This window comes from Mangifera indica, chromosome 12, assembly GCF_011075055.1.
Source record: "Mangifera indica cultivar Alphonso chromosome 12, CATAS_Mindica_2.1, whole genome shotgun sequence".
Taxonomy (NCBI): domain Eukaryota; kingdom Viridiplantae; phylum Streptophyta; class Magnoliopsida; order Sapindales; family Anacardiaceae; genus Mangifera; species Mangifera indica.
Genome location: NC_058148.1, coordinates 8,326,141 through 8,470,164, shown reverse-complemented (window position 1 = coordinate 8,470,164; position 144,024 = coordinate 8,326,141). Strand labels below are relative to the sequence as shown.

General features: G+C 31.8%; 13 protein-coding genes across 17 annotated transcripts; 7 read left to right on the top strand and 6 right to left on the bottom strand.

Moving 5' to 3' along the window:
- The first annotated feature begins 1,440 nt into the window (after positions 1-1,440).
- On the top strand, positions 1,441-4,764 carry LOC123193560 (BTB/POZ domain-containing protein At5g03250-like). The gene is made up of 4 exons (XM_044606594.1): positions 1,441-1,505; positions 2,432-2,501; positions 2,737-3,954; positions 4,062-4,764. Exons 1-4 carry the CDS (start codon positions 1,447-1,449, stop codon positions 4,608-4,610), a joined length of 1,896 nt encoding a protein of 631 aa, XP_044462529.1. The 5' UTR covers positions 1,441-1,446; the 3' UTR covers positions 4,611-4,764.
- Positions 4,765-8,143: 3,379 nt separating this feature from the next.
- Positions 8,144-9,650, top strand: LOC123192458. Its single transcript, XM_044605022.1, has 3 exons — positions 8,144-8,473; positions 9,106-9,232; positions 9,342-9,650. The coding sequence occupies exons 1-3, from the start codon at positions 8,283-8,285 to the stop codon at positions 9,417-9,419; spliced, it is 396 nt and encodes a 131-aa protein (XP_044460957.1). The 5' UTR covers positions 8,144-8,282; the 3' UTR covers positions 9,420-9,650.
- A 1,916-nt stretch (positions 9,651-11,566) lies between these two features.
- On the bottom strand, positions 11,567-16,552 carry LOC123230367 (E3 ubiquitin-protein ligase WAV3-like). The gene is made up of 2 exons (XM_044656556.1): positions 15,822-16,552; positions 11,567-13,870 (listed from the first exon to the last, which is right to left on the bottom strand). Exons 1-2 carry the CDS (start codon positions 16,059-16,061, stop codon positions 11,930-11,932), a joined length of 2,181 nt encoding a protein of 726 aa, XP_044512491.1. The 5' UTR covers positions 16,062-16,552; the 3' UTR covers positions 11,567-11,929.
- Positions 16,553-23,824: 7,272 nt separating this feature from the next.
- LOC123192766 (synaptotagmin-3-like) lies at positions 23,825-29,639 on the bottom strand. 3 transcript variants are annotated; one of them, XM_044605414.1, is made up of 12 exons: positions 29,284-29,639; positions 27,436-27,534; positions 27,233-27,283; positions 27,037-27,160; positions 26,395-26,513; positions 26,187-26,288; positions 26,006-26,080; positions 25,796-25,872; positions 25,002-25,251; positions 24,461-24,841; positions 24,163-24,291; positions 23,825-24,079 (listed from the first exon to the last, which is right to left on the bottom strand). In XM_044605414.1, exons 1-12 carry the CDS (start codon positions 29,392-29,394, stop codon positions 23,951-23,953), a joined length of 1,647 nt encoding a protein of 548 aa, XP_044461349.1. In that variant the 5' UTR covers positions 29,395-29,639; the 3' UTR covers positions 23,825-23,950. The 3 variants fall into 3 exon arrangements, with proteins under 3 accessions (XP_044461349.1, XP_044461348.1, XP_044461350.1); XM_044605413.1 differs by lacking the exon at positions 29,284-29,639 and having other exon boundaries at positions 27,436-28,649; XM_044605415.1 differs by lacking the exon at positions 29,284-29,639 and having other exon boundaries at positions 24,195-24,291; positions 27,436-28,649.
- A 9,450-nt stretch (positions 29,640-39,089) lies between these two features.
- Positions 39,090-42,939, top strand: LOC123192215 (phenylalanine ammonia-lyase-like). Its single transcript, XM_044604688.1, has 2 exons — positions 39,090-39,616; positions 40,955-42,939. Exons 1-2 carry the CDS (start codon positions 39,243-39,245, stop codon positions 42,702-42,704), a joined length of 2,124 nt encoding a protein of 707 aa, XP_044460623.1. The 5' UTR covers positions 39,090-39,242; the 3' UTR covers positions 42,705-42,939.
- Positions 42,940-63,285: 20,346 nt separating this feature from the next.
- Positions 63,286-67,113, top strand: LOC123193566 (phenylalanine ammonia-lyase). The gene is made up of 2 exons (XM_044606600.1): positions 63,286-63,843; positions 65,141-67,113. Exons 1-2 carry the CDS (start codon positions 63,470-63,472, stop codon positions 66,888-66,890), a joined length of 2,124 nt encoding a protein of 707 aa, XP_044462535.1. The 5' UTR covers positions 63,286-63,469; the 3' UTR covers positions 66,891-67,113.
- Positions 67,114-70,584: 3,471 nt separating this feature from the next.
- LOC123192402 (adenosine kinase 2-like) lies at positions 70,585-73,852 on the top strand. Its single transcript, XM_044604939.1, has 12 exons — positions 70,585-70,815; positions 71,007-71,060; positions 71,349-71,395; positions 71,517-71,548; positions 71,632-71,733; positions 71,815-71,882; positions 72,452-72,528; positions 72,624-72,721; positions 72,842-72,912; positions 72,990-73,056; positions 73,140-73,323; positions 73,534-73,852. Exons 1-12 carry the CDS (start codon positions 70,733-70,735, stop codon positions 73,674-73,676), a joined length of 1,026 nt encoding a protein of 341 aa, XP_044460874.1. The 5' UTR covers positions 70,585-70,732; the 3' UTR covers positions 73,677-73,852.
- A 4,594-nt stretch (positions 73,853-78,446) lies between these two features.
- Positions 78,447-79,262, top strand: LOC123192029 (polyadenylation and cleavage factor homolog 4-like). Its single transcript, XM_044604506.1, has one exon. The coding sequence runs from the start codon at positions 78,447-78,449 to the stop codon at positions 79,260-79,262; it is 816 nt and encodes a 271-aa protein (XP_044460441.1).
- A 4,249-nt stretch (positions 79,263-83,511) lies between these two features.
- On the top strand, positions 83,512-96,332 carry LOC123193083 (probable lysine-specific demethylase ELF6). Its single transcript, XM_044605869.1, has 7 exons — positions 83,512-85,065; positions 85,468-85,546; positions 85,750-85,817; positions 86,978-87,128; positions 91,896-92,464; positions 92,977-93,174; positions 93,375-96,332. The coding sequence occupies exons 1-7, from the start codon at positions 83,889-83,891 to the stop codon at positions 95,987-95,989; spliced, it is 4,857 nt and encodes a 1,618-aa protein (XP_044461804.1). The 5' UTR covers positions 83,512-83,888; the 3' UTR covers positions 95,990-96,332.
- A 151-nt stretch (positions 96,333-96,483) lies between these two features.
- Positions 96,484-99,760, bottom strand: LOC123192367. 3 transcript variants are annotated; one of them, XM_044604897.1, is made up of 7 exons: positions 99,600-99,760; positions 99,206-99,247; positions 99,008-99,068; positions 98,431-98,471; positions 98,052-98,111; positions 97,859-97,957; positions 96,484-96,694 (listed from the first exon to the last, which is right to left on the bottom strand). In XM_044604897.1, exons 1-6 carry the CDS (start codon positions 99,663-99,665, stop codon positions 97,892-97,894), a joined length of 336 nt encoding a protein of 111 aa, XP_044460832.1. In that variant the 5' UTR covers positions 99,666-99,760; the 3' UTR covers positions 96,484-96,694; positions 97,859-97,891. The 3 variants fall into 3 exon arrangements, with proteins under 3 accessions (XP_044460832.1, XP_044460833.1, XP_044460831.1); XM_044604898.1 differs by lacking the exon at positions 96,484-96,694 and adding an exon at positions 97,504-97,755; XM_044604896.1 differs by lacking the exon at positions 96,484-96,694 and having other exon boundaries at positions 97,504-97,957.
- Positions 99,761-100,596: 836 nt separating this feature from the next.
- On the bottom strand, positions 100,597-124,670 carry LOC123192877 (proteasome adapter and scaffold protein ECM29-like). The gene is made up of 35 exons (XM_044605569.1): positions 124,360-124,670; positions 124,062-124,229; positions 123,904-123,993; positions 123,438-123,574; positions 123,261-123,351; positions 123,096-123,178; positions 122,871-122,977; positions 121,982-122,134; positions 120,190-120,254; positions 119,315-119,402; positions 119,151-119,229; positions 118,956-119,064; positions 118,185-118,244; positions 117,912-118,030; positions 115,369-115,750; positions 115,102-115,286; positions 114,932-115,004; positions 114,518-114,668; positions 113,487-113,656; positions 113,028-113,378; positions 110,580-110,747; positions 110,172-110,465; positions 109,754-109,930; positions 108,853-109,116; positions 108,453-108,551; positions 108,181-108,365; positions 106,486-106,821; positions 105,748-105,901; positions 105,499-105,609; positions 105,087-105,254; positions 102,158-102,284; positions 101,573-101,728; positions 101,378-101,490; positions 101,239-101,298; positions 100,597-100,984 (listed from the first exon to the last, which is right to left on the bottom strand). Exons 1-35 carry the CDS (start codon positions 124,525-124,527, stop codon positions 100,775-100,777), a joined length of 5,451 nt encoding a protein of 1,816 aa, XP_044461504.1. The 5' UTR covers positions 124,528-124,670; the 3' UTR covers positions 100,597-100,774.
- A 4,277-nt stretch (positions 124,671-128,947) lies between these two features.
- On the bottom strand, positions 128,948-130,811 carry LOC123192670 (blue copper protein 1b-like). Its single transcript, XM_044605305.1, has 2 exons — positions 130,476-130,811; positions 128,948-129,573 (listed from the first exon to the last, which is right to left on the bottom strand). Exons 1-2 carry the CDS (start codon positions 130,672-130,674, stop codon positions 129,080-129,082), a joined length of 693 nt encoding a protein of 230 aa, XP_044461240.1. The 5' UTR covers positions 130,675-130,811; the 3' UTR covers positions 128,948-129,079.
- A 4,029-nt stretch (positions 130,812-134,840) lies between these two features.
- Positions 134,841-137,737, bottom strand: LOC123193715 (protein FAR1-RELATED SEQUENCE 5-like). The gene is made up of 2 exons (XM_044606796.1): positions 137,577-137,737; positions 134,841-137,258 (listed from the first exon to the last, which is right to left on the bottom strand). The coding sequence occupies exon 2, from the start codon at positions 137,248-137,250 to the stop codon at positions 135,031-135,033; it is 2,220 nt and encodes a 739-aa protein (XP_044462731.1). The 5' UTR covers positions 137,251-137,258; positions 137,577-137,737; the 3' UTR covers positions 134,841-135,030.
- Positions 137,738-144,024: the final 6,287 nt, after the last annotated feature.

Here is a 144,024-nt window from a genome sequence, read left to right as displayed (position 1 = left end):
GATGGCCTCTGGACAATGCTCATTGTCTAAAAATGCACCGCGCCGGTGGTTGATGGCCGAAAAGAAGTGTGAAGAAAAAACTTAGGGATTTGGGGGGTGGAAAGTCACTTTTCAAAGTTTAGATATGAAGATTAAATGTTAATTTTTAAAACTTAAGAGGAAAAAAAAATTATATATTTTTTAATATTATTATTAAATGATAGTTTTACCTTTATATTTAATGAAAAATTTAACTGTAGTTTAGGGATAGATAAATGTGTGAGTTTTTCATTTACTACGGGTGTATTATTGAGATTGAGCTAAAACTTGGGTAGGAAATAGTCTTTTGTTCTTTTTGAAAACAATAAAACTATATATACACTTTTGACTAAACATATAATGTATCGTCATATAATTAAATAATTTTAAGTTAATTATAAAATAACATTCAATCACATGATAACATATTATTTATAGAGCAATGCTATGTGTACCCATTTTTGGTACACAATTCATATATACAATGATGTGCCATTATATAATTAGGTAATTTTAAAACATGAATCATCATATGATAAAGAAATATCTAATCACATGATAACACTTTATCTATGTACATAAATTATGTACCAAAAATGAGTATATATAGTTTTATTGTAATTATTAACATTTTGTTGCTAAACAAAAGTTAAATCTCTAGCAATACTATCTATACACACATTTTTAAATATATAATTGAGTATATAAATGATATATTATCATATGATTGAATATACAATTGAGTATATAAATAAGAGTAATGTTATGTGTACCTATTTTTGGTACACAATGATGTGTCATCATGTAATTAGGTGATTTTAAAACATGTGTCATCATATGATAAAGAAACATCCACCTTATCTATGTATACAAATTGTGTATCAAAAATAGGTATACATAGTTTTATTGTTATAATAAAGCACACTAGACCCACCGTTGGAATATATTTTTGTTTTGCTTTTTAAAGCAATTTTAGAAAACTACTTTCAAACATACTCTTTTTGAGTTATCTGATGATAGAACAAGTGTATCAGGATTGACTCAGAAAACGTATAATCATGATTCATGAATTAGAAATTCAATTACAAATATTTATTGATAAGTATAATAATTAATATTGTTAACCGCTTAATTAGCCGGTACAAAACACTGCCTTTTTCTCGTAACAGCAGCAACTGATTCTGCTCATGGATTTCCCCTTTAGACTCGGGACCATCAAACAAGAAATTAAAATAAATAAAATAAAACCAATAGTTTTTTAATTTTTTTGGTTGTGTTTTTCATCATTATCATCATTTACTATTGCTTTTTCTTTCCTTGATTTAAGTTTTCACGTGTTCATGACTTTGACACCCCTGAAACAACTCTTTTTAATGATAACAAAGTGTGATTGTTGGAGTTGTTGTTAGAAGTGGATAATAATATTACATGGCGTGCATGAAGCTGGGATCTAAATCTGAAGTGTTTCACCTTGATGGCCAAACCTGGTCTGTCTGTCTCATTTATTGCTATTCCTTTTATTTTTCTTTTTTTAATGATTGTGATAGTGAAGGATGTTTAATGTGTTTATATGGCATATTTAGAATGTGGGTTTTTTACATCAGTGGAATTTGATTAATGGGTTGTTTTGGTTATCGGTTTTGCTCCTGACAATTTTTCTTTTTGATTGAGAAAGTTAACGGGGTGGGTGGTTTTGTTTTTCCTGTTTAGGTACATTTTATGGCCTTTTTTTTTCTATCTTGTGACTTGTGAATGGGTGAGTTTGGATTGTTTCTGAATTTTTTACCAGCAATTAGGACCCAGTGATATTAGTGTTGCAGTTGTCATTTCTAGCTTCATGTTTGAGCTTAGTATGTGTAAACTGCATGGAAATTTTATTGGCAATGGAGAGAAAAGATGTTTTGAATATGCAGAGTGGATGGAGATTTTATGAATCAATGAATCAATGCAATAGGCTTGAGTTGATCTGAACTGTAAATTTGTGAGATGGGACCCAATTTATATGTAGTGATTTATACTTTCAGTTTGACAGAAGGGTCTTAGAGTTGGAAAATTTTGCATCAGAAACTGAGACTGCAGAATTAAGTTTTATGTGATCGTCAGGCCTTTGAAATTACTGTTGGTTGACATGACACAAAGGTATTTAGATATTCAATTGGGTCTTTCCAGTGAAACAAGTGAAATTGGAAGTTGATTATATTGCCACAACTAATAGGAAAGTTGTTCCTTCTTTCATTTCTTTTTCTTTGGTTGCTTTTATGAATTGACTGGCTACTGAATCCAGGGTTGAGGCTATCAATTAATGGACAATATCTCTTCTCAGTACTTGAGTTTCAGTTTCTACACTTACATAAGTTATATAAACTCTACTTTGTAATATCCAATTAGTCAAGCTTATTATGCTTCTCTGCAGGATATGCTCATCTGGGCTTCCAAGCGATGTCATTGTTGAAGTTTGTGAGTGGTCCTTCCATCTCCACAAGGTGTGTGTTACTTGTCCAATCCTCAACGTCATTTCACTATTCAAACTATCATACTTCCTAGCGATGTCATCTTGGCTTCCGGGTTTTTGAATGCTTCACCTGGGAAGTAAGCAAAGAAATCTGTCTCTTATTGCAGAATTAGAATTGATTGTGTTCTGTTTTTGTACCTGTTCATATTTTTATTATTTGCTTTGTGGACTGTGATTGGTTTTTCTCCTTTTGAATTGCACCCCAGTTTCCACTGCTATCTCGAAGTGGAGTATTGAACAATCTGATTGCAGAATTTTCTGCTGAGGCTGAAAAAAACTGTATTTTACAACTTCATGACATGCCTGGCGGAGCCAAAGCCTTTTTGCTTGTAGCCAAATTCTGTTATGGTGTAAAAATAGACCTCACTGCATCAAATGTAGTCAGTGTAAAATGTGCTGCTGAATATCTTCAAATGACTGAGGATTGTGGAGAAGGCAATTTGATTATGCAAACAGAAAATTTTCTCAATGAAGTCTTTGGTAACTGGACAGACTCACTTACAGCCCTTGAAAAGTGTGAAGAGGTTCTACCTCAGGCTGAAGAGCTTCATATTGTTTCAAGATGCATCAACTCCTTGGCAATGAAGGCTTGTGCTGATCCGAGTTTGTTTAATTGGCCTCTATCAGGGCAGGCTGATGAGCAGAGCCCAGGCGGCACGAAGCTATGGAATGGGATTAGAATACCAGCCAAGCAGCAAACTGGAACTGAGGATTGGTGGTATGAAGATGTTTCCTTCCTTAGACTACCACTATATAAAAGGCTGATTATGGCTGTTGCAATGAACGGCATAAGGCCAGAGAGTATTGCTGGGTCTCTTATCCACTATGCAAACCGGCATCTTCCATTGCTGGGTAAACAATCAAGTTTCCGAAATGGGAACCATGTTGCCCCTGGATCAACTATTTCTAGCCCATCTGAAACTGATCAAAGGAGTCTCTTGGAAGAAATAGTGCAGTTACTTCCTGATCAAAAGAATGTCACACCAACCAAGTTTCTGCTTAGGCTTCTACGCACGTCAATAATCTTACATGCTAGCCCAAAATGTCGAGGGAATTTAGAGAAACGCATCGGAGCCCAGATGGATCAAGCATCTCTTGATGATCTTCTGATACCCAGTATGGTCTACTCAGTGGAGACCCTCTATGATATCGATTGTGTTCAGCGGATTCTTGACAACTTCATGCTGCTCAATCAGGATACAATCGATTCAAACTGTATAGTTGATGAAGGGCAATTGATTAGAGGTGCCCATTCACTGACTCCCATGGCAATGGTGGCTAATCTGATTGATGGATACCTTGCTGAGGTAGCCCCTGATGTAAACTTGAAATTACCGAAATTTCAGTCACTTGCAGCTGTTATTCCTGATTATGCCAGGCCATTAGACGATGGAATCTACCGTGCAATCGATATATATCTCAAGGTAAGGATGGATCTTCTATTTGGTTTCTTGTTTTCGATAAGCCAAATTTCATTATTGGTGAGGAACATCTAATTTGTGGAAAGTACTGATGTGTTTTTCAACTTCAGGCGCATCCCTGGCTTACAGATTCTGAGAGGGAACAAATTTGCCGGCTCATGAACTGCCAGAAACTTTCCCTGGAAGCAAGCACACATGCAGCGCAAAACGAGAGGCTACCTCTTCGAGTTATCGTCCAAGTTCTGTTTTTCGAACAACTTCGTCTCCGTACCTCTATAGCTGGTTGGTTCTTCGTATCTGATAACATCGAAAACTCGCAAAATGCAACTGGGAATCTTGCACTCGCCAGAAATGATGCTCATCTCCAAGCAAGAAATGATCAAGGTCAAATTGTTGCAATGGATGACATGACAGATCGCGTTTCCGAGCTGGAGAAAGAGTGCTTAAACATGAAACAAGAGATCAACAAGCTGGTGAAGACAAAAGGGAGCTGGAACATTTTCCGGAAAAGGTTCCATTTCAGATTAAAATCAAAATCCGATGAACCAAAACCAGCAAAACCCTGCAAGTCCAAGGATTCCCCCACAACAACAGCTCGACTCACGAATGGAGAAAATGACAATAATGATAATCGGGGAGATGAAAATCTGAAGCCTTAGACAAATAAAATTCCATTTTTATTCTGTCATCTTTACGTGTTGAAAGCTAGGTTGTTATCTGTTTGTTTGTGGTTTTGCTAATGGTGTAACTCCATATACATTAGATTGTAGAACTGTTTGTTCTTCTTCCTCCACGGGGATATTGAATCGAATTTTTCAGCCGTTGCATTCGTTAATGTCCCTTGATACAATCTGAATATGGAATTCAGAAATTTTAAATCAAACCAATAGATATTACATATCATCTTGAAGAGCGAGAAGTGTTGCATCATTTCTCCCATTTCTTCAAATTTTTTTGAAATATTAAATAAAAGATTATCATAAGGATGAATTGGTTAATAATAATAAAAGAATATAGAAATATTATTTTACAAAAATGTTCTTTTAAAATAAATTAATCTAAAAAATCAAAGAAATTTAATAAATGAAAAAATGAGGGTTGAATAAAAACTCTAACACGTGTGTGAGGGTGGCTATAACGACATTAATTGCTTTTCCTCACTCAATTCTACTCAGCTTTTTCTCGGATGCTTTGATGGCTTTATTCCCCCATAAAAACTCAAGTAATTTCACTCTATAAATCACCACTCTCACTTCTCTTCCTAAATGGGTCTCGTTTCAATTCTTTTTCTCGCAGATTTTCTCTCAAAACTTGTTCATTTCGTGCAACACAGCAAGAAAAGCCAACGCTTCATAATTAGAATTCAGAATGGCATGAAAGCCATTTGAATTTTCTGAACAGGATTGTGTTAGGACTAATGTTTATGTCTCTCTTAGGAAAAGAAAAAAATAAAGAGAGGAGGGCAGTTGGCAGCAAACAGGAAGAGAGGAGGGTCTCAACTATACTAACAAATCAGCAACAGGAGAAAGAGATACGTGGCATGTCATTAGAGGAAGAGAAGAAGAGATTAGTTGAGGAAAGGAAGAAAAAGGGAGCAAGTGGAAATGCAGAGACAGAAGGAAAAATTTCAGGAATGTGGGTGGGAGAGAGCCAGCGTCTCGGAAGCTGAGCAAGAAAGAAGCTGATGCACTGTATTTTGTGTTCTGTGGATTTTGGGGAATCAAGTCTATTTGTTTTAAGCTGGTGTTATTGAGTGTAATCTGTTCTGGTGTTGCATTTTGATAACTATCTATGTATTAGCTGGGAAATAGTCTTTGTATGGATGAGAGAATATTGTAATTAAATTAAAAAATCAATCAATGCAATTAGTATTTTTTGCATCCATTTACAAATACATGTTCTGTTTCAAGCTGTAAGTGCTTGCTTCTGCATTACTTCCATATTGGTGATTGAGTTGTGAGGTGTGGTTCTGCCTGGAATTACTCTGGTTCTGAAGCATTGCTTAGGTACGTATCAGATTGGTTCAAGTCTATCCTGGAAAGTCTTTGTTCTCTGGAAACAACGAAAAAATCACCCATATCTTTAAAACTGTCTTCCATGGCTACAAGTCCAGGAACTCAAAGGACGCCCGGAAATTCTTTCTCCAGGACAGAAAGTGTTATATTCAAACTACTCAGTCACCAGGATTTCTCGGACTCGTTACACCCACCAAAACAAGAATTAATGATCTACTCCGAAAATCAAATTACGGCTCCGATTTTATAATTGGAGTGCTTGATATTGGAATCTGGCCTGAAGGAAAAATTTTCAGGACAATGGACATGATCAGATTCCTTCTCACTGGAAAGGAGAATGCGTTGGAGGAGAAGACTTCCCAACACTCTATTCAACAAAATATTAATCGGTGATTGATACTTCCATTCCCAAAAATTAGGCATAACATCAGCAACAGACCATGATGGACATGGCACTCCCACTTCATCAATCATTGCAGGACGCATTGTTAATAATGCTTCTTTTCTTAGTTTTGCAAACGGTGACGCTTCTGGGATGGCAGAAGAAGCAAGACTTGCTGTATACAAAGCTTGTTCGGGTCGAAATTGCATGGAATCTGTCATTTAGGTCGTCTAAGGTCAGAACTCAGAACCATATATTATGGATCCAATCGCAATTAGATCGTTTGGTGCAATGGAAGAAGGAGCTTTTGTTTCAGCTGATGCTTGAAATTCAGGTTTCCAAGCTGAAACTGTGAGTAATGTAGCTCCATGGATGATAACTGTTGGTGCCAGTACGATCGATAGAAAGTTCCCTGCCGATGTGGTTCTTGAAGATGGAACAACTATCACAGGGTCTTCTCTTTATAATGGAAAACAATTGCCAAACAGGAAGTACTTTCCATTAATCTATTCTGGCAGTACTTGAATGTGTGGTTCATTAGATCGGAAATTGATTCATGGTGAGATTGTGTTGTGTGATCGTGGTGACATCGGATGTGTTGAGTCTGTTGACAAGGGAATTACTGTGAAAAAAGCTGGTGGGATGGCGTGATTCTGCACTATCTCATTGTCTTGAAGATTCAAGACAAACTGAATTCAACATAATCTCCGGCACATTGATGGCATGCTAGCATGTTTCAGGCCTAGCAGCTCTTTTAAAAGCCGCCCATCCAGATTGGTCTCCTAGCCGTGGTAAAATCAGCTTTGTTGACTACATCTTCTACTGAGGATGAAGATGGTAATCCTCTCCTAGATGAGAAAGATCTTAACGAGACAAATATTCGGGCAATGCGGGTTGGACATGTGGACCCTCAGAAAGCTTTAGACTCTGGTTTGGTTTTATATTTAACAAATGAAAATTGCATAGACTCTCTCTGTGCATCAAATTACAGCCTGGATCATATACCAGGAGGTCAGTGAATTGTAGTTTAAGCAAGACAAAGAACCCATGGGACCTGAATTACCCAATTATTTCAGTTGCTTTTGGTGCTTCGGAGTCATCAAATTCAGATGGCTTTGTGATAAGAACAGTGACCTATGTAAGCGGAGCTGCTTCAAGCAACAAAGTGAGCATTATCAATCATGAAGGTGTCACTGTGCCAGTTGATCCTGAAGAGTTAAAATTCAAAGAGAAAGGGGATATACAAAGTTACAAGATTAACAAAATTGATAAAGTTTTATAACTTTTAGTTTGAAAAGTTGAGTTCGACCAAAAAGTTAAAAGAAATAGTTGATTTATGAAAAAATGAGTAATCAGATTGGTAACTTAATTTGGACAAATGGGAACATAATGTTACTTCACCAATTATTGTGACATGGACTAAATTAACCTTTAAAGTTTGCATGGTTTTATTATAGTTTTCAGAAACAATAAAACTATGCGGAGACGTTTCTGAAACATATTTAAAATACATAAATAATGTATTATTGTGTGATTGATATTTTGAATTAAAGATAAAGTAACATTCAAACATATAATGACATATTATCTGTATACTTAAATTATATATAAAAAAATACCTACATATCATTACTGATACTCTTTATTGTGTTCTATAAAATCTTGAACTTTCTTTTGATTTATACCTTAATAATCTAATATTTATTAAATTATAAAAATTAATAACTACACATTTGAGTTAAAAGGCATCATTCTTAATTAAAAATGACAAGATATCACTAAGACTTATTGGACCTCAGTCAGCCCAACGCAATTCCCGCACAAACTGTACCCTCTCAGAATCTCAGTCCCATCTCCAAGCAGAAAATCTGGTACAAAACATAGCAGAAACATCCTTAACAAAGTCCTAACAAAACCTCGGTGGATCGTCTGAAATGACAACCGTCGACACACAGACAGCGATGGCCGATTCATCCAAGCCCAAAAACGACGTCCCGGCAACTGCAAAGGTTCAATCATCGTTCAAAAGATGGGGTAGAAGGCATCCCTTTGTAAGATACGGACTGCCCATGATTTCTTTGACGGTGTTTGGGGCAGTTGGACTTGGTCATCTCTTGCAAGGCAGGTTCGTGCAATACCCATTTGGATTTTACACTTACCGCTTTTACTATCACTATTGATGGTTTGATTGGTTGATTAGGGTTCATGATTTCGAAAGTTATTTGGGTTCTCATTGAGACTTTCTTAACATCTTTGAGTTGATGGGTTTGTGAGAATTGAAACTTACAGTACCGGATGTCTCTGGTTCTGTTTGATTTGGGTTACATAATTTCGCGACCAAAATTTTGACTTCGCAGATGTAAAGTTTGCCTTTTTTTGTGGGTTTAATGTGAATTTGGCTTTTTGAGTTCTAGCCTAACTCAATCCATCAATCATTAGAGGTAGTGGGAAATTCATGATAGTTAGATGCATCCTTCTAGGAATAAGAATTATGATGCCTGGTTTTACTAGCAGCGTGTTGAATGAATAAATGTGTGTTGACATAAAAGTCGGATTCAGCTTTATAATTTATGAACAGTCTCACTTCCTGCTTCAGTAGTTTGTTCAGCAGGCAGACAGAGTTGGTGTTGCTTCAGTAGTTTCTTATTGCTTTCCCATCATTTTGGCATTCCAATGTCATATTGTCATCGCTATCATTAATCCTTGATCATTTTCTTTGCCTTCTTCATCTAAACTGTGCTGGGCTTTGTAGTTCAGCAAGGATATTTCAAAGGTGAAAGATGATCATGAGTGGGAGATTATTGAGACTAGAAAAGCACTGTCAAGAACAGGACCCGTTAATGCATACAAGCCAAAAAATATCTCACTGGAAGAGGAATTAAAGGTATAGTCACTCATCGCGAATCCAAAATTAATGTTACCAAAGGCATATATATGTTATAGCCTCTTTTCTTTTGTTCTTTCTTTCATTTAACCGTTTCTCTGTTTTATAGGCTTTGCAAGAGAAGGTGGACATAAATAACTATGAGTATAAAAGAATTCCTAAGCCAAATGAAGGAAAGTCAGGCTAGCCTGAGGCGCCTTCAATTCAGTGATTTTTTATAATGATATGACTCTTTAGCATTTCATAGAAATGTGAGGGCCTCAATCTCATGCAATTTTGTTTGAAAATATCGGTATCTTTTTCTTTTCCCTCTCTTTTCAAGTCAACTTTTGAAATGCACCTCTGACCAGCATCAGCTGATGTATTAGATGCATATGATTTTTGTTGGAATATCTTGATGGCTGTAGTGATTGATTCATGTTGAGTAGTTTTGCTATAAAATTCATTGCATTCCAATGTTCATAACATACACTAAACTGGAATGCGGCATAAGGAGACAAATTTTATTCATCACTGTTATTTTCTGTACATTTGATAAGAAAATTGAATGCCCTACAAGAAAGCAAGCTATATGCTAGGAGACTTCACAGTGGAGGTGGAGGTGCCGGAGGGAAAAGACCTGGACAGCAGCCTGTAAATAGACCACAGAAGCAGAAAAACCACAAGCTGGGAATTAAGGAGAAACCATATTAGGAAACCCCGAAAAAAGATAATAATCCATCATGTCCTTTTCAGCTCTGAAGACTTGTGGAGAAAAGAAAGAAATCATACCATGATGGCAATGGTCCATCATACCCAAAGCCTGGTGGACCTGGAGGTGATGGTGAAGCTGCTGGGGGACGTGGTGGATCCATCAGTGATGGAATGAAGTAGAGGAAGCTGATACAAATTTGGTGAAGTTCTCACATGTGAGGGGAGCTTTAATCTTTTTTATGGATAAAGACTGTTTAAAGGAAATTACAGACTGTCTCTTCTTTTCCCGATACACCATTCACCATTCAACATTAGAAAAAGGCTTAAAGATTTATTCCCATCCAAGGTTTATCACATCTCTCAACTCGTACTTGTAAAGTTTCAAAAATTTAAATACTGATTTATCATATGTTAAATTTAACAAAACTTGATAGTTTAAAGAATATAATTGTTATTTATAATTTAATATTTTATTTTATTTTTTTCTTAAATTTTAAAAACTAACAATTTTTTTAAGGTTTGGGTTTTGAAATTTTTATTATTTTCTCTATTAGGATTTGCATTTTTCCTCTTTCCTTTTCAATGACTAATTAACCTCCCATCTTTGCCAATGTTCTTTCTCTTGGATGATTGACTAACAATCTAAGCGGCGCACAAATTTTGTTCGAAGATTTGTGCGATGAAGATTTTGTTTGATCGAAGATTTGTGTGACAAAGATTTTGACCAATTGAAGATTTGTGCGATGAAAATTTTGTTTGATTGTCTTCATTGATGACGAAGATGCCAGAGAAAGGGGAGAAGGTTGTCAAAGGGAGAGAGTACCGTAGAAATGGAAATCTAGCAAAGGAAAAATGTAATTTGTCAAAATTTAATTTTACAAGAAAATTATTAGTTTTATAAATCAAAAAGATAAGTGGATGAAGTTTTAGTATTTTTAATATATTATTAGTTAAATAACAAATTTATTTTTAAAACTAACTGATTTTATTAATTTTAATTATTAACATACGGGAGTTTGAATTTTTAATAATTATTGGATACCAACTTAGGGATTCAACAAAGCTCGGGTGGGCATAAGCTTTTTGGCCTTGGAAAAAAATATCAGATTAACTCATCTTTGGATACTCTCTTTTGTTTGCTTTAGACTTTGTTTAAGTCCTGAGGTTAAACTGAAAATAAAGGAAACAGGTAATGTCCATTCCGAGAAAGGTGAGACTTTCATTGGAATTGAGCTTTTTTTCGTACCATAAACCTAAAGGATTAAAAGAATAAAAAAGAGCAATACCATGTGTCATACTGATCACTGACTGATGCTTTGTGCTGTATACTCGGCCTAGGAAATTGTTGCAGAGGTGTTGACTCGCCAGAGTTTGATTACACATAAGCCCTGTAGAATAAAGTTGAGAAGCTTCATCTTTTTCAGGCCTGCCCATCTGTAGATTTGTGACTTTTTTGGTTGTTAGATCACTATAACGCGGTTACAGTACAAACTTTTGAACACTATACATCAGTGTGATATGTGATATAATGTTCAGTCCATAGATAATTTGAGTAACAAGCATGTGAAATCCCTGTGTGAAAAGGTTTGGATTTAAGACTCATCGATCAAACCTCTAGAATTCCAAAAACAAGACTTTATATAAAGAATTGAGAACAAGTAATTATATATTAGGTGAAGGATTCACCCAAAACATTTCCACAATTACAAACTTATGCCCAGTTCTTCTAAGAGAAGTCATTTCTCTAATGTACACAACCCCAGCAACACAAAACAAACAAAAATATGTTGTAAAGCCTACCTAGTGTTCCTCTCTTTTCTCCCAAATATATTCGCTTGCCCTTTCCCCAGTTCTTATTCATTTACACATACAAAGATGAGCAAAAACCATAGCCCAAAAAACCCCTCTTATATCTCCAATATATCTATCTCCCTGCCCAAACAAAACTGTGAAAAATATAGTTTAAAAGGTGATGGAAAATATTTGAAATGTATACTTCAAATATCACCTTGGTTTTGGTTGAGATCCGAATGACCATAACGGTTGAATTAGCCTTTGAGTTGATGGACTACCCAGCAACATAGCTTGTGATCGATTGAGCATCTCAGCCATTGATGGGGTTTGATAAGACTGAACAAGACTTGACCCGTCGGTGGAGTCACCTCTTGCCGTCGCTCTCTGCCATGAATGTGAGCTCAGTCCTGAAAGAATATATGCTCTGCCAGATGACTCATACACATGCCTGCTCGCCATCCTCTCTTGCATTTCTTTGAGCTCAGCATCCAATGAGAGACAGAGTCGATCGTTCGATTTAGCTGACATGGTCTCTGACAGTAGCCGTCGACAATTTTCAAGGATGGAAGCTGCACCAACAAGATCTCCCTGCTCAGCTGTACTCCTAGCCAATGCCATTGCCTCTGCTGCGTGGAGCCGGTTACGTTGCCTGTCCACTTCAATTGATACTTCTTCTTGTCCTACAATTTCAGGTCTTTCAATCCTGACATCATTACTTTCTCGCGTTACCATTTTTTTCGTCAAAGGATCCTTATAAATACATCTCACTTTTAGCAATGAAGTCTCATTACTGGATGACTCTGCTGGAACATTAACTGATACCAGAAAATCCCTCTCTTCTTCAGCATATAAATCTCCAATGTCAATAAATCCAGTGTGTCTATCAACAGTCACACGGCTTGGGTAACTTCCTGCTTTTAATGAGCCAAGACAGAGACTTGGGTGAATGCATTCTACTCCCACTTGCAGCTCTTGCACCACAACACTCAAAAGCCCTCCGATGCATTGTGCAAATGCATCCTGGATCACGGCTTCAGTCTCAATGAAAGAAAAGGTCCCTCCAGAGGTTTCTGAAATTGAATGCATTGATGAAGCATCGTGATCTGTACCAAAGCCAAAAGCATGCACTGGAATCTGGAATCCACTGTTATCACCTCCATTTATTGACCATGGAAGGAGCAACTGATAATTGGGTTGAGGTTGGTTGCCACCAGAAGAGTTAACTGTGTAAGTATCCTGCCCATCTGACAACAATATTATACTTGCCACAGGATTCTTATACTTACGGTCTTCCATAACTTTAGCACCTTTTTTAAGACCTTCAGCAATGTTGGTTCCACCATTTGCAATCAAGGCATTAACAGCCTGAAGTGCTTGCTGCCGTCCTGTGTCAGACATACGACGTAGGGGAAAGAGGCGGCGGGCTGTGGAAGAGAAGGCGATAACTGAGAGCCTATCATTGGAGCAAAGGTTTTGTATGACAAAACCCATTGCTCGTTTTAGCAGTGCAAGCTTGGTACCAGCCATGCTTCCACTGATGTCAAGTACAGTAACTAGGTCAACTGGAGCACGTGGTGCTTGAGAAAGTTGAGGCAAACTTGTCTGATTTATGCTGAGATTTTGTGTAGTAATATTAGCAGTGGCTTTGAGATTGATCAAAACAGTGAAATTATCATAAGAATTGGACCGTGCTGCAGCAGAAACTTCTGGGTATGTTTTAATTTCTACAGCTCTAACAGAACTGGTATCTGCAACAGTGTTACTGCTGGAGCTTTGGTCAGGCAACACTGGTTGATGGCCCAAGGATTCATCGTCATCAAATACTCTTGGCTCAGGAGCCTGAAATAAAGGAACAATGTGCCGTCGACTCAAGTCTCGACGAGGGGGAGGTATACGGCGAACCACGGTCATCAAAGCATCATTTTGATGCCAGCCTATTGGATTGATTGCTGCCCTCCCAGGGAGAGGATCTAAGCCAGGACCCTGCATGGGGATCTCTTTCCATTTTGCCCTGCATACTGGACAAATTTGGTTACCATGTTTTACATTTGAAGCAATGCAGTGGAAATGGAAGGAATGTGAGCACTCTGCAGTGAAAATAGCTTGGCCTCCTCCTTGCTTCATCTTTGTCAAACATATTGAGCAGGTTTGCTGAAAATGCGTAACAGGAGAACAAAACATATGAGATTATTCATAAAAGAATCAAAGAAAATCTGACTAAGTTTGTTACCAGCATTAATCTGACAAACACACACATGCTACTCATTAATAAATCAAATGATAAAATATGAAAAACCGTACACCTGGTGCTAAAACTTGTTAAGCACTATGATCAATTTAGAAACTGACGTATTTGTCCCTGCATTCATTCTGGCCATCCAGTCTAGATAAAATGCAGAAAGGCACAAAGAAATCAATTTAACTGTAAGGTAAGAGTTGGAAACCCTATTCCATCCTCAAATATGAACCAAATTCCCCTAACTCCAATGTGAATTTCAGTGATGGGAAGGCTCTTAAAGAACTGCTTTAACTTGATTGGGCAATAAAACTAACTCCAGTTTTACCATCAGAGCAAAATAACATGTAACATTTTGACTCTGTGCATTCTACTTAGTCTTCTAAGATTGGAATTGTATACAGTGATATATCACAGGGCTAAACTTATTTCTCTGGTGGATTCCTTATGGTCATTTTTTCTTCAATGTAGCAATTATGGCCATATGTCAAGGATCTGATATATTACACAAATTAGGAAGTCGTGTTTATGTTACCCTGTTTGCCTCCCTTTTTATTATAAGTTGACAACCTCTTCTAGTTGGCAGAATGTTAAAAGGATGTCTTATTATAAAAAGGAAACAATAACTACCAGAAAAAAATTGGGTATGTCTGGCCTTGCCCTATAGGCCAAGCAATAAATGTGTAACAATCAAGGAGGGAGACAGATATCTAGAAAATTTAATAAATGAATAAGAAAAGAAGAGAGCGAATAATTGATTAGATACAGCCAGTATGCTCAAAAAGTAGTCAATGTTAGGCCTCCAACAAATAAAGAACATAGTAGAAAATAAAGTTTGATAAATCAAGAGTCAATTTCAAAAGGCTATCAAGTAACTACTGTGATACAGATGATAATAAGGACCTCTCAAAACAACTTGGAAGAAAAATGAAGAAACCAATCTATCAAAGAAAGGAAAATCATAGCTTTGTTGGGATAATATCTTTTTTCTTTTCTTTTCTTTTCTTTAACTTCTTTGATGAAGTTCACACCCAGAAAGCTTGCCTTTTAACAGTCAACAGATTAGGCCACCATACCATACTTGCTTTTCTTTCCCCCAAGAGGAGTAAAAAGCAATAACCCCACAAGCCTAAAGAGGTGAAAACAACATGACACAAAATAACTTGCTCAATAATTTCATATCTTTGCGAAATCAGAAAGAACTTGGTTAATCGATTCGACTTATGCATTATTGAATAAGACATTCCTTTTTATTTATTCTGTTTTTGTGTGTGTGGAGTCATGCAGGCCACAAAAGGGGAAAGAAAAAGGAGGCCACAGGATGGATGCAACCATTTTTACTTTAAATTAACAATTGCATCAAACAAAAAACAGGACAAAGAGAAAATTACACAAGGTACTGAGACAAATTTTCGTATCACAGACAAGAAGCTGAAAAATTGCACAGCTATTTAATTTGTCTTGGTCTGCAGGAAAGGCATTAAAACAAACAGTTGAAATAGAAAAAAAATATTATATTTTTAAATAACTGATTTTTCATTCTTGTAATTAAGAACTGGAGATTCTCCATTCAGTTAAAACTGACATGATAAGCTGAGTAATTAGGCTCAATATTCTAAGCTTCAAATGTTCTTTCCGTCAATTCAGTTGCAAAACTATGAAAAGAAAGTTAAAATCAGTAGAAAATGATTCGTTTAATACTATTTAACATAGTCTTATAAGCAAGCAAACAAAATCACAAATCGAAGACATGCATGAAGACCGGCCGATTTTCCCAGCAACCAAACAAAACGCGACTCCAAAAACATTTCAAACTTGACAAGCAATAGCTTGAAAATAAAAAATAAGCGAAAAAAAAAAAAAAACCTTGGAGGATTTGCTTCCACTCCTGGACAACCTTAAACCATGAGAAGATGGCGTCGGTGTCATGGGGAGACGACTGCAGGCGTCCCAATTAGAAGGAGATAACAAAGCAGCATTAGATAGTCTCTCACTTAAGTCATCAACTGAAGAAGAAGGTGGGGGTGATTCATCCAAAGTCCTCGGTACAAACACACAAAGCTTCAACCCCAAAGCTAGCTTAGCTTTTCTCCATTTACTTCCCATTTCAGATTTATGTTTCACTTCCAAACAAGAATGAGCTGCAAACGAAGTGAAAATGAAAAAAAAAAAAAAAAGGATCTTGAGGAGGTCTTGCTGCTGGGATATTTGGTTATCTGTTTAGTGTTTTGTTTGTCCAAGATGGGTTCTTGGAATGAGAGAGGTAACGTTGAAATGGCCTAATGGCCTAATGGGGTCTTTAACAAAAGTTAAAATGGAGCACGAAAACCAAGAGAATAGAGTGAGAGAGAGGAGGCTAACGAGGTCTCTTTTGTAGAGTTTATTTATTAGTATTGCAATGAGATGCGTGTACTGGGGAGAGATCGAGAAGAGAAGGTTTCAAAATGTCAAAGAGAGGGACTGAGTCGCCATAGGAGAGATTCGAGAAGACTAGAGCAAGGAGGAAGTGTTGTTGGCCGCCATTGCAAGAGAAGTTGGGAGCTTTGACCTTTGTTTGTTGAGATTTGAGTTGAGTTTGAGTAGTAAGAGAGAGACGAAGACATAATAACATGAATTAAATTAATAAATTAATAAAGCACGTTCTGGTTGAATGAGAAAAAGCCATTTTTGCTTTTTTACAATCATGCTGCTTTTTCCTCTCTTTCTTGTTTTTACCCTTTCTTTTCCTTCTATTTTCATGTTTGGAATTCTTTTTTTTTTTCTAATTTTGTAAATTAAAGAAAATCAAAAAAAGAAATTTATATATATTTTGCTATTCCAATATTTAAAAAATATTGACTCTTTTTTTTTAACATTTATCAAACTCCATTACTCATTCATGTGATGTTACATTTGTTTTTAATATAATTTTATGTATGACCGAACTGACATACCAAATCATACATAGTATATATATTTTATGAGTCGTTTGATTTGTGTTATAAAAAGATTATCTTAATAATTTATTTTTTATTATTTATATTTATTTGTTGGATTTTTTAATAATAAAATATTACGATATTCTTATATTATTAATAGTGATATGACAACTAATATATTTTATCTCTTATACCCTTATATTAGATATTAAAAAATTATTAAGATAATTTTGATTTTATTATAATTTTACTTTTATTTATTAATTTTTTAAAAATAAAATATTCTCACTTTTAATTAATATAAAAAGTAATATAAAATATATTTTAAAATAATTATACTTAAAGATATTTAAATAAAATAATATTTTAGTATTTTTTTTATTATTTCTAATCAAACGTAATCATTATTTATATATATATATATAAATTTTTACTAAATTTTATCAGATATAGTAATTATTTATATACAATATTTTTTTAAATAATTTTTTATTTTTTATAATAAAATATTATTCAAACCAAATACCCAATTAAAGTATTTTCATTATTTTACAATTTTAATTAACCAACTTTTTATTGTGATATAAGAAACCCATATATAATGATAAAATTTTGTTGAATTATTCACTTGGCATAAAATTTATTAATTTGAAATTTGAAAAAAATATATTTATGAGAGTTGATCCCTCTTTATTAAAATGGATGGCATTATTAAGCAATATTTAGTGGAGGTGGGTTGTTGTCAAATCTCTCAAAAAACACTTTTTCTAACATTAAAATAAATTAAATTTGCTTAGTGGGATATCTTTTTCTTACTGAGAGATTGATTATACATTTGTTGATATATGATGATGAGATGAATGAGGATGGGATGGGGATGGGGATGGGGATGGACCCCATGATGATGAAGATGAATGATTTGTAGAGGAGCATGCATGAGTCAAAATGGTGGGATTTTTTTTATTGTCATAATTATCCGAAATTTGGTTCCACATGAGATGATAATGGTTAAGAATTCCACACGTGCACATGATCATCACATGTCAACTCTTTTGACAATTTTACATAACTTTTTTATTTGAATGAAGAATAAAAATGATTCTTGGAAAAACTAGTTTATTTTAAATAAGATATTGAGATATGATGTTCTTTAGAGGAATAAGAATATTGTGGGGCGGATCCTAAAATTTTAGCTTCACTACAAGCATTGATACTTTAATAAAATATTCTCAATCGAAACTAAAATTAAATTAGATTATTGTTGTTCATTATGAATATTTTGTAAAACCCTATTTGAAAAACCATTTTAAAACATTTTGTGAACAAAATATTGATCCAATTTTTTTATACCTTTTAAGTTTGAAATATTGAAATATTACTGGTAGAGATTAACTATTATTATATAGAGAATATTGTTTTTTATCCTATTTTTATCTGAATGACACTTTCTTATCATTAAACTCTACAAGAGATATTTTCTTGTCTTCTATCTAATTTTTTTATCAAGAAAATTATATGTATATATTTTTTATATATAATTTATGTACAAAGATTATAAATAATTGTCTCCATTACAAATTCATCACCGTTTGTTGATGTTTAACCTATAGTCATTATCATCTTGGTATTGATACAACGTTGTTATTTATTTTTGACATACAACATCCATAAAATCATGATTTATCTCTAGAATCCACAATTTCATAATTCGTGCAAAGATTCTTCCTATAAGACAATCCAATTGCGAGAATTCATTTTAGTCTATGTCTCTCAAATAGATTTGAATTGAGGAAGGGGCTATGGTTGAAAGATTGAGTTGAATGGAATGGAGGCAAGTTGAAGATCGATGGGGTGACTATCAAGGCTATAGGCCACATGACTAGGCTATGATCTAGCGGAATTTGTCTTTAGAATTTCAATTTGATGGTTAAAAATTGATTAGGGGATTGAATGAAAAGGGAAGAAATTAATAGAGTTTTGTGATTTTGAGAATTGATTTAGGGATTTAATAGAAGTCTAACGCCCACAAGTGTGTATTTAAGTTATTTTAGCAATTTTGTGTATTGCATTGATTTGACTGAGTATGGTATGTGCGATATTAAATCATTGTTTTAATCTAGTTTGATCGATACAATTAGCATAGTTTCAATAAATGTTTTATGAAAAAGCTTTCTTAATTTCTAAAATATTTTATATCATACATTGTATTTTATGATTTCGGAGATTGGGTTAATAGGTGTACCTTAGGTGACAAATTCATCAGATAGGAAATGTAAGGTGGTAAATAAGGATTTCTTAGTTTGTTACAATTAAACCCCAATGGGTAGCTTCAGTAGCAATAGAAAGAATTTCAATTATAAGAGAGTAAGAGTTTAAATCTCTTATAAAAACTTTTAAAATTAAACTCTTAACTTACTTGATTCAATAGTTTTGTAGTTGATTACTGGACATAAAGTTTCATTTATTTAATATAGTCAAACGATTCACTTTAGAACAGTTCAACTTAAATAAAGTTTTTTATTATAAAAAAAAAAAACTGTCACTTTGGGATGGTTTGACTTAAGTAAAATTTTCTTATTATAAATAATAATAATAATAATAATAATAATAAGAGTAAAAGGAATGTAGGGCATAATGGTCTCTTACTTATTAATTGTTTCATTCATCTTTTCCTTTCATGTCTTTTAGGTAGCAAGTGATTGACAACTCCTAAGATACGAACGTTCATGAATGTATATAATTGTTAATGTTTTATATCTTTATTATATGCATACTATACACACTTTATGGTTATTATTATATGGAACATCTTTTGCTCCCTTGGTTGTAAAGATTGGTTATAATTATGATTTATGTTGAATTTTATTATGATTAAAGAGTTTATATAAAGTTGTTTTATTATGAAAGTAGAGTTTTATTTATGCCTAACAGTTAAAGTAACTTCTCACCTAGAAGGGTAGACCTTTGGAGAGGGGTATTACAGGAAGAGGGAAAAAATAATAAGGTAAGTAGAATATTGGTGGGTGGAATAGAGGGGCATGAGTTGTGGTGGGTTGGGTAAAAGGGCTATTTATGTCATTTTAATATTAATATAAGGGTATATAAGTAATTTTATTTTATATTAATACTAGAACTTCAAAAACCAGCTTTTAAGTTAATTTTGTCTTTTTAGTTTTGTTATACTAAAATTGAGTAAAATTTATTAACAGAATTTTACTAAATATAGAAAAATATCGTTTTTAAAGTTCTCAAAGTAAAAAAGCATCGTTCAAGCAAATGGGTGGTGATTAGTGCCTCTCTCTTTTTTTAAAGTATGACAATTGTTATATGATTAAAATTTATTCTCAATTAAATTCACAAATCTAACTATTAAAAATAATTAACAATTAGTAGATAAATATCGCTTTACCTTACAACCTATAGAAAAAACTTTGAAGAAGATATAGTTTCTTCTAGAAACAAAAGACATAGATCAAACTTGACGTGATTTTTGTAATCTATCAAATATTAAATAATTATTTTATATAGTTAGGGGACCACTTCTTTTCATTTCAACAATTATAATTAAAGTGTAATTATTCTTCAACTATATCGAGATTACAACAATACCAAATATATCATCAAATTTTATACTACCCGAATGATTGTACATGCAATATAATTCTAACCTTTACTAGTATAAATTTCTAACCTGTGGAAAGAGGAGATAAATATGCCTAAGTAAGCACATAAAGAGTCCCTCACATGATTTCAACATTAAGACCTTGTAATTTCTCTTTACTCAAATAATAATACTATGGCGGATATATTCTCTTAGATTTTTCAGCTGAACCCAATTAAAAACTGATTTTTTATTATGTCTTTTTTATATTTTTGTATTCAAATCTACTGAATTTTTTATACTTCTTGCTCGAACACACTTCAACATCAACAGTAGCCATGTAGAATAAATTTCTAAAATATCTAGAATGATATTTCAAATCAAAATGGAGTGACGACAAAGAAGCTAATAAATATTGTACGTATATGTATTGAATTGTCCCTTTCTGGTTTTCTAAACCCCTATGAATGTTCTCTCCGTTAATCAAGCATTTAACAATCTCATCAAAACCATGTTCTAAGAATCCCCAGAAGGCCGGCCTCAGAATTATCATCCAATGGTCAAATTCTACCACATTGAAATTTTCAAAATATATGGCCGCTAACCCCGTCCTCTGAATTTGAATTAATTTAATCTCAACAACAGTTGAATACTCCACAAGTTGAGAGTTATTCAAGATAACCATGCTCATACTTTTCTTTGAGATTGACACCGACTGAATTGACGTGACTTAGTCATCATATTTGCCTCAAAACTTTCCATGAAAATTAGGGTTTACTCCATGTTTGTATAACGGGTTTGATATACGTTGAATTGATTATGGGCACTAACAATAAATGGAAGCAAGGGTTGAAGAAGAAATAAAGAAGGAATATTGAGTGGTAAAAATGGAGCGTTTGAAATCATTCTCAAGTCACCAATGGAAAAGAAGAAGAATTGTGGAAGTTGGATCCAGCATGCATCCATTATTTGTGGAATAGTAGAGGGCACGTATTCATGGAATTTGATTCTTCTCTGCATGTTTCTCAATCATGTCTTGCTCTTTCTTATATCGAATACTGTGAGGAATTTTAGTTTTGAAATTTTGGGCATGCAACATCTTCAGTGGAGGTGGAATTTTCTAGTTCCTTTCAAAAGTTTCGTGTTGGAGCATCAACAAATTTTAGTCCAAAGTGTATATCATAATTTCAAACCATCATAGATGCAACATATATTTATACATACATACATACGAGTTAGGTAAAACCCTAATCTTATGACTATCCTTTTGAGGTCGAACTAATCATATTAAATAGATAAAACCTCTGATTTAGTGATCAATTTTATAATCACAACACTAGATAGATCAAGTGTTTAATCTTGAAATATCTCTAAAAAAAATTTAAATTTATACTTTCTTATGTATAATCTATTTCATTGTCATTTAAACTAATTTTTAAAGGTTATATATTATAAATGAAAAAAATATAAGTTTTTCATTAAAAAATAATAAAAAATGTCGATAACAATGAAAATGAAGATAAATGATACGGTGGGTATGAGTGGGAAAATTGGTATTCCCACTCATTTAAAAAGACAACCTTTTGAAAGGTGGGGAGGGGAGAAATTGTTTTATCTTTTTAGAAATGCAAAAGTTATTCCTCTCCCAACATAACAACATCAACAAGGAACCAAACAAGCCCATGACTCCCTTTTTTCTCTTTGTTTAAAATTTTTACTCCTCTTTTGAGAGCACACATGCTTTTCACAGCTTGAGAGAGAAGGAGAAAGAGAAAGAGAACAATAATGAGTGCTTCTCTATAGCATTTGCCAATGAGTGTAGATCCATTAACAAAAGAATTTTCATTTTAAAAAAAAAAAAAACTCCTTTGTGAATTGATGAGGAAGAGAATAGGATTCCCTCAAAATTTGCCAGACTTTCTGGGGTAAGTCAACTACAAAGCTGACTTCCATTTTTATAAGGCTCATCAACTCATCTTATTGTGCTCCCCACTTTCCTTCTCACTAACATCATTGAGATGTCTTCATATTCCCTCCCTCCCTCCCTCCCTCCCTCCTTTTTCTACTATTACATTCACAATCCATAATAGAAAGAAAATGTGTAAATTTGATATATTAAAATTAATATGAGTAACAAGATATAAAATTTAGAATATAGTTTATAATTTAGGATTTAGAGTTTCGGATTTCTCATCGGAAACATCCAAATTTAGTTTAAGATAATCCTTTGAACATAATTTATAATTTATTATTTCTACTCTTAGAAAGATATTATTATTAATGAGAGGAGGAGGGAACAAGTAGCTTTACAGAACTATGATGTCACATGTATTGATTATGATCATCATCATCATCAACAAGTCAAACCTAATCCATGCACTTTGTGGGCTCCATTTTATATATATCATCTCCAACATTTTGAGTATGCTTATGCTTTTAACGCTGATGCTTATGCTTTATTCTGAGGGAAAAGATTTATGATTGTGTACATGCATGCTATGTTTTTAAGTGGGTCGGATCCAAATAAGTAACCCCTGATGATAAGCATAAATTTGTAAAATTAGAATACATGTGTGTATACTTTTAAATATATCATTTATTATTTTATTATATAATAATATATTATTTATTAATTTATTATTTTATTTGTGTATCTAATTATATATATAAAAATATGTATATATAATTTATATTCGAATTAAAATTGAATATTTATGGGCCTATTCTGATCCATGTCTAAGCCCAAAGCCTAATCAACTCAAGGCCCAATGTCTTAGCTATTTTATTTTTTAAAATTATTAAATTAAATATCTTAATTTAATATACCCGAAACTAAACAAAAAAATGTTCAAAATTTTTCATATAAAGTAAAAGTGCCCTAATCACATAAAAAGACCAAAATACCCTTTTTACATGATTTTGTAAGTTGTTCACTTGTGGTGAACAGGGCATCGCGAAGTCACTGTTCACTTTAAAATGATCAATGACTTTTCATGGTACATTGTTTACTATAAGTGAATAGTCTCATAAAAAATCACCGTTTTTCACGTGAGTAAACAGTGTATCAAAAATACTGTTCATGTGAAGTGAACAGTATTTTTTCATGATGTACTGTTTGCCACGATTGAACAGTATATCACAAAAATCACTGTTTTCCTCAACGCTGTGAACAGTGTCCTGTGAAATTTACTGTTTGTCACGAATCTAAAATTAAATTAGTTGTCTGAAAATAATATGTTCAAACCCATATGAATTTAGACATTTAATTAATTTTCTTATATAAAATATATGAACTTGATTTGATGGATAAATTTAGTTGAGCAACTTCCTGTACCAATGGCAACATTTCCAAACAACCAGAAGAATTTAATTACACACTATGGAGTTTCTTTTTTGGCCAACACACAGCATTTTACATGGAATGCATCCTATCTCTCAAATTTCTAATTACATGGAATGCATCTGCATTGCATTGCTCAAACTGTTGTCCACTGTATCTCAACATGTATAATGCCATTCTTTGAATTGATTAAATGGTATTTTTCGTTGATGCGTCCGTTGTGGACAACATCAGCAAGATTAATTTCTACATGTCCCAATGATTCCTGCATGAAAGAACATGGCTTAAATCTCATACATGGTTAGATATGAACAAAATATACCAGTTAAAGATTGAGATTCATGGTACCGATGATCGAAAACTAAAGCCTGTCCGCTTACTTATAACCTCGATATGTATCTTCTCTTGTAAAGGCGCCTCCTCAAGCATAAACTGGAATTCTTCATTCCAAAGAGGGTTATGGCATTTTTTTATCATCTGCAGAAATGAATATATGCTTAGCCAGTCAGTAAAACAAATCATCGGAAACATTCCAAAGCATGCTAAGACTGCACAAAAATTATTCAACATCTGATTGATTCTTGGAAAGTGGCCAGTATATAACACACAACTGAAAACTATGTATATGTTAAGAAGAGAAGTTCACCTTTGTTTTCTTTTTTTCTCCTCTAAAAAGGACTAAAGCATAAGGATTACTGTGACGCTCCCCTTCAACATCTTCAGCTCCTTGGACTGTAATTGATAGTAAACCTGGAGCGCTCAAGGTCTGCTCATTCGCATTGAACGACTGATTAATTCCGCTACCCTTCTTGCTATATTTCTCTGATAGTGCAGTACCAAACTTGTAGCTGTCTTCTCTAAAAGGTACATAGGTAAGCTCAACTACAATTTTCCCTCTTTGAGTCTTGTCTTTAGGATCAGTAATATTTGTGTGCTTGAGCAAATCTAGAGTAAATTCTTTTGTCTCATGGGGTGTAAGTAGTTTTAGGGGGACCAACTGCTGCCCCAATCTGTCATGTCTGCCAACCTGTGAATATGAATCCGAAGAAAATATCCTTAGTATAACTGGACTCAGACAGATTATTTTTGACAAACTTGAGACAAAACTAAATTTTGTCGACACAACAAAAACTAATTTTTTTTTTTCCTTCATTCTTTACAACAACAATGTGGATAAGGAAAAAAACCTTGTCCCAATCGAAAACTTGTAATTGAAGAACTTGAGATTGGGGTTCCTTCACAGCAAGTTTGAAGTTTTCGTTCCACTCAGGGTTTAAGTTCCTTTTTTTAATAGAGGTTTTCTTTGATGACAACTTCTCTCCAGTCAAGTTGAGTTTGACATAAGGATCAGATGTTCCAATGAGATCCTTCTTTAAGAGTTTCATAGCTCGCACTACCTTCACACGTAGTATCCCCACAGGCTTCTTTATGGCAATACTAGAAAATATGACAAAAGTATTCATAAGGAAAAAAAAGAAGTTAAAAATAACATATAAGTAACACTGTTAGTTTGTTCACTATTTCACTAGCCTTAATTGCTTCACTTTAGGGATTGGTTACTTGCATGAAGTCCCTGTTAGGATTACACACTCTAGGTAGCTATTGGCAAATGTGCCACCTTATTTCCTTAACGCTTTCCAGCCTTGTGTCTAAAGTTCAGCTGTGACTTGACCTCTGCCACAAGGCAGGATTCCGGCCACCTGGTCAACAGCCCTTAAGCTGGAAGAAGGCTTAACGTATATACAGCCCAAAAAGTTTGACTTAATCGAAAGGTCCTCGCATGTAGTACCCCAAGTCTACACAAAATCTATTGGCTTACTTCTTACAAAACATGCTGAAAGTTTTAAATTTTACTAAGGAAATATCAAGATCTTTCTTGAATGTAACAATATTGCTTGTAAAAATTTATATTAGATTTATGACATGAAACTTGTAAAATAAGCACCATTAAAAAAATGATTAATCATTAAATAAAACTTACGTTGAATCATCCAAAATAGGTATTTCAAATGTTAGGGGCCAGAGGTAGAGGCTTGCCACATATTTCTGAATAGATTTCTGCAAGAACCCAGAAACATGAGTTGATTCTTAACCAGCCAAAAGTAAACACACATAACATCCACAAATAACCAAAGTGTAAAACAATATTAAGACCCAAACCCTACCCAAGGGAGAATCAATAATTCAGCACCTGAATGAAATGATAGAGGCCAGGTATTGACATGATGTCCCCTCCTAGAACTTTAACTCCAAAATCTATGTGTGGCTGCGATCAGTGAAAAAATTATCATACAAACTACGCTAATCCGTTCTCTTTGAATTATGAGACAGACATTGTGTCTGCACCTTTGAGTGAAAAGAAATTTGCTTACCTTCTCCATCAAAGTCACTGCAATTTTTCCAAAACATGGAAAGGCAGGAACAAGAGGTTTCAAGGTTAACCGAGGTGTCGCAAATATTTGCAAATCCACTAACTGAGAAGAAGGAGAATCAATCTCATGAAATAAACATAATTTCTTGATATTTAAAGGAACTAAAAAGATTCATTCTTCTGTTATTTCATCCTCAGACTCTTCTTACCTGAACTCCAATTTGCAAAGACAACAATTTTATCACCAAAACTGTGTTGGGATTGCCAGCCCACCTCATTGCCGGTTCCATTACTAGCTCCTTTTCATTGGTCTCATAGACTCTGATACCTGAAGATTGTGAAGTAAACTTAAAATGAAATGCAAAAAAAAAGGAGAAGTTTCACTAACATCCTATATCTTTGGGAAATTGAAATAACTCAAATAAGTAAATATGTTCTTCCTACATTTGTTATAATCAAGATTAAGCAAAAATTGTTACGAACACTTGATTAATTATGTATGATTCTAGATTGACAGCATATGTTTCCATTTCTTAGACTTGAACTTCCCACAATAACATCCCATAAATTCTTAAAAATTATATGAACTTAATCCTAGAATCGAAGGCATAGAAAATATCAACATATAAATAAGCAGATACTTATGATAGGAGCAAATGCACCAAAAGTTTATGAGGTTTTAAGTGAATGCAAGCCTGTGTCATAAAGGTTTGAACTATCCAGCAGTCTAATCATTGCTCAATAAAAGAAGAAATTTCAGTTTAACAAATGAGACAAAATGTTAACTGGCTTAGTAAACACTTCAAAAAAAAAAAAGAAAAGAAAAGAAAGAAAAATCTTATACAACTTACCATGAATCGTTGGAGGTAGAGTCCCAAGAGTTAAATTCTCAAACTCAATGGCTTGTATCTTGTACATCCCAATGTACTCTGCAAATATTGGCTGTGCCATGTTTCTTATCGTAGAACATATTGCCTGTGCATTAAAATGAATTAAAGTTTAATATAACCACCAATAGAATGCGAATCTTTTGAGTTACAAAACCACCTTATCAAGGTAAGGCCACATGTCGCAGAGAAACTTGTTTAACCAGTCTACCTGTATAAACAAAGTAATATTGTCAACAGAGTCACTGGCTTCAGGCTATAAAGTAACAATGATAAGAAGATGAGAAAACAAGTAATAGTAACCATATATAATCTCAAGAGTGATTTTATGATTAATCAGTTAAGCCTAATCTGCGTGCTTACTCGATCAAAATCAGGACTCTTAATCCAATATGGAATTTCAGGAAGCAGTTCATATAAAGGGATGTTATCCAACTCAGCAAGTGGCTTAATCTCTGGATCCTGCATCAGATAATCCAAGGTTAAAACAAAAAGAATCTTGAAGTGGAGTTCTTCACCAACAGCCCAAAATCTCAAACAAATATGAAGCAAATATTCCACAGAGTTAGTATGTTCATTGCCAAAGTAACAAATTACAACATCAAGGGCTTTTGCTTCCTTCAAATGAGAATAAAAAAAGCCCATGATTTCCCTTGCTGATGAATCAAGCTATAATGTCTTTCATTGCATCCAACAAATGTACTTCTGGTGCATAAAGAGGAATTTTTTTCAATTTACATAGAGACAGCAAGAAGAGTTTTAAATTTATTTTAGGGAAAACTCAAATTCCTCCATTGACTCCATTTCATGAGTGTAACTGGATGTATATGTTTTAAAAGAAGCTCAAACATTACTAAATCCTTCATTTGTTTCAAGGCAAGAACGGTTAAAAAGATGAAAAGAAACTTCTTCTTCTAACTTCAGAGCATCTAGACCATGTGAAACGCCAGCTAAAAGCAATATATCAGAAGACTGACCATACAGAGCAATCAACTTTATAGTCAAATGAAGATGTGTTGAGGATCTGACAGAAGTCAAATGACAAAAAATCACAAATTGAAAAGGAAAACATAAGTAAAGCCGTGATAAATGAAGAAACTAAGCCCAACAAGTTGCCTAACCACAGATCCTATATGCATCAGTAATCCAAGCTTAAAACAAAATTGTCTTTGCAGTGAAGTTCAAACCAATGTCAATAACAAAAAAATCTCAGATTTCAAAAACTAATGAACAAACTTTAGACTCTTATTTGTTGAGCCTATTAAAGTTAAACAAAAATGAAGTAAAAATTCCTGAAACTCAACATGATTTAAAAAAAAAATTGTAAGACTGCTTCTGCTTCCTTCAATTCAAACAGCAAAATGTGCCTATCGAGGCCTTCTCAAATGAACTATGATACACTCTTTCATCCCACCTAAACCAATGTCAAGACTATCTTTCATTCTATATATATCTACATAGATCCATCTCTGGTTCAAAAAATTAATTTTTTCTTTATACTATGAACAGTGCAGGAAGATTTTATCTCCACTTAAGGAAATGACTTAACTTTCTGCACCTCTCGATTTGAAGAGAGAAATTGGACTTCATTTGTTTTAAAGTAAATACAAATGTTACTAAATAAGTCCTCATTTCATTTCAAAGCAGCAATATTACATGGAACAGAAAATCTATTTCCAACTAAAGATTTAGACCACGTGAAACACCTGTCAGAAAAATAAAAATACATCAAAGAGGCCAAAATTTCAACTAAAGTTGGAAAACAATAGGACAGAAAATCGTCAACTCAGACCATAAAAAGCCATCAAATTTACTGTTACATACACTGAATGCATGTGTGTAAAGGAACTGAAAAGGTTGAATAACGATCACAAATTACATAGTAAAAAGCGCAACAAGCGCAAGCAAGCCGTGATCAGTGAACCAAACTGATTGGCTTCTATGCAAAAATTAAAGCATGGAGAAGAAGACTGTTAAATCAATTAGCTTTTATATCACAGGCCCCACTGAAATGAGAAAAAAACTAATTCATAACTCTCAGCAATCGAAAATAGAAAAATAAACTAATTTAAGACAAATGCATACACTTTCACAGGGAAATCAAAGAACTGAAAAAAAAGCAATCAATTAGATTGGAAGAGACCATCGTGCAACGAAGCCATTGAACAGAATCAAACAATCCATCAAAACTAGAATAAATATTGATATTACCTCAACTTCGTCGGGCTTAGAATAAACGAAGAAGAAGAATCCCACCAGGAGTCCAACAGGAATGCCAATAACAAAACCAAGAATCCCCAGTAAACTACTCACAAATCCCATTGCCCTTCAACGTATTTTTTAGATTAAAAAAAAAAAAACCCGAAAAACTTGCATGAATCGAAGGATTAAAGATTAATGCAATGAAAGTGGAAGGCAAAAACGAAATGGAAAACGAAGGAAATGTTATCCACAGGGTGACAAGCGCGTCTAAGAAAATGGTTTGCTGCTTAGAACGCAACCAAACAGTGTCGTAAAGATCGCGCCAAAACAGAGGCAGCTTCTTCTTTAAAGTGTGAATGAACTAAAAATTATTCTTTAAAAATAAAAATAAAAATAACCAACCACCTCCAAACCATGAAACACAGTTCCTAGTTCGGTTTCATGTCACAGTTTATCAATGGTTTTTCTGGTAAAGGCGTTGATGCGGTTGCTTTGCTTGTTAGTGTTTCCTTATCAAGATGGTAAATCTGATGAACTTTTAATCGGATTCTGAGTTATAAATAGAATTTTGTTTTAATTTTTTTTTTTTTTTGCAATTTTAATTTTAAAGGTGATTTTCTGAAAGGGTGCAATTTGCCTAAGATTAATAATTATATTTGTGCATACCGTCTAATAATAAATAAATCATTTTTTTATTATTATTTGAAACTCTTTATTGAACGACATTTCAAATTTTATCTTAAAAAATCATAGGAGAGGACTTTGATAAATTTTAACAATGCGTACGTGTTTTATTTTAGACCAAATTTCTATACTCCGCCCAAATTTTGATGAAATAATTTTCATGTTTTAAGTTTGAAAAACTTTAATTTCTACCCGTTTGTCAATTTTGTTGGTGCAATCCCTTTGATTTTACTATAAATTACTAGTTTTCTATTTTACTAAAATTACAAACTACGAGCTAAAAAATTAGCATAATTAAATAAATATTAAAATTTTAAGAAAAAAAGTTTGGGTTCAAGGAATCATTGACTAATTTAGGTTTATCTTTTTAACTAATATAGACAGAATCTCTAATTATAAAAAAAAATTTACAAGATTATCATTAATATTTAATATAAATGTCAATTAATAATTTATTCTTATTTTTTTATTAAAATTGTAAGAATACCTTAAACTAATTTTAAATATTAACTATAATTACATTATATTATTATTTCCTTCTTTTTTTTTTTTTCCTATTTGTGTTCATTCTTCTCCTTGCTTGCTTTTCTCATTTTCATTTAAACTATCAATGGTAAAGAAAATAATTGCAGGGATTTTAAACCAATCCATCTTCTTAAATCTCCATGTAATCGATCATGTATATACTATACTCTAATTCTAGTTCAAAATTGTTTATAATAGAATTTGATCTTTATCAATGCCATTTTTTATGCGTAACATTTTGAAAATTGTCTACTTAAGGACTCACTATCACATTTTCCCTTATGTTAGAATTTGGAGGAATTAAGAATGGATTACTATAACTTCACTTTTACTTGTCAAAGTTTTTGTTGTCGTCAGATGAAAATCTACTCTCAAATCGAATAGATTTTTTTGCTCCATCCTTCCACCCCACAACAGACCCACAATCGAACAACTCTTTTCCCTTCCAACCAAAACTCATCCGAATCTTCATCAAACCCATTACATTGTCACAATATTGGATAGAAATGGGAATTTAGAAACTAATGAGGTTGAGAAGGAGAAAGAAGAATAAGAGTATTTGGGCAAGTGACAACTGAAAGGAGATGGATGAAAAAGTAAACTTCATAAATTGAAATAGTAAAAAAATCATTTAATTAAAGTTTGGACAAAAAATAATTATTTATCTTTATATTATTTTATAAATTTTATGGAGGACAACTCTACTCTCAATAATATTCTAGCAGATTAAAGTATGACACGTGCCATGTACATTTTCAAGCTTGAATAATCTAAATTTGATAAACAAAAGTCGGAAACTTCGGGCCAGATATGCCCAAAAAGTATTTATATTTTAGAGGGTGCTAAATATAATTTAATGAAATGGGCCAAATTGGCTTATTAAGAGTGAAAGTAATTCATGCGTTGGCCTACTAATTTAATAATTTAATAATTTTGGTTGGACATTAGAGTGACTTGCATTTTTCCCTCCTAGGCTGGGTTTGAAAATACTTCTCCACCTCTTATTAGTCATTTAGTTGAGAATGAATAAAGATTTTCATAACAATTTATTTTTTATTATTCATATTATATTATTTAATTTAAAATAATAAAAAATTTTAAGAATTTTATATTATTAATGATGATATAGTAGATAATACAGAGAATAATCTGATTATTAAATATTAAAAAAAATTTATTACTTTTAACCAAATATTATAATTATTTATGTTTATTTATTTTTATCAAATTTTATCAAATATAGTAATAATTTATATTTAATAATTTTTAAGATAATTTATCTTCAAGAGAATCTTTTAATTTTAGTAATAAAATATTACTTTCTAATTAATGGTAAAAATTATAAAAAATCTCTTCTAACATAAGTGTAAAGTGTGTCATTACTATATTACCTTGAATGTGTTTGCCTTTTTGTTATTAATAATCTAAAAATATCAAAATAATTGAAATACTTTTAGGGTCGTTTGGTTTCAGTCATTAAAGATTATCTTAGTAATCGATTTTTTATTATTTATATTACTTTATTTGATCTATTAGTAATAAAATATTACAGTAATCTTCTATTACTAATGATGATATGACATAAATTATCATATTTACCTCAGGTATTAAATGATTATCAATATAATCCTGATTTTATTATAATTATATTATTATTTATTAATTTTTAGACAAAAATAAATTTATTTTTAATTAATATAACAAGTAATATAAAAAATATTTAAAAATAATTGTACCGAAGGACATTTAAGTAAAATAATTTACTAGTATTTTTTTATTACCTTTAACCAAATACAATAATTATTTATTCCTTTTCATTTTTATCAAATTTCATCAAACATAATAATAATTTATACTCGTTAATCTTCTAAATAATTTATCTATAAAGAAATTTTCATATTTTGATAATAAAATATTACCCAAATCAAACACGCTTAATATATATTATTTTTACAAAATTTGCTCTTAACTTCAATTTATATATACCTTGAATAAGTTAAGTCAAGTTACAAATTTGACCTCGAATAAAAATTCAATTAATATGAGGAAAATAATAAACTCCAACATGATTCATACATTAATATTTTAATATCAAATTCACTAAATATAAAAAAAATAAAAATAATCGTTAAAATTAGAAATTGATAAAATATATTTCAAAATTGGTTGCACTCATATTGTGAACATTAAGAATCCAAAATCTAAACACGAACATGACAATGAACGCGTAGGGTTTATAATTGCCCTTATCGACAAACAATCATGTGATGTTGATAAATATCTGATTAGTAATTAAAGATTGACCTTTTTGAATGTTGATGAAATATCCAATTAGTAACCATAATTACAATTATCGAAGCAAGACTATCGATAGTAAACAGTCCTTGATGACCAAATTGTGTACCGATACAACCTAAACCAATTATAGCCATCATCAATTAACAAATAAACTCTAGCCAAATATACTAGTAAATTGAATAAGTTGCTCAGGCGAAGCCATTTACCGATTGAGCCTCCTGGCAAAAGTGATTATTATGCACAGTTTTTTAATTAATTTTTCTAGGGAGTTTCATGCAGGGGATTCTTGTTCTTTTGTCTCAAAGTCGTCTCCATACGCAACACGAAAACATGTGGTGGTTGGCTATGACAAGGACAAATTGTCCAAGGCGCGATGGAGAGAGCAGACTACAATTTAACCCCTGAGTTTTGATGTAATAACTTTTCGATCCTACATATCTTTAGCAATGTTTGTCTTTAATTTTTAATCCAAAAAAGCAAATTGTAATTGATAGAAACCAAAGCAAAATGAGATATTCTATAAGAATAAAATTTAAATCCTCAACATAGAATCCTCAAAGGATGAACCTTTAGTCGATTGCATACTAAATTTCAAAGAATTAAGGCTTTTTTGAGCTCATAGACCTGTTTAAAGAAAACTTTACAACTTAGGTAAAATTTTATTAATTTCCTTCTAAGTAATTAAAAGAAAAAAAAAAGAACGAGATATCTATCATTCAAAGTGTTTTTAAACACATATCAACAATTAATCTAAAGTAAAATAATGTGACTATCAAAACATCATGACTTCTGAAACAATTTGACTGACACATAACTCATATATATGATGCATTAATGCTAATGCTAACCATTTGCAACCATTTAGCAAACATAATATTGCTTATCTATGCAGAATTTGATGAAATAGAATAAAAACAAAGGGAATTTGTTATATGGTCACAAAAATCCTAGCTGAAGTCAACTTTTGAAAGTCATTTTAATGGATACAAGTTTAACAACCAACAACATTCAAGAACGTGTAAGAAATGACTTCGAAGAGAAAAGATTAAAAATGTCTTAAAAGTCATACTTAAACAATTGAGAGTATGACCTCCACAAATAACTTAATGTAACTTATCAGTTTTGTATAATTACGGATTCATATTTCTAGAATTTAATAATAAACCGATCTAAAGAATACTTACTATTTATTACCCTTTAAAAACTTCTACCTTATCATTATTTAACCATTGAAATTGAAAGCATACATATCATTTGGTGCAGAATCAAAATTTGGCGTCAGCCTTGTAGAAACGCTTGAGAGTTGAAATTTTGAATAAATAAAGCTTCAGCTATTCTACGTTGCGCAGGCAAAGCCATTTATTGATTGATTCTTTTGGCACAAGTGAATATTCTACACAGTTTTATTTTTTAATTTATTTTTCTTGGGAGTTCATGCAGAATATCCTCGTTTTTGTCTCTCAAAGCCGTCTTCTTGCACAACACGAAAACAGTGTTCAATTTGGCCACGATTAGGGAAAGTCACCATTTGATCCCTGATTTTTTATGTAAATACTTTTAGTCATAAATATTTTTAGCAACATTTTGATCTTTGTCGTTTTTATAATCCAAAAGAACACTATTATGTATATATATATTTATATATATAATTAAGTATATAATTTATATATTATTATATAATTAAGTATTATTTTATATTTAATTTAAATTATTTAATCAAATAATAATAAATTATTTATATATCTAGTGATATATTTAAAAGTGTGTAATATAATTTTACTGGTCCAAAAAATCCAAAATATTGTTGATAGAGACCAAAACAATACTAAAATGTTCCGTGAGACTAAATTAACACACGAACAAAGCGAAGTTGGAGCAACACATACCATTACCAAATTTCACTTGTAAAGGAAGATCAATTTTTGGAGAAAAGTTGATCTTTGAAAGCAAGTATATATTATCAAAATTGTTAATAAATATTGGAAAAAACATGTCAATTTTATAAATTCAAAATATAGTAAATTACGTATCTGGATTACGTCGAATCTTTTATTGGATGATCCATTATGTCCAAAACGATATAGAGTTATTTATTTTCACAATATAATTTGCCTTTTATATTATGTTTGGATTCTTTGTGAATTCTATTTTTGTATATTGGTATTCGCTTTTTGTTTTGTGTGGAGGAGATGCAGGAAAAATGTGTAACATATTTCGTATGACAGTTGTTGGAGCTTTAATACGTGTCTATCTATCGATAGCTTCCTCCAACTACTATCAAGATAGTTAATACAAATAGGTCAAGTTAATTTGTTATAGATGAATCCGAACCCAAATAGGTCAACATAAATATAATTATTATAAAATATTATTTATATTACTTATAATATTAATTAAAACTAAAGATATTTTTACCCTTAAAAATTAATGAATAAAGATAAAATTATAATAAATTTAATATTATTTTTATTTAATATTAATTAAAACTAAAAAATAATATCCATTTTAAAATTTTTATTTATTTATGGAATACTGTTGGCTTAAAAAAAACAAAGCTCTTCTCTGATATTTTGGTATCAAAATCCAACTATCAATCGATTTATCTTTGAAAAATAAAAGATTTTGGGCAAAGTTTAATTATTAAAAAAACAATCATTTTCAAAGATTTAGATGATATTTATATAATATAATATAATAAACATGAGTCATTTTCTTTAGACCACCAAAAATTGAGCCATTTTCTTCATCACTGCAGTAACTTGACGTATCAACTATCTATAATTAATGTTATCAACAAAATGGCTGCTGATATTGAAGGTAGATGGGTTTTTCAATTCTTTCTTTTCATTTTTTTTCCGGTAAATAATTAATTCGAAGATTTTACAAATAAGATAGAAACTCAATTTTATTTTATCTTTTCAAAATTTAAAATTTTATCAATTTTATTAACCGCTTTCAATTATAGTACAAAATCGTTGTTGTAATTAAAGGCAAATGAATTTTTCAATTCTTTATTTCTTTTTTCCGTAAGTAATTAATTATAGAGTTTTACAAACGTAATAAATGTTCAATTCTAAACTTTTTTTTTAGAAATTTTAATATTTTATTAATTTTGTTAACCCCTTTTAATTAGGATTATATTCAAATAATAAAACTATATGTACCTATTTTGAATAGATAAATTGATACACACTTATATGTGTTATCATATAATTGAGTAATTTTAAATTAAAGATGAAATAATATTCAATTATGTGATGATATATATTTATTTATATACTTAAAATAGATACATATAGTATTGTTCGTATTTAAATAATAAATATTTTTCTTTTTCAACCACAACTTGTTCAATCAAAACTCTATGTTTTAAAGATGACACTTCGGTCTTTTTGTATCGTTGATTTATTTATAAAAGAATTAATTATTTTTTTATATTGTTTGTTTGATTCAATAAACCTTATTTATCACATATCGGTCACTAATGTTTACTATTTCAAATTCAACAAACGGATTAACCAAGTCAAGTCATTAATCAGACTAATATTATAATATTAATGTCAAATTAGTAATTAATAATGCAACAAAAACTAATTAACTATTAATTAACCAAATAAAGTCATTGGTATCCTTTTACCGGTTCCTTGTGCCCATTCAAAGGATGTTAGGGAAGATCTTTATTCAACAGAAATCGAATTACTCTATTTAAAATTATAAATTAAAAAAAAAAAAAAAGCTTGGTGGGTGGAGACCACAAGGCGTGATATTGAAAATGTCTTACCAACTACAAGCAATTAAATATTAATATGGGGCTGGTAGTTTTTCCACCATGTAAGAGTGGATAGAAAAGGAGATGGGTTTTTCCGGGAAATATATATGAAAAATAGTAAATATATTAGAAAGAATAAAATTATATGTACAAATAAAATTTTTAGACTTATTTATATAAACCGAGAAATATATATAAAATTTAAGTCCTTTCCATTCAATAATAGATGTAAAAAGAAATGGGTATAAATAATCAAAGTGATTGATACATTTGAGAGAACTTTACAAATGAAAAATCTAGGAATAGTGTTATATATAGTAAATAATAATATTATAATGTTGTTTTCTAAACACATATTTTTATAGATTGCATAATTATATTTTTAACATATACATATTGGTGATAAAAAATGCATACAATGAGAAGTAAGCAAAACTAATCCTCGAGCAACAGAATAGTGATAAGAGAAGTATAAACAATCAAGATCCCTTATTTTATAACAAAGTGTGATGAAGAAGTTTTCACCTTGCTTATAATGCAATATATTTTCTTTGTACACATCTTATGGAGGTTGGGATTGCTATGATTCCTTATTGGGTACAATTCATGTTCATTGCTAGATCATTGACATTTGTCATCGACTTAGTTTGGACAATTGAGATCACTTCTTACTTGATCTCACGTTCTTTATAAAAGAAGCCTTCACCATGAGTGTCTATTTCTTCGTTTACCCTAAATATTTCAAACATCCAAGTATGTATGCTTTGTTCTACAAAACCCTAGCACATTGAACAAAGTTTTGACATTTTAAAAAAACAATTGAGCTTTCGACTTTTTAGTGACTTCTTTTTTCTTCTCTTGAACCACAATCACCATCATAACGTCTTCATCAACCTATTACCAACATTGACACTTACACGTCACAAATTGATGCCTTGACCTATTTACTGTGAGTGGCACAACATATATTAGTGGTTGATGTTGCTTGAACATGAGTTAAGGGGTACACATTGTATATCAATGACTAGACCTACTTATCATGAGTTACACTTGACACATTAAAGTGTTGGTGCCTTCTTAGAGTGAGATATATTTTGTACAATGTGAGTTATAATCTGCACATTAGGAAATAATATTTACCTAATGTGAGTTATCAACTATATAGAATAAGTTAACGCATTGGCCTGCTTATTGTGAGTTATGTTGTACACGTTAAGGGTTAACATTTTCCTTTAGTGAGTAATATTTTACACCTTTCATATCAATGCCTTAAACTGACTTGACGTTAATTATGCTATACAAATCATAAACTGCCTTTAAAAGGGGATTTATCATCTACATTTCAAATGTTGACGCTTTGATCTAAACAACATGAGTTTGGTTATACACGTTAAGTGACAAAACCTTCATGATGTGAGTTATAATCTATATATCGAATGTCAACACATTTATCTACTCAACATGAGTTATATTTTATATGTTGGGAGCTGACATTGCCAGAACATGAGTTATGTTCTACATGTAAAGGGACAATGTCTTTATGATGTAAGTTGTGGATCTCGTTTAGTTGGAATGAGAGATAATTGTATGAGAAAATAGGTTTCCTTATAAAGATTAGTCGATAAACGAGGACTAGAGTCCTTGGTTGTGTTTTCATTCCAACATAAGTTGTTAGTCCACAAAGGGACATACATCGAGGTTTAATGTTTTCCTACATGAGTTAATGGTTGCACTATAAATGTTATTATAATTATGATGTGAGTTGTTGTGTACATATTGTTGATTGAATTTATCATGACATGAGTTACATTTGCCACATTGGTAGTTGATATTGTCAGGATGCGAGTTATGGTTTGCATATCCTTGATTAGCAACATCACAATATGAGTTATGTTCTTTATATTGCAAATTGGTTGCAACATCATTATATGAGTTATATTCTTCATATCGTGGATTGACCTACCATATCATGAGTTGCCCACTCAACATGAGCAAGCTTCTACATGTTGGGAGTTGTACACAAGGAGTTACATCTTTGAAGGAAATAACTAGTCCATGACATGATATATGTTGAGTAAAAATTTGGGTAAAATGCCTAAAGGTACATTGTTGCAATCTTTATTAGTAGTCCTTGGAGTGGAGTAGAAAGCTCGTGGTATGACACACCTTAGAGGGGATTGTATTTCCTTTGGTCAAAAACACTTTATGGGTACCTTGATCAATGACAATAAGAGATAGTTATGTGATAAGTTTGAGATCTTATAACAATGAATGGTTAAAAGGGGTTTGTAGCCCTTAATGTTGATACTAAAATAATATTATTTTATAATTAGATAAGTGTATTAATGATATGGATTAGACCACCAATCACCATTTTGCCACGTGTCAAAATCTTCCCCGTTCCAATCTCATAAAAATCCAACGGTCACGTGCAACTTTCAATCAACCCGTCGGCCAATCCACCAAACACTCAATGTGCCTCTATTTAAAGCCCTCGCTTTCGGTTAACCCAACTAAGAAATTTTCACAACTTACTCCTGAAGATTTCCTTCACAACAAGACAATTTTTGCTTTCTTTCTTTCCAAAAACACTCAAAACTGCAACGTTTTATATATACTCTCTTATGCACTAACACCATATATAATCTTTTGAAAGCAAGATTTTCCCATTCATTTTCTTTTCTGCCAAACAATGGAGTTCTGTCACGACAATCGCAATGGAGGCTTGTGCACGAGCGACCCGTTGAATTGGAACTTCGCGGCGGAGTCACTGAAAGGGAGCCACCTCGATGAAGTTAAACGCATGGTTGAGGAGTTCAGAAAGCCGGTGGTGAAGCTCGGGGGGGAGACGTTGACGATAGGTCAAGTGACTGCGATTGCGAGTCATGATTCTGGCGTCAGGGTGGAGCTCTCGGAGACGGCGAGGGCCGGCGTCCAGGCCAGCAGCGACTGGGTGATGGAGAGCATGAAGAATGGGACGGATAGTTATGGAGTGACCACTGGCTTTGGTGCGACGTCGCATAGGAGAACGAAGCAAGGTGGCGCCCTGCAGAACGAGCTCATAAGGTAATTAAGAAATATTAATTAAATTAATTGATGAAATTAAGGTTATTTATTTCGTGTAATTAGGAGTAAATTAGGTGGTTTCTTAGTGACCTGCGAGTCTAATTCTAGGTGAATTAGGAGGCCCACATTTAATAACTTTTTTTTAATAGCCAAAAAATACAGGTAGGAGACAAATGCATTTACCTCTAAATTTTCTTTTATTTGAAAAGTATAATTATGTATACAAATAATAAGTATAAAATTATGTATAAATAATTATATGTTTTTAAAATATAAGTATTGTTATTATTTTTAAGCTAATAGGTTAAATTTTAAAGTAGTGTAATATGTACAATTTTATATATAAATAATAATAAATTATTATGTGATTAAATAATTAAAAATAAAAAATAAAATAATATCTGATCATATAATGATATATCATTATTTATATACAAAAGTTATCAGTAAAATTTTATCATAAATTTTATATGTATTTTTGGTAGGAAAATAGGGATGATTCAAATGACCATTAAATATTTCTTACTAAATTTAAGTTTTTGTGCTAATAAAGAAATTGAAGGAAAATGAAAATTCCCTTAAATGGGGATTAGATTACTAAAACGGGTTGCCCTAGGTTTGTAGAAAAAGGCAAATTTATGGCCTGTTTGAAAATTTCTACCTAGTGAAGTTGTTCACTACAAGTTTCAACATTTCTGTTTGGACAGAGAAAGTGACAAAGAATAAATAAAAATATAAACCCATAATTAGCTGGCCTACCTTAAAATCTTTTAATTTTTTGTTGCTTTCTCAAAATTAGGTGCACCATATCATTTAGGTATAGGGGAAAAAGAGATTGAGTAATGCTAATTACACTTAATTTTGAATATTTAATTAAATAATTAAGTGATACATTATTATGTGATTGAATATTATTTTATTTTTAATTTAAAATTATTTAATTATATGATGATATATCATTTAAATATCAAAATGAATACTTAAAAGTGGATACTTATCGTTTTATTAAAAGAAATTTATTGCTTATCCCAAAACTATCTGTTTATTTATAAGAATTCCATATAAAACATTTTATTTTTGTGCTTGAAAAGGACATGTTCATGCTCAACACAACACATAGTAAAATTCTTTATTTTTCAATTAGGCCGGCTGAGACCAGGACCAGGTCCTTTCAGTGGGCCGTCCAGTCCCAACATACCAAAAAAATTATTCCAGGTCCTGGAAATTTGGTTTACCCTGTAAATGTCACCATACACGAAAAAACATTCCATGAACTAGAAATTTGGTGGATTTATGTACATTTTTACTCATGTAGTTTGTAAAATTTTGTTTTTTCAGGTTCTTGAATGCTGGAATTTTCGGCAGTGGTACAGAATCCTGCCACACGTTGCCTCATTCTGCTACAAGAGCGGCGATGTTGGTCAGGATCAACACCCTGTTACAAGGATACTCAGGCATCAGGTTTGATATCCTGGAAGCCATCACCAAGTTCCTTAACCATAATATCACCCCTTGCTTGCCACTCCGGGGCACAATTACTGCATCGGGCGACCTGGTTCCATTATCCTACATTGTGGGGCTCTTGACAGGCAGGCCCAATTCGAAGGCGGTAGGGCCCAACGGGCAAGTCCTGAACGCCAGTGCAGCCTTCCAACTGGCTGGTATCAGTAGTGGATTCTTTGAGTTGCAACCTAAAGAAGGTCTTGCACTAGTGAATGGCACAGCAGTTGGTTCCGGCTTAGCTTCAACGGTTCTTTTCGAGGCTAACATACTTGCAATTCTGTCAGAAGTTTTATCAGCAATTTTTGCAGAAGTTATGAATGGAAAACCTGGGTTTACTGACCACTTGACACATAAATTGAAGCACCATCCAGGCCAAATTGAAGCCGCAGCTATCATGGAGCACATTTTAGCTGGTAGCGGCTATGTTAAAGCAGCTCAAAAGTTGCACGAAATTGATCCTCTTCAGAAGCCGAAACCAGACAGATATGCTCTTAGAACATCTCCTCAATGGCTAGGCCCTCAGATTGAAGTGATCCGTGCAGCAACCAAAATGATTGAGAGGGAGATAAACTCTGTGAACGACAACCCATTGATTGATGTTGCAAGGAGTAAGGCGTTGCACGGAGGCAATTTCCAGGGGACCCCAATTGGTGTTTCCATGGACAACACACGTCTCGCCATTGCTTCCATTGGTAAACTCATGTTTGCACAATTCTCCGAGCTGGTTAATGACTTTTACAACAATGGATTGCCTTCGAACCTTTCTGGGGGTCGCAATCCAAGTTTAGATTATGGATTCAAGGGTGCTGAAATCGCCATGGCATCTTACTGCTCTGAACTTCAATTCCTTGCTAATCCTGTCACCAATCATGTCCAGAGCGCCGAGCAACACAACCAAGATGTGAACTCTTTAGGCCTCATTTCTTCAAGAAAAACAGCTGAAGCTGTTGACATATTGAAGCTCATGTCCTCTACATACTTGGTTGCTCTATGCCAGGCCATTGACTTGAGGCATTTGGAGGAGAACTTAAAGAACACTGTGAAGAACACAGTAAGTCAAGTGGCCAAGAGAGTCCTGACAATGGCATTCACTGGTGAACTTCACCCATCAAGATTCGGCGAAAAAGACTTGATCAAAGTTGTCGACAGGGAATACGTTTTCGCATACATAGATGACCCCTGCAGCGCAACCTATCCATTGATGCAAAAATTAAGGCAAGTTCTGGTCGAACATGCCATGGCCAACGGAGAGAGAGAGAAAAAATCAAGCACTTCAATTTTCCAGAAAATTGGAGCCTTTGAGGAGGAACTAAAAACCCTGCTTCCCAAGGAAGTCGAAAGCACAAGAATCGAAATCGAGAATGGAAATGCCGCTGTTCCAAACAAGATAAAGGAATGCAGGTCCTATCCATTATACAAATTCGTGAGAGAAGAACTTGGAACAAGTTTCCTAACTGGTGAGAAAGTAAAGTCCCCAGGTGAGGAGTTTGACAAAGTTTTCTCGGCAATCTGTGCAGGAAAGTTGATTGATCCAATGATGGAATGTTTAAAGGAGTGGAATGGAGCTCCTCTTCCTCTATGCTAGGATGTGTTCACTACACAATAAGGATAATGTTTTTTTTTTTTTTTTTTCATGTGCTTATGGGTTTAACTACACCTTGATTTGTGCTTGGAAAATTAAAATATCCCTCTTAAGCCAAGCCCAACTGTAACGCCTTCCTTTTTTTTAATATTGTTTTGGTATATGTTTCAACAAACAAATGTAATGTTGATAAGAAGTAATAGTGTTTCAATTCATCCATTTAGTTTTTTCTCTTCAATTTATTTATCTTATTAGACAGAGTATCGAACATAAGATTAATATTTAAAAATTTTAATATTTTATCAGTTTTATTAATCTTGATATTTATATCGTAAGAGAATTAGATTTTTAAGATTTCAGAAATCTTGTGTTTATAAACACCAAAAAAGAGAAAATGGGATGTTTTAAAACCACTAACAATATAACACGTCCATTCAAAACCCGTCGAATTTTATATGAAAGGAAGAAAAATGGCTTATTTTGGAAATCTCTTGTGAATAACATAAATATGAACACTAAATATTTGTTTTTTTTTTAAAACCCCATAAAAAACGGGCCTCTTTCCCTTTAATCAGTAAATCAAGCACGCTTGTTGCTACCCAGTTAACATCAATTTACTTCCGTGCACATGGCCCACGAACAGGACGTGACGGGAAAATGGAGGAGCCCATGATCAGATAACTTATTTTATGGGTAATTAACAAAAGGCCGAAGACTTATTTCCACCCAAGGTCCAGCCCAGACCCAAATATATACTTATGAAATTTTAAAAATTTAAATATTTACTTATAAACTGATATATTTAATCAAAATTATTAGTTATAAAAGATAAAATTATTATTTTACTACTAATAATAATTTTATGGCTTTGTCTTCGTTCGTCTTCTTCGACGAAGTTCTTCATCTCCTAAGGTTTCTTCGACGTCGATCGAGCGTCTAAATAGAAGGAAAGAGATCGTCGGAATCAGAAGATGTTTCAAGAGAGAGAAGTCTCACCGGAGATTTTAAAATAAAACCCTAAGGTGAAATTGTTATTTTTTAAAACTTAGACTAGAAAAAAAAATTAATTTTCAAAATTTAGGAGGACAAAAATAGATTATATTTTAGTTTATTTTTTAATATTATAGAAAAAATGATGATTTTACTCTTATCACCGTTAATTTTAACTGCTCATAAATGAGTGTTTGGTGTTTTCATAATTAAAAGATAGATATTTGAGAAAACATCAAACCTTGGATGGGAAATAATCCCTTGGCCTTAAAATAAACTATGTAAGATTAGTTCAATAAATATTCAATATGAATTTTTAACCGGCACTAAATCAATTTATTTATGTTTTATTTTTATTACAATTTTGACTAAACTTAGTGTAAGAATGGGGGCTGTGTTGTAAATTAGAATTTATGGCGGACTATTTTGCAAACATTTATAGAAACCGACATCCCATCGTCTTCTCGCATTTATTGCAGTGCATTCTTACTTTGTGATATTTTGAATGTGTAAAATAAATAAATATATATATATATATATGATATTTTATTATATGATTTGATATTATTTTTTAATTTAAAATTATTTAAATACATATTTATGATTTATGTATTTTTTTTATACTTAAAATATATACACAAAATAAGAATAAAAAATAATATCATTACCCACTTAACTATCAATCATGAACAAAAAATAATAAGATCGGAATAATTTAATCTATTCTTTCAATTAATAAAATTATTTGTATAATTTTATGTATAATTAATAATATATTACTATATAATTGAAAATTATTTTATCTCTAATTTTGAATTATTCAATTATATAATAATATATTATTAATTGTGCATATAATATTACTCTATTTCAATTATTGCCATAATTAAACCAACAATCTACCCCTCTTTGTTCTTTCTTTCTTCTTCCATACAATTAATACTAATAATAAAACTCTGGTTTTGTTATATAATAAAATCATACGTATTTATTTTTAGTATATAGATGAGTATATATTTAATATATGTCATCATGTAAATAAGTGATTTTGAATTAAAGATAAAATGATAAGCAATCATATAGTGATATACGTAAATGTACACTCATTTATATAATCAAAATATATACATATAATATAATTTTTTGCTATATCATAAACCGTGTATAAATATAGCACATTATGATCATAAATATATAAAAATATATCATTAGTAAGAAGCTCACTTGTTAAACATTCTTGTAAGTGGAAAAACTCGAAAATAAAACTATGCCAACTATGTGTTGAAAGTAGACATTCTGGGTTCAAGAAATGATTGACTAATCTGGGTTTATCTTTCTAACTAATATAGAGAGAGTCTTTAATTATAAAAAAAAATTTACAAGATTATCGTTAATATTTAATAAAAATGTCAATTAATAATTTATCCTTATTTTTTATTAAAATTGTAAGAATACCTTAAACTAATTTTAAATATTAATTATAATTACATTATATTATTATTTCCTTCTTTTTTTTTTCCTATTTGTGTTCATTCTTCTCCTTGCTTGCTTTTCTCATTTTCATATAAACTATCAATGTTAAAGAAAATGGAAAGAAAATAATTGCAAGGATTTTACACCAATCCATCTTCTTAAATCTCCTCGTAATCGATCATGTATAACACTCTAATTCTAATTCAAAACTGTCTATAATATGATATGATCTTCATCAATGTCATTTTCTATGCATAACATTTTGAAAATTGTGTACGTAAGGACTCACTATCACATTTTCCCTTATGTTAGAATTTGGAAGAATTAATAATAGATTACTATAACTTCACTTTTACCTGTCATAGCCTTTGTTGGCGTTATTAGATGAAAATCTACTCTCAAATTGAATAGATTTTTTTACTCCATCCTTCCACCCCACAACAAACCACAATCTAGACCTGGCCACGGGCCAGTTTGGCCCGTGAACTGGACCGAAACTGACCCAGATGAAACCGAAACCAGAACTGGACTGAATCGAAACCAAAACTGGATTTTAGTGATTCGATTCCGGTTCACACCCGGTTTATAAACCGACATGTAAACCGACGGTTTACTGTGCTAAACCGAAAAATTTTGAATTTTTTAAATTTTTTTTAAATTTATTTAAACAGCCAACGGTTCCCTGTAGGGAACCGTTGGCTTGCAGAAGAAGAAATTGCAGGGACTCGGTCCCCTGCAATTTTCAAAGGGTCCTCTGCAATTTTTAAAATCATAATTCACCCCCCCAACTTTTTAATTTTTTTCAAAAAAAAATTTTCCTATATATATACCCAGTCAAATTTCATTCTCTCCACTATCTCACTCAATCCTTCAAACTTTCATTCTCATTCTTTCAACTCTTAATACTTATTTCAATTCAATCAAATTCTCTTAAATTTAATTAAATTTTTTCTTAATTTTTTGTTAATTCCAATTTCTATTTTTATTATACAATTTATAATTAATTATATAATTTATTTCTATAATTAAATTTATTTATTATTTATTTATTATCTTTCATAATTAATCATATAATTTATTTTATTTATTTTTTATTATCTTTTATAATCAATCATATAATTTATTTATATAATTAATTTTATTTATTATTAAAAAATGGTAAGTAGTGGAAATTCTTTCGGTAATCGAATATTTGGTCAATATTCACATATATCAAATGTGAATGAAAATCAACTTATAGATGATTTTTCAACACAAGAAAGTGAAAGTCAATATGAAGAGGTGGAGCAACAACAACAACATCAACAACAGATGGAGATGGAACAATAAGAACAACACTCTCAAAAAATTCTTACATCCAATATTTTTAAGATTCATTTCAAGAAAATATAAAAGGAAAATAGTAATTTCGATGTTATTTGTAATTATTATAGGCAAATTTATAATTTCAATTATTATAATTAATAATTAAAAAATTAAATCAAGATCATGTATTAGAATTGACTGTTTAATATCAGTTTTGAATCGAAACCGTCAGTTCCAAACTATGGATGAACCGTCTTATTACGGTTTCGGTTCAAGGTCCTTATTTTTTTGAATCGTAAATTGATGATTTCGAACCAAAACCGCCAGTTCACAAACCGTAGTCAGGACTACCACAATCGAACAACTCATTTCCCTTTCAACCAAAACTCATCCGTGTCTTCATCAAACCAATTACAATTGTCACAATATTGGATAAAAATGGGAATTTAGAAACTAATGAGGTTGAGAAGGAGAAAGAAGAAGAAGACCAGCATTTGGGCAAGTGACAACTGTGAGGAGATGGAATTATTTTTGCTAAGTTCAATTGATAAATGTTTTATTTTTTTAAATTTTTTACTCCATCATTATTGTATTGACTATTTTTTTGAATAATTTTAACCACTTTGTTTTACCTTTTAACGTAACAAATTTTATTATATAATTGATAGATGGATGAAAAAGTAAACTTCATAAATTGAAATAGTAAAAAAATTATAATTTAATCAAAGTTTGGACAAAAAATAATTATTTATCTTTATATTATTGTATAAACTTTTTGGAGGACAACTCTACCCTCAATAATATTTCAGCATATTAAAGTATGACACGTGCTCTGTACATTTTCAAGCTTGAATAATCTAAATTTGATAAACAAAAGTCGGAAACTTCGGTCTAGATATACCCAAAAGTATTTATATTTTAGAGGGTGTTAAATAATTTAATGAAATGGGCCAAATTGGCTTATTGAGAGTGAAAGTGATTCATGAGTTGGCCTACTAATTTAATAATTTTCTAATTTTGGTTGGAGATTAGAGTGAATTGCTCTTTGCCCGCCTAGGCTGGGTTTAAAAATACTTCTCCACCTCTTATTAGTCATTTAGTTGAGAATTAATAAAGATTATGATAATAATTTATTTTTTATTATTTATATTACATTATTTAATTATAAATAATAATTTTTTTTGATAATTTTATATTATTAATGATGATGTAGTAGATAATACAGAAGATAATCTAATTATTATATTCATTTTAAGTATTAAAAGACTTTTTTATTATTTTTAACTAAATATAATAATTATTTATATTTACTTATTTTTATCAAATTTTATCAAATATAGTAATAATTTATATTTAATAATTTTTAAAATAATTTATCCTCAAGAGAATCTTTTAATTTTAGTAATAAAATATTATTCTCTAATTAATGGTAAAAATTATAAAAAAATTTGTAATTACTATATTACCTTGAATGTGTTTGCCTTTTTGTTATTAATAATCTAAAAATATCAAAATAATTGAAATACTTTTAGGGGCCGTTTGGTTTCAGTCATTAAAAATTACTTCGATAATCTATCTTTTATTATTTATATTCCCTTATTTGATTTATTAGTAATAAAATATTACGGTAATTTTTTATTACTAATGCTGATATGACAGAAATTATCATATTTACCTTAAGTATTAAAATATTATCAATATAATCCTGATTTTATTATAATTATTTTATTATTTATTAATTTGTTAGACAAAAAAAATTATTTTTAATTAATATAACAAGTAATATAAAAAATATTTAAAAATAATTATACCGAAGGGCATTTAAATAAAATAATTTATTAGTATTCTTTTATTACCTTTAACTAGATTTAATATTTATTTATTCCTTTTTATTTTTACCAAATTTCATCAAACATAATAATCATTTATACCCGTTAATCTTCAAAATAATTTTCATATTTTAGTAATAAAACATTACCCAAATCAAACACCCTTAATATATATTATATTTACAAAATGTGCTCTTAACTTCAATTTATATATACCTTGAATAACTTAAGTCAAGTTACAAATTTGACCTTGAATAAAAATTCAATTAATATGAGGAAAATAATAAACTCCAACATGATTCATACATTAATATTTTAATATCAAATCCACTAAATATAAAAAAAATAAAATAATTGTTAAAATTAGAAATGGATAAAATATATTTCAAAATTGGTTGCATTCATATTGTGAACATTAAGAATCCAAAATCCAAACACGAACATGACAACGATCGCGTAGGGTTTATAATTGCCCTTATCAACAAACAATCATGTGATGTCGACAAATATCTGATTAATAACTAAAAATTGACCTTTTTGAATGTTGACGAGATATTCAATTAATAATCACAACTACAATTATCGAATAAGACTATCGATAATAAACGGTCCTTGATGACCAAATTGTGTACCAATACATCTTAAACCAATCATAACCATCAACAATTAACAAATAAACTTGAGCCAAATATACAATTAACTACAACCAACAATAATTATCAAATTACATAAAATGTTCATGTCAATGTTTTAAATTTAAAAAATTATCACATAATTAATTTTCCTAGGGAGTTTCATGCAGAGGATTCTTGTTCTTTTGTCTCAATGTCGTCTCGTTGTACAACACGAAAACATGTTCTGGTTGGCTATGATCAGGACAAGTTGTGCAAGGCGCGATGGAGAGAGCAGACAACAACGTAGCCCCTGAGTTTTGATGTAATAACTTTTCGATCCTAAACATCTTTAGCAATGTTTTTGTCTTTGTTTTTTAATCCAAAAAAGCAAATTGTAATTGATAGAAACCAAAGCATACTGAAATATTCTATAAGAATAAAATTTAAATCCTCAACATAGAATCCTCCAAGGATGAACCTTTAGCCGATTGCATACTAAGTTTCAAAGAATTAAGGCTTTTCCGAGAACATAGACATGTTTAAAGAAAACTTTACAATTAATTTTCTTCTAAGTAATTAAAAAAAAAAATAGAACGAGATATCTATCATTTAAAGTGTTTTTAAAGACATGTTAACAATTAATCTAAAGTAAAAAAAAGTGACTATCAAAACATCATGACTTCTGAAACGACTCAACTGACACACAACTCATATATATGATGCATTAATGCTAATGCTAACCATTTGCAACCATTTAGCAAACATAATATTGCTTATCTATGCAGAATTTGATGAAATAGAATAAAAGTTCTATAACTGCTCTATGCACACCTAAAAACGAAGGGAATTTGTTATATGGTCAAAAAAATCCTAGTTGAAGTAAACTCTCGAAAGTCATTTTAATGGATACAAGTTTAACAACCAACAACATTCAACAACTTATAAGAAGTGACGTCAAAGAGAAAAGATTAAAAATGTCTTAAAGGTCATACTTAAACAATTGAGAGCATGACCTCCACAAATAACTTAATGTAACTTATCAGTTTTGTATAATTACGGATTTATGTTTCTAGAATTCAATAATAAACCGATCTGAAAGAATATTTACTATTTATTACCCTTTAAAATCTTCTACCTTATCATTATTTAACCATTGAAATTGGGAGCATACATATCATTTGGTCCAGAATCAAAATTTGGCGTCGGCCTTGTAGTAGATATGCTTGAGAGTTGAAATTTTGAATAAATAAAGCTTCAGCTATTCTACGTTGCGCAGGCAAAGCCACTTATTGATTGATTCTTTTGGCACAAGTGACTATTCCACACAGTTTTATTTTTTAATTTATTTTTCTGGGGAGTTCATGCAGAATATTCTTCTTTTTGCCTCTCAAAGCCGTCTTCTTGTACAACACGAAAACAGTGTTCAATTTGGCCGCGATTGGGGGGTAAATTAATCCCTGAGTTTTTAGTAAATACCTTTTAGTCACAAATATTTTTAGCAACGTTTTGATCTTTGTCGTTTTTATAATTCAAAAGAACAATATTATGTATATATATTTGGGAAATTATAAAAAATGGCCAAAATACCCTCCCATTAAGCAAAAATGCCCAAAGTCACTATTTTCAAACAAAAATGTCCAAATTTACTATTCTTAACAAAAATGCCCATAACTTTTTCTAAAATACCAAAATTATCCTTCCTCTCATTTATATAAACTCTCCTCACTCATTATGAGGGGTTAAATAAAATTTTATTAAAATTAGAGAGGCATTTTAATATTAAACATTGTAAGAGCATTATAAATTTCTCAATGAAATTTTAGGAATAGATAATTGAGGGGTCAAAAAATGTTATTAAAATTAGGGGGCATTTTGATATTAAACATTGTAGTAGCATTATAAATGAAATTTTAGGTTTTTTCGAATTTCACCATTTTATGATATATCAATTCGTATTTTCTAGATTTCTGAAGAATTTTTCGATTGTTGTCATTCTAGGGTATTTCAACTTTTAAAATCTGAATTTCAGTTCCGTTTTTTCGAATTTCATCATTTTACGATATATCATTCGTATTTTCGAAGAATAAATAGATATATTGAAATACCCTAGAATGTCATTAATCAAAAAATTACTCGAAAATCTAAAAAACATATCTAAATTTATAAAACTACATGTTCAAATAGCTTATGAACGAGAAAACCAAAAAATCGATCAAAAATTTCGTAATCACATCGTAAAACGTGTCTAAGAAAGCACATCATAATTACAAATATCAAATTTAAAAATTACATATGAAAAAAGTCTAGTCCGGTCACAAACAAACTCAAAATCATAAAAACCGAAAATCCTAAATTTGATAAAATAATAAAACTGCATAATACACATTGAAACAGTTTTATTTTGGCCTCCAAATTCAGTGCAACCAGCAAAGCTGGTTGTCGTTATAGAGCTCGAAATGAGCTTCGCGTTGATATATTATAGGCCCCGTAACTCCTCTCAGATCAAAAGTTATGATTGTTCAAAGTCTGTCTCATATAAACCCTATAGTTTTAAAAAAGTTAATTTTCACCCAACCTACGGTTTTCACGGCCTGCCCACTGTTCAGTGTAAAGTTTCACATGAACCCCCGTAGATCTCCCCCTGTTCCCCCTCCCCTTAAAATTTTGAAAACGTTAAATTTCCCCTTATCCCACGATAGCGTCGCAACAGCCCACTGTCACATGACAAATTTCAAAAAAGTCTACAGTGGAATGAGGACTCTCACACAGCGCCCTAATATTTTGAAAACACTAAGTAAGCCCCCTAACCCACAGTCAACAGTGAGAGAAATTGTCTGACAGTGGGAAACATTGTTCCCACTATCAGACTGTCGAACGTTTCGAAAGGGATTTTCGATCAAAATTCGTAGTTTTGTCCTCCAATTTCAACACAAATCAAATCTATGTAGGCTATAACACAAAACCCCTCAACCAATTCAACGAAATCAACCAAGAATCAAAACATTTCAAACATTGTTCAAAATCGAAACCCTAAACCGTAAACCGTAAAATCTCACTCAAATCTCAATAATATGAACAATAACTTGATTTAAACAAGATGACGGAAGATATTCTAACGTGTTGTGCCATTTTCGGTTGTCGAAAACCACGAAAATCGCCAGAAATTTGACCGACAGTGGGACATGGGAAAATTTTGAATTTTCCCTTGTTTTTGAACAGTGATTTCACAATGGGAACAGGGGAAATTTGCTGGGTTTATATATGGGCAATTTCGGTATTTTACAAAAGTTGGGCATTTTTGCTTTAATTTAAATTTTTTGGGCAATTTCGCTTAAACCCCCTTATTTTTGCCTATTTTTTATAATTTCCCTATATATTTTTATATATAATTACGTATATAATTTATATATTATCATGTGATTAAGTATTATTTTATATTTAATTTAAATTATTTAATCAAATAATAATAAATTATTTATATATCTAATGGTATATTTAAAAGTGTGTAATATAATTTTACCGGTCCAAAAAACCAAAATGTTGTTGATAGGGACCAAAACAACACTAAAATGTTCTGTGCGACTAAAATAACACTCGGCAAAGCAAGTTGGAGCAACACATACCATCACCAAATTTCACTTGTAAAGGAAGATCAATCTTTGGAGAAAAGTTGATGTTGAAAGCAAGTATATATTATCAAAATTGTTATAAATGTCGGAAAAAACATGTCAATTTTGTAAATTCGAAATATAGTAAATTACGTATCTAGATTACATCGAATCTTTTATTAGATGATCCATTATATCCAAAATGATCAAGAGTTATTTATTTTCACAATACAATTTGCCCTTCATACTATGTTTGGATTCTTTGTGAATTCTATTTTTGTATATTGGTGTTCGCTTTTTGTTTTGTGTGGAGGAGACTTAGGAAAAATGTGTAACATATTTCGTATGACAGTTGTTAGAGCTTTAATATATGTTTAACTATCAATAGCTTTCTCCAACTACTACCAAGATAGTTAATACAAATAAATCAAGTTAATTTGTTATAGGTGAATCCAAACCCAATAATAATTTATGATTTGAATAATATTTTATTATTGAAAATAAAAAATTACTAAAAAGATAAATTATTTATAAAATTATTGGGTATAATAAATAATTATTATGTTTGATTGATGTAATAAAAAATTATCAAAATATTATTTTATTTAAATATTTTTAAATATAATTATTATAAAATATTATTTATATTACTTATAATATTAATTAAAACTAAAGATATTTTTATCTTTAAAATTTAATAAATAAAGATAAAATTATAGTAAATTTAATATTATTTTTATTTAATATTAATTAAAACTAAAAAATAATATCCATTTTAAAATTTTTATTTATTTATGGAATACTGTTGGCTTAAAAAAAACAAAGCACTTCTCTGATATTTTGGTATCAAAAATCCAACTATCAATCGATTTATCTTTGAAAAATAAAAGATTTTGGGCAAAGTTTAATTATGAAAAAAATTCATTTTCAAAGATTTAGATGACATTTTTATAATATAATATAATAAATATGAGTCATTTTCATTTAGACCACCAAAAATTGAGCCATTTCCTTCATCACTGCAGTAACTTGACGTATCAACTATCTATAATTAATATTATCAACAAAATGGCTGTTGATATTGAAGGAAGATGGGTTTTTCAATTCTTTCTTTTTTTTTTTCCCATAAATAATTAATTCGAAGATTTCAAAAATATAACAGAAACTCAATTTTAATTTTTTTTTAATTTTAATATTTTATCAGTTTTGTTAATTGCTTTCAATTAGAGTACAAAATCGTTGTTGTAATTAAAGGCAAATGGATTTTTCAATTCTTTCTTTCTTTTTTTTTAAGTAATTAATTATAGAGTTTTACAAACGTAATAGAGGTTCAATTCTAAATTTTTTTTAATTTTAATATTTTATTAATTTTGTTAACCCCTTTTAATTAGAATTATATCCAAATAATAAAACTATGTATACCTATTTTGAGTAGATAAATTGATACACACTTATATGTGTCATCATATAATTACGTGATTTTGAATTAAAGATAAAATAATATTAAATTATGTGATGACATATATTAATATGTACTTATTTATATACTCAAAATAAATACATATAATATTATTCATATTCAAATAATAAATATTTTTCTGTTTCAACCACAACTTGTCCAATCAAAACTCTACATCTTAGAGATGACACTTCGGTCTTTTTGTATCGTTGATTTTACGTGGGCCAAAGCCCAATCACATCTCATTCTCGAGAGGGTTTAATTTTCACTTTATTTAAGCTTTGATAAGATCAAGTCTCAAGTTAAAATAAACTATGTAAGATTAGTTCAATGAATATCCAATATGAATTTTTAAACGGTACTAAATCCAATTTATTTATGTTTTATTTTTATTACAATTTTGACTAAACTTAGTGTAAGAACGAGGGCTGTGTTGTAAATTAGAATTTATGGTGGACCATTTTGCAAACATTAATAGAAACCGACATCCCATCGGCTTCTCGCATTTGTTGAAGTGCATTCTTACTTTGTGATATTTTGAATACATAAAATAAATATATAATATTATGTGATTTGATATTATTTTTAATTTAAAATCGCTTAAATACATATTTATGATTTATGTATTTTGTTTATACATAAAATATATACACAACATAAGTACAAAAAAATAATGTCATTACCCACTTAACTATCAATCATGAACAAAAAATAATAAGATCAGAATAATTTAATCTATTATTTCAATTAATAAAATTATCTGTATAATTTTATGTATAATTAATAACATATTATTATATAATTAAAAATTATTTTATCTCTAATTTTGAATTACCCAATTACATAATAATATATTATTAATTATGCATATAATATTACTCTATTTTAATTATTGCCATAATTAAACCAACAATCTACCCCTCTTTGTTCTTTCTTTCTTCTTCTATACAATTAATACTAATGATAAAACTCTGGTTTTGTTATATAATAAAATCATACGTATTTATTTTTAGTATATAAATGAATATATATTTAATATATGTTATCATATAAATAAATGATTTTAAATTAAAAATAAAATAATAAACAATCGCGTTTTATATATTGCCACTTAAAGGGGATATTAATTATTTTAACTACTTTTTTTTTTCTCTTTATACATATTTAGTCATCTTTTTTTTTTTTTACTATAAAAATAAAAATCATATTTTGATTTGGCTTTGCTTCTAAAAAAAGAAGAGTCACCTTTTTAACGTTATTTATTTTGTTAGAGAGTATTTTTGTATGATAATTCACGAGTGATCGATAAAAGTTGTTGTTTCAAAATTAAATTAGTTAAAGTACTGATTAAATAACCAAAAAAAGTTTAGTAGATTAAATAAAATAGAAATGTTTTTGTGATATTTATGTCAAAGAAAATATGACTACTGTGTTTTGGGTTTTAGACTTGGTCGGATGGGTTGGCTAATCGGCTGAGTCTGCATTAATTTAAATTTAAATATTATTATATAAATATTTATTTTTATTATATTTATATGATAAAATAAAACTTGGGTTCAGCCAAACCCAAAACCCAAAATAGAAGAATACTTATGTTTTCTCTCACATAAATATCACAAATACATTTTTATTTTATTTGATCATTGAACTTTTTTGATTATTTAATTTAATCCATACATTTAATTAATTTAACTTTAAAATAATATTTTTTATCAAATAATTATAAATTAGAGTATAAATATACTCTCGAATAAAATAAATATTATTAAAAAAGTGACTCATCTCCTACACCCAAAATGTAACTATATTTATATAATAAAAAAAAGGCTAAATAGAGAAAAAAAAATGATTAAAATAATTATTTTCTCACCCCAAAAGGTGGCCTCTTCCCTTTTATGTTGAATTTTCATGGAGAAAATATATTCCATTCCCATATAAATACAGTTCATGATCAGATGCAGATAATAAGTCACAGAAAACGTTACATCCATCAGCCATATCAAGTGTAGAAGTGAAGGAACTTCTGACAGTCTGTGCACCCACCAGCTCCCTAAATTTATGATTATTATTATTAGTATTTTTTTTTCATATTTTAGATGAATTTGATTTCAAAAAAGATAATATAAAGGTAAATTAATTAAAAATTATTGCATGAATTATTATTATGTTTAATAAAAATAAATAAATAAAAAATATTATTATTATTATATTTAGTTATATTAATAAAAAATATTAAAATATTATTTTATTTAAATATATTTGTTTATAATTATTCTAAAATATTATTTTTATTATTTATTGTATTAATTAAAAATAAGAGTATTTTTAACCTAAAAATTAATAAATAAAGATGGAATAATAACAAAATCAATATTATTGCAGTAATATTTTAAAATCTAAAGTAAATTAGTTATTAAATTATTCATATCACTATTAATAATAAAATATTATTAAAACTTTTATTACTTAATAAAATAAACAAATAAATACTATTAAAAATATATTATGAAAGTAACCTTTGAATGCCTTTAATCAGTCGCTGTTGTACAGAAATGAGATAGTTGTATAGCATTATAATATCTTTTTCTTTGAGGGGTCATCCTGGTTCTCACAAAGAAAGCCATTGAATTTTTTCAAAGATTGAGAATGTTAGATAACGAATAATTAATTGTAACCTTGAAGATCGTCGAAAAAGGCCAATGGCTGCGAAATCACTAACGTCGTGGGCGAAAGATGCGTAAAAAGAAAAATAATTGGTGTGCACACGTATAGTTGAGCTCCTCCTAACAGTCTACTGCATGCATGCATTTCTACCCATGTATATTTTTAGGTTAAGTTTTCAGTGATGAAGTTGGCAGCCACCTCGTGCATGCAGGCATTTTATCACTTACCCGTCTAAATATGTTGTTGAATGTCGACATCTCTTCAAAGGAAAAAAGGTCTATGTTTGTTTGATGAAAGAGATGGAAAAGAGTAAAATTAGATGTATAAATAAGTTGTTGAATGATGTGAATGTTTATTTTTATTTTAAAATAATTTAATTAGTATTATTATTTTATCTTGTATTAATAAATTTATACATATAATATTACTTTTAAAAAAAAATTAAAAGAAAAAGAAAACCCGGAACACAAATTGTAATATATACTTCAATAACTTCAGGACTTTCTATGAGTATTTTGAGTAATATTATGTATACATATTTTTTATACATAATTTAGATATATAAATGATGTATTATCATATGCTAGATGAAAACAAGTCGGTAGGAAGATATACGTTGGAAGGGAGAACTAACAGGGTTAGAGATAACGAACTATATAGTCTACAATGATAGTTTCAAAATCCTACGGGTGAAATTGATATTTTTTAAACTTTAGGTGAGGAAAAATTATTATATTTTCAAACTGAAGGAGAAAAATGTAATAAAATTTTAGTAATATTGATTTTATTGTAATTATATACTTATTTATTAATTTTTTAAGACAAAAATAATCATATTTTCAATTAATATAACAAATAATATAAAAATATTTTAGAACAATTATATCTAAGGACATTTAAATAAAATAATATACTAATATTCTTTTATTACTTCTAAAAATCAAATACAATAATTATTTATACCTACATATTTTTATTAAATTTTATTAATTTTGTAAGAGAAAAAAATCTCATCTTCAATTGATATAATAAATAATATAAAAAATATTTTACAATAATTATACCTATGTATATTTAGGTAAAACAATATATTAATATTTTGTTATTATCTCTAATTAAACATAATAATTATTTATTTTTATTAATTTGTCTCTAATTTTAATAATAAAATATTTTTCAAATTAAATACACTACAAATGCACAACTGTGAATCAATACCAAATTGCTTAAAAAAAGGTGAATTATATTTTCCCAGCCAAGCATTAGATACCAAGGAATGTTAGAATTCCGAAGCTATGTAATTTGTCCGGTACGGTGATCCAGTTGGCTGCACTACTAAAATGAAATAATAATAATTATTTTATTTTTTAAAATCATTATATAACAATAAATTAATCAAAAAATAATAATAGTTTGAATATCTAAATTATATAAAAAGTTTTTTATTTTTCTTTTTTTCTAGTCTCACCTTTTTGTGTATTTTGTCATATAAATGTTTATTAAAGGTAAACTATAATATTTAAAAATATTGTGAGTCATTTTTAAATTTTGCAAAGGGTTATTGGAAATTTGAAAAAGTTCAAGAGTTTTTAAAATTTTTGAAATATCAATCTACTCTCAATAATTTAAGAAATTGACATTTACATCTCTAAAGAATTAAATAGAATATAACAAATTATAATATAAATATCATATTACAACTATTGAGAGCATATAATAGTTTCAAAATATATATAGACTTGAAAAAATTTCAAAGATTTATTTGTGAATTATTAACAAATTTTAAATATTAAATTATCATATTTAAAATTATTGTTTTTATATTTTTAATTAATATGTAATAAAATTACTATTTTACTGCTATGATAAAATTACTTACAGTCAATTTCTAATTCATCCATCAAACTATTTTTTTTTTTTAAGTAATTCAAACAAATATTTCACAAAAGTGACAACGATTCGAATTTAAGTTTTTACCTTAAAAATTTTAACACGTTTCTCATGTGTTCTAATTGGTAAAATTAGGTGAAACAATTCCACAAACAGCATGCTTTTGATTGATATAAAGGTTGGTTTGTTTGTTTGTTTAATAATGAAGTAATTAACACACAAATAAGTGCTTAATCAATGATTTATTTATTTAGTGACTGTTTCAATCACTTGGGTAGGTGAAAGCATTTGTATACCAAACACAAGTTTAATTTTAAAATCAATGATGCATTTTTTCTAGGAAAATTTTCAATGTAATTGTAATCTATTGGGATAGGATAGGATAGAGAAATTTTCAATAAGGATAAAATTTAAAAAAAGAAAAATCATTCTTTGATGTTCCTAACTGCCCCATATTATAATAATTTTTCAGTCGGTCGAAAGATTTATTCCCATTTAAGGTTAGGTGTAATCTTAAATTCGTATTTTTCAATTTTTAAAATCTAAAGTCTTACTTATGAAAAAAATTCTGTTAAAAGTTTCAGTTAAAATTAAAGACAAAACTGTTATTTAACAAAAAAATTTTTAAAAACTAAAGTTTTATTATATTTTCCTCTCTTAGTTTGAAAATCTAACAATTTTTTTCAATTTAAAGTTTGAAAAGTGATAATTTCTCTTATAGGATTTTGAAACCATCACTAGAAACAGTGAAGTTCATCATCTTCGATTGTGTTGGCTCTCCCTTTAAACTTATCTCTTTCTACTGACCAAACCCCACCGACGAAAATAAAATTATTTTTGTTGGAGTGTTTTTATTTCGAACGAAGATAATTACAATCTAATTGTCATACATTTGGATAGGATAGAGAAATTTTCAATAAGAATGAAATTTCAAAAAAAAAAAAATCATTTTTTTGATGTTTCCAACTTCCCCATATTATAATATTTTTTAGTAAGCCAAAAGACTTGTTTCCACCCTAGGTTAGGATCTTATATTCACACCTTCCAACTTTTAAGAACTCAGAATCCAACCTATAAATAAAATTCTATTAAAATCTTAATTAAAGGCAAAACTCTCATTTAAAAAATAATTAAAAAAACTAAAGTTTTGTTATATTTTCTTTTTTTAGTTTAAAAATTTAACAATTCTCCTCCCTCCCAAAGTTTGAAAAGTAACAATTTCTCTTATAAAGTTTTGAAACCGTCGTCAAAAATAGTGAAATTCACCATCTTCAATCATGCTGGCTCTCCCTCCTGACTTATCTTTTATTATCAATCAAACCCCATCCTTTGATAATGACGGATTTATCTGACGAAGACAAAATCGTCATTGTCTCGAATAAAGACGATTTCAATATAATTGTAATCTATTTTTTAGTATGACAACTAAGGAAAACTTCAATTAATCAACATTTGAGTCAATAATTAACTAAAATAGATTAGTAATGATAGTGATTAAGAATGGCAATTGACTATATTAATTATTTTAATGCTTTGCAAAAATATTTGACTTGGGCCAATCAAATAGATAATAAAATTTTATTTAAATCGCTTGAATTTCAATTTGGGTTCACCAACCCTAAAGCAAATTTACAAACAAAGCGGAGGTTGGTTGTGAGCATGACTTGTGTAATCTCTCACCAACCTCCAATTTTGATTTATCTGTTTGTTTTTTTATATCTATGTATTTTCTTGTTTTCATTCATTTCAAGGATTTGTACGTAGCTTCGGATAATTTGAGTCACTGTTTTCGATAACAATAAAATTATACGTATCTATTTGAGTATATAAATAATACATATTTAATATATGTTATCAAAAGATTGGATAATCTTGAATTAAATATAAATAATATTTAATCACATGATAATATATTTTATGTATATTTATTTATATATTAAAATATATATATATATATATATAGCATTGCCGTTTGAATAATGTAATTTCAGCTCCAAACCCTTGACAGTGTCAACTTTCATGGTTAAAATTTTTGTCAATATTTTCAATTTCAACAAATTAATATATTAATTATTAGCTAATTAATTATGCTTTGCGATGATTAATGATTGTCATTGTTTCTTAATTATAAAATTTTAATTTTGAACACACCTTAGAAGAAGTCCATAGGGGCAATCTTTGAATGAATTATAAAATTAGTTTGAATTTGTATTTTAATGTTATAATATTATAACATCAAATTCTAATATTATAATATTATTTATAAAAAAATAAATTATTTTTTTATATTGTTTGTTTGATTCAATAAACCCTGTTTACCACATGTCGTCCTAACAATGTTTACTATTTCAAATTCAACAGGGTGATTAACCAAGTCAAGTCAATAATCAGGCTAATATTATAATATTAATGTCAAATTAGTAATTATAAATGCAACAAAAACTAATTAACTATTAATTAACCTAATAAAGTCATTGGCATCCTTTTGCCGGTTCCTTGTGCCCATTCAAAGGATGTTAGGGAAGATTTTATTCAACAGAAATGGAATTACTCTATTTAAAATTATAAATTAAAAAAAAACCCTTGGTGGGTGGAGACCACAAGGCATGATATTGAAAATGTCTTACCAACTACAAAGCAATTAAATATTAATATGGGGTTGGTAGGTTTTCCACCATGTAAGACTGGATAGAAAAGGAGATGGGTTTTTCCGGGGAATTTATATAAAAAATAGTAAATATATTAGAAAGAATAAAATTATATATACAAATAAAATTTTTAGACTTATTTATATAAACTGAGATAATAGTACGAGGATAAGGGGTAAAAATGTCTTTTTATAAATTTTATTTTATTTATGTATTTTGTTATTTCAATACATTTTATGAGTTATTATGCATATTAATTTTCATATGCGATTGAATTATGTAATTATTTTTTTCTATTTTTTTATATATTAAAATTATTTAATCAAATATGGGTTGTATGGTTAAGTTAATAAGATTTTTTTATACGTAAACTTTAAAAGATAATTTTTACATGAATAATATAATAAAAATGGACCATATTTTTATTAAACGTTTAAACTTTATATCATTCCCATACAAAAAAGTTAAATTTTGCAATGGAAATCAACTTTTGGAAACCATGCATGCTAGCACTTTATTAAAAAAAATTATATAAAATTTAAATCCTTTCCATTCAATAATAAATGTAAAAAGAAATGGGTATAAATAATTAAAGTGATTGATACATTTGAGAGAACTTTACAAATGAAAAACCTAGGAATGGTGATATATATATCATAAATAATAATATTATAATGTTGTTTTCTAAATACATATTTTTATGGATTGCAAAATTATATTTTTAACATACACATATTGGTGATAAAAAATGCATACAATGAGAAGTAAGCAAAATTAATCCTCGAGCAACAAAATGGTGATAATTGATGATATAGTAATAAAATTTGATGGTGTGATTAAGTGTAAGAGATAATAAAGACAAAAGAATAATTAAGGGAAATAACTGGTCTATGGCATGATATATGTTGAGTAGAAATTTGGGTCCAATGCCTAAAGGTACATTGTTGCTATCTTTACTAGTAGTCATTGGAGTGGAGCAGTAAGCTCGTGGTATGACACACCTTAGAAAGGATTGTATTTCCTTTGGTCAAAAACACTTTGTGGGTACCTTGTTCAATGACAATAAAAGATGGTTATATGATAAGTTTGAGACCTTATAACAATGAATGGTTGAAAGGGGTTTGTAGACCCTAATGTTGATACCAAAATGATATTATTTTATTATTGGATAAGTGTATTAATGAAATGGATTAGACCACCAATGTTATGTAGTTTTGCTTGTTTATATATATCGAACCTAGAAAGACAAAGACAAGGCTTCTCATACGGCTAATTAAGATCAAACTTTATTGTTGCTGTTATTGTTATTGTTGCTGTTAATTTGATTAGAATTAAATAAATTAATCTAAGTACTTACTTTATTTTATTACCTTAATAATTACATATATTAATTGTAGATTATTTTTAGGAAAATTCAATTTTTTGCCACTTTATTGGGTTGTCTATACAAATTTATCACACTTCCGCATTCTAAACATTTATCCCATAAAATCTGAATATTTTCTAAAATACTCCATTTTGATCAAAGTGTAGCATATGTACAAGACTACTGTTCAATTACATAAAAATTCTTATATTTTTATTATATTTTGTGAACAATTTTTTTTATCTACACAAAGACATCAAAAATGAACTCAAATTTTATATTTTGAGTTATCTATCTATAAAAAAATAAGTTGATATCGTCAACCCTTAACGATCTCACCAGTTTTATATTTACTCAAAATTGAAAATAAAAATAATTTATATATTATGTAATTTTTGTGATATAAATATTTTATATTTGAAAAGTGTAATAAATTTATATAAATAGACTCATTTAATAGTTAAAATTTTATTTGGAAATAAAATAATTGAAAACCATGTCTTTTTCCTAAATGGATAATTTAGTACTTTCACTTGGCAAATAGATGACGTTCTGCTTTCGTGCTTCCACACCAACCCCGAAGTCCATGGCACCTAATCACCATTTCGCCACGTGTCAAAATCTTCCCCGTTCCAATCTCATACAAATCCAACGGCCACGTGCAACTTTCAACCAACCCGTCGGCCAATTCACCAAACACTCAATGTGCCTCTATTTAAAGCCCTCGCTTTCGGTTAACCCAACTAAGAAATTTTCACAACTTACTCCTGAAAATTTCCTTCACAACAAGACAATTTTTGCTTTCTTTCTTTCCAAAAACACTCAAAACTGCAACGTTTTATATATACTCTCTCATGCACTAACACCATCTATAATCTTTTAAAAGCAAGATTTTCCCATTCATTTTCTTTTCTGCCAAACAATGGAGTTCTGTCACGACAATCGCAATGGAGGCTTGTGCACGAGCGACCCGTTGAATTGGAACTTCGCGGCGGAGTCACTGAAAGGGAGCCACCTCGATGAAGTTAAACGCATGGTGGAGGAGTTCAGAAAGCCGGTGGTGAAGCTCGGGGGGGAGACGTTGACGATAGGTCAAGTGACTGCGATTGCGAGTCATGATTCTGGCGTCAGGGTGGAGCTCTCGGAGACGGCGAGGGCCGGCGTCCAGGCCAGCAGCGACTGGGTGATGGAGAGCATGAAGAATGGGACGGATAGTTATGGAGTGACCACTGGCTTTGGTGCGACGTCGCATAGGAGAACGAAGCAAGGTGGCGCCCTGCAGAAGGAGCTCATAAGGTAATAAAGAAATATTAATTAAATTAATTGATGAATTAAGGTTATTTATTTCGTGTAATTAGGAGTAAACTAGGTGGTTTCTTAGTGACCTGCGAGTCTAATTCTAGGTGAATTGGGAGGCCCGCATTTAATAACTTTTTTTTAATAGCCAAAAAATACAGGTAGGAGACGAATGCATTTACCTCTAAATTTTATTTTATTTGAAAAGTATAATTATGCATACAAATAATAAATATAAAATTATATACAAATAATGTTAGTAGGTTAAATTTTAAAAGTGTTATATATACAATTTTATGCATAAATAATAATATATTATTATGTAATTAAATAATTAAAAATAAAAAATAAAGTAACATCTGATTATATAATGATATATCGTTATTTGTATATAAAAGTTATACGTACAATTTTATTATAAATTTTATATGTGTTTTTGGTAGGAAAATAGGGATGATTCAAATGACCATTAATTATTTCTTACTAAATTTAAGTTTTTGTGCTAATAAAGAAATTGAAGGAAAATGAAAATTCCCTTAAATGGGGATTAGATTAATAAAACGGGTTACCCTAGGTTTGGAGAAAAAGGCAAATTTATGGCCTGTTTGAAAATTTCAACCTAGTGAAGTTGGTCACTACAAGTTTCAACATTTATGTTTGGACAGAGAAAGTGACAAAGAATAAATATAAATATAAACTCATAATTAGCTGGCCTACCTTAAAATCTTTTAATTTTTTGTTGCTTTCTCAAAATTAGGTGCACCATATCATCTAGGTATAGGGAAAAACAAAGGTTGAATAATACTAATTACACTTAATTTTGAATATCTAATTAAATAATTAAGTGATATATTATTATGTGATTGAATATTATTTTATTTTTAATTTAAAATTATTCAATTATATGATGATATATCGTTTAAATATCAAAATGAATACTTAAAAGTGGATGCATATCTTTTTATTAAAAGAAATTTATTGCTTACCCCAAAACCTTGTGTTTATTTATAAGAATTCCATATAAAACATTTTATTTTTGTGCATGAAAAGGACATGTTCATGCTCAACACAACACATAGTAAAATTCTTTATTTTTCAATTAGGCCGGCTGAGACCAGGACCAAGTCCTTTCAGTGGGCCGTCCAGTCCCAACATACCAAAAAAATTATTCGAGGTCCTGGAAATTTGGTTTACCCTGTAAATGTCACCATACACAAAAAAACATTCCATGAACTAGAAATTTGGTGGATTTATGTACAGTTTTACTGATGTAGTTTGTAAAATTTTGTTTTTTCAGGTTCTTGAATGCTGGAATTTTCGGCAGTGGTACAGAATCCTGCCACACGTTGCCTCATTCTGCGACAAGAGCGGCGATGTTGGTCAGGATCAACACCCTGTTACAAGGATACTCAGGCATCAGGTTTGATATCCTGGAAGCCATCACCAAGTTCCTTAACCATAACATCACCCCTTGCTTGCCACTCCGGGGCACAATTACTGCATCGGGCGACCTGGTTCCATTATCCTACATTGTGGGGCTCTTGACAGGCAGGCCCAATTCGAAGGCGGTAGGGCCCAACGGGCAAGTCCTGAACGCCAGTGCAGCCTTCCAACTGGCTGGTATCAGTAGTGGATTCTTTGAGTTGCAACCTAAAGAAGGTCTTGCACTAGTGAATGGCACAGCAGTTGGTTCCGGCTTAGCTTCAACGGTTCTTTTCGAGGCTAACATACTTGCAATTCTGTCAGAAGTTTTATCAGCAATTTTTGCAGAAGTTATGAATGGAAAACCTGAGTTTACTGACCACTTGACACATAAATTGAAGCACCATCCAGGCCAAATTGAAGCCGCAGCTATCATGGAGCACATTTTAGCTGGTAGCGGCTATGTTAAAGCAGCTCAAAAGTTGCACGAAATTGATCCTCTTCAGAAGCCGAAACAAGACAGATATGCTCTTAGAACATCTCCTCAATGGCTAGGCCCTCAGATTGAAGTCATCCGTGCTGCAACCAAAATGATTGAGAGGGAGATAAACTCTGTGAACGACAATCCATTGATTGATGTTGCAAGGAGTAAGGCGTTGCACGGAGGCAATTTCCAGGGGACCCCAATTGGTGTTTCAATGGACAACACACGTCTTGCCATTGCTTCCATTGGTAAACTCATGTTTGCACAATTCTCCGAGCTGGTTAATGACTTTTACAACAATGGATTGCCTTCGAACCTTTCTGGGGGTCGCAATCCAAGTTTAGATTATGGATTCAAGGGTGCTGAAATCGCCATGGCATCGTACTGCTCTGAACTTCAATTCCTTGCTAATCCTGTCACCAATCATGTCCAGAGCGCCGAGCAACACAACCAAGATGTGAACTCTTTAGGCCTCATTTCTTCAAGAAAAACAGCTGAAGCTGTTGACATATTGAAGCTCATGTCCTCTACATACTTGGTTGCTCTATGCCAAGCCATTGACTTGAGGCATTTGGAGGAGAACTTAAAGAACACTGTGAAGAACACAGTAAGTCAAGTGGCCAAGAGAGTCCTGACAATGGGATTCAATGGTGAACTTCACCCATCAAGATTCTGCGAAAAAGACTTGATCAAAGTTGTCGACAGGGAATACGTTTTCGCATACATAGATGACCCCTGCAGCGCAACCTATCCATTGATGCAAAAATTAAGGCAAGTTCTGGTCGAACATGCAATGGCCAACGGAGAGAGAGAGAAAAAATCAAGCACTTCAATTTTCCAGAAAATTGGAGCCTTTGAGGAGGAACTAAAAACCCTGCTTCCCAAGGAAGTCGAAAGCACAAGAATTGAAATCGAGAATGGAAATGCAGCTGTTCCAAACAAGATAAAGGAATGCAGGTCCTATCCATTATACAAATTCGTGAGAGAAGAACTTGGAGCAAGTTTCCTAACTGGTGAGAAAGTAAAGTCCCCAGGTGAGGAGTTTGACAAAGTTTTCTCGGCAATCTGTGCAGGAAAGCTGATTGATCCAATGATGGAATGCTTAAAGGAGTGGAATGGAGCTCCTCTTCCTCTATGCTAGGATGTGTTCACTACACAATAAGGATACTGTTTTTTTTATTTTTATTTTTTGATGTGCTTATGGGTTTAACTACACCCTTGATTTGTGCTTGGAAAATTAAAATATCCCTCTTAAGCCAAGTCCAACTGTAACGCCTTCCTTTTTTTTTATATTGTTTCAGTATATGTTTCAACAAACAAATGTAATGTTGATAAGAAGTAATAGTGTTTCAATTCATCCATTAGTTTTTTCCCTTCAATTTATTTATCTTATTTGACAGAGTCTCAAACATAAAATTATTATTTAAAAATTTTAATATTTTATCAGTTTTATTAATCTTAATATTTATATCATAAGAAAATTAGATTTTTAAGTCTCGTGTTTGGAAACACCAAAAAAGAGAAAATGGAATGTTTTAAAACCACAACAATATAACACGTCCATTCAAAACCCCGTCGAATTTTATATGCAATGAAGAAAAATGGCTTAGTTTGGAAATCTCTTGTGAATAACATAAATATGAACAGTAAATATATATATTTTTTTTCAAACCACATAAAAAACGGGCCTGTTTCCCTTCAATCAGTAAATCAAGCACGCTTGTTGCTACCCAGTTGACATCTATTTACTTCCGTGCACAGAGCCCACGAACAGGACGTGACAGGAAAATGGAGGAGCCCATGATCAGATAACTTATTTTATGGGCAATTAACAAAAGGCCGAAGACTTATTTTCACCCGAAGGTTTAGCCCACACCCAAATATGTAATCATGAAATTTTAAAATTTAAATATTTATTTATAAATTGATAAATTTAATCAAAATTATTAGTTATAAAAGATAAAATTATCATTTTACTATTAAACCCTAAAAACTTATATCAGTTTCTCTCATTAATTTGAAAAACTTTAATATTTTTCTTTCATAATTAAGTTTTGAAAATTTTGTTTTTTCTTCTTTCTGTGGCAACCAAAATCCGTTTGCACCATCACCCGACCTTTCCACTGTGTAGTTTCGTTGAATAAAAATAAATCATCTTTATCCAATAATGAAACAAGGACAATTCGTCGTCTTTATCTTTTTAATTAGATAAAGATAAATTGTTATTGTTTAATCGATATTAAAAGTAAATATATATTTATCTTTTTGTTTGTTTGAATAATTGACATGATTTTTAAGAAAAAAACGAGATGCAAATAGTAAAATCAAGAGAATAACACGGGTAAAAGGGATAGGCTCCACTATGTGAATTTGCATTTACTTGGCTAGGATATAATTTGACTTTTTTTTTTTTTGAAATTGGGGGTATTTTGACATTCTATGTTACGCACTTACACGGGTAACATAATATTTTATGGATATGATTTTATAAAATTAAATATATTTTTTCAATTTTTATTATTTTTAAATTTTTTATTATTTTCTAACATGTCAATCTATAGATTTTATCCCAAGACTCTCGATACGACTCACAATTTTTTTTTGCCATGACCTTATAGATCATACCAAAAATGGGGGGTTTGGGTCAGCCAACCCTTTATCATGTCTAAACTCATATTATAAATACAATAAAATTATATACACTAATAATAAAAACTAATTTATAAAAACTAATTTATGTATTAAAAATAATAATATATCATTATACAATTGAAGAATTTTGAAATAAAAATAAAATAACATCTCAAATAATTTAGATAATAACAAGTTTGTCTTCATTCTTAAACTTCTAACGTTTGATAAAACCTTAACATTTTTCGTCTAACACTCACTTTTAACAATTTTATTATCAAAATCTCACACAAAAAATACTAAATCAAACAAGAAACATCACTAAATCCAAGTATAAAAATGAATATTTATTTATGTTTTCGATTATTTAGATGATTGATATGAATTTTTGAGGAAAATGTGATGGAGGCAGTAAAATCAAGAGAACAACATGACTAGAAGGGATAGGCTCAAGGTGAATTTAGGCATACTAGACTAAAATATAATTTAACTTTTTTATTTTTCAAATTAAGGGGTATTATGATATTTTATGTTAGATGGGGTGATATAATATTTTACAGAGTGATTTTTTTTTAATTAATATTTTTCATGATGGGGTAGTATAAAATTTTCCACTAAGGGTTTCATGTATTTTCAATATATTTTTAAAGTCATTTTTATATATTTAATTTGTCATTACAGAATTAATCAAAAATTTTGATTTTGTTGTCATGGTTGGGTATAAAGGACAATGAATCTTGACAGAGAACATAATAGAACATATGTTCGAAGAAAACAAAAAATTGTAATAATTCAATTAGAAATAACATACCAAGAATTGATAGAATTATTAAGCTCTTGATTGTGATTAGACCGTAGACAGAATTGCATACAAATCACTATAAAACTTCAACACTACATTATTGAGATATCGTACAAAATCGAGGATGACGATAAACTCAGTTGTATCATTACCTTGTCAAAGAAGATGACTCAAGTAGTCCCTTTCTATGTGACAACTATTCTTAAGATAAGAAAAATATCACTAATATTTGGTTTTGAAGCATTACTTAGTGTTAGACTTTTCAATGAATTTTAAGAGAAATGATATCGTTTTCTATTAAAAATTAATCTTGAGCTCAATACCTGTAACGTAATTAAAGAAATGACAGTGATGAATCCGAACAAGAGAAAGAGGTAATGGAACGTTGATGTTGATGAGATGATCTTGCATATGACAGTAATTAAGAGTTGTTATCAATTCGTAGCACTCACATATTCGTTGAAAGGTAATTTTAATCATTTTGTTAAATATAAGTTATGTTTGATATTGATGATTGATAAAATAACTAATTGTTGAAAAATTGTGATTTTAGTTTATTGAACAGTTATATATGAAGACTGTATATCTGTTCGTATCATCTCATATATATGACTAATTAAAGTTTGATTTGAAAATTATTTTAATATTATAAATTTTAAAAAATTCGGTTTAAATTTTATAATTTATATATTTATGAATTATTTATATATTTAAAATGAAAAAATAAAATTTTAAAAATATAAGCGAAAAATTTAAAAACTTTTAAAGAATTAGTGCGATGTTTGCAACCTTGGTTAACAATGGATCATACCATTTGCCCAAAAAAAAAAAAAAATTGTAGCAAATCTCAATTGTTTTCCCTAAACTATGTTAATTAATATAAATTTCACATAGTGGCAAATGTAAAAAATTCCCTCAATCATGGTAGTCGAATCATTTATTGTATTATATATTAAAAATCAAATTTTTTATATTATATATCAAATATTATATAGTACATCTTTTATAAAATGATATAATAAAATAATAAAAAATTTTAATTGACATATTATTATTTTAAAAAATATCACAAATATTTTTAAAATTTTAAAATTTTAAATATATATTTTTATTTTTTCTAAAAATTTATATTAATTCTTATTAATAATATATATTTATTGTATAATATATATATTATACCGTATTAATATAATATATTTTATAGTATATTTATTTGTAAAAAGTCAAAACTTCTCGGAAAAAAGAAAAAAATAAACGAGAATTTTGCCATAAATGAAAAAGTGATCAAGAGGGCAAAACAGTAAATTAAATAGCCTTCACCAACCCGAATGAATACCAAAACGAAGCAAAGTCTGTAGGGGTTGGTGAGATCAGCGACAGTTTACCAAAAATAGCCTTCGCTACCATACTCAACAGCCGCACTTAATTTCTTTATATTCATCACAAGAACCAGTCTTCTTCCCACTGAGATCTTGCTCTTCAGCTTCACTTTGTTATTTTTTTTTTTAAGTTTCACTCCCACCAAAGCAAAACCTCACTCTCAGTTTCGAATGGCGTTCGAGGGAATCCTGTTGGGCATGGGTAACCCACTTCTTGATATCTCAACTGTTGTGGATGAGGAGTTCTTGTCTAAGTAAGTTGCCTTCATTTTTATTTCTTTTTCTTTTATCTATACTTAGTGGGTTGTTGTTTATTTGTATTTTGGATCTGACATTTGTAATGATAGATCTCGAGCTGCATGTTAATTTTGTTTGCGTTCATCTCTTTGCAATTGTGGATCTTGTTTAATTTTGTAAATTTTTTTTTTGTTTAATTTACTTACAGATATGATATAAAGTTGAACAATGCTATTCTTGCTGAAGACAAGCACTTGCCCATGTAAGTTTTTTTTTTTTTTTTTAAAATTTCCATAATGGCAATTGCTTGGCTCACTATGATGATATAGTGTTTTGTTTTGAATTCTTAGAGCATGCTTTTGTTATCATTTCTATAAAATAAAGTAATATTTTCTAATTTTCAGTTAAATTATGTAATTTTCTGTGGCATAACACATTATTTCTAGACAAAATGAGGAATCGAAAATGAAAATGAACAAATCCTTGCATTTTTTGTTACTGTGGCCAGTGCATTAATCTGAACTATTTTAATGTGGATGGTTTTCTCTAGGTATGATGAAATGGCTTCCAAACCGAATGTGGAGTATATTGCTGGAGGTAAAACGGCTGTTTCTTTGATTTTAATTTTTTATGATGCCATGCCCCATATTTAGCTACACATTACTGGATCATGTATAGTCATGCCAACTGATCAGTTTTGGTTCATTGTAATTTTTAGGTGCAACACAAAATTCAATCAGAGTTGCTCAGGTTTGTTTGTTAGACACAAATCTTGTATTTTACTTTTTATTTTTTGTGATCTAGAGCCTTTTTGAGTTTTGGGTGTCCTGCAGTGGATGCTTCAAGTTCCTGGTGCCACTAGTTACATTGGCTGCATTGGGAAGGATAAATTTGGTGAGGAGATGAAGAAAAACTCAAAGCAAGCTGGTGTTAATGTATATTTCATTACATTTTCTTTTCACTCTTATATTTGTTTGTTTGTTTGTTATGGTGATTTAATTATGCTATATAAGTAGGTGCATTATCTTGAGGATGAAAGGACACCAACTGGAACATGTGCTGTTTGTGTTGTCGGTGGTGAGAGGTATCTTTCATGTCTTGCCTACTCTGAAATCCCGCTACAAATTTTGTTTTGAGAGTAAAATCCATTTGCTTTTTGTTTGTAATGACATTTATAGAAATTCCTGTTGCCCCATCAGTATAGTTTTATTTCTCTTAAACTATCTTTTAGAGCTCCAGTTCGTGGTATTCTGTTAAAAAAAATGATTTTTTAAAATCTTAGATGTTCACCTGTTACATGTTGGCCAGACGTTGCTATCTCTGCCTTAGCATTGGACTGAATTTATTTACTGATGCAAAAATTGGGTTTCCTAATTTGAGTTATTTTTATTGCTAAACTAGAGTTATATACATAATTATGTGGTTTGTTTTTAGATTAAATCTTCTAATTCCATTAAAAAAAAAAAAAGAATGAAGATGTTTTTAAGATCTAGATGTGTGAAAAGTGTAGGAGTGTTAGTTTTATATCAAATATCTGATGGTGATGAAATATTGGGTTGCTTCCTTTTCTTGGGTATTTGTTAACTGCATCTTGCATGGTTAAGTCAAATTTGTAATGCATAGTTTTATTTTAATTTCAAAATCCTTGGGCAGGTCACTTGTGGCTAACTTGTCAGCTGCAAATTGTTACAAAGCTGATCACTTGAAGAAACCAGAAAATTGGGCATTAGGTATATCCATTGCTTTCTTTTTTGGCTTCAACATTCAGCTCTCAGGTTGTTGTTGGGTAATACCATAATTTTTGTATAAATTCTGAATTGAACAGTTGAAAAGGCAAAGTATTTCTACATTGCTGGCTTTTTCCTTACTGTGTCTCCCGAGTCCATCCAGTATGTTGCTGAACATGCAGCTGCAAATAACAAGGTAAAATTAATTTAAACTTTTTTATTTTTGAAAAATAAAATTATGAAGTCATTTAGATTCTTAGATTTTGCAATTATTTCTCTCCAATAGGTTAAAATCATTTTTTTCATACATTTGCAGGTCTTCATGATGAACCTCTCTGCTCCATTTATCTGTGAGTTCTTCAGAGATGCCCAGGAGAAAGCTCTGCCGTAAGCTTTCTGCCTACTTCCTTGCTCAAAAAATCTCAGTTATTACTGCAAAACTGACATGCCTTTTGTTTACACAGATACATGGACTATGTGTTTGGAAATGAGACAGAAGCTAGAACCTTCTCAAAGGTTCATGGCTGGCAGGTAATACTCCAATAGTGTCCCTTCTGTTCAATTATCTATTAACACTCAGCAGTTTAACTTATTCAGTGATTTTTTATTTTCAGACTGATAATGTTGAAGAGATTGCACTGAAGATCTCTCAGTGGCCCAAAGCATCTGGAACACACAAGAGAATCACTGTAATTACCCAAGGCTCGGATCCTGTTGTAGTTGCTGAGGATGGGAAGGTGAAATTATTCCCTGTGATCTTAATACCCAAGGAAAAGTTGGTCGATACCAATGCGGCAGGTATGCCTTGCAACTTATAAAACTGCAGTTCTAATTGCAATCTTCAACTCCAAGTTCATTGTTATGCGAATTTCATTATGTTAAAGACAGATTTTGGACTCATTTTGTACATCAAAGTGACAAAATAATTATAATTAAAAGAACAGTTGTAGTTAGTCATGATCTCAGAGCTTTCATTTCTAATATACTGATATTCTTGTTTTATGGCAGGTGATGCTTTTGTGGGTGGATTTTTGTCACAGTTGATTCAAGAGAAGCCCATTGAAGATTGCGTTAGAGCTGGTTGCTATGCAGCAAATGTCATTATTCAAAGGTCAGGCTGCACTTATCCTGAAAAGCCCGATTTCAACTAAGCTTATAATTCCCAATGGGTGGTAGAGTTAGTTTTCTTCCATGGTTTCTGTGATAAAGGGCGCCTGTATTATTTGCTCCAGAATCCATATATATGGTGGAGTTTTGTCTACTTCAAATTTCCGATGAGAATGTGTGACATTATTTTTTCACAGATAGAACAGAATGGTTTATCTTTTATGATGTCTAATTTTGATAATAATTTAAGCGTTTTATAAAGTAAAATATTATTACTGTGAATTTTGATAATAATTATGTATAAAAGATGTGTATATATATATATATATATATATTATTTATTTTAAATTAAAAATAAAATAATATTCAATTATATGATAACATATATAAATATATATTTATTTATATATTTAAAATAAATATATATAGGATTGCTTATATAATAATAATGGTCAAAAAACTATTTTTCACTTAAATTTTGATAAAAAGATAAATATATAAATCCACCGGGTGAAAAATAGTCTTGACCTATAATAAATAAATGCTTTATAGTGTTTTTGATTTGATTTTCTTGATCGGGATAAAATAAATGAAATCTGAGGTTCTTTAAGAATCATTCATTCTCATAGTTGGAGTTGATTAAATAGAGGATTTTAAAGGACGTCAAAAATTAAGTTATAATATTTGAACCCTTCTCTAATTCTTGAAATCTTTATATCTTTATACTACAGAAAAGAAAATATGTGGTAAGAAATATTACAATTAATCGATTATGCATGTTATATGCTATATTTTTTTTTACACAAAATGATGTAATATTGCAAATTAATATGATGTGAAATTTACTTTCGTAAAAGGGAAATTAGAATAAATACCTAAAACTAAAGGGTGTTAAATAAAATTGACCAAAACTCTAAGGATTAAGCAAAATACCCTCTATTCGAGAAATAACCAAACTGCCCTTGTATATAAACTCCACATTTCTCATGGATTTACTGTTTAAATTCAGAGAAAATTCAGTTCTCCCACGAGCGCAACGGGTTTTCGTCTTTTCTGTTAACTTTTTATATTTTTCGACAACGAAAAATGAGAAATAAGGATAGTACATCATCTCACTTTTTGTTTGAATTAATTTATTGTTAAGATTATTGAGATTTGAGGGAGATTTTGAAGTTTGAATGTTTAGAGTTTTGAATCTGAACAATGCATAAAATGTTTTGATTCTTAGTTGTTTTGCTTGAATTTCTTGAGGGATTTTGTGCTATTGGATATGTAAATTGGATTTGTGTTGAAATTAGAGGCTGAAATGGTGATTTTTTTATCGGAAAATGGGTTAGATTTGCCGATGTTACGTAATCTCTTACGGGGCATTGTGGGGTGAGGGGAAATTTAACATTTTCAAAATTTTAGGGGGAGGGGGAAGAGAGGGAGATCCACGGGGGTCTGTGGGAAATTTTACATTGAACCGTGGGGCAGTCCATGAAAACCATGGGTTGGGTGGAAATAGACTTTTTTAAAAATATAGGGTCTGTAGGAGATAAACTTTGAATGACCATAACTTTTGATCCGGGAGGAGTTATGAGACCTGTAATATATCAACACGAAGCTCGTTTTGAGCTCTATAATGACAACAAGATTTTCCGGTTGAGCCCAATTTGGAGGCCCAAATAAAACTGTTTCAGTGTGTATTATACAGTTTTTTTGTTTTAGCCAAATTTAAGATTTTCTGTTTTTATGATTTTGAGCTTGTTTGTGACCGAGCTAGATTTTTTTGATATATAGTTTTCAAATTTAACATCTGTCTCTTTAGTTTTATGCTTTTCTAGACACGTTTTATGATATAATTACAAAATTTTAGATCAATTTTTGGTTTTTTTTATCCTTAAATTATTATCAAATATCCAAATGTCACCTTTACATGACATACAAACTATATTTAACAAATAAAATTAAGTTCTGAGTTAAGATTCATATAAATATATTTTTTTTCACGAATTAATTTTTTTTATTCGAATTCAGAAATACGAACTTCTTTCTTCTGAACGAATCTGTAATAATTGATATTAAATAAAAATGAGAGTGAGTGTTTAAATGATATGAAAAGTATATGTAATGAGAATAAGAGTAAGAGGTTTTATATAAATGTGGTGAAATGTAATTTTGGTATTTAAAAAAAAAATTAAGATATTTTTACTTAGAAATAAAAAAATAGACATTTTTATTTAAAAATTAATCAAATAAATATTTTTACTTAATAAAAAGATAAAATAGGTATTTAATATAATTTTCCTTCATAAAACTTCCAAACTTTTATAGTGTATAGGTTGATCTGACGGCTAAAATTCAAGTACGTCAAATTGTAACATGGAAGTATGAACAAATAATATTAATAAATGGGATATGTTGAAAGTGGTTTAATTTGTCTTTTAGGGGCGTTTGACTTGGGTAATATTTTATTATCAAAATAGAAAAATTATCTTGAAGATAGATTATTTAAAAGATTATTAGGTATAAATGATTACTATATTTGATAAAATTTAGTAGGTATAAATAATTATTGTATTTGGTTAAATATAATAAAAGATTACTAATAAATTATTTTACTTAAATGCCCTTAAATATAATTATTTTTAAATATTTTTTATATTATTTACCATATTAATTAAAAATAAATTTATTTTTGTCTCAAAAAATTAATAAATAATAATATAATTATAATAAAATCAAATATTATCTCGGTAATCTTTAAATACCTAAGGTGAATGTGGTAATCAGATTACCACCTATATTACCTGTCATATCAGCATTGGTAATAAAAGATTACTATAATATTTTATTACTGACAAACCAAACAAGGGAATAAAAGATAAATTACCAAGATAATCTTAAAAAACCCAAACTAAACACTCCCATGCGTAAATCCATTGTTATTTTTGAAAGCTCAAAGTGGTTCAATGATGTTAATATGGTTGGTAGTCAAATCAAGTTGATTTAACAGTTGAATTATAATGTAATATTATTCATTTTATTCAATTTTAAATTAATTTAATACAACGATTAAAATGAGTTTAGTCTTAACCTACAACAGATTTGATATTGATTGCCTAGAGGATTGACTAAACGGGTCTTAATTTTAAAACCGTTGACACAACAAAACAAAATGCTTAATGTACAAGGTAATTTTATACATTTGCAGGCTAATATATTCTTTAAAATGACAAAGATGTATCAATCAACTACATTTTTGCATTGTTTGAAAAGCAACATATTTGGTCATAAGAGGGTAGGTCGGAGTAGTAAAGATGGGTGTTTAAATATGGGAAAAAAGATTATTTCTTATCCAAATTTTAGTTTAATCTCAAAATCATACTTACAATAGATAAAAAATTTAAACACTTATCTATGAACTAATTGTTGACCAAATTTTTAGTTAAAGACAAGAGTAAAATTGTTATTTTATCCACAAACTATAAAACTTTAAAAATTATATCATTCTCCCTCTCCAAATTTTAAAAACTAATACTTCAACCCATTTTCAAAGTTTGAAAAGTTTAGATTTCACTCCTAAGGTTTGTTTCCTTCTCCAGCAACCATCATTCCGATTGATGGCTGATGTTTTCTACCCATCTTTCAGATCTAGCTAAGAAGAAAGATGAAGGACAACCATTCAGACGTGATGACAAAGGACGACGATGACAATGAAGAGTTATCCTTCATCATCTAGAATATTAGACAACGAAGAACGACTCTTCAACGTCCTTTGTCGTCACCTCTGGACAACCAGACGTCGTCCTTTATCTCTTCTTACTGGTCTGGATGACATTTTGTTGTTTAGATCTGAACGACAAAGGGTTGTCATTTGTCAGAGAAGACCTTCATTTTTTTCAAATCGTCGATCGATTCCTTAAGCCACCGGAGAGCAAACCTAGAAAAAGAGAAAAATGAATTTTTTAAAGTTTAATCATTGGGGTAAATGTGAGTTTTCTAAACTAAGAGAAAAATGATATAAATTTTTGAATTTTTAGGGTTTATAGATAAAATAACGATTTTACCCCTATTTCTAACTAAAAATTTGGATGACAGTTAGTCTATGGGTGGGTATTTGAATTTTTCATCTGTCGTAGGTGTGATTTTGAATTTTGACTAAAGCTTAGATGGAAAATTGTCCTTTTCCCTTAAATATGAGACTATGAGTTTGAAACTTTCATGACATATCGTGATTTGCTTAAGAAAAAAAAACTAGGTCTACCAATTTTGGCACCGAATCAACCATATTGAATAAGACAAATTTCAAGTACAGTAATTAACCTTATAACCACTAAACCAATTAGGTTTTCTATAAAAACTTACATGACATATCACACGATTTGCTTCCTAAAAAAAAAAACATATTTTGAATGTTTTTCTTAAAAGAAAAGTCCATCACTTTTGAGACCGAACCAACTATATCGAACATAACAAACTTCAGGTTTAGTGATTAACCTTACAATCATTGAACTAATAAGTTAAATCAAAAATTTAATTTTGATATATCACTATAAAATACTTAAACTCATATTCTTTTATATATACAACCTCATATTTTATCACTTCAGCTAACCATCGGGATACTAACGGTCTCTTACCTGACACTATTTTAATTAGAGTTGTATTAAGACTGTATTTACTACACTTTCCTCTTTGAACGCGGTTTCCTAATACCTTCCCGGCCAAGAAACCACTCTTCTATTTAAACTACATATTCACCTTCCTCTTTGTTAAAGAGAGTGAGTAGCCGTTAATTTGATCTGCAAATGTCTAAAATAGGAGTAGAGATGATGAATAACACCATTCTTGATTCTTGCTTCAATGGCGGTCATAACTTTTTAAACCCTAACAAAAGATCTCACCCTTTTCGCAACCCATATTCACAAAAACGCCCAAAAACTCAACATTACGAAACCAGGACATCACCCATTAATCATCTTCCAATTTTTCCTTTTAACCCTAATCTTGTTGTACCTCCTCTCATGCCTCCTCCGTCGTCACAACAAAGGGCTAATCTTTATCTCAGTCAACCAATTGTCAATTCTTTTCTGGAGGGACTTATTTCGCTGTCTAATAATAAACAAGCCCCTACTGCCGCTGAGGATCCTATAGGACTTCAGTTCGATTCCGCCAAACTCAAACTGCGTCATGAGATTGTCATAAGTTCTCTTTACGGTGATCTCCCGAGATGGGAATGGCATTTCAGAAAGACGAGGAACCGGCTGGTCAAGAAGAAGGCAAAGAGAGCACCAGTGTCTCGAAAGTACTTTCCGGGCGTTGATGCGAATGGAAGAATTATAAACTATGGCGAGGAAGAGAGCGAGATCGAAGAGAAAACATTCGGGGTTTTAGCAGATGAAGATCAGAGAGAGTGCCAAGTGTGCAAGGAGGGTTTTGAGGAGCTCTTTTGTGAGGAGATGAATGACTGGGTCTATCCAGGCACAGCTTATTTGGATGCAACCCAAGGATCAACGAGAGCTCTGTACAAGTCTTTGATCGGTCGGATTGTGCATGCTAAGTGTGTCTGTACAAAACAAGAAATCAAATCTTTGTTGGTGTCTAAGGGACATGAAATCTTTTTAGGTTTTGTAATTTCCAGTTGAAGTTTTTGTCTGAACATATGTATGTATCAGCCTGTTAATCAATGAGAATGACTACGATTTTGCCATGTACATGAATGTATTTAATATGAGCAATGCCATATACACATATTTTTAGCATATAATATGAGTATGCAGATATGATTTGGTGATATATTATTTACGTACCAAATTATATAATATATGCACATAATTTTATTAATTTTACATAAATAAAAATTTTAGTTTTTATATACTGATATGAATCTTAGAAGAATTATACTTTAAAAACTAAATATTGAAATTAGAGAATTTAGAATCATATAAACTTTACATTAGAAGTTCATATTTTTCAATATGAGATTTAAGGTTCATACTTTATATTTGAGATCTTGATATCCTAATATATGTTGTTCCTTTTCTGACTTTACTTTCAATAAGCTTAAGCTTTGAGTTTCAGGAAATATGGGTCAAACCACTTTAAAAATTTCTCTTATTTTTATAATTCTCTCTCATTCTTATATAACATAAACAAATCCATTTTATATGTTAATTCCCATTCATGTTTTGCCATATATTAAAATTTTTTCTCTCTTCAATATAAAATATAGATGATAGTTCGGTACCTACAAGTGCTTTGATCTCTTCATTATTCAATTAAATTAGGGTGCATACAAATGGTTTAGTGACACAACTAAGCAGCATCAGATGATAGTTGTAGAGAGACATCAGACATATATATATACATGTATGTGACGCTACAATATAACCTGAATATGGGCACCAAATGGGGAAACTAATTAACTAATAATGGAATTTAATTTATGGCAACTGATAAATAAATATATTTAAATATACGAGCTGTTGATCGAGTACATCTTCTGAGAAGATTTAAATAAGAAACACTAATTCATAATCTTTGTCATTTAATACATGGCACATTGGTATAATAAAATGTTGAATTTTGTTGGTTTCTGTTGAACTTGTAAATCTCATCTCCATCTGTGAAGCAAGAACTTGAGTGAGCACACAGGTGTTGGCAAATATTTATGCATTATCTTTAGAGCAAACAACGGGCACATAAATTTATGGATGCATTGAAAATCTCTACTCAACAACGGTTGGGGCTGCTAATATCACTTCCCTTTCTTAAATTAAGTCACTATGGTTGTCACTACATTATTTTAGGGCATCTCCAATTCCAATGGGGTCATTACCAGGTCATCCACGATAAATAAAGCCAAATGACCTGGTATAAGGTGTTAAAATGGTGTGTGAATGTGTGCGCGCATATATATATATATATATATAGATTTTTTTTAATGAGTCAAGGGGGGTTAAGTGACCCCACTTGACCCCTCCCTATCGGCCCTAGTTAAGTGAGTAGATCAAGTTATTGTTTATGGAGGATGAAGTACGATTAAAAGGTATTGAATTTGTTTAGAGGATGAAAAAGGTGGTTTTGTTGAAAGGTTGTATTACCCAAAAGAGTGTATCAAGGTTATTTTAGTAATTTAGATCATTCATGATTTAATTAAGTATGATGTAAATGTTGGTTATAAGAAATTATGTCTAAGTTAAAAATATAAATAATAAAGTGTTAATTCATAATCGTTCCAAAGAGTGGAATATTTGCTTAACATTTGATTAATAGATGATATTGATAATACCACGACAATAAATGATTCAAATGATGAACCATTATTCTAAAGAAGCAAATGTTTGTTTTAATAGTTATTTAGTCAAAATTCTATAAAAAGAATCACGATTCCATAACACCCCATCATAAACCCTAAATTACAATTTCCTTTCCATGTTCAAGAAACATGGTTCTACTGAAGAGAATGAAACTAGGATTGCAAAATTACTGCTGCTACATCAATAGATAATTGTGGATTGAAAACAGAAGTTGCAAAATGGAAAGCAATTGGAAACATATGCGTGCTCAATTGATCTGGCTGTTCTTCTTGTTTCCTTCTCATTGTGTGCCTGAAGATGTTGCCTCTTTAAATGACTTTTTCTGTTATGTTAAAATGGGATACTTTTACAGAGAATATCAAATTTGCTTTAAGCCTGAAACTAGTACTTTGCGTTGTGGAAATTATTTATAGAAATCACAATATCCGAATATTAGAGTAATTGACTTATTCATTAATCACTGTAATTAAGGCACATGTCAAAATCCTAATAGCTTCTATAATTAATGCTTTCCAAATATATACTTTCCACCCCCATGTAGAAACAATCAGCCTCTCAGAATTATACATCTCATCAACAAAAACAAAAGAGATCATCAAGAAGGCAAATAGCTATGAAAAGCAGAAGCGGCAATGGCTTGTTATTGGTTTTCTTGGCATTGGGTGTGACGCCTTGTGGGAAAGCTGGTGGCGCATTTTCCCCAAAATGCGTGAGAGATTGCTTGCAGACATGCGTAGCAGAAATCAAGGGAAACGATGCTGGTTGCTAACTTTACTATAAACAAGCTGAAGGACCAAACAGTGGTGATGATGGTTACGTAGGAGATTATATGAAACAAGAGACATAAAATTTTCTAGGCCTAAATCAATAACTTTTCTTTCATTTCCATGAGATGGATAATGCATTGGATAAGTGAATTCATGAGTCCAGCTCAAGGTTTCTCCGGAAGTTGGTTTTGATTCATTGTATTTATGAAATCTAAATAATAATATAGGTAATGTTATACAGTGTTATATAATTAGATGTTATTTTATTTTTAATTTAAAATTATCTAATTATTTAATAACACATATTAAATATATTTATTTGTATACTCAAAATAAATAATATAATTAAAGTAAAAGGCCAGAATGGAACTACACCAAACTAGCAAAGATAAGCCCTCAAGATTTCATTGCTTAGTCTAATATAGAAATATGGCCAAAAGTCTTTAATAAACAAGTATTTACAACTATTAAAAAAAATAAATGATTTATAAAAAAAAAAAAAACATAATGATAAGAACCTAAAAGAATTTGAAGGCTTTTGTTTTTGAATTATGGAAAACTTTATTTAAATCTTATTTTCTTTGCCAGTTGAGTTGATAGTAAAAATTTTAAATTTAATAATTAATCTTATAATTATTATATAAGTCAAAATCTGCCGCGGCAATGCGAAGACCCTGAGAAAAGATTGAAGAGATAAATCTCACCTTAAAAGTATCTTTCCAACAAATTACACACATCTCAATGTTAACATGCGCATGTAGCTACTTGCATACCTACTCCACCTGTGCCTTATTGTAATTATTAGTCCAATGAACTATTTCCTTACCAGAGTTTTAACAATTTTTTAAAATATATTTGCAATGTTTTAAAAATTTAAATATTTACTTAAAAAATAATTTTTGTTAAAATTAAAAATAAAATAATTATTTTATATTAAAAATATAAAATATTATTTCATTTTTATCCCTAAACGGTTAAAAAGTGATTTTTCATTTCAACCATGATTTTGAAAATATGATATTTTACCCTTACAAAAACTTAAGGTTTTTTTCTCTGTGATAATAGCAACAATGACAACGACGATAATGATCACTTTTTCCTCCTTTTTTTCTTTGCCATCGTTGATAATGTCTCATGATAAAAAAAGAAATACCGATGTGATGAAACTTAACTTCGTTTTCCATCAATTTAGCTTCAGACGAAAATAAATTGCATGACAAAAGTTTTGTTTAGAAAAACCTGATGGATTTGAGAAGTTAACCCAACCTTCTTCATCTTTGATTTATTGTTAGTTGATGTTTCTTCATCTGTTGTGAGATGTTGTTAATCATGGCTAAAAGAGAAAGGAGGATAATGGTGATTGTTGTCATCACCATTATTACTATCATTGTCATCGCTGTCATTAGAGAGAAAAACACCTTAAAAATTTGTTAAGGTGAAATGTCATTTTTTAAAAATTAAAATTAAAGTGAAATATAACTTTTTAAAATTTAAGAGAATAATATTATAAAATTATATATTTTTTAATATAAAAAATAAAATAATGATTTTATTTTTATCTTTAATATAAAATTTTAATAAATATTAATTTATAAGTGAATATTTAAATTATCAAAATCCATATATATATATATATATTTATCTTTGTAATATAATTTGGCGTCACCTAATTATTATTATTTTTTTATTCCACACTTTTGCCGATCCACCCCGACAATACTGAACCGAAATCCAACGGCTCACAAACTGTTCAATGAAAGCGGTGCGCCGAATCATATCAGCGCATACCAGTGTATTTTCCATATAGATTGCTATTTTGCGCCTTGTAAGAACGTTACTGAAGAGACAAGACCTAGGTGAGCTAAATGCAAAACACAATCTCTCTCTCTGTCTCTCTCTTGGCCTTCGGTTCTTTTTGAAGACAAAACCATCTTAAAAGTCTCTTGCGGTTACCAGGTTCTGTTATTTATTAGTTATTGTTAGTTCTTGTGTCTTATGGTATTTTCTGGTTTATAACACAGCAAACCCTTGTGAAATTTATATTCAGTTTTTGTCCCGGGGTTGCATTTTCAATACCCACTTGATGTTTTGATGTAAGTTTGGCAATAGGCTTAGCAATGTTCCAAGATTATGCTGTTTTGGTGGTTACGTTGTTCGTGTGGGTGTGAATCTTTGTTTGGTTTAGATGGGAAATAATAATCATAATAATGTAGAAGTGCCCACTTGGCTAAAAGGGCTGCCATTAGCACCCGTCTTTCGACCGACTGATACTGAATTTGCTGACCCAATTGCTTATATATCCAGAATTGAGAAGGAAGCTAGTGCTTTTGGCATATGTAAAATTATCCCTCCATTGTCAAAACCTGGGAAAAAATATGTTTTTGGTAATTTAAATAAGTCACTCTTGAAGTGCCCCGACTTGGGTTCTGATGGGAATTTCCTGAATGCGAGTGATGTGTTGAAAGTTGGTTCTAGTGACAGTGGCAATGATGGGGAGGTTAGGGCAGTTTTTACAACTAGACACCAGGAGTTGGGACAGTGTGTGAAAAAAACAAAAGGGGTCATTAATGATAATCCACAATTGAGTGTGCATAAGCAGGTGTGGCAAAGTGGAGAGGTTTATACATTGGAACAGTTTGAGTCAAAGTCCAAGGGTTTTGCTCGTAGTATATTGGGTATGATAAAGGAGGTTTCACCATTGATTATAGAGGCACTATTTTGGAAACTAGCTTCGGAGAAACCTATATACGTGGAGTATGCAAATGATGTGCCTGGGTCAGCTTTTGGGGAACCGGAGGGTCAGTTTCGGTATTTTCATAGACGGAGGAGAAAGGTAAAATCTTGGAAATCTTATCGTAACAGAGGAAAAGCTGATTGCAAGAATAATGAAATAGGAAGTGTAAATAATTTTCATAATGATGACATTAGAGATGCTTCTGTTAATAATGAGGCTAGTAAATGTTTAGATACATCCAGTTTGTCTACAAATTCTGCAACTATCTCATTGGCTGAAAATTCACAATCTTCTAGACGAAAGATTGTAAATGGTGGTAACGATTTGGAAGGGACAGCGGGTTGGAAGCTTGCAAACAGTCCGTGGAATCTGCAAGTGATTGCACGTTCACCAGGTTCACTGACTCGTTTTATGCCAGATGATATCCCTGGTGTTACTTCTCCCATGGTTTATATTGGTATGTTGTTTAGCTGGTTTGCATGGCATGTCGAAGATCATGAACTTCACAGCATGAATTTTCTTCACACTGGTGCTCCAAAGACTTGGTATTCTGTGCCGGGAGATTATGCATTTACTTTTGAGGAGGTTATTCGCAATGAGGTCTATGGTGGTAATATTGACTGTTTAGGTATGTCAAATTTTCATTGTGAATTTTATTTCCAAAAGTTTAAGCTTGACAAAGGATAATAACCAGATGTTTCTTGGTCTAGTAATTTTTTTTAAAGTATTTGGATAGAATTGTGTGATATGACTGCCCAGGGTAGTAATGACCCTGTTGATGTATTTGATATGTTGATACAATATTGAATTTGATATACGAGCCTAATCATGTTGGGTGATTACTTCTGATCCTAAATGTTTTCTGTTTATGGTGGTTGAGAAATTTCAGTGGTTTTATAATTTATCCTCCAGTCTCATCTCATATTTAAGATATGAGATTCAGTGGAATTTTTCATTTCTATCTCAAATTATTTGGAATTATTTATTCTATATCCTTTTTTGGCTAAAATCTTGCTTCCTTTGTTTTCAGCTGCTCTCACTCTATTGGGTGAGAAGACAACTCTACTCTCACCTGAAGTAATTGTTGCATCTGGCATTCCGTGTTGTAGGTGGGTACCTTTTTTAATTTTCAATTAATTTACATATTTTTGTTGATTGATGGCTTATTAATATTTGAAAAGTGAAAAGATTAAAAGAATTCTATGCATAAATATGGTTCAGTTGGTTTTTTGGAAATAGTGCTGACCTTTGGGGTTTTCTGCTGAAAGTACTTGTTGGAGTTATACTTATGATGTTCTGGTTTTGCCTTTAGGTTAGTTCAGAATCCTGGTGAATTTGTCGTGACTTTTCCAAGGGCTTACCATGTAGGATTCAGCCACGGTAATTGCTTTACAGTTTCTATATTTACAATAACTTTTTGCGCATTATTGTTGTTATTACCTCTAACTGGCATTTGGTAATGAATAAATTAAATGTTAATTATTGAGAACAAAATTGAATATGCAAGTTTTACAAGTATCTGGATAGAGTCCAAGGCTTCTAGAACATCACATTATCTTAAAGCTAAAGAATTTAAATCCTTGTGCATATTGGATGACTATGATGTAGAAGACATAATTAAAATTCTCAAGACGTGTCCTCATTCCTAGCTCTTTATTTAGATGCCAAAACAAGCTAATTATCTGCTTGACGAGGAGATATCTTAAAGTATTGTGTGCGATAGAATTACAAGGAAATTTTATTAATCATATCTATTTATAAGAGAAAGTTGTATGGTTTGCTAACTTTTGGCCAATTGGCTATAGGAGGATTTTTAATAGGCCCATGGATGTGCTAACTTCCTTAATTATCCTAATTTATGGGGGATGCTGCTTGAAAATGTGCATTTTAGATAAACTGAAGATAGCAATGAAGGTAGTAAACTCTTAACTCTAGGTGTACCATTTCTGCCAAATTCTTCATCAACATACAATTTTGAGATGGCGTATATGCATGATCACACCTTAGATCTTTCTTGATACTTCAGAAGCCACAAGCTTATTCCTGAACTCTCACTGATGGGTATTTAGCAGTACAGGTCAAAAAAGCTGTTTGATTGGCCTATCTCCTGCAGAATATTGCCTCAATGTTTTACTTCTATGAAGATTTACTCATTAATGCTGTCTTCAATTAATAATTGAGAAATTGGGTAGATAAAAAATTTTATTGAGGTTTATACAAGATGCACTCGAAGATGTCATGTGGATCTTCAATTTCCATAGCTATTAGAAAATAAACAATCTTAAATATATTTATTTGATACCTGATGTACTTTTTTACCTTCATGTTTATATATAGTGTCCTGTTCACTATATGTTGTCAATCTATAACTGTGTTTGGAAAATCTCTTCGTTGCCCATAGAATTTGGAATGCTAAATGCAATGTTTTCTACACAATCTTGTGAAGCTGCTACTCTGTAATTTCCCTATAACCTCTATTTTCCCTCACCATATCTTTACATACTTGATTGATTGCTATAGCTGTTCTCTCTTTGATCTAGGCTTTAATTGTGGAGAAGCTGCTAACTTTGGAACTCCACAGTGGCTAAGTGTGGCTAAGGATGCTGCAGTACGTAGAGCTGCCATGAATTATCTTCCTATGCTTTCCCATCAACAGCTGCTGTACCTGTTGACCATGTCTTTTGTTTCAAGGTCAGATTCTTTCAAACTTTCTAGGGGCCCTAAGTGAGTGACTGTTGACTGAAGTTATTATGTTAACATTGCTTGCTACTTCACTTTATGATTTGTGGTCTCATGTTCATCCGTCATTATAATGAAGTCAAAGTGTCCTATCTGGTCTTGACTTCTGAAGTTTCCTTCAAGATTTATTTGTGTTCATCGGTAGAATTTGGGCTAAACAAGGTATTTTAGCCCAAAAATGCTTTAAGACATTGTTTGGCATTACATTACCCTTCTTGAAGTTATGAGTGATGTAAAAATACCAGTGTTTATCATCATTGACTTACACAGGCAGAAACACTTGTCATAAGTAGCTTGAATGCACATATTTGATATTTCTCATATCTCTTGAATTTTTTATCTGTGACTTATATGTTGGTCAAGGCTGACATATTTGTTATTAGTATCAGTTCTAACAATCTTGATCACTTGAGAGACATTTTAGTTTATAAAGTACTACGATTGGGCTGAATGGAGGTAATTATGTTGAGAGCACTAATCTACAATACAGGACATTATGGTATACAGGGAGACGGTTATGTTAAATCTGAATGGCACTAGGGATGTTGTAAAATGGTTCAAACCATAAAACCCGATTGCACTGTTCTGTTAGATCCCCATTTGTTGTTAATAAGCAAGATTTACTTATCTAGTCTTGAATATCTAAATTAAGAAACGAGTAGTGAATAAGGGTAGCTAAGGGATTTACTTAATTATATTAGAATATCTAAACTAGGAAGCAAGTAGTGAATAAGGGTAACTAAAGGATTTACCAGGGTTTACTTAATTAGATTAGAATATCTAAATTAGGAAGCAAGTAGTGAATAAGGGTAACTAAGGGATTTACCGGGATTTACTTAATTAGATTAGAATATCTAAATTAGGAAGCAAGTAGTGAATAAGGGTAACTAAGGATTTACCAGGGTTTAATTAATTAGATTAGAACATCTAAATAGGAAGCAAGCAGTGAATAAGGGTAACTAAGGGATGTGTTGGGATTTACATAATTAGATTAGAAGATAGGCTAGAATAAGGGAGATGTTATCAGTAGATTAAAAGATGGACTTGGAGGGATTCTCTATTTAAATAGGGGAGATTGGTAGTGAATATTTATCCATTTTTTGGCTAAGCATTGTAAACAAAGAAGCTTTGTTATTGATGGTTAAGAACCTTGTTTCCACCCAAGCGCAACATCTAGGTTATTTAACTATTTTGTAACTTTGATTAATAATCAATAAAATTCTTCCCAATATTTATTTTAGGCATTATAGAGTCCTAACGATTGGTATTAGAGTGCAATCCACAAACATGTCAACAGTGAGAGATAAGTGGCAACAAAAGCTAGATGCCCAAATCGAACAATTCAATGCAATTGAAGGGGAGCTTTCCATCATCGATAGGTTTAAAGAGATGTTGGCTTCCATGATTAAGTTAGATAACCAAAAAGGAACTAACTACGCTACCTTGGCCAGAGAAAGATTGTCAGGTGAGAGTAAAATAGAAACACCGCAAATCACCCACAACCTACCACTTAAAATTACCTACCATTCAATCACCAACAGAGCACCCACAGCCTGACCAGCCGCAGAACACCTCAACCTTATTCAAACAACAACCACATCTCTCCATTGGAGGGAAAAAAAACCAATTATGCTTAATCAACACCTCAATTTCACCCCTACAATCCTCAATGTAACACTTTATCCATGCATTGACACACCACGCCGCCAACGACCCACACCAAACTGCAACAAACTCAACCTACCCACCCAACTAATGTTGGTCAACTTGTCAATTCTACCACTCCTAAATTCCCCTAGCAACCTGCCCAAACTGCACTCCCAATCGCAATCACATTACCCCACATTCACCACACCAACACACACCCCACCAACCATGCAAGAATCATTTGCAAAAGACACTAGGAGTATTAAGGGTGCTCCAGAAACTAATATGACAAGAACCACATTGCAACAAGCTAAAGGAGTCCAAGATCTTGGTATCTCAATTGAGATTTTACCCTTAAATAGGCCTGGCTAGGAATTCAGTTTTTCATTTTTTATTATGATTTGATTAGATTGGAAGGGAGGAGTCTTGCTTTATTCATACCCTCAGTAGGACATGAATGGCAAGATATGAAAGATTAGCTGCAAAAGCGGGTGATTACACAAATTTATTCTACAATAAATCACCCTTTAAAGATTAAAAGATCATTTATTTGTGCTGGTACTAGTGCACTAATGTAAGAATCTCTCTTACAAAAATGAGAATATCACATTTTCCTTTGCAGAGCTATCTAAGATTAAAAGAGTTTCCATTGGAGATTCATTCCTTGGGTTCAAACCATTAAGTTGCGTAAAAGATTATCGCAAGTTGAGGCCACTAACATTTTTTTCCCTAGTGACAAGGAGGTGGTTTGTGGCACTCACATTTTTATGGTCTTTCATAGACCCAAGTTACAGGTTTAGTGGTATATAGTTGCCTTTTATGGCACTCCATCTAATACTCATTTGGTCGCCCTTGATGCTGAAGATGAGATTATTAGTTGAGGAAAGAATAATTGGAAGAAATAATATGATTAAACTGTTTTTTTTCATACAATGATTTATACCTTCCATATTCTGATGACATAAAAAATGTTGATGAGTTTCATTTTAGTACAGGTGTTGTACCACGAGCTATTAATGATCAAGTTAAAAAAGCCACTGCATGATGAAATGCATTAACTTTAAAGATCTTTCAGTATGCCAATTTGCAAATCCTGCTTGGCAGAGTCACCATGCAGTAGTATCGGCCCTAGCTCTAGAAGAAGATGAGATATCAGATATCAATGATGAAACTCTCCTTTATGAGGAAGGCATGGCTAGAGTTGGATTTACTAAAGCTAAAGAAGAATTCAAGCTTTTTGTATATGAAGAAGCTTATGATAAGGAAAGTGAGTCTGCAGGCAATGGACAACTGAGTGAGGCCTCAAAAATAAAAAAAAGGGAATGCAGTTAAAGAAAGTGCAAATTATGATTAGACAAACGTGGTTGAAAAAGAAAAGCTGAAGAAAATTTCGAACTTCAACCTTCGTGACAAGGCTATTGCTATGGGGGTGGAATTGTTAGATCACCAATTATTGTTAGTAATCAATCTTTACCTATTTAGTCTTGAATATCTAAATTAGGAAACAAGTAGTACTCAGGGATTTTCTTAATTAGATTAGAATATCTAAATTAGGAAGTAATGAATAAGGGTAACTAAGGGATTTATTGGGATTTACTTAATTTGATTAGGATATCTAAATTAGGAAGCAAGTAGTGTATCAGGGTAAATAAGGGATATATTGGGATTTACCTAATTGAATTAGAAGATAGGTTGGAATAAGGGAGATGTTATCGTTAGATCAGAAGATGGACTTGAATAAGGGGAGAAATGATCTATTTATACAAGGTAGATTAGTAGAGAAGATCTATCCATTTTTTGGCCAAGCATTGTAAACAGAGAAGCTCTATCACGGAAGTTGAAGAACCTCCGTTTCCATCTAGGCCCAACGTCTGAGTTATTTAACTATTCTGTTATAACTTTGATTAATATTCAATAAATTTCTTCCCAATATTCATATAGGCACTAGTCCAAACATGTTCGAAATTCGTGGTTTGGTTTGGGTTCAAAAAATAAAAGAATATAACAGACTGCAGTTTGAGTTGCAATTTGGGTGGTTTACAATCTGAACCAAATTATAAACCGTATTTTAATATATATATATATATATATATATATATATATATATATATATATATATATATATATATATATATATATATATATATATATATATATATATATATTTTATGCAATTAATATGTATTTGTAAGTTATATTGGAATGATTGATAGCTATAATTTTGTTTGGCTTGTTTTTGGATCAAAATTGATTCCTACATGCGTGGGCATTGTTGATTAACTTTAGTTTGCTTATTATCATTATTTATAGTTGCTGCTATATTTAGTCACGGTTAGGAAGAATGAGTATCTTATATAGGATTTTGCACCGAAAATGAAGTACTTTAATATTATAAAATAAACCCTTATAATTAATAACAAAGTGCATTGTTAGGAAGGAGTAGTTATACATTACAGAAGGAGTCGATTTGTTGAAGTGTATTTAATGATTTGATAGAGCAACACCATATTAATCAAAATTGAATACAAAAATTGTGTCGTTGCTAATCAAGATTCAAAGTTTTCTGTCACGTACATTGACGAGCACTTCACTTTACTTATTTAAAATTAGAAATGCCTTTAATTATGTAGACAACAATGCATATCTGTAGTTCTTGGTATATTGAGCTTGAGATAGTATTGACACTAAAGATGATTAAAATTCAAGAAACTTCATAGATAGATAGAGAAATAGAATGTTGAAAATGTGATTGGTAACACATCCTTCGTAAATAATATTGTACCTCATTTTTTTAGGCCTAAATTGTAAACCAAACTAGACCAAACCACAATTTTTCAGTTTGGTTTGGTTTGAAGCTCAAAATGGTTTAGTTTAATTTGAGATTTATTCAAACCATTTTTATCAGTTTTGGTTTGAAAATTTTTCTAAACTAGATCAAATCAGACTGTGCACACCCCTAAATGGCCTTAATAATTTTCTGTTTTGTCTGTCTATTTCTTAGTGAAGATGTCAGTGACCACACATCATTATTTATTTCTCATATCTCTTGTGCTGGATTGGTTTTTATGCCAGGGTGCCAAGATCCTTACTACCAGGTGCTCGGAGCTCTCGCTTGAGAGATCGGCAAAAGGAAGAAAGAGAGTTATTAGTAAAGAAAGCTTTTATAGAAGATATGTTAAAAGAAAACAACAGTTTATCCGCTCTTCTGGGACAACAATTGACTTCTCACGCTGTACTTTGGAACCCGGATTTACTTCCGTGTTCTAGTAAGGAGTCTCAGTTGCCCTCTAAAACTGATGCTGTCACTTCAACACCTGGAGTAACTGTTTCAGTCATTGATTCTGAGAAAAAAAGTAATCATAATAATCTCCTAGATGAGATGAACTTATATATGGAAACTCTGAATGATTTGTATATGGATGATGATGACTTATCATCTGATTTTCAAATTGATTCTGGGGCGTTGGCATGTGTGGCTTGTGGCATTCTGGGTTATCCATTTATGTCTGTGGTTCAACCATCTGAGAGGGCATCAATGGAACTTCTGCTTGCTGATTTGGTTCAAGAAGGCCCAAGAGTTTCAGAACCTGAAAACAGTTATCCCTGTATGATCCTTGATCGAACTAACAGCACTGTTTCAGGTATTTGTCTCTTGTCTGGTAACTTTGTGTTATTTTCACTAACTTCTTCTCCTTTCACCCCCTCCCCTTCCCTTATTATTGTTATTATTACTTTTGTGACAGGGAAGTTGTCATTTTGATATTTTGGATTTTATTTTCCTGGCTAGCATCATTACATAGGATGGTATAAAAGATGTTTTAGGACATACAGAATGTTTCAAGGTCCTTAACAAGTTGTAACATTTCCACATAATAGGTCTCATGGTGTCTTTTGTGCCTCTGCTATTCCACTTCCATTTCTGGGTCAATTTAAATTTAAGAGGACTAATTGTGATATTTCCAAAGGAAGTAATTATTGTCGTCATTCTAATAATCCTTTATTTGACTTGTATATATTATGTGATATTATGAAAGCTTGTGTTAATGTTCAAATAGTCTTCACATTCATATATTGGTGCAATATTGATTGCATTATCACCTGCTGGCTTGCCAAATTGCTTAAAAGTGTTGCATTTCAATTCATTTATTTGCAGAGGATCTTTTTACTGGTCCTAAGAGTTCTATGCTTCAAAAGGATCTGACATTGTCATCAAAAACCAAGTTCAATGAGAGATGGAATACTTCTAGTAAATATCTGCGGCCTCGGATTTTCTGCCTGGAGCATGCTGTTCAAATTGAGGAGATATTGCGGTCTAAAGGTGGAGCAAACATCCTGGTCATTTGCCACTCAGGTGAGATATTCATTATGATACCCTCAAATTTCTAGCTGTTTCAGTCATATCATTCCATTGCTTGGTTAGTCATTATGCACTCTACTGACTCATTATCTACTCTCCAATTATAGCACCCTTTTGTAGTTTTCTGATCTGCACTGCTGTTTGCGAATTGATTTTATGACGTTTTTTTTCTTTTTATTTGAATGAATATGTAGACTACCAGAAGATAAAACCACATGCTGTGGCCATTGCTGAGGAGATTGGTACCCCTTTCAATTGTAGTGACATTCCTTTAGATGGTGCCTCCCAAGAAGATCTACAGTTGATTGATCTTGCTGTTGATGATGAAGAACACGATGAATGTAGTGAGGACTGGACTTCTAAACTGGGAGTCAACTTACGGCACTGTGTGAAGGTCAGGAAGAATTCACCATCTAAGCAAGTTCAGCATGCATTGCCGTTGGGTGGTTTGTTTTCTGAAAAAAGTTCCGGCTCAGATATTTTAAATATCAAATGGCAGTCCAGAAAATCTCGCTCAAAAGTTAAGCTATCCAAAACATGCCGCAACATGGAAATAAAAGCAGATGAAGTGTTGGGGGAAAAGTTAGATGGTGGTGTTTTTAAAAAAGAACAAAAAATAATTCAATATTCAAGAAAGAAATTCCGTTTAAAACCAGAAGCGAGTAGAGTTCGTGGATGTCCTAACATGTTTTTCCCAGAAGAAGTTTCAGCTGCTACTGGTGATCTGGATAGGTATGATACTAATAATTCTGAAATTAATCTAGACAACATTGGGAATACTGGTAGTGTTTTGGCTGGATATGGATTATCTCACCTTGGGCACTCTGAAGAGCTACATGAAATTCAGGTGCTTGATGCAACTAGGGATATGAGCTTGAATTACTCACCTTCACGAGTTGCAGATTCAGTTGCAGTTGCGACTTTAGTGGTTGACAATATTGGGCAGATTGAGACTGGAACTTTGGAGGAATTGAATATGGGGGATGGAACATGTTATATTGCAATCTGCAATAGTCATCAGACCCAACAAAACATCAAGGACACTAACTATATCAGTGAGAAGAAGGAAATTTCTTATGTAGAGAACCGTTCAAGCTGCCATACTGATGCGGCTGATGATAGGACCATGGAAAATATCAATATCACCGATCAAACTTGTAATCTTGCTTCTGAAACTCAGAACAATCTAGTGGCTGATAAGGATGTCTCTATGAATGAGGTCTCTTATCCAGCTAATTCACCAAGTTTACATGTTGCTCATCCATCTGTCGAGAGTTTTCATGCGGAGAAAGACAAGATTCTTGATAATTTTTATATGAAAAGTGAGGTACATAATTGTGTGACTTCTAATGATGAACGGACACAAGATATGCAGCCAACAAATGGAAACAATGATGAGGAATCCATTTCATGTGATGATAAGCTGAGTCAGCCCACTCTTGCCTCAACAAGAGAAAATTGTGAAGATCAGAGATACATATGTGCTGATGTAGACTTTTGCAATCAAGCACCTTTAGATGATAACATGCTTGATGAAATTAAGATTGTGAAGGGGACTAGTGAGGAACACATGTCTGGTTTGGTTGCACTGACGGTTCATACCACTCTCTCACTTGAAAGTTCAGCCAAGGAATGCATGGCTGCAGACTCATGTCAAATTAAGACTGCAGAGAAAGAAGCTCTAGAGCATGATGTCCTTACTACAAGTACGGAGGCACTTGTAACAAGATCTATCATGCAGATGCAGCCTTCCTCAAACTCAGTGGAACGATGTTCTGGAAAACTAGGAGCTACCTGTGCTGATGTGACCTTAGGCTCCGAAATACACCCAGAAATTCAGTCTGGGATTGAAACTAATGTGGATGAACTTGTCTGTACTTCTAGTTTGCAGAGAGAAGAAAATTATCTCATCCCTGCCACAGTAGGAGAATGTTCACATCCGTCAGATGGGATCTATTCTGAAGAGAACTCAAGTGGTAATGTGGAAACAGATGAACTAGCAAAACCTGCTCAGACCACAAATGCAACTAATGAGGAACTGAAAGCTAGTTCTTTGACATGGATACACCAACCTGCTCCTTCTGTGATTCAGAAGTACTACAGAACCCGCAGGGAGTTCTCTTCTACAGAAAAAGTGCTCATTAACAAAGAAGTTTCTTCATCAAAAGATGCCAGAATGCTCAATAACAAGTCCACTGCAGGAGAGCCCAGTTCCAGTGCGAGTAAAGGAAGAAAAAGGAAGAGTGAAGTGGAGCAGTTAACAGAGAACAAGTCCAATTGCACTGGGTTTATCAGGAGTCCTTGTGAAGGGTTGAGACCAAGGGCTGGGAAAGATACAGTGAGCAGAAGTGAGGTTGAGATCAGCCACATAACCAATGAAAATCCAGCAGTAAAGAAAATGCAGAAACCAGTAAATGCTTCTGTTCCTGAGAAGAAAAAGTTTTCCATAAAGAAACATTACAGGTGTGACTTAGATGGCTGCCGCATGAGTTTTGAGACAAAGACGGAGTTGACTTTGCACAAACAGAATCGGTGCCCACATGAAGGATGCGGGAAGAGATTCAGTTCTCATAAATATGCAATAATTCATCAACGTGTTCATGATGATGACCGGCCTCTTAAATGCCCATGGAAGGGTTGTTCCATGTCATTCAAGTGGGCATGGGCTAGGACTGAGCATATAAGGGTGCACACGGGTGAGCGGCCATACAAGTGCAAGGCTGAGGGCTGTGGCCTTTCTTTCAGGTTTGTATCTGATATCAGCCGACATAGGCGGAAAACAGGACATTATGATAACATATCCACCTGAATCTGCCCAAAGGCTAGTAATCAAGCGGGTTTTTGTAATATATTGATATGGGGCCGTATTGGCCTTCAGAATTTGTACTATAAACTTGATTATCTGGTCAGATATAGATTTAGGATTAGGCTGATCCTTGGTGTAGGTGAGCATTCTTCAATTCATTGAATGCAATGATAGTTGAAAAAGTCTTATTTGATTATTGATCTTTCCGAAACTTTTGATGCTGTTTTTTTAGATGGGGGTCTTAGGCCTGCATTTTGTACAATTGAGGAGGGACTACTGATTTCACCTAAGGTTCATGATCCTTGTATTTGATCAGAATGTGACAAAATTGGTTCATTCTTAGACTGATTCAAGAGGGGTTTGATTTGAGTCAATTGCAATATTGCTAACGTGTCAACAATGATGTCTTGTCTTGAATATTACTTTCACAGTTTTTGCGTAGTCCAGATAACTTAATCATACATTTTTTTTTCATTTAAATTTAAAATTGCAGATCATTTATAGTAAATTCTAAATTTTATTTCATAAAAGATATTTGAGAAAAAGTAAAATAAAGTCTAGAATACAAATATAAATTCAACATTAAAAAGGGAAAACAATATGTTTCGTGTAGCTGAACTCATTCGTCCATTACTCCATTTCCAATCAGCAAATGGCGGACGCTGCCTTACAAACCTCAGCACCCGAGCCCTCTCACTCTTTCATCTCCTGGAAAAATCATGGGAAGTTTTATGGATTTAGGGTAGAGTAGATTAAAGGGTTAAGAAGAAATTATGTTTTTAAAACTGGATTAATGGCCTTCGATTGATTCAATCAGATAAGCAATTGATTTAACCTATTTCTAAATTATTATTTATTTGTTAAATAATATCAAACATTCCTCACTTTTTTGAAATATAAAATATATAAAACATAATTTTAAATATATTAATTAAATAATTGACACATTATTACATAGATTAAAAAAAAAACCAAACAAGTTTATCAAATTTAACAATTTCAAATCAATCAATACTTATATATAAATCAGATCAGACTGTAAAACAAAACTAAATTATAAACTAGTTCACAATATAATCGGTTGAATTAGCTGATTCAATTTTAAAAACACTTATATTTAGAGTGATTTATTAATGTTTACAAGGGATCATAATTTCCATTTAGATGATAATGCCATTATTGAGTAATAGCCCCTTGCTGTCTCTACCAAATAAAGATACAGAAACAGGTAAAAAGGATGCCAATGTTAATGTAGTAGTTTAAATGCTTGGCATATATGTTATAACCCTATTCAATGGTTCCTTGACCTGACTGATGGAGAATATTGAACTTCAATCAAAGCTAACTTGAAACTGCCCTTGGCATTGTCAAAGTCTTGGGCATTCTTGTGACTGAATATTAGTGTTCTATAATACATTTAAAACCTGTTGTTGGACTTGAGAATGCTGTTTTGATATTCTTGAGAGAGCAAGCGCAGAAATCAACAAGCTAGAGCATTTCAGTAAACAAATTGCAAATGCAACAAACAAGGCTTTTTTCAATTTGCTTCTTTTATTCAAATTTCAAATAAATTGAAGGTAAAGAAATGGTTGTAGTGAAACCTAACTACATATGTAAGGATTCTTGAATCTAAGTGTACTTGTATGAAGATCTTACTGGGCAAGTAAACAAGATTATAATGCTACTTCATCTCAACCATAAGATTCAAGATCCCCTCAATAGCTTCAAGAATAACAATGGGAAGCACAAGGGATCTAGAGATGTCCTGCCTAGGGAGATTGACATGCAGTAATTATACTTCAGCAAATAAAAATCATGGAAAGCAAAACTGGACAAATATTGCAATTCAATATCTGAAAAATTATCAGCAACCTTGTTTAGAAAATCTGAAAGAACAGGAAAAAGCTATTCCTCCAAACTTTTTGATGAGTTGATAAAGCTCCTAGCAGCATCCAAATTTAGTCCATAGACCTGGAAAAAATTGAAAAAATTAGGAATTGCATTGCTCTAGTAACATAGGAAGGCTGTTGTATGATGCAAGGATTATGTAGTACATTACACATACAAGTTTCTTGTGAAGTTGTTCAAAAGCCTGGCAAAACTTTTCTGCATCTGCAGCACTTACCTATAAACCACATCACCAGCAGCAATCAGTTTTCACCATAAGTAAGACATTAACTACAAATTTCTATAAACTTAAAAGAAGCTTGTATCACAAAAGAAGACAGACTTATAAACATTGTAAAAAAGAATAATTTATTTCCATCACTCATCCAATGGTAATCTCAGATTCAGTGAATGGAAATAGTAGATAAACATTGTCTTAGACTTGATAGGCAAACTGTAAACATGAGCTAAAATGCCTTGGATCTGCTAGATTGTCATAAGACATCAAAATGTAATTAAATTGCACTTAAGAAGATGTTCTAACAAGCAAGGTATACCTTCCTCCTGGCTGCCAGTTTTAGCTTCTGCCAAAATGCATCTGCAAAACAGATCCATTAGAGAAAAATCAATCTGATACTAGCACCAATTATCAGCATAAAACCAAGGCAACTTAAAAGATAGAATTACATCTATACCGTGTCCACCCATTCTGTTAACTTCCATCATATTTGAAGAGAAAAATTAACTTTAAAAGAGAAAAAGAAAAGAAAAAGAGCATGAAGCAACAAAAATCTAGAGCAGGCAGGCTGGGGTGGTTTTATTTTAATATTCCACTTTGTATCACAAAAACAACATAAACCATATCCTTATGTAACATATCCAAAAAGTGAAGACTTCCACAATGTCACTTCGTGGGTAGCCTCATAAATAAAAGCAGTTGGTGAATTTTGGTTGTACATTAACAGGTGATTGAGCAGAGAGTTTATAGGGTGTAACGTCTTCGCGGACAACAAATACAAAATCTGTCAGAATGATAGCCATCCATATGCAAAGCATGTCTAAAACCTCATCATAGTCGTCTAGAAAAAAAGCAGGAAATCCATCTCGTGAAATAGATAGCCTGAAACAACATACCTCGACTCTCCATCTGCTTTTTATCTTCTTCGTCCCAAGCATCTTGCCACTCATTTAGTTTCTGTCCAAATGTCAAATTAACTTAAGCCAGAGCAAAACATACACTCAGAGGCATAGTATACTGCAGAAAAAAGTTACTAACAACAACAACAAAAATAAATAAATAAAGGCACTATGGAGCAGTTCCAGTAATGAAACCTGTGAGAACGAAATTAATTGTCTTGAAGTATCCGACTCAGCCTGAAATCAAAGAAGGGCATTTCAAAAGCTGGAAAAACACAAGCAGCAGCGAAGATAAACAAATCTCAAAAGCAAAATTTTCCGAATTTTCTTCAGGATCAAAACTCCAAAGAGTTGAAGATATGTTAAAATAAAAACAAATAAAACCGCAAAGAATAAACTTAGTGTCATAGCTCTCTTTCCTCAGAGCACTAAAACCTACCAACTGGACATTTAAAAAAATGATAATAAAAAAATGGATTGGGTCTGTTGGATGCGGAAGGGATGAACTTGCTACAATAATAAAGGAGAAGAAGAGTTGTGCGATCTTAGTAACAAGAATTACACATAGAAATTATAGAGATCGATTTACTTCGTAATCGCGAGATCGAACAACGGGGAAAAGATCCAGAAGGCGTCGAAATTCAGTTTCATCCATAGCTAGCTAGCTGCTCGTTTGTCTTTCATTCACATCACGTATATTTTACTTGGAACCAAAAAAGCCTTTAAGAACAGGGAGAAATACCGTGTCCCACCCTAATTCTACCTGAATAATATAGTTTACCTTCAGACTTTAAAAACTATGCTTTCCGACCTTTCGTCCAATTTTTTTCTCTCAACTACAACCAAAAAACGATATTTAGATAATTTTAATTATCTAATTTTAAATTTTAATTATTATCTTAAAAAATAAAAATAATAAAAATATTTCTATTTTTTTTTTCATTTTTTCTGACTTCCAAACCCTTTCTTCTTCTTTGTCTCCAGGCTTCATCCATTATTTGATTCTTGATTGACGTGTCATTTCATTAACATGACGGAGCAAGGATTCAAATTCCCACCACTAAAAATCTACAACGTATGCAAGTGACGGTCGCGGTGGCCCATCTCATAGTTGTGGTTCATCTACACCACTCACTAATATTAATGCTCTACAGGGTAGTTTTTATGGTCGTACAATAATGCATTATACTAGCAATAATCGCAAATAAATGGTGTGATTTAAGTGCAAATTACAATAAAAATTATGAAATTCCAATCATAATAGTGCAATTTCAACTACATTCTCAGCTAATTTATGTTTTCCTATGGGTTTAAAGTTTGATTTGTGTAGAAACTAATTATTTTGTCAGGAATGATAAATTTTCTGTCAGTAAAAAGTTTCGACATGAAAAATCCAATAGACTCAAATCACATCATTACGCCTAATCGCTATTTATCACACCTTGTTACTGCTCATCAAGCCGTTGATTCGATGTTCATCTCGTCTAATCAGTCTTCATCATAGATCCTAGTGTTGGACATAGTGGACAAAACCTATATTTATCAACTAAATTCGTATACTCCATAAAAATAAAAAAATAAAAAAGTTCAGTGATAAAATTAAGTAAAATTAATCCCATTTTTATGTAAATTTATACATATTTTTTCAAATAAATCCCATATTGTTCCGGCCCTCCTATCACAAAACTTAAATGTAACACCATCTTTATAAGCCGCTATGCTAAGAAAATTACATTGCTACACAATCAAGTAAACTTGTAAGCTTCATGCTGGCATAGCTTGGACTTTCTCTACTTCCAGGTTTTCGAGGATATCAATACATTGTTTTAGAAATGATTTTGCCTCCACATTTTTTTCCACCTCGTACTGATGAAGAACCTCACCCTTGAATTCCACATCTATGGAACAGCCTGGGGAAATTTGTTTATACAGCTTAAAGATCTCCAGGAGGCACTCTGAAGCATTTACATGAACCTGAATAGGCCACACAAAGTAATCACATAAACTAACAAATTCATAGATTCAACAAATTGTACCAGTTAGTGTTAAGCAGGCCTGCTCGTTAGCTGAAATCAAGTCAAATAACATCACAGTCATAAACCGAAAGCTAGTTTTAACAGAATCATTGGCTGAAGCTTTGGTTCTTTGCAAGAAAGTTTTCTTCTGAAGATTGCATTTTAAAAAAGCCAAGACTTTGGTTTTTGTCACCAAAAAAGGTAAAGAGTTACCTGGGCAATCTTTACAGTGCTTATACATTCTACCACTTTGGGTGACACTGAGTGCAACAACTGAACAGAAAGAATATTAGTCAGAGACTAGACATCTACTTCAATGGTATATTAAATGAATGATATGGGCTCTTATTACCTCCTGCGCCAGAGAACTGATGCCAGCAAGTGAGGAGGTTTCATCAGAGTTGTTCAAACTTTTTTGAAGCCTTGAGCAAAGTTCTTTAATTGATGAAAATGCAGACATTTTGACTGCCATAACAACGGAATTGACAAAGGTACTAACATTGCATTGCATCTAAAGGAAAAACAAAAAAAAAGACAAATAAAATACCTGTCCACTGAAATCCAGGTGACAAGGAAATCAAGAAGACCTGCATCAAGTTCTTCGTATGTTCAAGCATATGATTTACATGTGCCACATGAATGCATGATGTCAGGCAGTCCAGAACTTTGTCAAGGGGAACCAAAACATTTCCATCATCTGATTCTGTGCACAAAAGCATACTCAGATTACTAATATAACTTGTTACGTAGAAATGCCTGATCTGAACATTTCATGAAAATCCAATGAATAGAAGTAACAGCAGTAGGGAGGCAACAAACTGGTGTCATTTTTCACTAGTAAGTAAATGTAGGTAGGCTTGATGTTTTCATTATGTTAGCATTGAATCCATTTTTGACGGGGCTGTTATGATCCATTCAGCTCATGACAAATCAATAAAAAAAAGGTTGACGTCTATAACATTTAGCTTATATTAATGAACCAATCCAAGATGGCAGATTTTTTAGGCCAAATTTCATAACATTCTCGGAAATACATAATAAAACATCTCTTATCACAACCTGTTTTAATCTCAGAACTTGGCAAAAACAAAAGTTCTGACATCTGAATTGAAAACTATGGTTGAGTAAAGACCTTGTTTAGAACCATCCCCAGTTAAAGATGTCTGTCCAGATCTATCAAAAACTGCTGAATTGCAGATCTCCAATAAAAATGGAAAAATGATATTGAAGAACTCTGGATCACCAAAGGCTTTTACAACCTGAAACCGTGAAAAAGTGGTTTGCAATAAGAAAGAATAACCCAGGAAAGTTAGATATTAAATTAAGCATTAGGATCAGAACATATAAAGATATAAGATTGTTGCAGAATCTGTAAATTAGTAAATAAGACTTAATTATAGAAATATAGAGCTTGATTATAGGAATCAAATATTCATATTCCTAATACGGAATACCTAATGTGTATATAAATGTACCTCTGTAACAGTAAATCAATCAAGGAAAATAAACCCTTAATTTCAGTTTCTTCATGGTATCAGAGCTTGATTTGCCCCAGTGTGCAAATTCGAAAATTTTCTTTTAGCCCTAGTGAGCAATTTCGTCGTTCACCCTTGTAGAGTGAACATTAGTTCTCACCGCCGCACTAAGAAGGAGTACGCTTCGACGATCGACAGTTTCCCCGGAATCCGGTCACCAGAAACTCAACCCGTTTCTTCTGCAAACTTGCGCATCGGATCTCTTGTTCGGAGGTGCGTTAGATCTCACCGCCGGTACAGTCAGTCTCAGACAGCGCCGTCAAGTCAGAGCCCCATAACCTCGTCGCTGTTCGCCGTCGCCGGAACAGTTGCTGTCGCCGAATCTCTCTCGGATCAGATCTCAGTCCTTTTCGTTTGCTATTCTTTGTGGTTTGTGCAGTGTATTCGTGCTCTAGGTGCTACAGAAATCAATTTCTCCAGTAGTTTCTTGCTATTTATCTATTCCGTTGCTTTGAGTATTATTATGGCAGATATTAAACCGATAACTATGGCTGAGATGGTTCCTGTAATGTCAAAAATCACTGAACACAAGCTTAATGGTTCCAATTATCTAGAATGGAGTAAAATGGTTCGATTGTATCTGTTGAGTCTAGAGAAAGATGATCACCTTACGCAAGCTCCTCCTGCGGATGGTACTAGACAAGCATGGCTGCGAGATGATGCTCGATTATTTTTGCAGATCCGGAATTCCATTGAAAGTGAGGTAGTCAATTTAATTAATCACTGTGAATTGGTTAAGGAGCTAATGGAGTATTTAGATTTTTTGTATTCTGGAAGAGGTAATCTTTCTCGTGTATATGAGGTGTGCAAAGCTTACTATCGTGTAGAGAAACAAGATAGGACTATCACTTCTTATTTCATGGACATCAAACGAACTTATGAAGAACTTAATATGTTGTTACCTTTTAGTCCAGATGTAAAAGTTCAACACGTTCAGCGAGAGCAAATGGCCATCATGAGCTTCCTAGCGGGTCTTCCATCTGAGTTCGAAACTGTCAAGTCTCAAATTCTTGCTAGTCCTGAGATTTCATCTTTGCATGACACTTTTACTAGGGTACTTCGCACAGAAAGCACCCTATCATTTCAGAATAATAGCGCTTTTGTTAGTCGAAGTGGAGCCCCTGAAACTGGACGTCCATATAATAGAACTGGTAATAGAGGAGGGAGCAGTGGTAACCATGACAGGGCTATTGATCGGAGTCAGGAATCATGAGGGATTGTGTGCTATTATTGCCATGAGTCAGGCCATACAAAGCGCACTTGTAGAAAATTGCTAAATCGTGCTTCAAAATCTCAGTCAGCACATGTTGCAACAACTAACACTGCTACCAGTTCATTGTCTGGAGAGGCTATTATGATTTTTGCAGAAGAATATGTCAAGTTCTCTCAGTACCAAGACTCACTAAAGTCTTCATCGACTTCTATCGCTGCCAGTGCTGAGTCAGGTAAATTAAATACATGTCTTGTTTCCTCCTCCTCCAAATGGGTCATTGATTTTGGTGCTAAAGATCACATGACAGGTAATCCTAGTGTCTTTTCAACCTTTCAGTCATTTACATCCCCTTCTAGTGTTACTTTAGCAGATGGATCAATGTCATCTGTTCTTGGTTCTGGAACTGTTAATCCGACTCCATCAATTTCATTGTCATCTGTTTTGAGTTTACCACAGTTTTCATTTAATTTAATCTCTGTGAGTAAACTCACTCGTGCTCTTAATTGTTGTGTCTTATTTTTTCCTAATCATTGTTTATTTCAGGATCTTACGACGAAGCAGATTATTGGTAAAGGACATGAATCTGAGGGTCTCTATATCCTAGATATACAAACACCAAGGTCTGTTGCCTGTTCCAGTGCCTAACATTCAGTATGTTTCTAGTGCACTTTGGAGAATGTTGGTGCCTTTGAGAGAGGAAAGAAAAACAAAACTCTTTCAAGAAGCTTTAATTCGGCTATTCTTTGGGTGATTTGGCTAGAATTGTGTAACAGGTTTTTGGGTGAAAAAATAGAAGAAAACCATAACAAGTTGTGGGATAGAATTTGCCTTTTCACTTGCCTCTGATCTTTGGTTGACAGCAAATTCAAGACTTTTTTTGCTTTATTAATCTAAGTTGGAAAGGGGGTTTGAATTGACTTTGCATATTTATAGGTTTTGATTCAGGAAAGGTGTGATTACTGACTCAAATACGTATAGATTTCTGTCTACTTTGCTGTTTAAACTCTTAGACAACACCTAGTCACAACTGTATATTGTTTTTCTTTTACTCAATTCATAGTTTCTCATTTAAAAAAAAAAAAAAGAGCATTTAATATGAGATCATATTCTTACAGCCTAGATAAAGCAAACCTTGGAGTTACAATAAAACATTGCATGACAATGGTCAATCGTAATAATAAAGCCATATGATCCCTCATCCGCTAGTTCATATTTTAATGCTTTTAGCACAAGTAGACATTAGAGTCACAGCTTAATATATTTTGGCATACAGATAGTGTTTTGATAATCACTTAGAAACAAGGAATATTCACCAGATCAAGACAGGAAAAAGCTGCTTCACGATATTTCTTCACTTTCTTTGTGCATGCAGCGGATACCATATTCAAAATGGCCAATGGAGTGGCAGGATCAGCAATGGAGATTGCCTTATGGCAAGATGTAGAAATGGCACCTATTGCATACAGAAGTGATTCCTTTCCCTGTGACATTTGAACGTATTAGCAAGGCAACTAACATTGTAACATGAACTACAAGAATGTCAATCACATTAAAAAATTAAATAGAACCCAACACATTTTCATAACAAATTACTATCACAAAGTGCTACACAATAATTTGAAAGTTAATACAATCACATATTTGGCAGGAGCATAAGGTGAATATCTTTAAAATTTTTTAAGTCCAACATTTCTCTTCTAAAAGCTGAAGAAAGAATATTCCTACCTCCCACAAACGACCTGGAACTTCCTTCATCACAGATTCAAGGAGAACATGCTGATGAGAAGACAGAGATTCACCCAAAACTTCACACAGCTTGCAAACTCCCTTGGCTGACTGAAACAAGTCAACAAACATCTTAAAAAAAATGAATAAGCATATAAAATAATAATAAAAATGATTGACCAAAAAAAAAACTTTGAACCACATGAAAATAGAATGAATGCCCAAGGAAAAACAAACTATATGACTCACCCTTCTTTTACTTGCCCATGATGATGAAGCAATGCACTCACAGATAAGAGATATAATTTCTCCCAAATACAATTGCAAGGTGATGCGGTCACCACTCGTATTTTCTTCCCACAGCTCCTCAAAAAGCCCAGAAACATACTTGTCATCCTCAAATCTGTATAAGAATTAACATACATTTCATCTTAATTGACAAGCTAAATAAAACAAAAAGAATATGCATAAGTACACACACACACATACACACACATATATAAGAAACAAAATGAAACAGAAGTAAAAGGGTTTCAGTACAATTGTCAAAATTTTCTAAATAACAATAATTTATGGTGTTGAAAATTTGAAGATGGGATTTAATCTGGCAACCTTATTGAGAAATCGGAATCCTTAATATTAGGTTAAATTTGGGAAAAGTAAAATTAAAGCAGAGTACATGACACAGCTAGTACCTAATTAACCCTTTACCTAGAATGTCACAAATCTTCAGGTCATGAAAAGTGTTGAGCTAAATGGTTTCTATCAAATCAGAATATATTGTTATATGGGTAGTTCACATGTTTTATTTTTTGGCATTTGTAACATACATTTCTGCAAAAGTTCTCTAAAACCTATACACGATAGTTCAAATCAAAATTAGAGTCTCAACCTCCCAACAAAAGCATAGGTAATAATTTGGTCACAGTATAGATGATGTATTAAAGTAAAATTAACCTAATAGTAAGAGAAGGATCTAATTCAGACCTAGAAATAAATATAACTGGAATGATGACTGCATGATATCCACTCAAAACATCTGATGCCATGGATGAATAGGCCTTTAATAGAATTGCACAAGAAATTTGAGCATTCCTATCATCAGTGTGCAAAGCAGCAGTTTCCTCTATCAATGTTTGGGCCTGAGAGGGAGTTGCATACTTCAGAACTGCTGCACAAGAACTTGCAAAAGCACGTTTTGCAGCAGCACTTTTCTCCTCTTTCACAACTGGAAACAGCAACTTCAGTAGCTTGCTTGTATATGGCTTAATATCTATACCAACCTTCTGAACCAATAAACTAATAAAGCCGGCAACACCAACCCTGCAACCATAAAAATTAAAATTTACTGATGGGTCAACAATGTTTGCTACATTTACACTAGTTTACATGACAAGGACACTACAATCCAGAGATATATCCTCATTACTGGATTTCTTTAATGTAAGAATAATGTTATCATACAACGTCATATTTTCGTTTTCGTCATCATAATAGTACTCAATGCAAGCATTAGAGGAAGTAAATTGAGAAAGTAGTCATCGACTGAGAGCATGACAAAAAAAAGTCAACTTCTCATCAAGCTTGATCGTTCGAAATACACGAATTTGAGTACAGGAATAATTCCTCTGAAAAGTGTTCAGGCTCAAATGGCCTTAAAATTGGGAAACATACCATAAAGGGTGGAGCCAGAACTCTCCTGTGGCAATGACCCTCATGCAAACTGTTTTGACAGGGCAAACTCTGGCAACACCAATATATTTTAGTTTTAAATATTAATAAGAGCAAGACATCATATTTGCACCTTGTCCACATTAAATACTGCTGTTGTATCCCTTCCTATCAACTTAATCATTTGGGATTAATGATTCCTCTATAGTATCAAAACCCAGTCTCAAGATCTGTATTCTCTAGTAAATAGGGCCTACTTAATTTAGAATTTAATTATTTGCTTATTCTGGAAACAAGGATACTAGACTTTCCTAAAGATGTCTTTGATTAAAATATTATCAAAAACATTTTTGAGATATATGCCCTAAAACTATTCTAAAATTGGGAAATAAGAATAGTAATTTCTCCATTTTTATAGTCTTATTTTTTAATTTTGATAAAGATATTTGCATATGTTATCAAATGTTATTTTGAATGTTACAATACTGACATACAATACAAATTTAGACTGAATCATGACGTTTGAAAATATTTTTGAATAAAAACCAACAGGCCCAAAATTATATGTTTGGTTGTCTCTGGATCCATGTGTTTATGCCTGTCTAGATCTATGAAATTTGTGCATCAGATAAAATCCATACACGCAAGGGAACAAGTTAGATTTAAACATTTTATTGGTTCATATCCTATTAGCCTAAAAATGTAAACAGCATGCCCAACACTAATCTATCATGATGTTTGTTGAGGAATTATTCAACTTTAAGGTACAGCCCAGTGGCCATCAATATAAATGCACTTTACTGAGACTCAAACTAGCCAGCCCACTTAGCAATGCATAAAGCAAAGTCAATAATGGGTGCATGTGTGTTCATTTGAACAATATTACTATGTCTTCTGTGTCAATATAGCTAAGAAAGTTATGGTACACGTTTAAATATTTTTTTGATAAGTCAGAGATCTATATCGTTAACCAAATTTGTGAACTACAAAGAAATTTATTTATATGCCTACCTTGTGTTAAGACCTACACCAGAACGAACCAAGCGAGCCAGACGAGGAACCAACAATTCGAGTGATTCAGTATCTACAACATTTATGCAGAGGTCCAGAGTGTCCCACATTGGAGAGCCTTTTGCAATTGAAATTCTCAAATTTTCAAGCTTCTCAGTTTGTATTCCAGCATTTGCTGCATGCAACTAGAAGAGGAAAAGTAAATACACAGACATATAAATAAAGTATAAAATGTTTTTATTATTTTTTAAATGACAAAAATTCTATCAAACCTCAACATAATTGAGCCCTTGGTCTTCAAGGCTTGACAAACTTTCCAGCATGCAGCAAACTAAATCAGATAAGTGTGGACGAACTGCAATGCCTGCACCCTGTAAAGAAAGCAACTGATACAGTGAACTGAATATCAAAATATCCTTTGGACTGAAAGACATAGAAGCAGGAAAATTTTAACCTATCAAAGACTGATGCAACCACCATCAAAAACATATTTGTTTACACAATGTGAATATTTAGGATCAGCATGTCATACATCAGAAGATACCTAGAAATCATACAATTACCAACTTCCAATAAGATCAATACTCTTTTATGAAAGCAACTCTATAGATTAAACTTAACACCTAAAGAAGCTAAACATTTAACATACTAGAAGCAAATAATCTAGCTAACCTTCACAAGCTTCATAATAACTCCAATAGAAGCCTTACAAATACTGTCAACTTTACTTAATATTCCTTCAGCTAGAAGAAAAGGTAGAACAATTTCCATTGCTTGGCTTGCATTTGATACTTCAGTAAGTGTAACATCACATAGTCGGATTGTTAATGATGTTACAGAACGGCATAACTTATCACCAGAAATTCGCACAGTCTCCTTTACGTCATCCATGGCACGAAAAGCAGCTGTCCATATTTTTTTCAAATGCTTCCCAACCTATACGACAAGAAAACAATAAAGAAATACCAACATAACAATTATGGATCATAATGGAAATTTATGCAAAATTACCAACTTACATATGCATCAACAAAAATGAGATAATTTACACACCATGTAACATGTTTAAATATGGAAAGCACAGCAAAGTCTATCATTGCACAAATTAAGGAAATTATGAAGATTTGATCTCGCCAGAAAATATTAGAACTTACACAATCACGCAGATTGACTCGGTGAGCCAATATTAATTTGCCTAGTATAACATACAATATCAAAAACCCAGCACAAAAGTTGTGATGTGGCATTGGTGTTGTTATAATTGACGGCAATGAAACTATTAGTATCTTTGTCTCCTTGCAGTGCATCCTCATTTCATGTGGACAGTTTGCTTCTCATTTGTAAATCACAGTATACTTGAAACACATCGTCTTTGTTTTTTAATTAAAAAATGAAGAAATGATCACATGAAGCAAAGTTAAAAATCTTTCAAATTAATGACGGAAAATTTTGTTTGAAATCCAACACACAAAAGAAAGTTGGTACATTCATCAGTTATCTATACTTTGGGACCTCTCAAAGAACTTGATGCAATAACAAAAAACAATAGGAAAAAAACAATATGCATCTTAACCTGACAAAATTTTCGTCCCTGGATAATATCAGCCAGGGCTAGACAGGAAGCCTCACGGGAACGCCAAAGCCTAGATCCACTTTGTACCAACAGATCATCAAAAATAAGGTCCAGATGCTCATCTATAGTTCTCTTAGGATCATCCACCAGTGACTTCCATATGTGTGCCATTGCATCCTAAGAACATCAAAATACAGAGCAATTACTATAGGATAAACTAAACTAATATTCAGAGCAAAATAGTGAACTATAATATCATAATTTTTCAAACCATCAGAAAAATATAGAAAGTATTCAGGGATAAGATTTTTGCATGTCGAAATATGCACATTAGAAACTGGAAGACAAACGTTATCCAGAAAATAGTAGAAAAGTCAAATGTTTTTTCTCTTAATATCAAGCATTCATGGATGATTACCTGAACATTTTTATCAGGATCATATTGATAACGTACAAGCCTTGGAATCAATGAATGCAAGTGTGGCTGGAGAGCATCCCCTGCTTGCTTGGCTATTTTAGAAAACCCAAAAGCAGCACCACGCTTAGAGTTCAGAGATGCTTGATAATTAGCCAGGTCCATAAACTTATAGATTAGGTCTGGTTGCCCCATCTCATTTGCCAGACTGCAAAGCTCCTTGTAAGTGCTAAGTTTCCCTCCACTTGGACTTTCACCAACAGCACCCTCTTGGAACACCTCAGAATCTTCAACCAGCTACCACAAATATTCAGTAAAAAAAAATGAGAAGGGAAACAATAATAAAATAATAAAAATAATTTCCCCGTCTATTTATTTATTTAGTTAAGAGTGATTAAAACTAACTTATACCTTGATAGCTCTTTTCCTCTTCCCTGAACCAGTCAAAGTAGTTACAAAAGCATCTACCAAGTTTTTCTTCATTGATGCATCGCCAAGTTCATAGACAATACTCATGCCTTGGGATGCCAGTTCCTGTGTAAGTTCATTCTGTTCACCAAGTAAGTGTGAAAAAGCCTCCTGCAATAAAGTATTACTTAATACCCTGAGTCCACAATATAGAGTATTAGCTAAGAACATAAGGAGGTAGAAATAAAGAGATCTAGTGACTTAAAATATCCGATAGAAAATTTGAGTGTTCACAAGATATTCGACACTTATAAAAATCTTCATTGACAATAATGGCATTAATACAAAACCAAAAGAACTAAATGGTTTCACGCAGAAAATGTGATCCTTGGACCTTGATAGAGAGTATTTGATGTAAGACAAATAGGACATAAATAGGGATAAGAAATAGACAGAATGTGGGGGGAAAGGGGAGATACATTGAAGAAAGAGAAAGCAGAAAAAAAGCACAGGAGTTTGGAAGAAAAACAGATAGGAGAAATAGCTAATTTTCAATATTTAATAATCCATCAAATATTTTTTATCAAAAAAATAACTGCTTATATATAGTGGTCAAGTGCATAGGAAACAGTAATAGGGATATTAACCTACACCAATTTAAGAAAACAAAAAGTAAATAGCCTTAGCTACTGTCCTTTAACTTTTCTTTTAACCATTGTCACAGGATACTTACAACATATATATCAATTTCAGCATAAAGCACAATTAATTCTGAAATCATAAAGCACAACTTAGCATATTGTGGGCAGCATTGCTATTGATCTGTTAAGATCATGAAAAACCCAGCATCTAATAACATGTGAGGTTAAGCAATCAAAATGTGCTACAGAATGGATTTATAAAAGGAAAAGATCCAGTCTAAGTTCTCTGTGTATAAATGAATTTAGTATGTCTCAAGGGTAATCTTCATAAAGCTTGAAGCTGGAGTTGCTCCTGGTAGTAGTTTCTAATTTTGGGGAGATTGTAGGCAGGGAACGACCCCTTTCATGCATATTATCCTTGCCTTTATTGGCTATATATTTCTAGTGGGAGCGGAATGAATGAGTAGTTGTCCTCAAGAGGCTGGCATTTTGATTTCTTTGAAAAAACAATAAAGGCACAACTTATGGTCCTTTGGTTAAACTGGAAACAGTGTCCCTAGATAACTCAAGGACAGCAGGGTTTGAAGCACCCAGCTTTCAGGCAGTTTTTCTACAAAAGGTTATGTGAACCAGTTGACAAGGGATTCATCCTATCTTCCATATTTTCTGAAGAAATTATTGGAAGCCACACTCCCAAGTTAAATTCAATCATGAGCAACTAGCCTTGGGTAGAATTAACACATGATAATTTCCAAACAAGAGGGTAGAGCTCTCCCTGTGCCCGCATTGATGTGTCATGCACAAAACAAAATGGTGAGAGTATTAACAATATTTTTCTTCACTGTCCTTTAGTTGTTACCTTGTGGTAGAATCTCTCTTATTTTTTCTTCTTTTTTTTTTTTTGTTTGTTTTATAGGAAGATTTTAAACTATATTTAAAAAGAGATTGAGGCAGGATCTCTTTAAGATTAAAAAGCTGATATGGGTTGTTTCAATCTTGAGCATCCCTATTCCTAAAGAACTTTTGTCTTTTGTCCAGGGAAAAGCACTAAGGCATTCTAAGAAGCACAGTGCTGAAGATCCATGGTGATTTCAACCTTAAGTAACAAAAGAATCCTTCAGAAATTAAATTTTATTGGGACAGAGTTCCTATGCTGGTCTTGTTATCATTGTCTGTTGCCAAAGAATTTTCCCATTGTTCTTTATATTTTCATATAAGATAAATGAGAGGCTGAGTTACAATAAAATGTAAGGCTGAATCACATATAAAGAATATACAATATAAAATTATGCTCCATTAACTTGTGATTTTTTTTTAGTAGACCACTGGTTCATCCTACTATACTACTTTTTTAATAGAAATAGATATTTTACCAATTCCTATTGAAAAAAAAGGGAAAGGAAAATGACTCTTCTGCTTTCCCACCCTACAATCATGAACAAATGTGACAGGACACAAACCAGGAATTCTCAAATGCAGAAACGCACCAATTCAGGCGGCATCTGAAGCGTTGCAGTTCACACATTATATAATAGCTCATAGAACTCATAGTTCAATAGGGAAACACAGTTTTCTACTGCTCAAAACTTAAAAACCTCATAAATTCATAATATTCCACAAGCAAAGTAAATTAAAAATCTAGGTTAAGTAGAAGGTTCTCATAGAAAGTTGCAATAGACTAATGTAATGACATTGTTTTCCTTGCAACATACATAGGTCAATCACGAAGATGTTTGAAGAGCATAAAAATAGAAAATAAAATTAAAAAAACAAAGATATAGAAGTTAATCCTTGTGAACTAAAAGCAAACCTGAATTTCTGGAAGCAATTGTTGGATGGTTGGATGATGGCCGCAGTACATTGTTAGTGATAGTAGCCAAACTGATCCAGCACAGCGCTCTTCTTTTCTGCTACTGTATAAAAGATCATCAAAAAGCTTTCTAGTGATTGAATCTCTGACAGTAGCACGACAATCTTCATTTTTTTCATTTTTCCCATTAGAGCCATATTTTGGCCATGATGAGATAATGTCTCCCATAAGGAAGTTTGAAGTCATGGAAAGTGAAGTATAGTTTGTTTTGAGAATGATATCAGCTGTCACAGGAACACCACCCCATATAAATGCTAACGCCTCCCCAGCAGCAAATAGGATATCCTCAACCTGTTCAACTCCAGAACTGCATACATTAGACATAAGTGATATCTAAAACGAAGGAAGCAACCAACTAGCACATTTGACCATAAACAAAAAACAATTATTCATTCCCACCTTTGACCGACAAAGACTAAAGATTAAATTAAGAGCAATATTTAGGTGGGAAGTTGATGTTTCCTTTGCGCAGATATGTCCAAGCGAAATGACAATTTTTTGAATTGCTTTAGTATCACCACCAGAGAGTAGCTTGCTCAACTTCTCACGTAAAATTTCTAGAATGTCAACTGCAGTTTCAACTGTGTTAATGTGACTCAATCATTCTGGGTGCACATATATTAAAAAGATGGGAAATTTGCTTAGGCCTTATTTCAAGGGGCCTTCTGAAAATAAGCAAATCAAAATCTTTACCATGCTAGCCAAACAATCCCCTAGACATAATATACCCCAATTTACATCTACTTCAACTCCTATAGTCAGGCTTTTGTCAAGGGGCTACCACAAACTAGTCACCAAAAGGCACTTAACAATGCTTGACAAATGCATGTAGCTGCAACTTCAAAATTCATATTCCCTTTTTTTTTCTCAGAAAATTGCATGGTAAAAGTGTTAAAAAACAAGACAATGACGAAGAAGATAAATGAAAAGAGAAGAGGAAGAAAGAAGAAGAAAAAGGAGATTGACAAATGTGCCAATCTATAATATCTTAAAAACCCAGCATCCCAATTTTTCTCTATAAAAATGTAAGTCAAAATGTTCGAAGAGAAGAGAGACAAAGAGAAGAGAAATAAAGAGAGAAGAATAGGAAGAAGATGAAGGCCCTTGGCAAATGTGCAGATCTCCAAACACCTCTTATCATCTCATTTTTTTCTCGGGAGAAATGCAAGCCAAAGTGTCAATGAACAAGACAAATAAAGAAGAGAAATGGAAAGAGAAAAAAAAACGAGGCAGAAACAAGAAAGAAGAAGATGATGATGAAGAAAGTGTGAGAAGAGGTATTTTGGACTTCCATGTCATTATTTGGCTAGGCTGGTAAAGGTATTTTACTCTTGCTAATTTTCAAAAAGGCCACCCACATGGGTTAAGGCCAATATTCCAACAAAGAACAGTCATAATTAATGACACTAGCACATATGTAACAAATTCACCTGAACTAGAATCATTAACAAGAGGGGGTAATGATACACGCAGACCAATATGACCTAATGCTTGCATAGCAACAGAGGCTAATGTTGCAGTCTCAGAGTTAACCACATCAATCAGACATTTAAGTGTATTTTGAAACAATGTCTCCTGCATCTGTAAAAGAAGGTAGCAGTTTAGTAGCTCTAATCATCAGATATTCAAGATTAAGAACTTGGCAGCATTCCAAATTTCAAGTAGCATACACTATTTATAGTAGTTAAATTATTACTTTAGGTACAAATTTTTTTATAGAAAACGTAGATATGTACAACAGTTTAGGTACATTTTGAACTTTTGTTATTAGTACAGTTTCTTTTAACCCTTGTCTATAGTCTTTTTTCAATCAACTTCCCAAATTGCCAAATTATACAACTTACAGGAGGTGTTCTTGTCATAGAATCTGCAGCGACATATCCAATAGCGCATAGTGCTCCATGCTTTGCCTCAAACCTGAATGACATGTCAAATTAAACCTAGAATCAGTAACTATATATTTTGAAACTCCCTAATGCATATGTCAAATTACTCTAGAAGAGAGTTTACAAACCTTAAATTATCTGTTCCATTAATTAAAGAAACTAACTCGCCTATCAGACCAACAGATTCAGAGGAAGGAAGAGCAGATGAAGCTATGCCAAGTAATCGAGCTACAGACTGACGAGTATCTAAGTCCATGTGACTCAATAATTGCTTTAGCCATGAAATTCTTGGGGCATAGTGTGATGCTATAATCTATAGAAAGTCTGTCAGAGCAGCAATATGCAACACAAAAAAACAAACAAGAAAGCAACCAAGCATAAGAAAATTAACCAACCTCTTGAAGATGAGAGCCAATAGTAATCAATGCATTAGATGCAGTGGAATGCAACTCAACAGACCCTACAACTGCCATGGCATGCTCTAGCAATAAAAACATCTTTTCCACTGAAGAAAGAAATTCAGATGAACATTTTAAAGTTTTGTCTTGCTCCAACTCCCACTCAAAGCACTTCAGCAAAAATTGGATCATGGCCACGTACATTTTTGTTGGAAAAAGAAGCGTATGTTCCCTCATTTCAGTTAAATGTACCAACTCAGGCTGCTGCTCAAGAATATAGTCTAACATGCTTCCAAGTTTTGGGTATTTAAGATCAAGATTTTGACTAATTGTACGTTCTTCATCTTTTCCAGGAAATAGACCTTCAATTGCCATTTCCCTGGATGTAGAAAACAGGAGGAACCATCAGTTACAATATTGATCAATAAATCAAAAATAATAATAATAATAAAGGATTTGAGATGAAATATTTAAGATGAGAAATTTGTTGAGTTGTCTATAAAGAGGCCAAAAAAGAAGATACAGTAATAGAAAGACAAAGAACATTAGGCACTTTCATTTCCAAATAACCAGATTGCAATATTTACAAGTTCAATATATGGATTTTAAAAAAATCATATGGTGCTTAACCATTTTGATATATAAATTCTACTGCAAGCACATGTAACTAAAAGGTAATGATTAGCATTAACAGCATGATAAAAAAGAGTGGAAGAAGATTAGCACTGAGGCAATCTAATGCTATATCTAGACTGTTGGGAACTAAACCAATTGATTAACCAACGAAGCTCAATACAAAAATTAACAGAGATGCTAGTGAGATATATTTATATATATAGATGAGGGAAATACAGATGTTTAGTGGGTAACTTGACTATATATCTCATTTCTTGATAGAATTGCTAGCCAAAATATGCTGAGACCACATCTAGAACATTGGCAAGTTATATGTTGTAGACTGAGATGCATTAGGAGTCCACCTGATAAAGAATAATTTCAAAGTTTCTCCAATTTGATAGAGTTGGTTTTTCTCATATAGAAGGGCCCAAGGTTGCATCAATAAAAGGTTTATTCATGGTTTTACTGATGAAATAAAATAACTACAAAGGATGAGAAATAAAACCTTATCTCTAGATCAGGTACTGAAACTGAGCATGAAAACATAGCTTATACTATATGTAAAATGCTTTATAGAAAGTATATCTTGGGAAAAAAGGGAATTTCAAATGATAAAAAGTCATAAATGTTTTATTATAATCAGACAGAAAAGAATACAATGTCTATGCAATGTTTCAAGATGGGACTAAGGACATTTCAGTACACAATCATTCTATTGGAAATTTAGTTATGAGCAAACAAATGCTAAAATGTATGTGAAGATAGAAAATCAGTTCGCTGAAGCTTCTACTTAAGTGTAATGAAAAGGACGATTCCCAAAGTTATTTGACAGGTTGGGCTGACATAGATCTATGATCTAGTTGAGATATTTTCACAAAAAAAATAAAAAATTCTTGTAAGTCAAATTTTTATAATAAGCATAAATGAAAGGACTACCAGGGTTTTTGGTGTGAACTCGACTTTTTAATTCATATCTCTAGTCTTTCTCAATGTAAGTCAGAACAGAAGCAATGGTGATATTTAATGGTTAGTTGAGATATTTTCATAAAAATTTCTAGTAAGTGTATATAATATAAGCATACATGAAAGGGCTAACAAAGTTTTGGTGTGAAACCCACTTTTAATTCTTATTTCTCATCTTTCTGTCAACATAAATCAGAACGGAAGCAATGGAGACATTTCTTGGTGTTATAGCAAAACTTCTGAACAGATAAACAAAAGTCTGAGGTAACAACTTTTGGAGAGCCATTTTACGCAAAATATATACATATACACACATAAAATCTAAGCACAACTCAATTAAATTTACAGAGGCTATTTATTCTACTTTCTTTTTTATTCAATCTCTAGTGGGTGAAGAGCCAATAAAGCAAACCTAATTGATCATATTATGCTCAGTATGGAATTTATAGAAATAAGACCAAAGACCAAACCAAGATCCACTTCAACAGCTAAAGCACCAGATAGTAAACTTTGAGGAAATTAAAATGTTAAGACTTGCTAATCAAGGAAACCACTTTCTCAACATCAAATTGGATCTTAACAAAATCTTTTTAGCAGAAACTGGAGAACATTTTTTCTTAAAAGCATTCACTCCTAAAATAACCTTAAATGCCATTTCTAGCTGAAATGGTAGCTTCTATTTGTATACTTACATAGACTCTTAAGTTTCAGTTTTTGTTTACCATTCAAATCATTTCATGTTAGGCTTACAAGCAAAAGGCCATTTCTCATCTTTCCATAAGAACACCACTGCTTTCTTACTGATGTAAGCACCTTAAGTGATTAACTAAATACAGGATTTTACCAAGGTCAGGGGCCCATTAATGTCTGATGAGGCATGCAAAAAATATCAACACTCCAATGTAAAGTTTAATGCTTTCTGCCAAAGAAGTATATGTTTTTCTAACATACAGTATTACCTTATATCCAGCTTAGAATCTGCTGCCCCAAGCATACAGACAAACCGACTAGGACAGTGTTGCAAATCAAATAAAGATGTCGCCCATCTTACAGCACAGAAACGCACTTCACTCTGTTCCTGGTGAGCAGAATATATTAAGTTAATATTGCGATCCTGGGTTGTATGAAACAAAAAATCAATTCAAAGAACCAAACCCATTTCCACTTTTAAGCAGCAGAACATGGATAAATTAAGCAATGTCTAAACAAAGTTCACGGTACAAGTGTCATACCACTTGAGAATTGTTCAACAGAAGTTTCTCCAAATTCACCAATACAGCAGGTGGTGCTCCCTGGTGCTCAAAAAATAGCCAGTATCAGTGACAACCATACTGGGACAGCTAGTCAAAATAATATAAGTAATAAATCATATTGCATTAATAAAAGAACAAATGACAGCAGAACATAATGTAAATCAAATGCACTGCAATGTGTAAACATCATTGAATTATGAACCAGAGATGCCACGTCCTAACTCAGTGGCTCTGATTTCACCAAGATGTCATGCACCAACTTAGAAAAAATGATTCCAACTAAGGAAGCAATTCAATAAGATACCACAACTTATAACTATGACTAGGCGAGCATAGGAAGAATAAGAAAGATCTCAATATATGTTTATTGAGACGGCTTTGTGATGTAGATGTTGGGTTTATTTAGATATTTATTTAATTGAAAGTGTTTGTTTTGAAAAGGTAATTTTATACTTTTGTCTGTTTTATTACTAATTAGGGTTTTGTTACATTAGGATTAGGCTTCCACAAACAGTGCCTCAGTTGTATTGTTCCCAGGACTTGGATGATGAGCTAATATTATAGTAATAATTTTCACCCAAATGTCTTATATTATTTCTCCCATTACTTCTCTTGTTTCTCCCCTTTCTTATTTTATGCAATTCCTCTATCTTTGATGACGAAGAAAATGACTAGGCATGAAATCTACATTACTGGGATAAGGGCAAAAAATTCAAAGAGGCTCTTGGATAATGAGTGAAGTCATAATACCTTGTATGCAGTAGCAAGTGCACTGGTAGCTTCCTGGATAACGAGACGAAGATATGGGGACTCCACTTTCAATGCATCAAAAAGGCGAACAGCCATTTCAATCTTGTCTCTGAGATGATATAAAATAGTTTAAGGTCACTCCACCACAGTGAAGTAGATGAAACTTGTACAAAGCATAAGAGATAAGTAAAACACCTGAAAAGCTGAGGAAGGCGCTGTGCAAGCAATCCAATTGCCTGAAAAGAAAAACTTTTGGTTTCCCTAGCAATTGCATCTGTTATGTATTCAGTCAATCTCAACCAAGTGAAGATGTACAGAAGTATCTCAAAGAAACAAAAAATTGCAATTGCATTGCACACCTGATTCTGAATATGAATAACCATCAAGAAATTTCAGAATCCCATTTAATATAACAGGGCCCATTAGCTTTATCTGATCAATGCTTGCCTGTATAAATAAGCAAACACATCTGTTATATTGGATTTGTTTTGTATTCAGACTTGGCCTCATCAATGCGGCCTTAAGTAATGCTTTTGAAACAAACTGATAAACAAATCTGCGCTCTTCTTATTCTTTATCCTGCGACCATGGGGAAAACCTATTTGCTTAAATCTTTTGCAGAGGTTCAAGAATCAATCCACCCACAAACCTTGGGGAAAGGAGGATTTAATTTTTGTGTTCACATTTGGAGAAGATGAGATGAGTCTGTGGCAAGGAATTTATTTCCTCCTGTCTAATTTTCTTTATCTTCTACTCTTCTCCCTAAAATTTGTCTTTTCCATTAATTTTTATTGTTTACCTTCTTTCCTCTTCTTTTCTCTTCCCCATGCTACATAAACGTGTGTAGACACAAAGATGTACACCATGAAAAAAGAAAATGACTTGAACAGAACAAGCACCACAAGAATCTGTCTAAGGGCATTATTACCCATTCTCCATAGGGAATTACAGCACTTTACATATGAGTCCATAATTTTTGTTTCAAATATCTCAAGTGAACTGTAAATTTTCAATTTATCAACTACACCTAAAATATCCTTCAAGTAAGACTGATTAGGAGTTGAGCAAGCCTATTAAAGCATTACCGGAAATTCATGTTCCAGTAGATTTTTCTGTACTTATTGTAGATTTAGTATTTAAATCAGAAAAGGCAAAATGGTTGCAGTCATCACCCCTTCAGTAAAGGCCTCAACAGATGTAAGCATAATGCGAAATATAACTTTCAGGTCCTTACATGTTTAAAAACCCAAACAGTGAATTCCATTCCCAGCTGCTTCAGCCTTAAGGTAGTTCCACTTCCTATCAAAATCCATAATTTCGAAGGCAAGATAAGAAATTGGAAGAGGAAATCCATGTCACAAACTTAGTATGATTTTGCAACAGATCTTAAGAACATTAAGCAGAATACATAAATATAATAATTCATATAAACACCATTCTCTATATAGAATACTGTGGACGGACAGAGAAAAGTACTTAGGGTTATTTCATCACCGAAACGAACAAGTTTACCAAAACGAAAATAGGTAGTCCTCATCGTTATTTTCCATTTCAGAACCACATCAAACAACCCGCTATGATATTCTCACCATTTTTGTCCAGGATAAAAACATTTTTAATCAAATAAAACTTTAACAATTTAAGTTCCAGGATCTCTGGCAATAAGAAGCTGCCTATCTGTATAGTGTACATAAGTACTTGCTAATGAAATGAAAGCTGCTAATCTCTAGAAACAATAACCAAAAAATTGTCCCCCTTTTATTCAACAGGGATTAATGACGCATAAATAATTTTCTTAAGTTCAAACTTAACATCGAACAAATATTTTCTTGAGATCAACCTTGACAAAGAACAAGTCAAAGATTAAGAAGTAAACAGAAGTAAAGAGAAAATGTTAGGTCCCCAATATATGTCTCTTGCAAGAAGAAACCCAAAGGAATGAGACACATAGCAGTGGCAAAATTGACAAACATGGCAAATTGGAACTGGAACAAATGGCAGACTCACAATTGTTTGGACCACCAGAAGCAAGGGTGAAACATGGCACTGCAGAGGGAGATTAGCTGTTATGGACAACTACAAAAAGGAGGACGCATGTGTGGAGAGAACACAGAAAATTCAGAAGAAAAGTGGGGAATTAGGGGAGAGATCTAGGCCTCTCGAATAGCCTGGAAATTTGTTGGGATCTCTATTTTGTTTGTAGTTTGATCACCTCTTCATTTTTCTTATTTTGTTGAATCAAGCAGTGTAGTGAACTGATGTAAAATTGCACCTATTTTCCAGAAATGAAATGATAAATTTATGTTGCTCAGCTCTTGCTGTTTGTTACTTTTTTATCCAATTTGGGTTGATAAATTGAGCTGTGTTGCCATTGCTTGAGAAGAAGAGTTAGAGAGAAGTGTGCAGAAAGCATTATTTTATTGTTGGGATAAAAAATACAGGAGTTTACATAATTTTCTCTGTTGGAGTAAGAATATACAGAGGAGTTGCTACCAAAATTTCTCCAGGTACCTGACAGAAAACTTTTTAGTACAACTACCATAATAAATTTCACTTTTGTTCCTTGATAAAGGTTTAACTGGGTTGAAAGAATTTATTGGTTTGTGCCAAATAAAAATAAAATTAAAAAAAAAAGTAATAAACAATAGATGAAGATTTTGGAGCATTAACAGGCAATAAAGGTATTAAGATTGATTGCAGTATACAACCCCCTCCATTATAGTATTAATGCGGGGGGAATAACCACATAGCTTGATGTGGGGCATTTCATGCTTGGATTCCAGAAAGACATTTTAGAGTTTTTTGATGTTTTAAATGTTAAATCTTCATGTTTTTTTTTTACTTTTTTCCCCCTTTCTTGTCTGCATCACATCTGGAACCTAGTTCACACTCCAGTAGAAACAGCCTACCAGCAAACCACATCCTTGCACTTAGACAGTGCCAAGTTTCTGAAGATATCATACCCAATTTTGCATTTGAAAGAACATGTATTACAAAATAAAAAAAAAATAAAAGACTCTGCATACCATACATACAACCAAATATGCATTGCAAAGTTGCAGGGAAACTGTTTGCTGCTGTAATAGACCGGCAGAAGATAGACACCAATTTGGCCTTCAGAGCAGCATTTCCTGGACTGACTTTAAATTCAGGAGCTATATTTTCATTTCCCAGAGTACCTGCATAAAACACAGTCCAGCACACCCAAGTTAATATTCAACATTGCAGTTAAAGCATGATATTTCCTTCATAAAATTTCTTATTTATATAGAGGAACTTCAAAAAATGGAAAGATAATAATTTAAATGACCACAAAATAGATTTCCTATTTCTTTTTCTACAAGTATGATCTAAAGCTTATCATTCAATTTTGTACACTTGTTAGATAAAATTTAGATAGCATCTGGACGGAAACATAATCCACATCCAATCTCATATAAAATATTTTAAATACATTTTCTATCAAGAAATATTGGATAATGGTCAAACAAATGATGGAAACCACCTGCCACAACAAAACTAATGATAGAAAACTGAGAAAAGGATATTAGACATCATTAATAAAGTTAATTGAAGGGAGTATTACAGTCGACTGTGATAATGCTGTAAACTGAGCAGGCTCTATATTTGTATATAGGCAAAGAATTTTCAGGGCCTTGAATTCAAGGTCCATATTGGATTCCTATTTCTACAGTCAGAGCTATCTTGTCGGGAAGACATTTAGAGGTAGGGGAGTTGAAGTGATTGCAGTATTTCTATTGCAATCAGTTCTCACGGTAACTTTGATTAGATAGGCAGAATACATGCATATAAAAGAAAAAATGTAACAGATCAACAGTTCTAATTCTTGGCATTTGAAATACAAAAGTATTGAGTTTCTTAATAGAAATTAGCAATATAGTTCTGCATTCATACCATTAAATAGAAAAAACAGTTTGTTTATCAATTTCTGATCATCTAAATTTGCAGCAAAAGCCTTCTTCTTCAAAAGTTCTTCTCCTCTTCTCACAACAGGCTCTTGGCTTGATTCAAGAGATCATCAAACAAAAAACATAGTTTCCAATCTCAAACACAAGAATAAAGAACTGAGAAACAAAAATAATTTTCTTAGGATACTAAATTAAAATATAATACACATACCAATCTACAGAAGCTGCCAAATACAAGGGATAAACGAGTTCAGGCTCCATCTCCATTGCTTCAATGACATTCAAGATCCCCAACTACTTAAAGGAAGGAAAAAAATAAAGATCATAATATAGACTTTTTTTATATCTATGTAAGATGAGAAAGTTTAAGTTTCACCTTTATTGTTAAAATCACATCCTTATTCAATGGGTGTTTTCCAGTAACACGATTGGCTTGAGCAACTGATAGCCCAGGCAGGCTTCCCCCTCTGCAGAAAATACATCTCTAAGTGGATTTCGAAATGTCGAAAATATTCAAAGATTATAACATTCTAGCAATAACATAGTTCCAAACCCTTGAGAAGGCATTTGATACAATACTGAATGGAGGCAAAATTCAATAAACTGTTCCCTGTCCTGCAAACCACTTATTAATCTATACTTTGCAGCAACCTCGTCATGAATTCCGCTAGCATGACATTCACCTATCACCTGTAACGAATATCAGTTAATAAGCACAAAAAACCATAAAATTCCTTACTAACAGAGTCCAAAAGAACTCATATGTATCATTTGACATATGCAGTAGAACGTGAATAAATTCCCTCAAAGAACTCAGACCATATCTTCATAGTTAAAAAAGGTACAAACCTCCTCACATTTTAACACATTAAAATTCAAATTCATTTTCTGCCACAGTCAGCCACTAAATTATGAAAAAAATAAAGCAGCAATAGAAACAAAATTAATTAAACCATCCATGAAACTGATATTTCTGATCACACAACTAGATAGTGAAATAGACAGAAAGCAAGACATACCCTAACAGCAATCCTGAGGATAATGTCTTGGTGTTGTTGCGGAAGCTTTGAAATACTACTCACAAGCTCAGGTGCCATATCTTCCTTTTCCTGCAATACAGTCAAGCTTTAATTTCCAACAAATTTTCCTAAAACGCCAGAGAGTCGAAGAAGCAAACCTTCAACTGAGCACGCTCGAATGCCATCTCAATATACACTATACAGAAGTTCTTAACCATCGGAGCAGCATTAGGTTCTGTATACATTCTCCATAACTCAGCCAACGGCAAACGAATCTCAGGTTGATGCTTTAGTCTCTTGTTCACATGACTCAATATCTCAAGGGCCTGTCATGTCAAAACGCATAAGAAGTGAGATTATGTAATGATAGTAATGGTAGTGGATAGTAAGTACTTGATAAAAGAACTTAGATAGGGTGATCCAAAATGGTTAATAAGACGAAGTTAAATGAATTGCCTTATTGCGCAGGGAATTAGAGGGAGAAGAGGAGAGAGCAGAGATAGTGTGAGGGAGAAGCTTGGAGATCAAAGCTTCGAGATTGGAGTCGTTGCAGAGAGCCAATCTCGTCAACATTCGGTCCAGCAATTCTTCAGTTGACGGTGAAGTGGAAGACGATTCCGCCATGTCTTTTCCCCCAAGACAACCAGACCTAACAGCAAAACCAAAGACGCTCAAAATTCAAGAATCAACGCCGTTTGCAACTCTTACCATTATATAGCCGTCGGAAATGCGCAAAATAATTCTACTTCATGGGTCCAGGGGTGATAGTGAACCGAGCCAGGCTTAACCCTCATAAAAAGTATAACATGCATGATCCGATCCATTTGACATCCCTACATGGGTCATTTTGTAATTTGACAAAATATGCATTCAAGCAGGCCCATGTTTTTTCTGCCCGGTGGCAATAATGAAACTTGTTCTCATTAGACTTTTATTTCAAGTGTTTTAGCCCTAATCCTAAATATTCCATGTTGAGCCCTTTTTTAACCTCATGGCTCTCATTAAATAAGGTTTTAAAATATTTTTTGGACAATTTTAACCTTAATGGAATAATAATTTTCAAATGAACGTATAACTTTAATTCTTCCTTAACTCTAAATCTTCAAAATCATTGAAACAATTTTTTAATTTTAGATATGTCTTTGTTTGATTAAAAAGTTATTAGACAATCTATGGAGAAGTAACCACATTATCCGAATCGAAAAAAAATTTCAGATTTGATATAAGAAAATTTTATACAAATAAAAATTATAATTAAAAAGTTGTATTCAAAAGTCGAGTAGTAACCACATTATCCGAATCGAAAAAAAAAAATTCAGATTTGATATAAGAAAAATTTATACAAATGAAAACTATAATTAAAAAGTTGTATTCAAAAGTCGAGTCTAAATTATAAATAAAATAAACTATTTTTTAAATTAAACTAATTTAAATTATTTCGACATTTTATTAGTTATTTATAGTAAAAACATAACATTTTGAATAATCCACGGAAAGACATTTTGCTAACGGAAAAGTTTTCAACATTGTCATTATGTTTGAAATTGGGAGAAAGTGAAGCAAACAAAAATCTTAATTAAGTTTAAAATTGATGGAAATAGGACAAACAAAAACCCTAATTAAACAACGATGTTGTTTTGTATCAGTGAATTTTGGTTGTGTAGGTCACTTTGGCCTTTTTCATTTTTTATTAATACTTATCAAAAAAAATTATATGTATATTATTTTAAGTACATAATAAGATATATAGATGATATATAATAATGTAATTAAATTATTTTAAATTAAAAATAAAATAATATTCAATGACGTAATAACATGTTATTTGAATACTTAATTATGTATACTCAAAACTATGTGCTATTAGCATTGTTCTTTTGGTATTAAATGACGTTTAAAAGGAATTTTTCTAAATATAATAAAGGTATATTTAGTAATGGATTATATTGAATTATCGATCGGTCTAAAAACAAATATTAATTAAGATTTTTTACAATCAAATTTTATGAAATACATATTGGATTTAAGAAATAATATTTCTTTTTGAAATTTGATTTGTGCCTATTTGATTAACTTTTGAACAATAATTTGTGTTTGAATATATTTCTTTAAATTTATTTGTCTAAAATAAGAAATAAGCTTAAAATTACAATATTAAACCAGGGTTATTTAGAGAACTGGTATTTTGGGGGAATCTCTCAATAAATAGTACGATCCATCTCACACAAAAATTACCCATAGGGAAGGATCCCTAAGCCTTAACCCAACAACATGCTTGGTTCTACTTATAATCCCAAATTGTTGGGTTATTAAATTGTTCACAAGAAAGAAGATATAAGTTTTATTATTTGAAAGTTGTTTAAAATCTTAAATCTTGATTATGTTACATGAATGTCTTGGACCAAGAGACGTGTCAAATAAGTTTTTTTTTTTTCTTTTTTCTAATGATATTGCTCTTATAATTGATTCACCTTGTGTTTGAGTTTAGCATAATGAAAAAATTTGTGGTTTTGACAAATTTGGAGTATAGGCATCGAAAAATGTAGAAAATGTTGACCTAAAAAAATGGTTGGAAGTTGAAGATAGGTTTTGACCGATGTCAATTGATTTCAGACAAAATAGCATGATATAAAAGGGGTAAATGTTGGGTTTATGTATTTATTTTATTAGAGAAATTTTCTTATATCTTGTGTATTAATATTCTAGAAGTGAGTAAAATAACATGTGTTTGTTATGGTTAGGTAAGACAACAGTGGACTATAATAGACAATAATAGATTCAACATAGTAAGTAATTATATAGTTTTTAATTTGTTTCTTCTAGAGAAACTATCTTGATATAGAATTGGCTCTTTGTTATAGTTGTTTTCGTGTAACTTTTTCCCATGAAAGTAATATCCTAATCAAGGAATTGAAGTTGAGTAAAGAACAAATTGAGAATCTTGGCTTTAATTGTATCTTAACCTATTTGCAACCACAAATAACTTGTCCTTGGGTTCTTTAGATTCTTTAAGGAACCCCTTTAGGCATGATTCCCAAATTGTCCTCCCATTCCACTAAGCTAAGGGCCACCATTTCTCTTCAAATGTACTTCCTATTTAATCAATCCAAACTATGACCAACAAAAGTCTTGATATATCTTTACATTTCCTCTCTATGATAATGAGTTATGACTGTATAGTGGAAACTTTCACCTTATAGTTATGCTTCATGGAAGCCAACTTTATCATTATAACCAATTGAGCTCTTCAATCAACCTGATAGTCCTTTGCTCTCCTTTTGAAAAGCCAATACAAAACATTTCCTCAAGAGGAAAAATAGGCATTTTCGGAAGCTACAAATGCAAACAAGTAGTAAGTCGAAACCTTCAAAGTATGATCAAATAGACAACTACAAAGGTATAGTCAGTTACTTCAATGTCATGGCCATCGAAGCCTTAAGAGATTTGTTTGAAGTCTGCTAAGTTCATTATGCCTTCAGGGCAAGGGCATGACCAACTCAAAAGCTTAATAGAACCTTGCAAGCTCAAGACAGGGAGGGAAGACAAACACAAAAACTTGATCTCCTTTAGTACGCTTGTACAAGGTTTCGCTTCATGAAAAACCATCACAATGTAAAATGCTTTTATGCACCCAGGCAAAACACTAACTATTATCTACCACAGTGATGAAAGAATGTTCATCCCCTATCGATTGTCTTGGAAAATCAATAGGATATCTATCCACCACATTGGCTTCCTTCAAATAAAAATCATACTTTGAACACCCTTCTTCCACCGTGGATAGATGAACATTATGCAATGTCAATTTTTACATGCTTAGATAAACAAATAAAGTAAGTTTGCAAGCAACAAATGAATCTTAAAGTTAAGTACTCATCATCCTGTAAAGCGGTGTAGGTAATCATTTGATTGACCAACAAAAGCAAGTTCTCAGGAATATTAGATCACAAAAGACTTAAAAACACTCAAGATGTGAGAAACCAAAACAAGTCATTCTTTCTTTATAGAACAACCATGGCAAAACAAGAATTGATTGTGATTGTTCAAATCAAACTTGTGAGATGTGTTTGTCATCTCGTGTTGCAAGCAGGGTACATCCAAGCAAATTTCATGGAGAAATGAAACATGACTGGTGTGCAACACAAAGCGTATGAGATAATGATTATGACAATTAAAGAGTTTATTAAAATATCTTATAAATCTCCATGTGGCACTCATTCAAGTTGTTTGCCAAACAAGATTTTGAAGTTTAGTCTACATCCTAAAAACTAGTGGTTATTGTTATAGAGTAGAATTATACTCTTAGAACACCATTCAAAGAAACAACTATCTATAAAAGAAACAGTTTGTGCTTCAACCTACAAACAGACATCTCTTGCTTAGATAATGCAATTTACTAATTTACAATCCTTCTTTGGCATTTACTTGCAATTGAAAATAATTTCTTATTTTATCAACTTTCGATCGTGATTTTATCTTCTAAATATAACAAATTAAAAAGTTAATATTTGAATTTAAATGTAACTGATAATGTTATAACCCCTTCCTTGTCTCCTATTAAGAGGAAGGATTATTCAAGGCAAAGTGGGAGAAATGATTGGATAAGTATCATCTTAAATTTGACAAGAAGACTTTCATAAAATTTTCTTCGGTTCATACTTTACCAAAGTATTCTCTCAGAATTGTTAATATTATAACCATGAATATAAATTATTGAACAAGTCGAACCACGTGTCTAACTTTCTTTATAGGTATTTTATATTACCATAATATAAAATAGAACTAATTATCTAATTCTTCCTATATCAGTTGGAGAAGATATATCTCACCAACAAATTCAAAATACAAAAAAAATAATTATATTGAAAGTATAAAAAAAAAAAAAAGATTTTCTTTATTTCCATAACAATTATGTACCAAAATCATAGACTAACTTTGTAATCTTTGAATAATCTTATTTATAGATTCTCTTTTCTTTTGATCTTTGCGTGCATGCCAAGGCAAATAAATTCCTTGCAATTAATCAAAATCTATATAACAAAAATTTACTAAACAATGAAAATCATACCCTTATTATTTTCCTCTAGTATGTATACAAGAAATCATACAATATACCCCAAACAATAATAATAATATAAATAAATTAAAATTAAAAAACCAAACCTATCAAAGCAATTCAAACAAATATGCAAACCAACCCTAACAAGACCATAATACTATCAACTTTCCTAGCATATAAAGAAACAGACCTAGATGCCTTCTTAACATTATCATCATCTTTATGATCACCATCTTCAGGATTATTGAAATTGGAAGGCACAACTATATCAGGAGCTGAATCATCGTTATTATAATCCGGACTATTGGGAGCCGGCGCTTGTTCCGAGGGACTTTTCAAACTATCCGGCAACCCTTTTCCATGACTGACATACATCTTAAAACGTTGCCCATTGTTGCATTGATCCCCATCATAATCGCTCGAGAAGAAATAAGTAGTTCCTTCTTTCAGTAGAGGTACCGCTATCGTCACGGCAATTGTTGCCGTGTTCGAGGGGTCGGCCGCTGACCATATTTTGGTGTCACTGTCTAGGGCGTCGTCATAGTCACAAAGGTTGTATGTGGTGAAATTGTATGTTTGCACAACTGAATGGTTTGTATCAGTGTTGAAAACTGCATTAACATAAACAGCAGAATCCCAGTTGGAATTGTGATGAAATTTCACATGGGGGGCAGCTAGGATTAAAGAAAATCTGAACAGTTGGGTGGTGAGGTAACTAATACTTTGCTGACAAACCAATGATAAGTTGCCACTTAATCATGCTGTAAAGAATGCAGCAGATGGTCCTTTTATGGCAGTGCACATGGAAGACAAACAAACAAACATCTCTTACAAAGAAATGCATCAATTTTTTTTTAAATTTTTTGTAATGGCAATTTTTTTACAAACTAACAATAATCTGGGTTTAATATTATCTAGTAGTCTCAGTGATAAAATTTTAAATTGATAAAGATATGGTAGCAATTTGATATTTATTTTACGTGTTAATGCTATTTTTGTATTTAGGAAAACTTAACAAATTCATTAACAGATGTGAATGATGGTGGAAAATAGTTTTTTACAACATAAAGGGTGAGAACATCATCTCAACAAACCTTGGGTGGAACATAGTTATTTGGCCTTTTTTGTACACTAGTAAGAAATAGTGACGGTTCACGTTTCTTCAATTCCATGGTAACGTGGGGAAAGGCATAAATGCAATGCTGGAACGAAAGTTCTCCTATCTAAAAAGACGACAAAGCATATTCTTATCTTCTCTACTTTCATCACACAATCGACTGAACCAAATTAATTACTGTCTAATAACAGAAAACTCAAGAGATCGACCAGAGTTTAAGGCTGTTGAAGAGATTCAAGATGGAAGTAAAAGAGTTCACAAAAATTCAGATGATCGGATCAAACAAGTAGAAAGATCTCGGAGTGAGTAGTTGAATTTTCAGAAACAATCAATATCCGAAAAGATGAAAGATCTGTCATCATGACCAAATATATGAATGGAATAATGAAAACTTACTGAGGAAATCTCCCAAACTGAAGTTCTTGGCATCAGCCCATTTCTGATAATTAACATTAGCCTTTTCAGTGTTGTCGTACCAGCCCAAGGAGTCACCGACGGTGTAGTTCTTGTAAGCTTGAGCAGATCCTGAAAGGGAAATAATTAGAAGAGGAGAGATTAAGAGGAAGATTAATGGTGGTAGGCTTCTGTGTTCCATTGTTTCTTCTTGGGGTTTGTGGAGTAGATGACGGAGAAGAGAAAGAAGTACTGGGGGGTTGAAGACCAATTAAACTCTGTGGTGAATCTTGTTGGGAAGCCTCAATTATATACCATGTACTATGCAGCCCATCATGGCTTCCCTGTTCTGTCGGTCTCAAACAAAGTAATGACACTCTATTATTGTGCGGGCAAAAAGGGTTATTTTCTATTTAAGGTTTAATTTAATTTTAAAAATATATATTATAATAATTTAAAATTTTAAATATTTATCTATAAATTAAGTTTTATTAAAAGTTTTAATTATAAATGAAAATAAAATTATTGTTTTATTTTTAATTAAAAAATACATAATTTATATTATTTTTCTCCCTATATTTTTAAAAGTGATATTTCAACCTAGCTTCTCAACTTAAAAAAAAGTGATATTTCATCCTACAAACCCTTAGGTTTTTTTTCTCTTTAATGATAGAGATGGTAACGATGACAACGACAAACATCTTTCTCCTCCCTTCTCTTTTTGCCAACATTGGCAACATCTCACAACGAACAAAGAAGGATCGTCTTGATGAATCAAAGATGAAAGAATTCAACTTCTCCAACACCGGCACAACGAAGTAGCACCAACTTCATTTTCAATCGATTCAGTTGTAGACAAAGACAAATAGCACGACAGAAGCTTCACTTGGAGCTAATTCGACGAAAAATGCGATGAATCTGAGGGAGAAGGGAGGAAAATGTGATGACAGCTTCTTTGTCTTCGATTCGATGCATCGGTACTTCTTCATCCGTTATGGGACGTCATCGACAGTGGTGGAGAGAGAATGGAGGAGAATGGTGGTCGTCATCATCATCATTGTTGTCACTGTCACTAAAGAAAAGAAAACCTAAGGGTTTGTGAAGGTAAAATATCACTTTTCAAAATCTAGTGGAGGAAATAACATAAATTATATTTTTTTTAATATGGAAGGTAAAATGACAGTTTTATTCTTACTTATAATTGAAAATTTTGATAAAAGTTAGTCTATAAATGGATATTTAGGTTTTTAAACTATCATAGATATACTTTTGAGATAAACCTAAAACTTTGGTGGGAAATAGTCCTTTGCCCTTATTATGCTTACAAGATTTTTACTAAATTTTTTATTCACCTGTTTGTTATTGGGTTGGACAAGAGTTTAAGATTATTCTCGAATTTGAATTCAAATTTGAAGTTTGGTTCAAACAAACTCAAAACAAGTTCAATTCAAATGGACTTGAGTTTAAGCTCGAGTCTGAAAATTAAATATTTTTGAACTCAAGTTTTAAAAGTGTTCAGTTCACTAAACTCACAACCCTACAAAAAAACTAATACAAATCGACTAAAACGATATCGTTTTGAACTAATACATATCAAAACAAAGTCATTTTAATCATATTTATTCAATTATAGTATCAAATTAAACTCAAAACTCAATTTAAACTCGAACTTAACTTCTCTCAAATAAGCTGAGTTTGAATATATATTTGAAATAAACTCAAGTTTGGCTCTAATCAAGTCAAACTGAACTCAAACTCAGATCAACTTAAATCCAGTTTTAGTTTGTCTTTGTATTTTAATAAGATTACTTACATGATGATTATAATAAGTTAAGAATATAAAATTCTTAATCATGCCAATTTAACTAAAAAGTTGTTTAGCATGTTAGGGAATTATTGAAATTGCAAGGTTATTTCAATATTTATTTATTTATTTATTCGTTTTTTCATCACTTCTTACAAAAATTTAAAAAAGAAAAGAAAAATTTTCAACCACTTTAAGAAGAGCAAAAGAGTATTGTAAAAAATAAGACAAACCATGTGCAACAAGCAAAAGATAGGTCAATCAAAATACCCCAATATTAAAAGGAAATTTTGAAGAAAAATGAGTTTCTTGTGAAGCCGAACTAATCCACCATCTTCCCATTCAAGAAATTGAATAAAAATGAGTCCTTTAACCATTTTTCTTCATCAATTATTGAAGAGAAGTGATGATTGTGCAGAGAAAGTTGAAATAAATATAAAAAATATCAAAAAATTATGATTTTCTTTTGTTACGGGAGGGTTTATTTTGGTATTATTAAGTTGTTTAAAGTTACAAATATAATTTACACATTCTACATATGGGTGTAAAAAAAATTGTCGAAAACACCTACTAATTTTTTAAAACTCAAAATTTCACCTATAAGTTAATTTCAATTAAAATTTTCAGTTAGATATAAAAGTAAAATCATCATTTTAACAATATTAAAAATATATAAAATTTATGACATTTTTTCTCAGATTTTAAAAACTAATAACTTTATTTCATCTTAAAATTTTCTAATTTTCCTTCAAACCGAGGGTTTTTTTCTTTATGTCTCCGACTATTATTTTCGTTGTCTGTAATCTTTTTTTTCCACCTTAAACTATCACTATTTCTATTTATTATTTTGAGAAAAGTCTGGATTTAATGAATCTAGATAATTCATCAACAAACACATTATCATCCAAATAAATATAATTTTTCAAAATTAAAAATCTTTAAATAATGATAAAATTATTAATTTTTAAAAATATAATAAATTATATATATTTTAATATTATTATTAAAATAACTATTTCATACTTATATTTAACTGATAATTTTAATAAAATTTGTCCCAATTCATCCCCAATTGATTTCACCCTATTTGACACACTTTTTTTTTTTTTTTCTGGCTTGGAATTAGTTTTGATTTCATTGAAAATCGAAACACTCAATGAGTTTGCATTAAAAAAGACGATACAATTGAAACGAAACCGTAAATCTAAAGAAGAAAAGTTGACCAATTTTTGGCTTAACTAGAAGAACATGGCGGTGTCGGTGTCATACCAAATCCCGATGCAATGATAACTGTAGCTGTGCCATTGTATCAATCGTTATAATTGGGACAGATGGCTCAACATCAATTTCCTGCTAATTTTTCACATCAACCCTCGATCAAATGATAACCAACCCTTTATTATATTTTTTATAATTTTATATTATTATCCATTATTAAAATTTTAATACTTTAAAAATTAAAAAAATATCAAAATAATTGTAATTTTATTTAAATTTTATCTTATCAATTTTTTAAAATAAAGATATCATTATTTTTAATTAATATAATAAATAATATAAATATTTAATATTTAAATAAAATAATATAAATACGCTTTAATTACATATGCTGCATCATAATTAAGTGGCATCATTAGTTAAGTTCAAAGATCAAGATTCATCCAAATCATCCATGCGTAACACTACAGTTGCAAAGGAACTCCTATTATACATAAACATCTCTGCACACTTTAGACTCCACTACAATCAAACAGTAATTAGTTGTGTGTGCTTTTTCAATGGTTCATTGGCAATTACGCCAAGAAACTGTGAGCAGTTAAGCAAGTGACCAAAAGAAGCGGTGCGTTACCATGGCAATATAGCACAAAATTTGTTATTCACAACAAGGCGAATAAACCACTGAACAATTCTAACAAAAATGCTTATCACAAAATTATATTTTCAACTTCAGCTCCAGGGCATTCCAAGAGGGAATCACACATCCTGAGAACATCCGAAGAAAATAGAAAGAAGGCATGCTGGAAGAAACAAGATTAATTATTCACCTAAATTTCTCAACAAAACTAATAGTTAATGATGTGCAAGGGTTATTGAAAACACATTTAACTCGCAGATTATTTCATTACCACAAAATCTATCATGGGAAACAGTATTAATAGGAAGTAGAAGGAAATTGCAACAAAAAATATAAATGACACTAAAGGGATAAATAAGAAATCACATTAATTTTCACCCTTCAATGTCGCTGCTTGGAGAAGGTGAAGGTGTGTGTTCCACTTCTTTCCAATGACATTAGAACATATTTAAAACCTAATACAATTTGACATAAGAAACCACTAAACAGAATGAGAATTATTAAATCAATATACTCAGAGATGACGGTTACCTGTCTGCAGGCGAAGCAACAAACTAGTATTGATATCTTTCTTTCCTTCTCTCAATTCTCAGATCATCTCCTCCCTTTCTTGATTCTGTGCTTTGTTTCTTGCTATAGAGAGCTCAGTTGGGGTTTTAAGAATTTTAAACAGTCAGGTAAATATGCACAATCCGCGAAAGATAACAGGTTAATTAACCAAAAGATGGATTATGATTTCATATTTGTACAGTGTCAAATATAGTGGCTTTTAAGTAAAAGTGAAACATAGATTTATAAAATTATAAACACTTAGGATTGATCTCAAAAGATTTTCCAAAAGAAGAGATCAAACCTAAAAAAGAAAATAGAAAATATCCAATTAACGCCAGAAGCAAGCATCAATTATGAATATCAGTCCTTGATTTTCTTGCAGGATCACTAGCAACACTGGACCTCTCAGAAAAACCCACCGATGAGATGCTGCCGCCATTGATTTTACTAGACTCCTCCATGCGCCGAGTTAATTGATATATCTCCATTTTTGCCTTTCTATACCCTTCACTAGTCTTGGATGCATAAAAACATAATTTACGGCAGTCTGCAGTCAATGCTGCAAACCGCAACATTTCTGTAAAATCATTTGGGCTTTGACAGGAGCTGACAGCTAAGTCTTTGCCGTCCTTGGCATCTTTAGTCCACCTCCTTAGAATTAGGTTATCAGGTATACTTAGTAAGTGCTCAGCTTTCATGACAGAAAAAGAATGGCTACACGGCAGTCCAACTGTCTCAAATCCCTTGCAGGAGCATTGTATACGATGATCTTTTCTCCAGTAAGCCACTATCCATCTCATGTGAGCATTTCTGAATTTAGTAAGTGTATACACACGTCTATCTACCTCATTGGCACAACCAGATACAATCAACAAAGTCTCCTCTTGGATCTCATTGCGGACCATGTAGAAAGCATTTCGGGTATAAATCTGCACAGCATGTTTTTCCAAACGTTCAAGGTGGGTACTTAGGACTGGAATAGAGCTCGACTCAAAGTCATCTTTTGCTTCATTGTAGCGTATCCATGATACCGCCTTATCAATTTGGCGGACAAATTCAAACATCTTCAGCCGAGAATGGAAAAAACAGTTCAGGTATGAGTTCATACTCTGACAAAGTTGGCTGCAATGCATCCCAGCAAAGAACTTCCCTCGTAAGAAGGATCCTGCCCATAGGTTACGCTTTTTGTACATCTTGTTGACCCAATCATTATCCTGCAAACCAAACTTTGCAACCAATGTCAACCACTGTTGATCAAATTCTTCAGGTTTCATATGGCTGAAAATATAATCTTTAAATGACTCTATAAACTGCTCATCCTGCACATTTTCCCGAGCATCCCTCTCAACATGCCAGCTACAAAACCGATGGGTAGACTCAGGTAGAATTTTCTTGATTGCCTGGCACACAACCTTGTCACAATCAGTTATTATTGACAATGGTTTCTTGTTGTTCATAGCAGACAAGAAGGTCTCCAGTAGCCAAGTATATGTGTCCAAGGCCTCATCCTTTAGCAACCCAAAACCAAACACAGTTGTTCTGCGGTGGTGATTTGTCCCAACCAATATAACAAGTGGCTTTTGGTATGCATTAATCTTGTACGTGGAATCAAATACTAAAACATCCCCAAAACAACTGTAATCAAAACGACCTACAGAGTCTGTCCAAAACAAGTTCCCCAACTTTCTATCCTCGTCCACTGTGTATTTACAAAAAAAACCGGGATCCATGTCAGCTTTGCCAAATAAGTAGGCAATAACAGTTTCCGAGTCCGCATCTGTTATATCAGACTGATGGGTAACATCAATTTTATTTTGTAAATCTTCCCTAACTAATCCAATATTCATACAACTCTCTGATTGATCAATCATATAATCCACTACTTGACCTGATTTAGCACTCATACTGCGAATTGGTTTGGCTTTAGCCATGTCCGTATCTTGGACGCCACAATTAGACCGAAGAACCTGAATATCACATGCAGATGGCAATTCATGAGTGTGTTCTGTAACAAATTCCTTAACAACCCATTTTGATGTTTCACGATGGTAATTAACACGAAAGGATGCACGACAACCGACTCGTGTCAATGCTCTTGGTTCCCGGATTCGGTCACGTTTTTCCAGCCACTTCTTAGGACGTTGACCTTGCTTTGAACAAACCCACCTTCTCAAGATAGTTGCACCATACTTGTTTCGGCGCAAGTCATCTTTCCTAACACTAAAGCCAACAACTTTTGAGTATGTGCAGTAGAATAACTCAGCTTGTTTAAGAGAATCAAACTCCTTGCCAACCATATCAAGTGTGGTCAAGGCCCTCAATTTAATGGGGTCATTGCACTGCACAACTGATGAACCGTCCACAGGGCTAAGAACATCAAAAGAAAGGCCAACATCCAACATTTCAAAATCATGTCCACTGCAAAAAGTTTTGTCCGATTGTTGGCCTGAAAACTCAACCCCAGAGCCATACGAAGTCTGAATAGCAGTACCAAAACCTGATGTCCCCGGATTATTGAGGTCAGCATCCAATTGCACTCCCATACCAGTTTCGTCTGTAGAACTCATCTCATTGCCTACAAAGTTTATCACCACACATGAACTGGGGACCATAAATTTTAAAGTAGCTATCAATATAATAATGAAACAAATGAAATTGCCAAACAAAATTGAATCATGCAAAAAAGTGTCACTGAATCTTAAAGAGAAAAGTTGGTAAATGCTTCAACAACTAACGACTAATTAAAAAATTCAATCGTTCTTAGTTCAAACTGATGCTAGCACAAATTTCAAACCCTAGCAAGTAAATGCGCAAATTCATCAGGGGTGAAAAACAAAATTAAAGCGTAAAAGACAAAAAAAATAATAATAAAGGATTTCAAAGTAGAAAGTACCTGAAGCGCAAATATTCAGGGCTTCAGAGGCGAAGACAAATCCCAACAAGAACGATCAAGCTTGCCAATTGATCAGTTGTAAAGTGCTTGAGAGCCTTCCTTTTTTCTGTATTTTGTTTTTTGCCCTGGCTAATACGACACCGTTTATCACTTCCCTGCTAAATTCCCCCTCCGCAGCGGGAATGCTTTTATTCAAGCGTCCGATAGGCTAGCCTCCTGACTTATTTTGGGTGCAACGATACGCCCTAATTCTTTTTTAAGAATATCAGGTTTTTATGATTAAATTTATGGTAATTAATTAAAATAGTTTTATTTTTGAATTTATAAAATTTTAATATACATTCTAAAAAAATTATGCAGATATAATTATTTAAATAAGATTTTAATAGACATTCGAAAAAGTTTATATAGATTTAATCATTAAAATAAAATTGAATGAATTCTATATAATAAAAGAGATTTTAATAAAAATTGACCCGCATTCAATTAAAATCTTTATGAATGCAGAGATTTTTCAGCTAAAATCACTTTTTGTCAATGATTTTTTCTAAATTGGAATAGGTGTAAAGATTAGTATAAAGTGATTAATACTTTTATTTAAAAAAAAATTTCTGTTTGTTTTAGTGTTTATAATTTATTTTATTTTTTATTGTTTAATTACGTGTAAGTTAAATTTTTAAGAGTTAATGAAATATGGGGTTCGAATGCCACTGAAACTTAAAACATAGTGTACGATCGATAAATGTAATTTTAAAAGAGACATCAAAGGAGAGAGAAATGACACCAATTGTAAAATAGACTTAATTGCATCCAATATACGGGCTTCCTAACACGCATCGAGCCCCAAGTTTCCCAGGCACTAACGACCCCTCTTAGCTGAGGAGTGGTCGAAGGCAATTTAAATGCCAAACCCTTTGGCTAATTTTGGAATAATATTCAAACCTTTTATCACATTTTATACTCAATCAAGTGATATTTCTTCATCTTTTATCTTCTGTGCATAAATTATGTATGTAACAAACGTACTTAGAATGGTAGCTTCATGATGACAGCATCAATGTCTGTGAAGATCTAATGTGCATATATGATGACTATAGTAGAAAGTTTTGTTACCTTAATATTATTCTAACTAAGCTTATAGATGTTTTGGTAAAGCTATCATCACATTAAATGCCCTAGCAAAAAAGTAGTAACAAATTTTATTAGTAAAGATAATTTATGATAAACTGATGCAATATATGATGCATGCTAATTGAATAAAAGAATGTCAAATTTTAATAATCTTTCATATGAAAAATATCAATTACACTATACTTTGTACATTGGACATATCTAAGACAAATATTACTAAAACCCCACCTTACATTCTCCCACCATACGTGACTTATATATTGAACGCAAATCACAAATGATGAACACACTACACTTAAATGTGTATTTTCATACGTGATTTCACTAACAGTCCATTCTAAAATTATTTAATCATAAAAACACTCATATAAATCAAAAAATCACAATTGATCAAATTTACTTTATACAAAAACACTATAGCCGAAAGGTTTCAATCTTATATGCATGACATTTCAATTTTCATTGCAAACCAAGTAATTCTCAATATTATAAGCAATGAAAGATAAATAAGAATGTTTAACTAATTTTTTCGCAATTTTTAGTTTAGAAAAAATAATGAGCGAGAATTGACTGCGAAAGTTGGGTATGTGTGACTACACTTTATATATATGGGTTTTAAAATGTTGAAATTGCATCTAAGATAAATTTTTATATATGAGGAAATTCCATCCAATCCTACTATGTTACACATATTTGTATAACCAAGTAAAAATGGGTCATTTCTATCACCCCTGCAATGACGACCATTTTAGATAATTATTCTTGAAAAAATTTATATTATCCAAATATATTAATATTCATAATAAAAGATAAAATACAAAAATAATTGTATATTCTCCTGCACTAAACACCCCCATATATTTAAGGCGAAAGGACTATCTTCCACCCAAGTTTAGGTATAACCCTAAAGTCACATTTACAAGGTTTGAAAAATCTAAAGTCTTAACCATTGACCAATTGAGGTTAAAATTTTTTATTCGATGCAGAGGTAAAATCGTCATCTTATTAATGAGAATAAAAAAAATATAAAATTTATTACATTTTTCTTTTTAAAGTTTTAAAAACTAATATTTCACCCCTTATAAAGTTTTTTAATTTTGAAAAATTATATTTTCCTCCCAAAACTTTAAATTTTTTTTCTTTCTCTCCGACCACTTTCTCCAACGATCTAAAAAGGACGACAACGAAGTCTTTTCGTCGACGAAGAGATCTAGGTGAAGAGATTTCATATCTCTTCATAGAAGAAGAGATCTAAATCTCTTTGTGTACAAAATCCATATTTCTTCTCTTAGATCTCGTTGAATCTCTTTATCTCTGATAAAGAGATCCTTTTTATATTTGTCTACATGCGTCGATCAACAGTTTAGGGTGGAGAGTGGAGATTGTCGGCATCGGAGATGGTGGCCGAAGAGGTAAAGAAAAAAATTGAGAGGAAAATGTAATTTTTCAAAGTTACAAAACTTTATATAGGAGTGAAGTTATTAGTTTTTAAAATTTCGGGAGAAAATATAATAAATTTTATATTTTTTTAATATTATTAATAAAATAATAGTTTTACCCACACTTCTAACTGAAAATTTTAACGACAATTATATTATAAGTGGGGCTTCGAGTTTTTTAAGCTCTATAAGTGTAACTTTGGAAATGTACCTAAATTTGGGTGGAAAATAGTCCTTTGGCCTATATTTAATATTAAAGGAAAAGTCATATAATTAATTCAAATTACGAGATATTTAAAATCAATTATTTATTATTTATGAGTATGATTTAATAATTAACCTAATGAAAATTTATTATGGATAAATAATTATATGATTGAAGGGGATAAACAAATATAATTGTGCTTTTAATAGTTGTCAATTTTTTTAATAAAAAATTCATATCACTTTGGGTTGGTTTTATGCCAATCCAAACATAATTTGATTTCAGTTAATTTGAACTATATTTCTTGTTAAAAAAATTGAACTCTACCATGAATTTTTTATGATGTGTTTGGGTTAACGAGTTTGTGTAAAATTTTAAAAAAATAATTAATTATATATTTAGATAATATACCATCATTAATTAAATATAAATATTTAAAATTGAGCATAATATTGCTCTTATTTTAATAGTTAACATTTAAGTAATGTTTTAATGTTCACAGAACATGGGTCATGTGAAAATCCGTTTTTAAGGCATTTCATGTTACAAAACTTTTAAAAAATTATTAATAGTTAAAAAATATATAAAACTTTTGATTTTTACTAGACTAGCCTAGAAAGTATACAAACAAACCTATAAAATAAAATTCACAGAGACAAGATCGAAGAATTATGAGTCATACCCTAGGTTTTGGTTTCGCGACAGGTTGACATGGCCTATGGCACAACGGACCATGCAAATCAGGCACAACCCGACTAGCCTGATGTGTGGATGGCTCTATTCAGAGTCATTCCATCATGTTTCTTCCCCATCCATTTTGGTGCTCCAACTTTCCCTTAGGAGGATTAACATTTATTTTTCTAACAAGTTAAATTTTGAATCCTGTAACCAGATTTATAACTATTAAACTAGATAAATCAAAAACCCTCCATCTTAACATTGTGTTAAAACTCTTAAGTCTGCAGGTATTTCATACATGATATACACTACATTATTTAAACTGTTTCATCCCCGTATTATTAGGTATAAAATATTAGAGATGAACATTTAGGAGTTTAAAATAAAACAAGATAGAGCTATGATGCAGATAATCCAATTTATCTTTACATCTTTTTGGTTGGATTGAGGTCTGATATCAATGGTGATAAAGAACTCACAAAAAGCTTAACAAATTATTTAATGACTATCATATATCAAACTTGAACACATCCAATCTATGCCAACTTCTTAGTTAATTAGCCCTTAACAACAAAATCTCATCAGCAAATGAAATGAAAAATCTACCATATCCTGCTTGAACATTCCTATCGACAAACTACAAACCAGAAAGCAAAGGTCTTCGAGACAGCTTTGAATAGAGAAGAAAAATGATGAAAATGGTAGCCATGTTAATACTTATCTATTATGTAAGGGATTTGGACCAGTGTTTATTATCCTCTTCTCATCACTTAAACTTGGATCACCATCTTCATTTGTATTTCTTCCAAACCCCTCGTTACTTTTCAAAGAAGCAGCACTCAACTGAGAGCTGAAGCTCCCGCTTTTATGATCAGAAGAAGTAGTTTTAGCTATGAGTAACAGCACCAGAAGCAGTAGAAAGAACCAAACGAACTGTTTTGTTCTTATGCCCATCTGCATGGGGAGGGATTTTCTTATAGCTCAAAACCCTAGAAGGGCAAGACAGAAGAAGCAACTTTGGTGGGTTGGATCTGATATTCCAAACGGCCAAGGCAAGAAAAGGAAAGGTCTAGCTAAACTGGGGAGGAGAGAAGATATGTGTGTTCTCTAAATAATCAATAATCTCCTTGTTTACTTGAATTTATGAAGGGTGAAGGCGACCTTGAAGTTTGAGCTCTGAAAATGAAAACAATCAATTGAATGCGGAGAGTCAACAAGGCATAGAGTTAGGTGCCGGCTGAATTGACATTAAATTTGGAGCAGAATATGTTTGTGAGTACTGATTCTGAATACGTTTATGGACCAGAGAGCATCGCTGTTTCTTTTGGAGTTGTGAGTTGTTTACTGTTATTGACTCCATCATTAATTTATACTAAAATTTGATAATATCATTTGAAATTTTCATCATGGAGTTGCGTCTTTTGCAGGAAGCTTGTTTGTTTGTGCTCATGATCATCACAGTCGGCAAGATGTGTTATCGCTGAAAAGGAAAATGCCACACAGTTAATAGGAAACCACCCATCCCTATCTAAAGCACAGTATAGTCAGATACATCCTTTATTGTCTATTTTTCCCATTAATACCAATATAACTAATAATTTACGCTTAGATAAGGCCAAAGGATTATTTCCCACATAAAGAATATTATTTTTTCAAGAATCCTCTTTTAACTTTGAAAATCTAAAAAATATACCTATAACTAATTAAAATTAATGATAATAAAAGTAAAATCATCATTTTATTTATGATATTAAAATAAACTAAAATATAATCTTTTTTTCCTTCCCTAAACTTTGAAAACTAAAAATTAAAAAATGACAGTTTTTCCCTAAGATTAGTTTCCAATTCTCTAACGCTAAATCTGGTAACATTATCGGCGATCCCTCCCAACCGAAGCTTCCTCTCCCTCCAGCGATCTTTTTCCACCCATTTGGACACCCGTTTGACGTCAATCTTCATTTGGAAGATGAAAAGCTTCGTCGGGGAAGATGAAACTCTTTGTCTCCCGATTCTCATTCAACGTCGATCAGACGTCCAAATAGGTGGAGAGAAACCGTCGGAAGAAGAGAAAACTTCGAGAGGGATAGACGATTGACAATGGTATCGAAGATCTGAAAACTAAACCCTAGGGAAAAATTGTCATTTTTTTAAACGTAGATTGAAAAAAAAACTTTTAGTTTTTAAAATTTTGGGAGAAGGAAAAAAAGATAAAATTTTAAGGGATTAGAGTTCTGTTAATTTTAACTACTTATGAGTGAGTATTTAAAATTTTTAAAGTAAAAAAGGGGATAATAAGAAAACAACATACTTGGGTGGGAAATAGTCCTTTGGCCCTTAGATAATTAAAATCTGAACTCAAACCTTAAGGATTACAATCCCAAATCAATAAGGAAACAAAAAGACCTTACAAAATCTACCTGATATCAAATTTGTAGATGACATTGAGAACCACATAAAAGTTTCTTACGATTCCTCCTCCATCCCATTTGTCTCGTGCACCTAGTGCCTCTGTTTCCACCGCGATCTTCTGGTAGTGATTGCAGACGGTCTCAAGCACAAGACCGGCCAAAAATTGAGAGAGCCTTGAATTGTTGAAGTCATCGAGAAAAATGGTTTTGATGGAAGTCAAAATCGAAGCTGAGAAAGTCAAATCGGGGCCAAGGTTGGTTACTGTCATTGGGGCAAAAATTGAGAAGAGGAAGAAAAAAGTGAATACAAGAAGGAGATATCAGTATGACAATTTTATATTAAGTAAAAAAAAAAGTTAGTGATAATTTAGTAATTTTACTTGGGCCAAAAGGAGTTTATTTCCACCAAAGATTCACTCTTTTCACAAAATTTCATCCACTATTTTTTTTAAAATCTAAATATTTATTAAATCTATTAATTTTAAAAATACAACCAGTATTTAATTAATAATATTAAAAAAAAATTAAAATTTTATTTTTTCTTTTATAAACTTTAAAAATTAATAATTTTTTTAAATCAAATTTTA

What these genes read in the sequence shown, in the direction of transcription:
- LOC123193560 (XM_044606594.1), top strand. Translation starts at nt 1,447, where the DNA reads ATGGCGTGCATGAAGCTGGGATCTAAATCTGAAGTGTTTCACCTTGAT. An exon ending in CACCTTGATGGCCAAACCTG is followed by an intron (nt 1,506 to 2,431) that starts GTCTGTCTGTCT and finishes GCTTCTCTGCAG; the next exon opens with GATATGCTCATCTGGGCTTC. An exon ending in GGTCCTTCCATCTCCACAAG is followed by an intron (nt 2,502 to 2,736) that starts GTGTGTGTTACT and finishes ATTGCACCCCAG; the next exon opens with TTTCCACTGCTATCTCGAAG.
- LOC123192458 (XM_044605022.1), top strand. Translation starts at nt 8,283, where the DNA reads ATGACAACCGTCGACACACAGACAGCGATGGCCGATTCATCCAAGCCC. An exon ending in GGTCATCTCTTGCAAGGCAG is followed by an intron (nt 8,474 to 9,105) that starts GTTCGTGCAATA and finishes TTTGTAGTTCAG; the next exon opens with CAAGGATATTTCAAAGGTGA. An exon ending in CACTGGAAGAGGAATTAAAG is followed by an intron (nt 9,233 to 9,341) that starts GTATAGTCACTC and finishes TCTGTTTTATAG; the next exon opens with GCTTTGCAAGAGAAGGTGGA.
- LOC123230367 (XM_044656556.1), bottom strand. Translation starts at nt 16,061, where the DNA reads ATGGGAAGTAAATGGAGAAAAGCTAAGCTAGCTTTGGGGTTGAAGCTT. An exon ending in GTGGAAGCAAATCCTCCAAG is followed by an intron (nt 13,871 to 15,821) that starts GTTTTTTTTTTT and finishes ACGCATTTTCAG; the next exon opens with CAAACCTGCTCAATATGTTT.
- LOC123192766 (XM_044605413.1), bottom strand. Translation starts at nt 27,717, where the DNA reads ATGGGCTTTTTTTATTCTCATTTGAAGGAAGCAAAAGCCCTTGATGTT. An exon ending in TCTACCTCCAACGATTCATG is followed by an intron (nt 26,514 to 27,036) that starts GTAAGTTGTATA and finishes CACAATCTTCAG; the next exon opens with GTATCAGAGTCTATGAGACC. An exon ending in GCCTCTATCATTTCATTCAG is followed by an intron (nt 25,873 to 26,005) that starts GTGCTGAATTAT and finishes GGGTTCTTGCAG; the next exon opens with AAATCTATTCAGAAATATGT.
- LOC123192215 (XM_044604688.1), top strand. Translation starts at nt 39,243, where the DNA reads ATGGAGTTCTGTCACGACAATCGCAATGGAGGCTTGTGCACGAGCGAC. An exon ending in CTGCAGAACGAGCTCATAAG is followed by an intron (nt 39,617 to 40,954) that starts GTAATTAAGAAA and finishes TTGTTTTTTCAG; the next exon opens with GTTCTTGAATGCTGGAATTT.
- LOC123193566 (XM_044606600.1), top strand. Translation starts at nt 63,470, where the DNA reads ATGGAGTTCTGTCACGACAATCGCAATGGAGGCTTGTGCACGAGCGAC. An exon ending in CTGCAGAAGGAGCTCATAAG is followed by an intron (nt 63,844 to 65,140) that starts GTAATAAAGAAA and finishes TTGTTTTTTCAG; the next exon opens with GTTCTTGAATGCTGGAATTT.
- LOC123192402 (XM_044604939.1), top strand. Translation starts at nt 70,733, where the DNA reads ATGGCGTTCGAGGGAATCCTGTTGGGCATGGGTAACCCACTTCTTGAT. An exon ending in ATTCAATCAGAGTTGCTCAG is followed by an intron (nt 71,549 to 71,631) that starts GTTTGTTTGTTA and finishes GGTGTCCTGCAG; the next exon opens with TGGATGCTTCAAGTTCCTGG. An exon ending in GCCCAGGAGAAAGCTCTGCC is followed by an intron (nt 72,913 to 72,989) that starts GTAAGCTTTCTG and finishes TTGTTTACACAG; the next exon opens with ATACATGGACTATGTGTTTG.
- LOC123192029 (XM_044604506.1), top strand. Translation starts at nt 78,447, where the DNA reads ATGATGAATAACACCATTCTTGATTCTTGCTTCAATGGCGGTCATAAC.
- LOC123193083 (XM_044605869.1), top strand. Translation starts at nt 83,889, where the DNA reads ATGGGAAATAATAATCATAATAATGTAGAAGTGCCCACTTGGCTAAAA. An exon ending in AACTAACAGCACTGTTTCAG is followed by an intron (nt 92,465 to 92,976) that starts GTATTTGTCTCT and finishes ATTTATTTGCAG; the next exon opens with AGGATCTTTTTACTGGTCCT. An exon ending in CCTGGTCATTTGCCACTCAG is followed by an intron (nt 93,175 to 93,374) that starts GTGAGATATTCA and finishes ATGAATATGTAG; the next exon opens with ACTACCAGAAGATAAAACCA.
- LOC123192367 (XM_044604897.1), bottom strand. Translation starts at nt 99,665, where the DNA reads ATGGATGAAACTGAATTTCGACGCCTTCTGGATCTTTTCCCCGTTGTT. An exon ending in TTCGATCTCGCGATTACGAA is followed by an intron (nt 99,248 to 99,599) that starts GTAAATCGATCT and finishes CTTTGATTTCAG; the next exon opens with GCTGAGTCGGATACTTCAAG. An exon ending in AACTGGCAGCCAGGAGGAAG is followed by an intron (nt 98,112 to 98,430) that starts GTATACCTTGCT and finishes TGTGGTTTATAG; the next exon opens with GTAAGTGCTGCAGATGCAGA.
- LOC123192877 (XM_044605569.1), bottom strand. Translation starts at nt 124,527, where the DNA reads ATGGCGGAATCGTCTTCCACTTCACCGTCAACTGAAGAATTGCTGGAC. An exon ending in ATGTGATTTTAACAATAAAG is followed by an intron (nt 123,179 to 123,260) that starts GTGAAACTTAAA and finishes TCCTTTAAGTAG; the next exon opens with TTGGGGATCTTGAATGTCAT. An exon ending in CGCCTTCCTCAGCTTTTCAG is followed by an intron (nt 119,065 to 119,150) that starts GTGTTTTACTTA and finishes ATATCATCTCAG; the next exon opens with AGACAAGATTGAAATGGCTG.
- LOC123192670 (XM_044605305.1), bottom strand. Translation starts at nt 130,674, where the DNA reads ATGGAACACAGAAGCCTACCACCATTAATCTTCCTCTTAATCTCTCCT. An exon ending in CAGTTTGGGAGATTTCCTCA is followed by an intron (nt 129,574 to 130,475) that starts GTAAGTTTTCAT and finishes ATGTTAATGCAG; the next exon opens with TTTTCAACACTGATACAAAC.
- LOC123193715 (XM_044606796.1), bottom strand. Translation starts at nt 137,250, where the DNA reads ATGAGTTCTACAGACGAAACTGGTATGGGAGTGCAATTGGATGCTGAC.